Below are 144,179 nucleotides of genomic sequence, written 5' to 3'. Positions count from 1 at the left end.
ATACATGAGTTTGTAAGTGTTTGACTATTGTATTTAATATCAGGGTTTTATGATTTAGACATTCTCCACTCCACGGTATCATCCCAAGAGTCAGCCCTTTGTGGACCACGTCCTCACATTCACCATTGTCGATAACAGGATCTGGTTTCGGAACTATCAGGTAATGACCAGCATAAATATATATGATAATCAGAATTGGAAAGAATCCTAAACTCATTGTATTTTTGTGTGTGTGTGTGATTTGTTTAATCCAGATCATTGAGGAGGATGCATCTCTGGTGGAAATAGGCCCTCGGTTTGTCCTAAACCTGATCAAAATCTTTCAGGGAAGTTTTGGAGGACCTACTCTCTTCGAAAACGAACATTTCCAATCTCCTAACATGGTAACCAAGTCAATCTATCGATAGTTTTAATGGGATATGCCTATGAGTCAACTGGGTCTTTTTTGTTTTCAGCATCGAAGACAGTTGCGACTCGCTGCAGCAGCCAAGGTCCGGGAGAAACAAATGGTTAAAGAACTCCAGAAAATGAAGAGGACTGAAGCAAAGGAGGATGTTACAAAGGATGTCACAGCTGATGTATTTCTTACACCGGCTGATGAGAAGCCTGTTCAGATAGAGACAGAGCCACCTCAAGTGAAGGTTGTGAAGAAAAAACACAAAGTCTTTAAGAGACAGAGGATGCAGATGGCTCGCAGGTAACTGGAAGGATTTTCTAGACACCTGGAGATTCAGTGATCGTCTGCCAGTTTTTTTTACTCTGGACTAATACTGTATGTTCTTGAATGTAAAAACAGATTGATTAAACACAACATTTTCCCCCCCAAATTGGTGTTGGTGTGTTTAAAAAAAGAAAAAAATAAGGCATATAAATTGAACTCAATTTATCCGTACAAAATCATGTGAATTTACAAGATGCAGCATGGTTAACTTCAGACATCCTTTCCATAGAATTATTTACAACCCATATACAAGAGTCAATGTTTAGGCAATTTAACCCTGTATTAAATTGCGAGACATATTTGTGAATTTAAAGAGAACTAATGGTACTTCACATGAACAGTAAAGCTATGATCCATCCTCTTCAACCTCTTCATCTGGACAACAGTAGTACTCCACAAAGCAGATCTGTCCATCATCGTTCCTGACCAGGTACTGCAGGGAGAGGAAGCCCCTGCTGTCTGTCCTCACAGACACTTTACAAGACAAAGCCAGAGCCTTGGTAGATGGTTTGAGCAATGTCATCTTGTACCTGTTGATGAAAAAATGATCAAAAGAAACACATTAATGCTTGAATTGAAATGTGTATATATGTAGTAGGAATGTATTTAGTCGCACCTATTGGTCTGTGTCTTTGTACACTGAAATAACTCCATCATGTCTGAGTCTTTAGGATAATCATAATGTGCATTTCCGGAATTTCCAAATGTAGACAGTCTAGATGAAAAGGAGTAAAAGTTAAACAAAAAAGTAAGTTGATTTAGAATTGAATGAGCTTTGTAAAATCAACAGACCGGAAATATGGTTGGTTAGGAGACATGGTAATTTGCAGCACTTCACTTGTCATGTCCAGTTCAGAGAATGCTTCCTTCAAACTTTCTGATTGCAGGATCACCTTGCACAGGAAATAAATCATGGATCATCTGATAATTGATTTAAATAATAATAATTGAAGTAATGTACTTTGTTAGTAACGTTACTGCTGCAAAAGTCAAAGTCAATGGGCTCATCTGGCTCTTGAGTATTTATCTTGCAAACAGTCACCACTCCTCCTTCCTCAAGGAACAAAGTCAGAGGGTAGCCATATCCTACATAGCACATCCGCAGGGCTGTTGATACTCCTACAATTGAAGAAAACGGTCAACACCCAACTCTTGAAGCGCATAGGCTATTTTCCCTTGTATAAGTGACCTGGGACAGCGCTTCCACCAAAGATGTTGAGGCAATCAAGTAGGACGGTGAGATTAACCTGAAATCCTACCACGTCTTCTTTTATAGTAAATTCTTGGAAGATCTCAGCCTGTGGAATAGAGTAGATGTATACATTCACCAACCACGTCATGAAAAAAACTATGCCCTCTGCAAAAACACACCTGGATGAAGGCATTGGCTTGCAGACATTTGGAGTCCTCCACGGTGACTTTAAGTCCATTTGGTGTCGCGCTAAAGATGGCATGATCTTTAAACGCGATGGCTTTCAGAATGTTCGACAAATTACGAGCATTATCTAATGTGGCGACCAGCACATAGAGTTCATCATCCGCCTGAGACTGAGTGGACAGGGGCATGTTCTGTCTGTAAACAACATGCTGGGTTATGAATGGTCATTAACAAGTTATAGAGAAAATGACAGTAATTGACCTACTCGGGACTATTTAACGTAGAACTTTAGGGCGACTTGATGATAATTGATGAAGCCGGACTATTTACCAATCTGTAATAAACGCATATGTTATAATCGTGTCACATCTGGGCCACTTACGGTGATGTTTTGAGATTAGCGCTGTGCGTGAGCATCAGGCTTCAACTTCCGTATTATACGGAAGTCACTACTGCGCATGTGCAAAAAGATTGAGCTTTTCTCAGCTGGAAACCCGACCAAAGGATATATTTCTAAAGGAGTTGTGTGTTTTCTGTTTTTGTGGCGGTAAGACGTGTCTTATTAAATACATGTACGCGTGTAGGAATATATGTAGTGTTATTCGTAATATGATGATGAATCATGATAAATACTAAACACTCTTGTCAGTCATGGTTTAGCAATGACGCATTTTTGTTAGCCCTCAACGAGAAAGGTTGATAATCAAAGTAAGCATTGGTTTGAAGATATTATTTTAGTAAAACTTGTTTAACTGTGCTTTCCTCCACTTTCTTAGATCAACTCGGCAAAAAACCAAACCGAAACCATGGTGTGCATTCCCTGCATTGTGATTCCTGTCTTGTTGTGGGTCTACAAGAGGTTCTTAGAGCCGATCATCTACCCGATTATTTCCCCTTTTATTAATAAATTCTGGACCAAAAAGGCCGTCACAGAGACGGGCACAAGTAACAGTAACATTCAGAGCCAGGCTAATGGGTCATGTAAGGTATGTATGCAGTTATAATTGTGTTTGTTTATTTATTTTCTCTCGTGTGTTGTCCGATTAACATTTAATTTAACTTTTAAATATTTTAGGATGTGGAAGGTACAATTGTGACTTTCTTCTCTTTTTTTGCAGCCTGATAATAAAGAAGGCCTGGCCAATGGATCGCCTTTAGCAGCTGAAAAGAAGACAGACTGATGTTGTGACTCTATGTTCGTGTATATATGTAGGGCAGATTGGACGCTTTATTATGTTTTTATTGATTTGTCATCATGACCACACTCTCTAATTTAATATCAATATATCATGAATAAATAATACTATTAATTCCATTTATTAAATGTTCCATATTTTTAAATAAAATAAACTAATTATTTTTGATTGTTACAAAAGCTTACGTTTTATTATTGCTGACTATGTGATTGAAAATCACATAATCCCCAGAAAAGGGACTGTTTCATAAAAACATGCATATATGACGTTTCTGCTTTTTGTGGTGTCAGATACACATTCAATGACCACTTAACATTATATGCCAGTGATAAAGAAACCACAGAAATGACATAAATGCCCAAAGGACAAAACATACCTCGCCATACGTTAGTATTGTGCCTGTCTTCCCTATTCCTTTGTATGGGGATAGAGCAATCAAATCGGCTCCAGGATTCGACAAACAAAACATTGCTCAGAGTGGGCTCAGATAACTAAAGTAATTTCTGTGATTGAGTTCAACAATATTGTGTATACGTGCACTTGTCAACAAATGGCATCACACAGAAAGGCTACACTGCCACCTTGTGGTTGCTTAATATGCCTACCATTACACCCATAGCTGCTGCTGTTATGAAAACTATGATAAAATCATGACATTAAAGCCTGGAAGGCAGCTGTCTTTTAATAACTGCAGTAATCTTAAAAGTCATCTGAGTAAGTTTCCCTTTGTGTTAGAGCTGTGCACATCCTGATCAGTGTTAGAGTTGATTGATGGGGGTGTGGTGAGGATCAGGGCAGTTGTAACAGTGTGACCCAGAAACAAAATATTATGTCACAGTTGACGCACTAAAATGCTCGCACTTCTGAGTCCTGCACATCGAGTGGCTTACTCCAAATAAATAAAAAACTATATATAGCTCTGCAATAACTGCAATGTTATTCTTGTGTTACTCTTTGAATAGGTTGCGTTCACCTCATCACAACAAAGAGCCTATCGCTGGGTTGCAGGTGACCTCATAGTGACATCATAACATTCTAAAGGCCTATATTTTACATGAGCGTGATGTTGGCCAAAGGACTTTCAGACTTAAAAATAATACGCTAGGTTTGTGCATCAATCACTATAAAATATTGATGAGGCAAAACATTTTAGTTTCGGGGATTTATTACAAACACTGTATTTCTCCCATAGAGTTGTATTGGCCCCTGCCTCCCACCTGACATTATGACATCCTCACAGTCTAAAACGTGAACAGCACCTATTTGACAGTCTATGCCGACAGCACCCACGCCCTCAATAAGGTGGTTGGTTAACATGACATCCCAACATTCCAAACAGCCTACAGTTTAACACGGAGGTGAGGTTTTATTGTGGTCACTGGTAACTGAACTACAGATTTGTTTTTGTCTTAGTTTTCAGCTAATATCTCTGTCATTACTGGGACAATCCACAGGAAACCAAAACAATCGTAAAGTTCCTGGTCTTCTCTGTCAGCACGTATGAACTAAGGTCATTTTTAGAAAACAATAGATGTACTTCAATAGATGAAATAACTTAACAGGCTTGAGCCAAAGGTTGAACATTTACTTCTCAATCAAAGACATTCTATGTGGAAAACTGTACAAAGACAAGAACACTAAAATGCTCTTAAACTAAAACTATAAATTTTTCATCCACAAATGTACATGTGTGAGGACCCGACCAACTTTTCAGAAGAAGTCAATAGTTTGAACTGCAGGTGGGATTTGCTTGCTTTTTAGGACCAGTCTTGTATCACCGGCTATTGACTGATGATTAATTGCCTCAAAAACATGTAACGGTTCAATATTAGATTGTTTGATCAGGATTGAGAGCATTTCTACAGCCATAAGGAAAAGAAAGGGGATTGGGAAATCAGGCCGCCCTGTTGAATTCCTCTCTTTACTGTAAATCGGGGACGTGCCATGTGATAAGGAGACACAATATTTGTATCCCAGTAAAGACACCGGATTACCAGTGTTGGGGATAACGTATTACAAAAGTACCAGATACACAAATATACCTTAAGGTACTTGTTTATAAGATCTGCAGTGGCGAATAATGTCCTCAAAACAAAACACAGAGAATGGGGAAAGTGAAAGAAAAGGAAATCTCTGACTTTTGCTTTGTGGCATTATTGCTATATTCAGTTTGTATGTTGCCAAAAGTAACTCAAAGTAGTGTAACTCAGCTACAATTTTGAAAGAGTAATATGCAATACAAACATACAGTATTACATTTATAGAGCTGTAATCACTATAGAATATATTAACATTTTTAACTACCTTGCCCAACACTGCTGATTACACCTGTGAAGTTAACACCGAATCAAAACCAATGTTTGGAGAATAAATGAATGCTCCACTTCAAAGGCTTCAAAGGCTTAAGTGCCGAATATTATTATATATTGTTTTACCGTTAAAAAATATATTTTTTTATGTCTTGCCAAATATATATAAAATTAGTTGTGAGCCCACCAGTACGGCGTAATACGCGGCTCTTAATTGGACTAGGGGAAAAAATAAAGTCCACGACCGCACAAGTCACAGTACACAGATTGAGAAACTGCACTGAAAATTTCAGCATAAAATGTTCATATTATTATTGTGAATAAACAAAAAAACACCTCTGCTCGATTTTATAAAAACTTGTGGTTTGTGGAGTGTGATGGAAATTATGCTTTCCTCTGAGTGTTGAGCTAAAAGGGCGAAAATCAAAATAATATTTTCAATAAAAGTAGCCTACTATCAGAGAACTATCAAAAATATTTCTAAATTTCCTGGTAAAAACATAGGCCAAATTTACCCCTTGTCGAATAATCACCCATATATGTGTGCGTGTTTTTTATTTTATTTTTTATCTTCAAACTAAATTTGAAGCGTTTTCTCAATATTTTTGTTCTACGTCACCGACGTAAATTGTGTCGTCATTACGTAAGGGGTGGTGACGTGGAAATCATGGTGGATAGCTACTGCTAGTTAACTACCAGAGTTAACTTGTATCAGAAATGTAACACTAGATACATGAAATACAAGGACTCGAGTGGTCCCTGACGGAATAAAGAGAGTTGTTCTTTACATCCGTGGAGACAAGAAACGAAAGAGAAACATTTATGACAGGTAAGCCGCTGGTCAGCTGATTCAAGCAGGATGTGTCTCTCTCTTAACCATGTCAGACTTGTGCACTCATTAGCTAAACCTTCTACCGAGTATTATGTTAGCCATGAGAGATGACATGTAATGAAATGATCTTTGTTATTTTGCCACTGTCTGTTGGTATCATGGATGTACAGGGAGTGTGCTCATGGCTAAAATTGCTACATTTCATCAACACAGTAGCCTGTTTGTTTCTCAGCACAATTAGAAACGATGAAGTGATGCTTTTCTAGATTTCGTGCATCAATATTCCCACAAACCTGCAAAACTACACAGCCTGCTGGTGTGAGCAGCTCTCTGGTCACGTCTGTATATCAAAGGTGTGCCAGGAAACCTCCTCCATCCTGTTTGGCCATGTAGCACCCTGTGGGAGACCTTTACTTATGCCTTGACTAAAGTGGATCTAACGACTTTACCAGTTGCCTCATTATTGAGTTCATGCATGTGATGTCATAAGAAAATTGAGAGGCTTCTCTGCAATGTTATTCTTGTGGTATTCTTTGAATTTAATTGTCCCTCAATTTGACGTTCCATCTTATGTGATTGTTTACCTTGTTCCATTTCTATTTACAATCTGCTGCATAACCTCTGTACTCTCAGAGGTGGGTGGAGTAGCTAAAATATTTACTGAAGAGAAACTTTCGACTTTCCTGTATGAGCGAAAAGGTCAGATTTATTTTCAATGACGCCATAAATTGTGTCAAACAAAACATAAAATCATGTGGAAATTGTAATATTTCCAAACAAAATTACCAAGAAAATGGCATGAAAATACAGAAAAAACAAATAATTCTAAAGAACAAGGTGCATGAGACGAACTACGTATATTTTATTTTTAAAATGAAGCATTTGACACATATTTTGATTTTTAAGAGTACAGATACTTCATCATGATTTTACTGAAGTAGAAGTAAAGTGAAGTAGATCCTTCCAAAAGTTACTCAAATACATATATTTGAATAAATGTAACTACCTGCCTCTGTCTACTCTACTCTACTCTACTCTACTCTACTCTACTCTACTCTACTCTACTCTACTCTACTCTACTATACTATACTATACTATACTATACTATACTATACTATACTATACTATACTATACTATACTATACTATACTATACTATACTATACTATACTATACTATACTATACTATACTAATCATTACATAACACCGTTCACTTTTTTTGTATATTTTTCAGAACTGTTTTGCTATTGGCGAAAATGGGAGCCAATACGAGCCAGATCAGCGACTTATCAGAAAATACAAGTCTTAAAGCTTTAGTTGGAACTGAGATCATTTCAGAAAATGACCCCTTCTGGAACCAGCTCATCTCATTCACGTTTATTAGTCCAACTTGCAGGTAATAATAACACTTAGAAAGAAAAAAAAAGCCAAAATGATGTGTTTTTATTTTATGATCGTGTTTGCAGTGGTGACGCAAAGTTATTAGAAGAAGCAGTCGTCCCATTTGCCAGGATGCTCAGTAAGTTTTTGCATTTTAGAAGCAGAATACATTTTGCACATAAACAATATTTTGACTTTTTGTAGTTGAAAACAACCCCAGGACTGGAAACTTTGGTGCCCTTGTAAGAATTTTCCTTGGGAGGACAAAAGAGCTAAAGATATCTACAGAATGTCAAGAGTGAGTAAAATGGCTGGCTTGATTTTTGCTGTTTGAACATACGTTTTTGTGTTGCCGGAACCTTCGACTGCCCTGCAACTTTCTATGGTCCGCACCGGTCCGTAATGTCCCGCTTTGAGCCGCGTGCATATGGTCTTCTGCTGACCGCGCGCTCAGCAGGGGAATTGAAGCACGTCCCATAGCAGGGCTTTCTCTGGTTCGGATGGGTCACGGGTTCGATAGGTTCCGGTCTGAGGCTGCCAGTTCTGTGCACTTGCTCCCTCAAGAAGGAAAGCACTGCTCAGCTGAGAGATGAGAATTCCCCCCCTACTGCAGCTCTGATTCCGCAGGGCTGACTACAGCCACCTTTTACTACCTCTATATCTGGTGGACTTGATGTCACAAAAAACAGCCATGAAGAAGCTTTGGCTTCTTGTTAAGCTATAAGTGCAGTTGTTTAATTTTAAGTTAGAAGATTGAACTTGTTCTGAACTTATTATGTTGTGAAGTTATTTATTTATTTATCTATTAATTTCTCTTTTTCAGTCAGCTGTTTATATGGCAGGCTCACAATGCACTGTTCATGATTCGCTGCCTGCTTAAGGTGTTCATCAGGGAGATTAATGAAGAGGAGCTGCACCTACAGTTTTGTTACCAGGAGAGGGCTCCAGGCTCCAGTGGAGGTGAGATGGCCTGATCATTGGCACTTACAGTATTATAACCGGGGTTTCCGCAGGGCATTAAAAAGCACTAAAAGTCATTAAATGAATTATGCCAAAATTAATGCCTTTATAAAGGTTAATTAAAGCATCAAATCTGATTCAGACTGACACTAAATCTAAATCTTTTAGAAATTATAATATTTCTTTAGAGACCAAACCCATTATTAAAAAAATTGAATTGGCATATGTTTGATTATTTTTTGAATGGATTTTTACTATTTCTCTTCCTGGTAACAGAAATCACATTAACAAGAATGACATAATTAGACCATTTTGCCAATTGCAAGCTAATGCTAACTAGCACAGACGCATTTCCTATATTGATTAAATAAGTGTGAACAGAAACATACTTTTACACATTAAAATTTGGTAACAGGTGTGATGTGACAACCCCCCCCCTCTCCGCATCTCCACACAATGTAAAACATAGAAGACAGAGAGAGAGTCATTGATTTGATTAGACTGTTGGTGCCACATGCAACAACTTCTTGATGACGATGCCACGGGACTGTACCATTATTATGTGGAGAGTTTTTGTAGTTCAGTAAAAGGAATGACAAAAACTTAGCGGCCGTATGTGTGGTTATGGCGCCTTTTGGCCTCTATGACGCTCCAAGACCATTTTCTTTCAGGTTTTTTGGTTTTCTGGATGGAATATATGTAAACATGGAGACCAATCCATCAGCAGTAAAAATGTACCAGAAACCCGAAAAAGCAAATGATCCCGGAGCGTCATAGAGGCTAAGGATACTGCTTGACCTATAGGACCGGCCATTTACCCTGTGCCTCATTGTATGCCTCATTGTATGCCCCCCCGCGTAGAAACCAACAGTGAGGACCCCCTCGAGGAGCTACTGTCCAATCTTATTCACCTGATTGTTGAAGTGCCCCTGCTGTGAGTATAGCCAAGACTAATGCTGAGTTTGTATGTATCTATGAAAAAATATAAATATATTCTTTCAAGGGACAAGTACCAAGCCCCTATGATTACAAATGTCAGTGTTACAGTCAGAGTTTATTATTTAGATCACAGCTAGAAGGTCCGGGTTTGATTCCCACCTGCACGGGGCCTTTCTGTGTGGAATTTGCATGTTCTCCTCGTGTCTGCGTAGGTTTCCTTCGGGTACTAGGGTTTCTCCTACTACTAAAAACCTGTGCAGAAGGCCAGGATGAAGGCCGTTGTCTCTCTGTCAGAGGATCAGAAGGATGCACCTTTAAAAGCATGTTTGTGGCTGAGAGCCCGTTTTGAACACCTCCTCAGCACTGCTTTGGAAGTTGATCTGGGCTTAAAAAGACTGAATATAACCGGCGATAATACGCTCCCTTGTGTGCACAGTGAGCCTGTCTGATGTGCTTTTCCTCACACAGAGAGGACTGTCTGACCCATAGAAATAGTCCTGAATTGATGTTGAGGTTGGCAAGTCTCTTTCAAAGGATATGAATCTAAATTGAATTTAAAGCTGAACTGAAATCTAAAAATATGACCCTGTATGCCTTTGCCTGAGATGTTTGGTGACAATGTTAGGCAGGAGGGCATCGTCTGTGCCTCTACTGCTTTATCCTTAGGGTTCGGGTTAAGGGAATAGTTTGGATTCGTTTCAGCTAGCATTGTAACGTCGATATGCAAATGTGGCCTTTCCCATCGTGGGAAAAAAAAAAAACGCGGCCCACTGGTCAAAATAATGACAAGGGAAACACACATTTAATAAATATCGATAGAATCACCCTAGGCTGTAGACAGTGAATTGCTTTAAAAATGTGACTAAGATTCATCATACTGATTAATAACACCTGTAATAACAACAACCCTTTATATTATTTGTACTTGGATTTGAATTCTGTTTGTACTGGTCTAATAACCATATTTTGTATGTTCTTTATGTTTATATAGAGACATAACTTACAGCATCTTGTTTGAAGCAGTGACCACACTGCTGGTCTTCTTTTCATACCAGCTCTTCAGTAAAGACATCCGGCGAGATGGTTTAATATACCAACACGTAATGAAGGGTAGATGGTAAGCCGATTCACTGATGGTGTTTTAATTACATTCTTCTTTCAATGAACATTTTAGGCAATAGTTTGTAACCATGCAACTGCTGTTTTTCAGTTTATCTTTAACAAGTCGCATTGTAAAGACGCTGCTTTACAACTTCATCAGACAAGAAAAATGTCCACCACCGGCAACTCACATATTTGAAGCAAAAGCAGAGGGCGGTCTTCTGTATGGCCTCGCATCTGGAGTTGCAAGTAAGATCATAAACTTGTGAATTTCCATTTATCAAAAATATCAATCTAAGTCCTAAAGCAGTGGTTTCGCTAGGGATTATTTCTCTCCATTATTTTGAAGAACGGGGTCATAAAAAAAGCCATCGAGCTATTTTTATTCATCATTAATCTGTCTCTCATTATTTGCATTTTGTAGGTGTTTAAAGAGATATTGCCTATATCTACTATTTAGGAAATAGTCTGAGATTGCAGGATAAATGGAGCTAAACTAAACATGATTTTGAATAGAAACATGAAATGTGAAAACTTGTGCATAAAAGTCTCGAAGGAGGATGACTCCAGAGCCATCAACTACTTATCAATATAACGGCTCATATTTCGCTAATACGAATGCAAACTGGAGCATATTATGTGCATTTCCTCAACTTTAAATGAATTTTTAAGAAAAAATTCAGGTTTGTTCACCGCCAATATGGTAAAATGTGCTCTCAGCTCCGGCTCAGCTTCATGTTGGAACTGTCATGGAAGGAAATGGCTATTTTTAGTTGCCCGCGAAATGCAAAGCAAAACCACGCGGCATTCTCCAGTGATGTGGCTGCGCTTAAGATTATGAACCTGGCCCTTCATCATACTCAAATTTATATTTAAACTATGTCAATCGTTTGTGTTACTTTTGTCGCTTCACTCCTGCTGCTGCTCCTTAGGGAGAGCCCGGAGGCCGTGCTCAGGGATAGGGCTGCATTTGGACTCGTTACGGCTTGGTTCATGTATCGCAAAATATATATTGTATCACAACAAAAGCGCTCTGTCCCAGCCCCACCAAAGAGTTTAAGGTCATTATCAGCAATATTTAAACCGAGATCTGATACTGACGTTACTGAAGTCTTAGCAGGATGGCATCTGTGGTGTTGCCAGGAAATAAATGATTTTGCTGCATACTGGTCACAGATTCCTATCAGTGAGACATCTGCATTCATTGCAGCCTGTCTGTCTGTGGGCAGTGATGGTCTTGATGAGTTACGAAGCACTGTCCAGTTCTGTAATCCCTTAGAGCCCGTCTGTCTGCTGTCGTCTCCCTTATGCACACGCACACAAGCCAACAAGACAGCAGCGCCCTTATCCTGCTTGCTCAGGATAAGGGATTGTTTTTATACTGTGTCTCTATCGTTTCGATAAAGCTCTGGCACCCACACGCTAACTGGAATAGTTGGGTTAGAGACAGTAAAATGAGACAGACATTTATATGTACATTTTACCAAGTTTTTTCCCCCACAAATGAAATGCCAATCTTTGATAATGAACACAATTTTACACTTTTATTTGATTCAGATAATTGCTAAAGCAGATTTCTCATTGCCTCGCATTTCAATTGTCTGTAATTTTGAGGTTCACTTACCATGTAAGCAGCCGGGGTAATAACTTGTAGCTGGATGTGTGTTCTTGAGTTGGAGTATGAATGTTCAGACGTACAGGATAGGTTAACTACGAGTGTCACGTGTCAGTTCTGCTGTGTGCACCTCAGATAGACTTTTTTGTCTTTTTTTTTTCAAGTGTACTCTACCTTCTACCTTCATACATTTTAACAAAATGTATGAAGTTTGGTGACACTTTAACTCTTCTGATCGGCAGACACTGACTGATGGTCAGAGTCCCCACGCTTCACACACATCTGTCCTTCCACTTACATTTTTTATCAATTTGAACATAGCACTGGATTAGTCTTCATGGCATAAAAAATAAAAAGAAGAAGTAGGCCTGTAGTAGGGCTGAACGATATGGACATTTCGTATCTCGATCTTGATATCGATACGATCAGATATAACTGTGGGTTGGGTAAAAACCACAAAAGAGTCTAGTTTTATTGATGAAAATCGATTTATATCTTGCTTTTTCGATTTTAATATTTTGAATGTTCATATCTCCATATCAATACGAAAACGATATATTTTGCTTTTGCGATATTGATATCTTGAATGTTCATATCTCGATATCGATACGGTAACGAGATATCTTTCAGCCCTGACCTGTAACATCATCGAAACAAATATACTGATGTGAGATTGAGGTGATCTTGTCTAGATCTGCCCATGAATAAATAAATGTGTGCCATTGTATATGTGCAAAAACATAAAAACAATGAAGAAATGTCATGATACCTTTCATGCGATCACTTTATATCAATCGCACATGAACTAGCGAGAGAAAAGGGACACGAGGTGTTCTGTGTTTGGTGTTTGGAGACATACTCTGCATCAGACTGGTGTTTTAACAGCTGACTAGACCTCGGTTCTGCATTAGAGCACTCCAGGAGTGAAATGTATGAAGGGTGGAAGTAACAACAATTCTTTGATGCCATAAAAGTACACCTGATTTAAAAACTGACATATGTAAAATGTAAAACAAGTTGTTTTGATAAAAAAAAAAAATTCATCAATTCAGAAATGGGTTTTATCAAGTTTTTTTTTTTTATCACTTCTATCAGTTCAAGTCTTGTTTATCAAATCACAGCTGCGTTTATCAAGTCCAGTTCAGAAATGTTTTTGTTCCTTCCGGTCAAGGCCCTGACGTCTTGCAGTTTTTAGTTGTAGCATCGCACATTTGTTATCAGAAGACGTTCATGAGTAGCGCCCCCTCTGGTGGTCACTTTTGTTATTGCTAGGCTATATTTTATACTTCTTTTATTTTTTGTATAATTAAATCAAACTACGGTAATTCAACATTGGCAACGAAGTATAGAGACTTTGTTCTTTAAAGCCTTTTCACAAGGTGTAGTTTGTTTTTTCTCATGCTCTCTTCATTAGCTACATAATGTTCACACAATTAGAATGTAACCTACAGTAAATAGCTAAGCATCCCGAGACACACACTTTTAGGGGCCCAGAATATATCATTAGCCTAAATATACATTTACATTTGATCATATTGTTGTTTATTGTTTTATTAGGATCCCCATTAGTTGCTCATTTAAGTATTGAAAGTATTGAAAGTATTGCGATACTTGATAAAGTATCGATACATGGTATTGCAGCAAGTCGATATTTTATCCCAGCCCTAGTGCTGACCCCCTCTTTCTCTCTCGTGTGTGAAGAACACAAACAAACAGGGCGATGAATACGTGAAACCTGTCTCTTCCCTGCTCTTCAGTGCACTCCTCCCCAGCGCTCGTGTGTGGCTGAAGCAAAATGTGGATGTTGTGTCTAAATGAATACGAGATCTAAAAGAGCCAACAGTGCTGGGACGGGTTTTCTTCATCTGGACACAATTGGATCAACACCCGGGCTGTCCGGACGAAATCTTGAGACACCCTAAGTGTATTTAGGTTCCAATCTAATTGTGTGAACATTACAATATGTGTAACAAAAGTGCTTCTCATGAACGTCTTCTGATAACAATCCTCACGCATGTGTACAAACACGAACGTCAAGGCCTTGACCGGAAGTAACACAAATTTGTCAGAAAGTGACTTGATAAACGCAGCTATGATAAAGAAGACTTGAACTGATAAAAAACATTGTGACTTGATAAAATCATTTGTGAATTGATAGAATAAAACATTTACCAAAATAGATAAAACATTTTGTTTATCAATATGAGTCATTTTGCATGTGTCAGTTTTCAAATCAGACGTACTTTTATCACAGTCTCTTTTATCCAAAAATGACTTTGACATATCAGTGCATGACGTCCATGATAAATGCTGAAGCAACTTGCTTTTTATCAATGTGAGTCATTTTACGTGTATCAGTTTTTAAGTCAGGTGTACTTTAAAGAGGGGGTATTATGCTTTTTTCAATCACATAGCACCAGTCTATAGCACACTACAATGATGACGCAACCTTCTGTTTGTCTGTACATGCAGTAAATTAGAATAACTGCCTTGTATAAAATTGCTCTCTCAAAATGGCTGTAGCGAAAGTCTTGAAATAGGCCTCTGTCTCTTTAAGAACCGATGACCCTTTCCGACACGCCCCCTCCACACGCTGTCTGTGGCATCAGTGGGGAGGGGGTTCTGCTGAGGAGCAGTGGTTGGTTACTCGGCTGGTGATGAAAACTCGGAGGCGTCTCCAGGAGGTGGGGGCGTTCCTAAGAGGACTCAGGCAAACCTATCCCTAAAATGGCTGCCATCAGAGTTTTTACAGATTGCTCAAAAATATGTGAATGTGCCATGGCAACACTTCAGGCATGTTTTTAATGAGGGAATGACTTAATAACATGATGTAAAGCTTGAAAAAGTCAATTTTGCATAATACCCCCCTTTAATACTGTAATACAGTATATCAAATTCATATTCCCTTTTATCAAAGAATTTGTGTTGCTTCCACCCTTCATGGGTGAATCAAAACCAGGCGCTCCTTAAACGAGCCACCTTTATTAACCGTTAAGGGCTCCGACTATCTGTTAAATAAAAATTAGAAAACGTGCATCCAGAAACCTCCTGGATGAACACCTGCTCCACAGTGCCAAGACCTCAGACTGTGGTGGCGGCTGATCTTCCAACAAAACAATGATGCGAACACACAGCCAAGCAATTACCCTGTCGGGGACTGCAGATGTTAACTTGCCTCAGGCTAACTCTGGTACAGTGCATCAAATGCCAACATTTATTTTATAATTGTACATGGTCCCTTTTAAATAAATAAACAAAACTTAAAGATAAGAAAGGAGTGTGTGAATGCCGTTGAGTGGCCCAGCCAGACCCCAGACAGAACCCAGTAGTGCATCTCTGGAAAGACCTGAAAATAGCTGTGCAACAACACTCCCCATCGAACCTGACAGTGCGTGAGAGGATCTGCAGAAGAATGGGAAATGCATGTGTGCCAAGCTTGTAGCTTCATACCCAAGAAGAGGCTGTAATCGCTGCCAAAGGCGCCTCAACAAAATACTGAAAAAAGAATGACAATATTTTATTTTATGTATGTGTGATATATATTTATAAATATATATATAATATATAAAAGGCTGGAACAAAACCAAAGGGTCTTGGCAGTCCTGTACCAGTGAGTTCATACAGTATGTGGTGGGCTGGCAGACAGGCCCTGGACGTTGAGCCAAAGAGGTAGCAAACAGTGCCCGCTAAGGTAAAGTCAGCATTAAACAAACAAGGGCAGGAAACACAGCTGCCAGACTGTGAAACTGCCTGGTGCCAGTCACGAAGGCATCGTCACTATTTGGCCCTGGTCCTTCAGATCCTGTTTTCTCTTACTCTCATATTGCAGTTGTTTTGAATGTGCGGACCATCCCTTCACTTTGAGTTATAATGAATTTGAGATTTTCATGTTTCTCTCATTGCTTCTTAGTTTGACTATATAATAATGCTGGTGACATGTGTACTTTGTAAAAACAAAAAAATGTCCATAAAGAAAAACGAAAATAAAAAAGACCTCTAGTCTGATATACGGAACAATGCTGAGAGCACACACAAAACAGAATGTTTGTTTGCCACTAGAGGGCAGCAGAACAGTTTTTCTTTGGAGATTCAATTTGGGCTGTCAACTTACTCTCACATCGTTCTGGTGCTTACTTCATGCATTCCCTGTGGCTAGACATGTAGGAGCCGTGACAGTTATCTGTGTACATAAGTTCTTCTGCTTGTCATGTCCCTTGCATGTCTGAGAGCACCAACTCGTAGGTAGCTCCATAAAAAAAACTCCTGACAACAAGACATTAAAACTAATGAGCAGTGTAGTTTGATAGCGGTTATGATGGAAAGTAAATCGCACTGAAAATAAATAAAACAGGAAAGGAAAAGAGTCTTAGTTAGTTAGTCTTTTTAAAAATGTTTGGTCAAAAAATGTTTGGTTTCAGTTCTAGACGTAAAATCTACCATGTTTATTCCATCACCCAATCCACAATGTACATAGCTACATATATATATGTGTCATGAGCATGTACATTTACAGTTTTAAAAGGTAAATGTAATAAATGGCCTTAATGTCAGTTACAGTGTGACAGTGTTGATTTGATTTGGTTTTATTCAAATGTTGTGCCTGACAGCCATCACTTTCAACACAGATGGTGTCTTGAGTTTAATCTGTTTTAACTGTAAACTTAACATATAATTTTGGTTGCATGTACCTCCAGGCGGGCTGTGGAGCGTTTTCACTTTGGGTGGAGCTGGAACCAAATCAGACATCGATCAGGATGACAACCATTTACCTTTATCCAACCAGAGCCTTTTGCTTCTTCTGGTCTTGGCCAATCTTACAGATGGACCTGACTTTCCCAACCCTTACCGGCAAGCTATTACCTGCTTCAGAAATACTCAAGGTACTGCAACTTCACACTTGTTTTTTTTTAACTCTGATAATAAGCCTTATAATGATGTTTTTCTTGCCTGATGCAGACACATCTGTGCCACCTGTGGAGCAGCCTCACACTTTCCAGATAAACTTCAACAGTCTGTACACAGCTCTCTGCGAGCAGCAGCGCTCAGACCAGGCCACTCTACTGCTGTACACACTGCTACACCAGAACTCCAACATGAGGACTTACATACTCTCCAGAACAGACATGGACAACATGGTGTGTGCAGAAACTCAACATTTGTTCATTTGATGGGCCTAGAGGTCGACCGATATGGGTTTTTCTAAGGCCGATGGGAATTTTTTTTAAAAATTTACTGGCCGATGCCGATATGATTGGCCGATATTTTTTACCAAAACTTGGCCTCTCCAGCAGTGGCTGATTTTACTTTATTACTTTAGGTGATTCAATCATTGTTTCTTTCCCAGCTCTAATTTGTGGCCGTTAGCATTAGCATCCTGTCGTTAGCATTAGCATACTGTTGCTAGCCACATCATTTAGCACAGCGATCAAAAATACAATTACAGAGGTTAAAATTAACTCAGCGATTAAATTCTCCAGGTTTTGTGCTTCAAAATGAGCAACATATTCACTCAGGTTTAGTGAAATTTGTATTTAACAAACTGGTAGCTAACCAATTTTCATTGCGATGTTTCTCTGTTCACTGAGGCCGAGGGAATTGTTTTAAAGCCCTGACTTCGCTCTTTCCAACACAAAATGGGAAGTCTCTATCGCCTTCGGTCCCGGAGGTGTCGGCTTTTTTCGGCACTAGATCGGCCGATAGCCAATATTGTAAAATCCCCAAATATCGGCCCGATATATCGGTCAGCCTAAATAGAAATAAATAAATGAAGTCATATTTTTACATAATTTTACCTCATGTTGGGGTCATTGGATCTTCTCATTGTTGTTGTGAATGTGTGGGATGCTGCAAAACCAAGTTGAACTTCTGGGATAATAAAAACTCTTTGAACCTGAGATAAAAGTAGATTATTCCTCATATAGCAAATGCATTCTCAGACATCTGTTAGTCCCTCCAAATTATAAAATACAATTAGCATTAGTAAAAAGTACTTTTATTGTTTTCATTTCTTACTGTTTCAGGTGTTGCCTATTCTTGAAATACTTTACCACGTGGAGGACAGAAACTCTCATCACGTCTATATGGCCCTCATCATTCTCCTGATTCTGACCGAGGATGATGCGTTTAACCGCTCCGTCCATGAAGTGGTGAGCAGATCTGCAGTGTATTTTAGCGTATTGCTTGTACTCCATAAAATCATGTGCTTATCTAATTCAGCCTCGTTTATTGTATTCATCAGGTGCTGAAAAGTGTTTCATGGTACACAGAGCGGTCATTGACTGACATTTCTCTTGGAAGTCTACTAATCTTGGTTGTTATTCGCACAATTCAATTTAACATGACACGAACAAGGGTAAGATCACAGTCCTTTTTTGTTCAATTAGTTTTGAATAATAAACTAATTACAAACTTTTGGTAGGATAAATACCTCCACACCAACTGCCTGGCTGCACTTGCAAACATGTCAGCCCAGTTTCGATGTCTGCACCAGTATGCTTCTCAGCGCATCATTAGGTGAGATCTTTCTTTGACATTTACCATTCTTTAAAGTTTATACTAAATGGTTTCATGAGATTTGAATGAGACTGCATCTCTGGAATCATCCATATATGGTCATGTTTAAAAACAGTTAAGGGGGAAAACAATTTTGAGAAAAATCTAAGCTTACTTTAATTATTAAAAAACGACTTAAAAGGAGGCCCAGACCTATTCACCACGACTGCCTCTAAAATCACTCAAAAAGTTGATACTTCAGGTCCGAAGTGCCGTCAAGCAAGAGCTTAATGTAGAAGCTGCAGTTACATGTATGACCTGAGGTGGCAGTAGTGAGTATAAAATTATCAACCTGCATCTAGCCCCCTCACCAAACCATTAGGTATACTTGCCTAGATCATGTTTCAATGTTGTTGACTTAGGCAATTATGCTTTGTGGCTAATGAAATGCTAAATTATGAATATAGTTTTCTACTAAATAAATATCCAAATACATGGGGAGGAGTGGTTCAACAGCCCATAACTACATAAATAAAGGAGAATGCTAACATGATGCTTCATGTTAGACTGTTAGTTTATATTTCACCAGAAAATGGCTAAAAAGAGTGAAAAGATTATATTTTCCCCCCGGCGAGGCCATGCCCCCTCTGTGACACAATGCCGTCTGTAACTCAAAATCAGTTGTAGTGAAGCTCATGCTCAGAATGTGTTACCTTTGTGCTAATAGTAGTAGTGGTAGTAGCAGTAACATTTATGCATTTCAGCATTAATGAAGGTCAACACAAAATACCTGTCTATCATAGGTGTAGAAAGGAGTCCTCAAAAGGCATTCATAGCACTGAAAATGTACATGACTGAAAAGCGTGTACAGCTGCAAGCGTACTCATAGTTTTACATTTCATTTACATTCACTGAGTTAGTTTGTAATATAAGTATTGTAAGAAAGTTGATTTTCATACCCAGGCACAGTTGGAGCGTGCATGTGCCTGTTTATGCACAGTTACATATAGAACTTATGTTGTGCCTTGGTCTGAGAAGAAAGACACATACCAAATGCACACAAAGGTACATTTATTAACTCTTTTATTTCAGCTTGTGCTAACTCATGACACACACAATTATAATGGCTGCTACAGACAGTCACACATCCTCACTCAGCCTATGTTCATGTGTGTTAGCCTGCTGTTTGTACTAATAGGTCAACTGTCTGTAGATATGGCGATGTACTTGTATGTAATGATGATGCCTGGGTTTACTTGACTCCGAGGCTTGTGATATTAAGGGAATTTCCAGGCAGGAATTTCCAAATGTCAGGCAGACGGCAATAAAGCTGTATAATTGACTCCTATGGAGAGTCATATGTAGTGTTGTTATTTACAACAGTGGAAAAGGCAACCCTCCAGTCTGTAGTAGTGGTTAAAAGAACAGGTTAACGCTACAAACAAAATACAACAATTCTACATTTTAGTAAAAGTGAAGTTTCATTACTGCCTTATAAACTCAAAATAATAGTTGTAAATTCTGTCTTGTGCTTTTTGTTAAAAATTCAGCTTCTTGGATAAGCTTATTTTTTTCCTTCCTTTTTTCCTTTTGAGCACAAACATTGTGCTAGTACTATGTAAGACATACCATCTGTTACATCCTCGATTTGTAGTACAGCTTGAACTCATCTGTCGTTGCTTTATGCATATTTCCAATTTAAGGATCAGATAGCAGTGTAAAAGTCCTTCAGAATCAGCCTTGTCCATCATTACCTTAGCATTAAAGGGGGGTGCATTGGAGCCGCAAGATACAGTGCTTTATTGTGAGCAAAAAAGTTGCAGGTGGAACTTCCATGGTGGTCTTTGAACCCTGAACTTCAGGTTACCAGGAGCTCTGACAAATCATATTGACGCCCATTTTGCATTTAAATACAACAATTTATCAATTATATAGTGATTAAGGCAAATTATTCTCATCTATTTACTCATCTACATTTTGCTTTTTTCAATGTGAAAACTGGTGATACCAAAAATGAGTACGCCCCGTCCAAATTGGGCTCAAAATGTCAATACAGTGGGAACCAGATGTTTACATACACATACAGACACATGTTTACAGACACATATGCATTTTTTCTCAGTGTCTGACATGAAACCAGAATTGACTTTTCCTTTCTTTGGTCAATTAGAATTTTCAAAATTATTTCTATTTGCTATTATGTCAGAAGACTGAGAGAACGGCCCCCGAGGGCCGTGCCTCCATTACTGCTGCTCTCAAACCCTACTGAGGGCGCTAGCAGGAAAACTCCAAAAGAAACATAAAAAAGCCAGTTTGGAGTTTTCAAAGGCGCACAAGGATAAAGACTTTATTTTTTCGAGACATATCCTGTGGTCTGATAACCTGACTAACGCCAGGCTGCTGTGTGCGCTCGAATCATTTAGAACTGCACAGCAGCCTGGGGACCATGGCCGAAATTTTCGCATGGATTTGGGAACCAATCACAGAGCGAGGAGGGACGGCAAGATGATGACGAGCTATTCGATATACGGAAGCTTGTAGATTATTTACGGATTTTAAAAAAAAGTTTATTTACAGATTGAACATGACAGCAGCAGACGCGATGCTATTTTTCGATCAAGCTTTAGACTGTGTTCTAAATAGTTTAGCTCGAAAGTTTACAGCGGGTACGTCATACGTCATCGGATACGATGATAGATTGGCTATGGCTACTGAAGACGCATGACAGACATTCGTAGCGCTCAATAAACGACTATGGATGATCGTAAACCACCTCTCCTATGAGAATATGAATTGGTGGTCCCCAGACTAAATATCACTTGTGATTTTAGTCTGGCGTTAGCCAGGCTAGTGGTCTGACGAAAAAAACATTTAATTGTTTGGCCATAATGACCATTGTCACTTTTGGAGGAAAAAGGGGGGATCTTCCAAGTCTGTGGGAGGGACTGGTGCACTTCACAAAATCAGATGACGGCATGAATAAAGAACACTATGTGGAAATATTGGAGCAACATCTCAAGACATCAGCCAGGAAGTTAAAGCTTGGGTGCAGACGTGTTTTCCAAATGGACAATGACCCAAAGCAAACTGTCATTACTGGTTACAAAGTGACTTAAGGAAAACAAAGTCAATGTTTTGAAGTGGTCATCACAAAGTCCGGATCTCAATCCATTTGAAAATGTATGGGCAGAGCTGAAAAGGCATGGGCACACAAGGTGGCTACAAATGTGTCTCAGTTACACCAGCTCTGTTTGAAGGAATGAACCAACCCTCAAGTTTGACCCAAGTTATACAGTTTGCAGGCAATGCTACCAAATATGAATGAAATGTTTGTAATCTTTTACAATATATATAAAACCGGGTAGAAAATTCTATCTCTCATTCTAAAATTGTAATTGACCTAAAAAAGTTTATTAGTAGTTAATTTTGGTTTCATGTCAGACAGTGAGAGAAAAAATGCATACCGGTATGTATTTTATATATTGTGTGTGTAAACATCTTGTTCCCACTGTACTTTGTGTTGCCACTAGTATTTTCCATATTTGATTAATTTAAGCTGAGCTTTTTATGTAATTGTGTTTCATTTCTCCTCCCTGTTTTTCCTCCCACAGCCTTTTTGCATTGCTTTCCAAAAAGCACAACAAGGTATTGGAACAGGCCACACAATCTCTGCGAGTCAGACAGGGAGACAATACTGCCATTCCTGACTATGTGAGTACCACCACACTCTCTGTCAAAATGGAATTAATCCTCACAATGAAATGACAATTCTTCAGAAAATATTATAGTTTTTTTATTTCTGTGTTTGTATCATAGTAACACCTATACTACTATGATGATACAAGATGCACATTTCCCATACAAGAAGGGAACATTTCTTTGCTTGTAGCTACGCATTCTCCATTATTTTCAATACATTTTTTATTTTAATTTTGTTAACTCTCCTTACGAACCATACGAGCGATCGCTGTTATTGTTTACTTCCGCAATTTTTGCCGGATGCTTTGGTGAATGGTAGGCAACAGCTGATGCATCCAGGCCTCTAAGTCGGTTTTATAAAATGATAGATCTGTTACAGCGCAAGAGAAGCAATGCCCTGTTTATGGACATTGTTTTTGCCGATCATAGGATTTGAATAACATTTTTATCAAATATGAAAACGTAAAATGCCTACCACGCCCAACGGATGTGACGACATCGCGATCGCTCGTATTTGCTCGGCTGTGCTGTGACTAGTGATCTTATCAGAGTCCGCCCCATTCTCTCTCGGGCCAACACGGAGACGCTAAGGCATGCTTTTATCAGTCGTATCGACTACTGTAATGCCCTGCTTTCTGGTCTTCCCAAAAAGAGTATCTTAGGTCTACAACTTTTACAAACTTCAGCAGCTCGTGTCCTGACGAAGACCAATGCAGCGATTTTAGAATCGCTGCATTGGCTCCCTGTGTGTTTCAGGATCGATTTTAAAGTAGTTATTCCTAAAGTCAACAAAAAGACTCATGGTGAGGCGTCTTTCAAATATTACGGCCCTCGCCTCTGAAACGACCTGAGGAGGAGCTCAGGGCTGCAGAGAACGTTCATGTTTTTAAGAGCAGGCTCAAGACCCACCTTTTTAGCTTAGCTTTTAACTGACTAATCTATTTAGTCCCAATATAAAATATATATGGGAGGGTGTGCCAGGCGTATTGTTTTAAATGTTGTAATCTGTAAAGCACTTTGTGATACCTTTCGGTATGAAAAGCGCTTAATAAATAAAGTTTGATTGATTGATTGATTGATCAACAGTTATACTGTATCAAAACTTTTCAGACCTTCCCTTGAAAAAATGCAATGATGTCCCATCAAATTTGCATGATGTTTGCATGTCTGTAAACAAGCCGCTCTAAAGGCTTGGCGGGTTAAAGAAAGTGCTCATACTCAGTGCGCCCCCAGGTGTTTGGGAACACTGAGTGATGAGAACACTGCTTCTTCTATGTTGCCAGCATCTACTGAGACAAGCAAATACAATGTAATATTTCATGTCTGTTTTGATGCTGTTTCTACCAAGGGCATTATTTACAGACAAGCATTAACGCACACAATGACTGCAATTGAAGATTGAACCCAAAACATACAATGTAAAGGTTAAGGTTGCAGTACATGAGGAGCACTGTTGGGACGACATGACTCAAGATTTAGATTTTCCATGAGAGTTAACCAGCCAGACTGTTTTTCATGTGGCACACATTCTTTGTCATTGTCTCTTCACATGGAACCGGTCGAGTCCTTTTAGTCTGATACCGGTCTTATCCTGTAGTTTAGACCAGGACACTGGTGACATTGGTTCCCATGAATGTTATCCATTGTCAAATTATTTGCTGTCAGGCTTTCAGTGTCCAGGCACACATTGATATAGGGCTGTGCAATTTCCGTCCATCCATTTTCTTACGCTTTATCCGGGGCCGAGTTGCAGAGGAAGCAGTCTGACCAGTGATACCCAGACTTCCCCATCCACACACACCTCCTCCAGCTGTTCAGGGAGGATCCCGAGGCGACACCAGGCCAGCTCAGAGACATGGAAAGGAAACGACGAAAGGACATAGTTTTTGGCGCAGAGTGCACATTGACACTGCAGAGACAGACAGATGTGCGCGATAGGTCCTGCTGCTGTCTCTGCAGACCATCGGGTGGGCCACGGATGGATTATAGACCAGACATTTGAAAACATCAGTCAAAAATGTTGACTGTGCAATAAAAAATTGTATGCTACTTAGGTTGCAAGACCTTTTCTGTAGACACAGTGGGAGAGCATCAGGGGCAGGAAGAAGAGACAGTTTCCCTTTTTGTGACTAGCATCGAGGAACAAGGTCATTTGGCTGTGCCTGGCACAGAGCTGAGAGCAAATGCTTGTTTAAAGTAGGATCATCGTGAACATATAATTGCTTTTGTAATGAGTTAAGTCACAGCATAGGATATGAAAACACTCAGATACAGCATGGGTTGTCTGCGTCTTGCTCTCTGATACAGTATAAGCTCTGTGAACAACCCCCACCTCTGAGTGTGCTGCTGTGTCTGCTTAGTGTCAAGAAGAAAAAAGGAGTAAAGGGTTAGGGCCCTCTGAAGCCTCAAGGGACAGCCAGAGGCTCTCAGCCCAAGCAGGGCAGCTCTCTGGGGGGACTGCAGCCACACTCTGCTGCCTCCGCCCCCTATTTCCTGGTGGTCTCTGCAAATCAAAAATCCAAGCCGCATGCGCTCTGCACTCATACAGACAAGTAAACATTCAAAGAGAGGCTGTGCATTTCTTTGGCCAGCGATGGTCTGTGCATTACTGATACTCTTAGCCCGTAGTAATGTTACTTCAGTCTGTTTACTCTTATTTCTGGGAAAGGGCTGCACCCACTCAGTCAGCCCAGAGCTCACAGGACCACCCTGCATATCTGTTTATATGCTGCCCGGGTCCCATTTTGTGATCCTTACTTTAATAGTTAGTCGAAACATGCATTAGCGTCTTAGTTTTGTCTCTTATAGCCACAGTAAGGCCTAAGGATGTTTCACAAGATAATAAACAATATGACATATAATACCAAACATAAAGTCAAATAAGTACCAGCAAAAGTTTGCTTTGACAACATTATAGTGTAAGTGGGTTAGTTAACATTTTATGGCTTTATTCATGTGTTATTGACTTTGACATTTGTTTCTGTAAAATTCAGAAACAATGGCCCCTTTTTACAATAAATTAGATGCATGCTAGTTCCTACGCTTCATTGGCACGCCAAATCATTGTTTTATCCTGTCACATTATGTATTTGTTTTTGATATAGAGTCAATCCTTACACTAATGTTACTGATTGTCTACCTGATTGAGGAATGAACAGTTGCACGATAACGAACACATAAAGAGATTTTAGCCATTTCAGGGTGATTGCTCCAGGGCAGTTACAAGTTCATGATCAAAAAAAGGACATTCTTACAATTATTTAAATTCATCATGCGAGTCCTTTGTTAGTAGCCACCAGCCTTTACTTTCTAACTATGAAATAGCATTTTGCATTTTAAATTCATCGATTAATTTGGTATGGTTATTATAATACTGATATTAGCTCCAGTACAAGGTAAGGTAAAGATTTAGTTAAAGTGGTCTTCCCAAAAAGGTTTACAACTTTTTCAAAATTCAAAAGCACATGTTCTAACAAAGACGAAGAGGCGGGCCCGCATTGAAATTACTGCAGGATCTAGTTCTTTTAATGTTTTTTTAAATGTCTTGATGGGTCTTGGGCCTTATAATCCAGAACTGCTTTTAGCCTATGAACCTTCACGGCCCTACGTTCCTCTGGCAGGGTTCTCTCAGTCATTCCCAAAGTCGAGACGCACAATCACGGAATGGCGTCTTTCCATTATGATGGCCCTGGAATGGCTAGAGGAGCTCAGGGCCGCAGAGAATGTTCATATTTGTAAGAGCAGCACCACCTTTTTAATTCTGCTTTTAGCTCACATAATCATATAGTTCTCTTTATTTATCTATCTATTTATCTTGATGATTCGTGATATTTATTGATTTTTTTATGTTTATTTGTTGTTCTTCATTCACTACACACACTTCTTTATGTGGCTACGTATTTAGCTTCAGTTTGCCCTGGGGTAGACTGACAGAAGCTTGTTTATTTGGTCGGGACATTGCATGTTCATGAACCAGCCACACCAGATTGTAATTTCCATCCGTCGTCTACCATGCGCACTCAAACACCCTTGCCTTGTCCATGTTTTTAGTGGTAGGGAAATCTGTAAACCTATGCAGACACAAGGAGAACATGCAAACTCCACACAGAAAGGCCCCATCCCAGTGGGAATCGAACCCGGACCTTGTAGCTGTGAAACACGAGCACTAACTGCTGTGCTACCGTGTCGCCCAAGTGTGACTGCACACATCTGCTCCAACCGTCCCTCTGACAACCACCATTCATTCATGCGCACACAAACACACACACACACAACCTTGTACTTCTATCTTAGTGAGGACACTCATAGACATAGAGCCTAAGCCCTAACCCTAAACCCCTAGACCTAACCTTAATCCCAACCCTAGCCCTAATCTTAGTCCAATTCTAACCCTAACCCTAAAACCACATCTTGACCCTCAAACAGTCCTTCAAATAAGTGAGGACCACCCAAAATGTCCTCACTTTACAAAAATGTCCTCACTCTGGTCTTCACAATGTCGTAATTACAAGAACACACACACGCACACGCACATCATTACATTGTAAAAAATGTTCGTGGTAGGGAAACCAGATAGACTCTAGAAAGGCCCCAACCGAGGGGTCATTCCATTGTGACGAAGTATTTTTTTTACTTTTTGATCCAAACTTCAAGAAGTGCATCCTAGCATTGTGTCCTTGGGCAACGCTCTTCACCCATCTGTCTCTGTCTTTGTGGCAATATGGGATTGATGAAGCTTTATTTTAATTTCATTATATTTTTATCTAAATTGATTTTTCTAGAAGGAAGAGTTAAAGAAAAAACAGTAAACTCATCAATGATTCATGTGCCATAACATAAAACAAAGTCATATACTTATATAAACCTAGCACAACTTTGAAATTATTCATTGCTTCTAGCTCAATAAGGTTGAGATTCTCATCTGGCTGTATGTAGGAAGCTGTCTTCTCAAAGATACACATCTTCTTTATGTGGCTCATTATATCATCACTTAGTGTCAACACAACTCACTCCTGGGTGCTGCTCTCATTAAGACAGTGTCCTGCTGTGAGCTTGGAGATGCTGCTCTTACAAGATGCACTTCAGTCTCGCATCCTGGTGATTCTTTCTCACCTGCATGGCAATCACACTACTGCAATCACAGTAGACTCAAATTTATTCTGCTTATTAGTATAGCCCTCACCTCTCCTCTTCTGACACTGTAGGTCATTTTGCAATTATTCTTAGGCCGAAGTAGTGTCTCTGCAGGAAGCAGGTGCTCTGGGCTCATGATGATCATCAGTCTCTAAAGATGATTAAAGCAGCCATGCTGTGTCCTAGTCTTTTTGTAATTGTCATGGTTACTTGGATAGAGAACTCAGATTATGCTTATTATCTGAAAATGTGAACTTGGTCTCTACAATATTAATACAATTCATCAACATGGTAAATTATTATTATACAGTGACAGCCATATGTTTACATACACTTCATAAAAACACACATTTGCATTTTTTTCTCACTGTCTGACATGAAACCAGAATTAACTTCTATTAATACTATATTAATTTATAATAGTCTTAAAAATCATTTTTAAAATTCTAATTGACCTATTTTTGCCAAATTCCAGAAGAATGAGAGTCAGAAGTCAGAAGTTTACATACACTAAGATTGCTATACCTTTAAACAATTTGGCCCAAAGCCCAGAGGATGTCATTTCAAGACCCTTGAAAGTGCCACTTTCATTGGTTCAAACAATGATGGAAAAGACCAGCTTTATACTTCTCACTAACTTGATCCCTGACCTGTCTGGTGTGTTCTTGGACTTCATGATGCTTCTGCTCCACAATAGTCTCTACCAGACCTCTGAGACCATCACAGAGCAGCTGTATTTGAACTGACATTAGATTACACACAGGTAGACTCTATTTGATCATTGGGTCAACATGTGATCATTCAGAAATCATCAGGCAACTTCTCAAGGCAATTGGTTGCACTAAAAGGAAAGGGGGGCAGGTACTACGTCCCACTTTTCCATTTTTTATTTATAAAGAAAATTCAAAATCATGTATAAATTTCATTTCACTTTATGATCGTGTGTCACTTTGTGTGTGTCTTTCACATAAAATTTTAATTAAATATATTTATGTTTTTGGTCCATATTATGGCAAAATGCCGATGCTTATGCAACCCGCTGTATTCGCTGCTCAGCTAGTTTTCAACGATTGTCCCTGGGCAAGGTCTCATGCCAACAACAATTATAAAACATATAGAAAAATGTGAGAGTTGAGGCTGCACATAAACATAACATAGCGTTTGTTCATGTAAATCATACATTGATAACACCTGAATGTCCGTTCTTTTGACACAAGGAAAAGACTTTGGTGAAAGGGCAGGTCATGCAGGTTAAACAGAGCACATTAGAATGAGGATTAATATGTACAGTTATTATATATACAACGCAACGCCTGTTTGGAGGATCCTGAGACTTGGCTCAATCATACACCTGGAGATCAGTAGGTTCTAAGGAGCACATTGTTTTTTTTATTTAAGCCAGTTTTTTTTTAATTGAGTCTTGATGAAGGTGTTAAACGTGGGGCATTCTCTTATAGTATCGTCTTATAGTAAAGGTTATGCTGTTCCAGATGGCAGACAGTTGCTGTATGTGCAGTCTGTATAGAGTACTTCACAGTCTCCTCTAACTGTAGACCGAGTGGCTCTGCCTCAAGCAGATATCAGGTTTATGAATTCCCTTATGGCTGTTTTCGCTGGCAGGCCCTACCCAGCCCTATCCAGTCCAGTGCCTGGTCTACGTGGTTAGGCGAGGCCAGGACTAGTCCGGGCTGACCAAGCACAAGATTTGGAACCGACCTCGGGCTGTGGCCAAAGCACGCTCAACTAGTATTAACGTGACGTGACCAGACTGCTGGCATCTGATTGGTAATCGAGACAGAGGACCTCCCTCTCTAAAACACGTTGGTCATACGGACATCGTACCTCTGTTGAAAAAGGTGATTTTGCGATGATAGCATGTAGCCACTGGTAGTACAACTTTACCTGCTGTTAGCATAGCATTGGCATGTAGTTTACCTTCATAGTTGTCTTTTAGCTGCTTCTTGCCCCTAGTATTTGCTTTGGCACTTCTGAATAATTCCATAAACCCCACCAAAAGGCAGCATTTGTCTACAATTGTTCTCATCACAGGTTACAAAACGTTTCAACCTGTTCTGTTGTTCCTTCAGTAATGTGTATTCCAGTGCGTGCATCTGTGGGAGCGCTGCCCACAACAATTGCGATTACTGTACACTCTTGAGAGAGCGATTTGACACCGTTGACCACACTTCATTCTATTGGTAATATATGACTTCATACAGTGTATGGCTTTCTCTGAATTTTTTTTAATGAGATTAGAAGTTTGGTTAGAAGAATGTTGTGGTCAACAATCTCAAAAGCCTTCTCTATGTCCAGGAATACGGCCCCTGCACAATCGTTCTTGTCTCTCTCTTTTTTTTAAAAAACACTCTCCAAACTCCGAATTATGGCTGTTTTAAGATGTTAATAATTTCACAACCCATTTCTCTAGTATTTTTGAAACTACATGTAATGATGTTAAATGGTTCATAGTTGTACTTGTCGTTTTTGTTCTCCACTTTTTAAGGGTTTCATAAGATTAGATCAAAAAAGAATTGCTAGCCTGGTACATTCAGACTTCTGGCTGTAAAAGTGTTTCATTGATTCAATAATTTCTGGTATGGAGTGAACAGTAACATGAACTATAGCATTCAGACAAGCTACAAGACATATGGCTCTTGCAGCGCAATTTTTTTTAGAACTGTATTTATTTTACAAAAGGATAACCAATTGGTCTTCCACATCCAAGTCCTAACCCTGACAAAAGCAGTGTCCACAATGCACATTCCCATTCAATTTGAACGTACAATAAGACACCTTTTTTTCTAAATACAAAGAAAGTAAGTACAAAAGGCCAGGATGAATGAGAGTATGCTTGAGAGTGCGCATGGGGACGACTGCTGGAAAATTGCCCAAGGCTACAGTCCAGTGTGGCTTGTTCATTAACATGCACTGTCCCTACCAAATAAACCAATAAACTTAACTTAAACTTTCAGCATTGAGAGAGTTATATAGAGCACATATGAATTTATTTTTCTTCTTTATTTCAGAAGGGTCTTTATCTTTTTTCATAATATCATTCTCTATAGATTGAAGATTCAATTTTATTTGTCAAACCATGTGAATGGGGAGTTCAGGGAGTTCAGCTTCCTGATGGCCCCGTGTACAAAACTGTTCCTCAGTCGACTGGAACCTTGAGAGACTGTGTGATGGGTGCCTGGTGATTCTGACGGCTTTGCGTGTGAGACGGAAGGAGTGCATCTCCTTAATAGAGGGGAGAGGGGCTCCGCAGATCTTCTCCGCTGCTCTCAAGATGAGCTGGAGGCTCCTTCGGCAGGAGGCAGTGCTGGCACCGTGCCACACAGTGATGAAGCTGGTCAGGATGCTCTCTATCGACATAACAGAGGCTGGGACTCTGGCTCGAGAAAGTAGAGACGCTCATTACTTTTCTTGACCAGTGATGTAGTGTGCATGGTCCAGGAGAGCTTCTCTGTGATGTGCACACCCAGGAACTTAGTGCTGGTCACCCTCCCCACAGCAGCACCGTTGATTGTTAGAGGAGCATGCTGGACCCGCGCTCTTCGTAAGTCCACAACAATCTCTTTTGTCTAAAGAGATTGTTCTGTGTGCACCACATGGTCAGACTGCTCACCTCACTCCTGTAGTTTGACTCGTCTCTGTTGCTGATGAAGCCCACCACTGTTGTGTCGCCTGCAAACTTGATGAAGAGGTTTGAGTCGTACTTGTGAACAGAGTAAACAGGAGGGGCCTCAGCACACAGCCTTGTGTGCTCAGTGTGATGGTTCTGGAGGACTTGCCGCCGACACGTACAGCCTGTGATCTCCCCGTCAGAAAGTCCAGCAGCCAGTTGCACAGTGATGTGTTGATCCCCAGGTGGAGCAGTATCACAATTCTTTTTGATAACAAATTGTTGTTTGTTGTAAGCTTACTGAACATTAATTTTCACCTGTAGTAATACCAGTTAGGTAATCTATCTGTCTTGTTTTCTAGCTAAGGGTTCAATTGTATAGCTCTGAAGTCTTGAGCTGTGCCTTGGCTTAACAAAAATGTCTCAGATAGAGCACCATAATTTAGTATAAACTTGAGCTTTGGGAATACAACATAAAAGTAAATGTTTTATCTTTTGATTTCGGCTAAAACGTTTTGTCACAGCAAATAAATCAATGTAATTTCCCCGGCTCCAAACGGCCGGGCAGAGGTGGCCAAAAGCTCCTGCGGAGGAGGAGCCAGGTTAAGGGATTGTTTCAACTCCCTTTTTTAAATCACAGGTTTAAAGAAGCCAGCTCGTAGTTTGTGGATTTGCATGTGTAGATTCCATCAGTGTCATCGTTTCAAAACCATGATAGAACAACTGGAGAAGCACTATGTTGTTTTTTGTAAAAGATGTTTTCAAACACATTTCCTTTGACATGAGAAAGCAACGTTGAAGATACCAGTAGACATATCGTGTTATATCTTAGGTCTAAAACCTGTGTTTTCTTGGGAAGAAATGAGACGTTGGTGGGAGCCACGAGAAACTGACTGACACTGCAGCCTGGAAAATGTTTCATGACACAAGATTAGGATCACAAAAGCAAGGCAAATTGAACAATTCAGTGGGCGTTAGGTGTTGCTGCTGCAAGGAATATATGTGTGTAGAAAACATGCATGAGACACTAAGAGAATGGAGGAGGAGGAGTCATCATATTTTAATCCTGTATCCTGGCTTTCAAGTAGACCTCAGCCTTCTTAATCTCATCCACTTTACAAACATACAGAACGGAATGGGGCAGACGTCTAGCGAGCCTATTTTCATGTGACCTGAATTCCCCAGCGTGGCATTTTTCCCCCTACAGGGCTAATCTCATTATGACGGGTGCCCAGCCACAGAACAAACACAAGACATCCGGCTGCTTCTACTTAGCCTTCTCTTCTTCACCTATTGTTTTGGCTTCCATGCTGTAACTTGCTTCTCATACCGCTTTCTTATTTGCTCCTGTCCCCTTTTGCTGGCCTGTCTCATCCTCCTACTCCCTTGTCTCCCATATCTGTCCCTGCTTTCAGTCTAATTATGGCCTGCCAAAGGAGACTAGAGTAGAGCTGAATTGAAGCTAGACAGTGGAGTCGATCCCAGAGAGGTGCACAATCAATCCTGATTACAACAGGCTCTCCTTGCCTCTTTTCCCGGCTTCTGCTTTTGCTTTTCTGATACTGTCCACTGCACACTTTTCGTTGGCTTGGGAAACCAATGCAATCATCCTAATCGCCCTTGTGTGGGTGTCCCGTCAACACCTTTATGCCCATACATAACACGACCACACAGTACTGGAAAGTGATTATTTTTGGGGGATAAAGGATAAACGGGCACCACATGCTACCCTGATCTGGGACCCAATCTCAAGCCCCTATCAGATTGCCCTCCCCCGTGGTTGTTTTGAATGCAGTCTTAGCTGGTATTCATTAAAGATGTAAGTCAAAGCAGGAGTGATATTTGTCAAGTTGATGCAGTCACATAAACCAGTAGTTCTCAACCTTTTTTAACAGCGACTGCAAAATTAGTTTGTTAAATTAGATTGTACATTTTCACGTTAAAGACTAAACTGGCTCAGTCAGCAATTCACTTTACTGCAGAGGTTCCCAACTATAGGTCCAGATAAGGACCAAACTCCAAAGCATATCTAGTCTCTCATTATACCTAGTATCTCTTGTGGAACTCACAATTAAATTAACAAATATTTCACAAATTACATTTAAAATGGTCAAACTGACTCGTTAATAAGCTATGATTATTGAGTGTTGAAAATTAGCACATATGCTAATTTTCAATGCATCTAGTTTGTCCAATGTTTTTGGTATGTCCACATAAATAAACAGGCTGTGCCAATGTTTTACATGGCTAAGAGCAATAAAAGCATATGTTTGGACCCGGGATGGAGTGACAGGAAACATGGACTTCGAGCATCCCAGCCCTACCTATTTCCACTCCAACATAGCATAGAAATGTATTCATGTTGTAATGTATTCATAAAGATGTTGTGGCAATAGGTTTCCAATGGTGAAATAGCTTCAGATTTGGAAAGAAAAAATTGGTTCCTCTGATCTCATCAGTCCATCAAACCTGAAAAAATCTGTCTTTAGACGGATTCCTGAACCAAAAATAACACGGTGTGCAAACTCACATAATTGTGAACGCAGTGCACCAGTAGACTTTGCAGCATCTGATATGAGCTACTTATCAGAATAGTTTACTTTGCAGCTGCAAACTGTAGCATCTCATCTCTAACTCGGCCTCCCTGTGACATTTCTTGCTCCTTGCCAAGTCTCCTTTCCGCTAATCAAATCCTTTTAAAACACCATTATACATGAAATCAGTATACTGGGAACAAATTAACCTTTACATCTTCCCGTCTTCACTCTCCCGCAGGCCCAGGATCTGAACGTGATCGAGGAGGTGATCCGTATGATGCTCGAAATCATCAACTCCTGTCTATGCAACTCTTTACACCACAACCCTAACCTGGTGTACGCCCTGCTGTACAAGAGGGAGCTGTTTGAGCAGTTTCGGACACACCCCTCCTTCCAGGACATCATGCAGAATCTGGACATGGTCAGATATTTTATTCATCACGCACAGCATATCAGTGAGGAAATGAGTGAAGATCATAACTTTATGAGTTCACAGATGAAGGTTACACACACAGACTTGTCTTTTCTCAAAGATCTCGGTCACATTGAGAAGGCAGTCAGACTGTAAAGGACGTGGAGCTCAAGTAGTATTGATAAATTAGTCAGTCCCATTGTGTCAGGAGGCCTCCTGTCAAATATTCATTGAGTGTGTTGTGTGGGGGAGCGGCCTGTTCTAGAGAAAGCTGTCATTCATTCCTGTATTAGTCATACAACGGAACATGTTGAAAAAACAAGCGTGTGAGTTGTCTGTGTGTACAAGAGGAAAAGAGGGTGGGGGTTGGTGCATACGTCGCCATAGGCTCCACTGTTATCCATAAGTATGAGGGAAGCATGCTCACCACAATCCCTCAGCGTACCAGCCTCCCTAAGGCTATTTTGTGAAGCCTTCATCCCCCTGCAAATCCATGTGTGTGAGTATGAGATTCAGGATGAAGGACTTCTTTTTTCTGCTCCTCTAAATTAACCCCTTATGGGAGATCTCCGGAGTTAATGAAGAGATTAGTAATTTAGATGTATGCAGACATGCCACACTCTTAGCAAGCAGTAGATATGGTATGCTATGTACCCAAACCAAACCCTTGCTTTCATCGAGCATCCAACTTTACTGGTCTCGTGCCCTCATTTTTCTTTCTGACTGAGGACATCAAACTGCTTGTCACAGTTATGTTTTGATATTTATAAGTACTATGATACATCTATTTTATAATAAAGTTTAGCAGTTTGAAAGGCAGCACGCTTATTGCCAAAGGAATAAGCAAATATTCTCACCATGCCATACAATGTGAGAAGAAACCCACTTAGATGCAGTACATAGTGTCATTTTGATGCCATACATTGGAGCACATTGCACCCAGTGTCATCATTTGGGGCGGGGCTGTTGCATGTGATGATGTGATGGCTCCAAGCTGAGATTAAAGAGGTCACAGCACTTCAAGACACAGCAGAGTGTTTCTATTAGTTTTCACCAAGATCAGAATATGTTTGTATGTTATCTAAAGCAGTGCCACTTTATGTCCCTTTGCAACATCCCCACTTCATTGACAGTTTACAATGAAAATCAGACTATTGCTTTGGTTTTATTTGTAAAGTTAAACTGCTGTTGGTTTCCATCTTTATAGGTGATTGGCTTCTTCAGTCAGCGTCTGGAGCAGGCTGGTAATGACCTCTCTGTGGAGCGAGTTCAGGAGGTCATTATGAAGGGAGCCCAGGCCCTCCCTAAAGACAGACTGAAGGTATGGCTTTATGCATTTACATTAAACCACCTACACACAAAAAATGATTTCATTCATCATTGTATGAAGCTCAATTAAAGGTGTGACTTTTGCTGAAAAACATTTGCATTGTTCACGTGAAGATGAATGGCCAGTCTAAAGAATGTCTAAAGAAAGGCCAAGCTGGAGTGTGGCAGATTGAAGTACAGCAGAGAGAATGGGTTTTGTGGACAGGTATATGTGGACTGGGGCAAAGGAACCTGGCTGCCATGGGGAATGAGACAAAAGGCCAAAGCCCCATTCCTCATTAGCATTAATGCCCATGTTCATCTCATCTATGCTGGCTGGCTACATATGAACATGTAATGACATTTCAAGGAGATGGGATGTAGGGCTGGGGGACACTTTGTCATGGGCTGAGGCGATAGTGGGGTGGGTGTGCGGGACATAAATCTGCTACAGTAGCTCGTTACCCAACACAGCACTCCTGGTGGGATATGCTCACCTCGCCCTTCCCAGTGCTCCTCCATTAATCAGCAAGGAAATATGTAACTAGTGGTCTCCCCACTCTCCTCTTCACTGGTGCTGACGCTCTTAATTGCATGTTTCATCATGTGTTTCATGCTCTATACTTGGCGTCCGGCTGTGAGGCATTTGTCTCTCTTGCAATGTGGAAAACGAATAGTGCGGTGTCTGTGCTCTCTCAGGCAGCACCTTGGAGCTCTAATGTAGCAATCGACCATCAGGCCACAGTTACATTTGTCGTCATGTTAATGACTCTGTCCTTCACCTTTGGTTCTACCAGCTCAATGTACAAGTGTGAGTCTTTATCAGCATTTCTCTTTCTCCATTTGCAGATAATGAAGGCAGTTGAGACTCACAATGTCTGATTACTATACATGTTTGTATAATAGGTTATTGTTTATCGGTTTATGTTTTATGCTACTTCAAAACTGTCATGGTGGAAGTTTGTGACGAAGCTTTTACTAAAGATCATGGTGGGTGCCACAGCGGGTAGAGCTCGCACCACAGCACAGGAAGGTTTCAGGCGGGACTGATGGAGTTTACATGTTTTCCTCGTATCTGTGCAGGTTTCCTCCGGGTGCTCCGGTTTCCCCTACCGCTAATGATATGTACTCTGGGATTCCCTTTGGGGACAGGACTCCCTCGAACAATAGAATCTTATCTTTCTTAGTTAAATAAAGGTGAATAAAGATACATTTCTATGGCCATGTCCAACTACTTATTCAAATGTATTATTTTATTTTAATCTATTGACCTTTATTTAACCAGGATAGTCCCACTGAGATTAAGAATCTCTTTTTCAGGGGAGTCCTGGCCCCAGAGGGGAATCTATTGTACATGTTTTTAGTGGTAGGGGAAACCGGAGTACCCGGAGGAAACCTACGCAGACACGGGGAGAACATGCCAACTCCACACAGAAAGGCCCTGTCCAGGTGGGAATCGAACCCAGGACCTTCTAGCTATGAGGCGTGAGCGCTAACCGCTGCGCCACCAAGCTCCCTTCTTCCCTTCTAGACACAGAACACATTAGAAACCTAAAAGCAGAATCTCTTATTCAGTATTTCGGAGTGGCTTGCCGATAGAAATAGTTTCCAGCTCTATGGAGTAATGTAAAGCTAAGAGAATGTCTTGTCAATGTCTCCAGTGGGAGCCGCCCGGCTGTTTGATGACACCATAACTCAAACAAACAGCTGTCTTTCTACCTTCAGCATCTCTCCATCTTATGAGCTCATTGTGCCCTTTCACCCCAATGTGAAAATCTATAGGCTGGATAAATGTTGTATGTAATCATCAATAAGTTGCTCACTAGTCTGTGAAAGCTGTTGGAGGAGTATTGGTGTTTTGTGTTCAAGGAGAGAGATTCTGGGACATCGAAAAGGCAAAATGGGACAAACCACATCATTTACTATTATTTTACATGGATGAATTTATGAACTTCTTTGGGTAATGATTATCTGTATCTATATTTATAGAAATCATTAATAATTTTAGGTTTAAGTTTAGGTTTGGTCAAGTTTAGTTAAATATGTGAAATTTATGAAAGAGGGCCACCAATGCCACTGGAATGTCTTGTTACGATAGACCAGCTTCTATTGAGCTTGATATCCTACAGACTGACCGGCTCCTCCAAGCGACAGACTTCAGGGGCTTAGTTAGCGGCTGTTACTTTAGGCTCGATGTAAAGTAAACAGGGTACATGCTGCTGGCTGCTACACTACACACCATTGTCTCATCACCATCAGTCAAGCCAGTTTCCAAATGTATTGCCCAAATGGAGCAAAGTTTGATACATTTGTAATTTACTATCACATGTGCGACTGGGTGGAAATCCAGAGATGGAAAATACTTGGCTGAGTACAGATGAACCAAATGAGAAAACGCACACAGGGCACCCTGAGGAGGTAAAGGATAGACAGCCACACTCCATCCAGACACCCACAGGACAGCATCCACACAGACACAGCCAACCACCACTCCTGAGGCAGAGGGCTCCCTCAGAGGAAGCACTGGGAGATCATAGACAATATAAAAGACAAAAGGCAATAATACAGGGGCTACTAGGGCTGGGGCAATACACTTTTGTCACAATCCAATACGGGACTATATAGAGTTTGAAAATGTTAAAATGATGTATTTTCCTCCCCCTACATGTTCCAGCCATGTCCTACTGTGTAGAATGAGGCCGGACCTGTTCACCACAACTGCCTCTAAAATCCTGTCACTCAATAAGTTTGTATTTCGGACAGAAATACCAACTATCTCCACCCTCATGCACGAGCTTAACATAGATTGCAGTTACACGTATGGCCTGAGGTGGCAGTAGTGAGTAACAAAATGACAACTTCCATCTAGTCCCTTTAAGATTAAAAAGTGCACTAACACAGATGTAGATAAGTGTTGTGAAACTGTTACTGAAAAACAAAGGAGTGTATGATAAAAATGCCTCCAAACCTCGCAGCAAAAAGCCAAATCCGATCCGATATTTTGTCTCAGCCCAAGATGCTACAAATAAGCTACAAAAGCCGGTAAAATATGCTCAAATGTGTAATAGCATAAAATAAAATAAGTGCATGAAGCTAAAACAAATAAACAAAGTTAAAACAAATAAATATTATTTGAAAGTTATACTGAAAAGACGCTTCGCCATGAGTCCTTTTCCTGACTTTGAGAATGACTTGGAGACGCAGATGTTTAAAATGTAAAATCAGTTCTGAAAGATGAGAACACCTAAGGCCATTAAGACATTTAAAAAACATTGACAAAAAGCCTTAAAGTTGATCCTGAAACACACAGGGAGCGAATGCAGGGATTTTATAACCAGTCTTATGTGGGCCCCCGTCACGAGCTGCTGAATTTTGTAAATGTTTTAATGTTGAAATACTGAGGGCATTACAAAAGCAGGGCATTACAGTAGTGGATATGACTGGTGATACAAGCATCAGTGTCTCCGTGTTGACCCGAGAGAGAATGGGGCGGACTCTGGTTCTTCAGGTGATAAACACCTATCCTCGTGACGTTTTGGATGAGTGCAATAAAAGTCAGCTCAAAGTCAAAATTGAAGCTGAGGTTTTTTACATGTGAGGATGGATTAAAAGACAGTGACTGTAGTTTTGGTAAAAGTTAAGACACGTATGTGCAGGCCTAACACCACATCACGTAACATGCTGCTAGTTGGTCGTCTGAAACGGTTATAATCAGTCGCTGGAGGAGCTACTGAGAAAACCTTTGGATTTTGCCTCATGCACTGATCCTGAGCACAAAAGTGTTTCCTGATTCTTTTATTGTGCTTTGTTGACAGTGGAATAGTTTTGCCTTCCTCCGATACTTTACGCAAACCTCGCCCAGCTTTCCCTTGGATACTTGGACACTTGGAGATGCCCTCCCCGACACTTTCTCTTTCCCCATCGATATTTATTATTTGACTTCCTTTTTGGACATAGGCACTGGATGTGACATACAAAGGTGTAATTTTTTGGCCGTTAAGTTAGAATAACTGCTGTGCAGATTTCCCAGCAACTTTCTCTCTTCTCATGTTATTCATTTCTAGAACATTCAACCATTTGTCTGTTTTTTTACTTTTAGGTGTAGAACTGCCACTTCATTATAATGGACTCCCCCTACATGTTCCAACAATGTCCTATTGTGTAGAATGAGCCCAGACATATTCACCACAACTGCCTCTAAAATCCTGCACTGTCACTCAAAAAGGTGTTAATTCGGGTCCGAAGTGCTGAGGCTTAATATAGAAGCTGCAGTTACACGTATGCCCTGAGGTGGCAGTAGTGAGTATAAAATGGCTAACTTGCATGTAGCCCCTTTAAACTATCTGGTCTCTCCTCTAGGTTTTTCCAAATGTGTATTGAAACCATTTATTAGACCATTTCACACGCACACTCACACACACACACACACAAAAAGCTTAACATGTAAGGGAAAGGGCACAGAAAAGTATTGTAAAATAGCTATTTTGAATTCTTGCTTTGAAGTACTAACTTTAAAATGACTAAAGTAACCAAGTTTACTTCTCCACTCTTCACCAGCTTCTACAAAATAATGTGATTTTCTTTGAGTGATTTTTCTGTTCTCTTCTGAAGAATGGCCGTTTTTTTTTTTACTTCAGTGTATCCAGTTCATTTTTTTCACACTGCATTCTTCTCAGTGCGACCCGTCTTTGTTAGTGTTGTAGAGGAGGGAACATCCAGTCCTGAATAGAGATATGAGGCCAGCCAGTGGGTCTGCGCTCCGAGGAGAGGGCCTGATTTGCCAGGACCTATAACCAACTGATATGAGTCCAGCCAAGTGGGTCTAGACATGGAACAAAAAACAGGCCAAGGGGAGAGAGTGCGGGAGGGACGGAGAGGGACGCAGTGACACGGACGCTGCTGACGGGAAGAGCTGAAATGAGTTCTCACTGTGTCCAGAGAAAGGACAAAGATAAAAATGGAGAGAATTTAGCAACGTCAAGGGGCCTCAGGAAAGTCCAGTAATCTGTGCTACGCAGAAAGTGATAGCCAACAAATGTCTCCCCGTATGCTCAGGATTAGGGCTGCACAATTATAGGTGGTCCGAGCACTAAAAAAACATAACAATCACACATGTTGTAACAGCAGCATTTCATGATGAAGAAAAAACATGCTAAAATGGCTGTGATGCTCCTTTGTTTCTACGTACTGTATAGTGTATATTGTTATCACCTTCTTAAAACATAGAGTAAATTATACTTGGATGTCATTAGCGTAGCACAGATTTCTTTCTTTTTTTTCCTGGAACCTTTGTCCTGTGAGGCACGAGCGCTGGTAGATGATATTCACTGCTTGCTACATATAAATCTCACACTTTGGGACACAGATGCTATTAATCAAGTTATATGTTGATGTAGCAGTTTTAGCTGGAATGTTTTAATTATCTTAATGGCCTAATTTGCATAGTCAGTTATGTTTCACATTGCTTGAACATTATAGCGAGTCATGTATCCATTCACTCATGTTCTCTTGTTTGACGCTTGCTCATGCTTGCAATGGAAGTACACTACTGCCCTCCATGATTGAACAGTTTGAGGAGTTGTCAACGTCAAATGAACTTTTGATGAGCTGGTGTATTGAGCTGTACGAAACAGTCACCTACTCACAAAATTCCAGCCGGATAATGCAGCTCACATATTGTGTCTAGACGGCGACAATGGGGTGGTGTGTGTGCAGTCTAGGCCTGATAGCCCTGGCATATGGCCTGTGACCCCGTAGCCCCTCTGTGTCTGTGTCATTATGATACCAATAGTACGCTGGTGAATAGAGGCAGCCTGGGACTCAATAGAACCGACTGGGACCGCGGCATAAAGGCGGTGGGTCTGTCTTTCACTGTGGGCTGATTACTGTGTGTGTGTGTGTGTGTGTGTGTGTGTGTGTTTGTGTGTGTGTGTGTGTGCATATATAGTACATCCATGTGCAGGCAGCAGCTTTAATGAGACGCTCCTGTATTATTGATGCCAGTGTCTCTACCTGCCTGCTGTTGGCTTTGCAGCTACATAAAACGTGCTTGTGTATGACAGTAAACATGAGGAAATCACCATACACCTTATACTATGTTCTCACCCACGTTTTTGTGTACTTAAAATGTTACGTTTCGTAGTAGTTCTTTATATAAAGTCTTGACTAATTTGTCTATAATCAACATTCTGGACGTCCTTTAAAGCCCTGACAAACTGTTGCTGGGTGAACTCATTGCCTGTGTCTGTCTCTTAACAAGAGCAGCCATTCCCCGCTAATTGGGTTACTCCTCACTTTTCCTACAGGCTCAGACCATAACATCACCGCCGGAGAGGACACAGGGCAGTGTTTTGCTCTGATTTAATCATCATTTGTTGTGAACATGTATTCAAATGACCATCAACCCCGTTCTGTTTTTACGTATGGGCAGCGCTGACTTCCCTCTCTGTCCAAATGAGACCATTAGCACAGTGGTTCTCAAACTGCTGGGCTTCTTCAGGAGGTGCCCACGGTCATCTGCATTTTCATCACGTTATTTTTTATTTAGTTAAAGGTGCACTATGCAACTTTATATGTACAAAAATAAAGTTGGTGGTTAGCTTAGCGCCTTTGCTTTCAATCCCAGTGGCTCCTATAGAATCTTTTGGGAAACACAATTTTTCACTCTTTTTAGCCGTTTTCTGGTGGAATATGAACTTAACTATCACACACAAATAAAGTCAAGTGTTACTCGGGCCCATATGGATGTTTTCTCACAGCAGATTGTTCAGTAGAAGTGAAAAAAACGCGCTAGCTAGCCGTTGGCATTAGCATGATGCTAGCATGAAGCGTCCTGGTAGCATTCGCCGTTATTTATGTATTTATGGGCTGTTGAACCACTTTGCTCCTCCCCATGTCTTTGTATCTTTATTTAGTTGAAAACTATATCCATAATTCAGTATTTGTATTTTTTGAATAATTAGAGAAAGTTTGTTTGTTTTCCCCCTTAACTGTTTTGAAACATGACCATATATGGGCGATTCCAGAGATGCCGTCTGTATCTATGATGCTTCAGGATGATTTTTTTTTTTTTTTGTCATTTTTTTTTTAGGATTTCTGGTAGGTTTTCGCAATTGAATGTAGCCTATACGTAACCATGGATACGGTTCAATCAGCAGTGAACCATATCTGCTGGTTTTAAGGTTTTCAGCCGTGAAAACCTTAAAAGCAATTGATCCTGGCCATCGGGATGATAAGTAAAGCTATGCTATGCTAGCCACCCAATACAGCCGCTGGGTCACTGAAAGGTCAAATACATATTAATATAAACTTTTATGAAATTCAGGTCTGTTTCAGTCCCAGTATTGCCCTTAATTGATCTTGATTTAGGCCTGGTGGTTTTTTGAAGGTCATATATTTGATGATGTGGTATTTGGTGTTGGCACATGAGGGTTTGCTCATAAAGTGATAGTACCTGCTGCTGCACATGACAGAGAGTGCTTACTGTTAACAGTTAACCCATTCATCTAATGGGACATGTCATACACTAGTTGTCTACTACTGATGTTTGTGTTTGGCTTGATCAAAGACAACTATTTAAATGTGTATTATATTGAGCTTCTAAGAAAAAGGAAAAAAACTTACTATAGTAAATAGATTACTTTGATTTATTTATTATCATGATTTTGACTGATTTGTAAGTGAAAGATTTGAGAAATATACCTAATTGCTATTTTTATAACAAGTTTTGCAATTTGTTTTCTGATTTAAGTTACAAAAAAAAGACTCAATTCATTTTAAAATCCAGGAGACATTTGAGAAAAGACTAAAAAACAGGAACTACTAAAGTTATCACAGGCATAAGACCTCAAGGAGACCGGGCCATAGTTTTTATGTTATTAATGTTGTACTGCCTAAATGATTGTATTATTTACAATTGGGATATTGCAACCATTGAAATTGTGATTGTGATTAGATTATGATTAAATGTGCGGCTACAATGCGGACTATAGAAACCTGTAATGTAATAAAAACATTTAGCCTCCTAGTATTAATGTAACATGCACGAGCAACCTTTGTGAAATGTCTTGAACACGCCTGCAGCCTCACCACTGTAAATATCTGTTATACATGTATTTCACCATATGCATTGTTTTTTTTTTTGTCTTGACAGAAATTTCCTGAGCTGAAGTTTAAATATGTAGAGGAGGACCAGCCAGAAGACTTCTTCATCCCTTATGTCTGGTCCTTGGTTTTCAACTCCGGAGTGGGCCTGCACTGGAGCCCACAGGGCATCGAGCTCTTCAGCATGGACTCTGGCTAATGGAGCCTGTTTAGTTCAGCTCACCCTGTTCAAACATACATGCATGCGTGTGCGTGCGTGTGCGTGTGCGTGAGTGTGCGTGTGCGTGAGTGTGAGTGTGCGTGCGCGTGTGTGTGTTTGGTCTGTGTGCATTACTCCTCTGGTGTGTGCACTTGCTTTGAAAGTGCCTCAACTTTGTACATCACTATGCATTTAGTATCAGCTAAATGCAAAGTCGCAGATTCTTGCTTTAATGTAATTCTCTGCTTGGACACAGCAGGTCCTCATTTGTCCTGCTTCCTATAGTCTCATGTAATATCTGAGTTATGTTTCTGGCACACCTGGTTAAAACACCTGTCTGGCAAGGACTATGAAGAAAAGGTCAAGCTACAGTACATGTAGTGTTACACTTGCCTAAACACGTTTATCCTTATACATAGACCTGTTATCCAATCCAGATGTACTATTCCCATATATGTGTGTAGGTGATTCACAATAAATTAATGCTGAGAAAAAGTGATGCTTAACAATATAACTATAGCTAACATTCTTGCAGATATGTTTTCCTTATTTGGTCCGTCACTGTCACAAAGAGGCCCGTACCATGACTACATAAAGGTGTTTTTGAATATTAAATTGTATATCTGAAATTATATCACTTTTTTCTAGAAAATATTAATTTATTGGGATGCACCTGTACATTCTATAGTTATGAATATCTAACTTCTACGGTCCTGATTTTACAGGTGTTTGTAATAAAATGTTGCTTTCTGAAAATTTTAAACAAATGCATATTGGCCCTAAAAGTACATAATTTTTTACGGAAGTTGGCTTTTAGTCAATCCCAGAGTGCAGTGGGATCTCTTGATTGGTTGTATTTCTCTGTTGTCCACTTGTTTATGTTCCTTCAACAGTTTTTGAGTTGCACTTTATTTCACACTATTCTTGATACACTGGACTCACCAAATTTAGTGCAATGTAATGTGTTTTGTAACAATCTGTAAAAACGTGTTTCTGTGTTGTACATACTCCATGGACTAATGTGCATTAGTAGTTTTGAGGCACATAGTGTAATAAGCACCCATGATACCCACTATTCCACTGTGTATGTCACCCATAGGAACATGTTATTACACATTGTTATATAGCACATTATATGGTACTAAAATTGGTTGGTACAAAGTATAAAGGGAGGGTAGTGTAAAATGAAGTGTTTTTTTCTCCTGATGAAAGACAAAATGTAAACTATTTACACTTTCTTCATTTTGTTTGTTTTATTTGATGTTTATCGAGCAAAGCTACTTTAAATTATTTATTTTGATATGTGTATATATCAGCCCCTCGTGTGTGGCTCCTTTTCATGAAGAGTGCAGTGGCACTATTGTGACTTCCTATGTGGTTCTGTAGCTTGAGATATGATCAGAGCTTCCAATTTGAGGCGAATATTACTTTGGAGATGCGGGGTTTAAATAAAAATATTGAATCAACACGAGCAACATGTCACGTTGTTATTATATGAGTATATGTCAGATTCAAGGCTAGAATATGTGAGATTTTGTTTTCTCCCTCAAAATGTTGTATTGACATTTCAGGCGTGTCGAGCGGGCGTCCTCGGGGAGGGAGATGTTTGATGGTATGAAGTGCAAGCGATCAAACTCTCTCATATGTACTACAGAAACATTCTGACATTATGATGAATCATACAGTATCAGTGGCTACGTTTTCACGGCCACAAAAATCAGATAACTCAACTGATGCGTTTATATTCACTTCGGAAATCTGAGAATTGTGATTTACATACCGGAGAGTTTGGGATTTTTTGCGCCACTGAACATTCTCTCCACTCCTCCCTTGAATCGTCTCCACCTGCAGAACCAGGGGAGATGGACATGAGGTCAAAGGGCTCCGTGTATCGTTGAGCCCAGTGGAGATGGCACAGGTTTGGAAACTCAGGTCCAGAGTTCTAACCTAGTCAACTGTGCATTACTTTTCTGTGCAATCGTAGTGATCCAGCAAAGTTAAACACAAATCACAAACTGTGCTTGAACTTTTAATAAGGACGTCAGAGAAGAGCTGCAGAGACAATTGACTCAATATTTCAAGCTGGGACTTAAACCCACAACTGCATAAGTGCAGGCGCTCTAACCACTACACTATCGGCTGCATATGATTTATCTTTAAACAAGTTTGGAATTCATTTCATGGAAAACTGTTTTTATATTATTATTATTATTAGAAATGTTTTTTTTGGTCTTAAAAGATATAGCATATCTTTGGAACATTTGTTTGGACTTTTTCTTTATTTCACTTGTTACATTAAACCCACAAGTGTGAAACATCAGAAAGAAATCAGATTACATCTCTATCAGATAATGTATATCAGATTATGCTGTTTTCAATAATCTGATAACTCCAGAAATCAGATTATGATCTGATTGTTGGCCTCCATGCAAACATAGCCACACCAGACCAGGAATATGTTTCAAAATCACAACAGATTCTCTTCCGTTTAAAAAAGCGAGTTGGTCTATGTGTCCAGAAATGGTTTGATTACCTACATTTGTTGCCATTTTGCACAAAAGCCTTAGAAGCTTTAGGACTGACAGAGGCATTTGGTCAAACCCCTGTAAGGTTTTATTCCCTCAAATATTTATGTCCACACATCTACTGTCTAGTTTGCATAAAGGTGCCAAAGCAGTCGACCCACAGCCTTGTAACCTCCTCAGGGGGAAAGTTTATGGCACAAAGGCCCCCACTGTGTCACTGGAGCCCCCTCTTCCCTGGAGAATTTTATGCCTTTCGTCTCCATTGTATTGATTTTCATGCTTGAAATTCTCTTATTCTCGAGGACAATATAATGAATGCAATATGATGTAAAGAATAGGCTGTTTTCCATACAGGGTCAGTGGCAGGTTACAGTGCGGCTCGGCAGACCCTCGTCTGCTTCTCGCTCTATTATCCAGCTGCCAGATGGCTGAGGGGACGCTTTCACCAACTGACATAGACCCCTTTTCTTTATTATACAAGGTCACCTTACCTTCAGCTCTTGTTTCAGGTGATGGGGGGCAAGAAGGATGGAGAAAGGACTTTTGGGAAAAGTAGTTTTTTCAATATCTGGAAGAATATGTTTTTACTCTTAAGTTCCAGACGAGTATAGAACACAAAATCAAGCTCTACATGTTGTGGTGGCACAGCAGTCGTTCATTCATTAACAGGCTTCTACAGCAACTTTAGATATTGAGGTGGAGGCAAATGAAATTGATTCAAAGCAATTTGTTTTTGGCAGTGCAGGTCAAGAACAGACTGAACAAGCTGGTCAGGAGGGCCAGCTCTGTCTCAGGCTGCCCCCTGGACTTTGTGAGGGACAGGAGGGTGTTAGCCAAGCTCACCTCCATCATGGACACCTCCCACACACGACACGGGACTGTAGCGGAGGACTCTTTCAGCGGAAGACTGAGACACCCTCAGTGCAAGAAGAGCAGGTCCTTCATCCCCACTGCTGTCAGACTGTACAACAAGACTGTGAAGTAATTCATGTGCAATAACCCCTGTATCAGCGTCACTTCATCAACCACCTGTACTGAGACGGCAAACTGACTTTTTATATATATATATATATATATATATATATATATATATATATATATATATATATATATATATATATATATATATATATATATATATATTATATTATATTATATATTACTATATTTAAACTTTTTTGCCCCTTTAAGATCAGATAAGACAATCCTCTATTGATCTCACAACGGAGAAATTCTCTTGTTACATTCAGCCTTCAATAAGATCACTCAGGTGCAAAATAGACAGGAAATGTGCAGTTAAATGTACAGTTAAATAGTAAAAAGGGGAAAAAAAGCTTTTCGATTTATTGTTAATAAGATATTTACTGTTTAGTGTAATTGTTACACATTTCCTGTCTATTGTGCACACCCTGAGTGTTTCTTGAGAGCTGGTGTAACAAGTGAATTTCCCTCTGTGAGCTCAATAAAGGGGAACTGCTGTTCTATATAACAAATTCTGACATACTTTTACCCTGGCAAGGTGTGTTTTGTCTGGAGAAATACATTTGTGTTCTCCTGGCTGTTATGGAAAGGACCCTCAGTGTACCCATAGCCAAAAAAGGAAAAGAGAATGAAATATTGCCCTTAAAATATACTCAAGGCCGGGGTACAAGAGCTGTGAAGCAGCCTGGGGCTGTGTACATATGTCCATTAGGTAATAAGTAACATAAGTATAGGAGAAGCAGGTCTACAGAATGGAAGAATCTAAAACACTTGACCCAGGTGGATGCTTCATGTATTTCTCAATCTATTGACCCAGACTGAGGCTTCATAGCCAGCTGTGACCTCCAGAAGCTTCCGCTGCTTCTCTGGTCATAACCTGCTCTTAGGAGAATCACACCACAGCAATTGCGATTTGTAAAATCACCCCAAAACTGTGTTTAATGTCCAGCTACAAGATGTCAAAATCCCCCGGAGAAGCCTGGCTCTGGTTCAGGTTATGATGAGGGCCATTTCAACTTGGCTGTGCGACTACAGCCCAGCTTCTCCAGGGGCCAGAGATCCAAGAGGAGAAAGTACTCCAGAGAAAGTACACCAGCATGTGAGCTCCCCATCTGGGCACAGCCAAGTTAGATTCAGCCCTAATCTGAACCTGAACCACAGGCAGGGAGAGATCCAGGGCCCCTCTGGACCAGGTCTCTCTGAGACTGGGGGTACTTTTCCTGGAACTCCTCCTGGATTTCTGACCATTGGAGAAGCCCGGCTGTGGTTCGGGTTAAGATTAAGATAATGAAGATAAACGTGGCTGTGCCCAGGAGTGGAGCTGCCTCTGTTCCTGCTCCTGGATTCCTGCATGTACAACATACTGTACAAACTGTATTGGAGAGTCAGGTCTGAATAAGGAGAGAATCTGACATCTTGACCCAGATTCATGCTTTAAGTGGGACTAATTAGTTTGGAGATGACCCTGCATCTGCTGTGGTCAAAAATGGGGCTAGTGCCTCAATACATTTTATAGCCAGAAAAGAGCCTCATGTGGGGCTTAAAGTTGTGAAATGACCCTGGTTCTGCTCAGGCCACACCCTCGGCTGGTATCTATTCTTAATTTAGGAGGGAAAACACCAACATCCACAATTCTCAGTGCTGGATCCAATAAACAATACAAAAGAAATGGAAGAGAGATCCACACAACTGTATGCTCACCAATTATTTCATTGCTCTCACCGGCAGTAGTGACGGTTTGGGGTCTTAGCCTTTCATCAGACACTAGGCTGATGAACAAGGTTCCCCAGTTCATCTCCCGGAAAAAGTGAAAAAACATCTCTTGGATTAGCATTTGTCAGATCTCCTGTAAATCCAACATTGAGCTGCTTTATCAGCCCTGAGACTCTTCAAGGGCTGAGAGACGAACCCAGCCGTCTTCAGGACTATTCTCACTGGCTCCATCACAACCCCTGCTGCCCCGTCTCACACCTCTGCTGGATTGTGCTGCGCTCGGTGTTCGCCCTGAGAATCTTAATCCACAGTAAATTCTACCACCGTTTCAACACATTCTCACATTCTCTCTTCTTTCCATGTTTTTGTTTTTGCTTTACAGATTTGTAAAAGGAAGCGGAATGTATCGCCTTGACCAAGGCCAGAGACATTTCACAGCAAAGGCTTTTACCAAAACACATTTTATGGGTTGGGAATAGAGCAAACCATATTGTTCCCCACATAGCATAATTGCCTAACTCATATTTCACTGTTTCTGGAAAACATGAAAAAAACATTTTTGTTTTAGCTATTTTAACAATACAAGATGACTTATGCGCAGGCGTGTGATTGTTTTTTTCTGACTCCTTTGCCTTTCTGCTGCTTGTTGCTGGTCGGTGGTGGTCGGAGCCTCGGAGGGGCCGATGGCGCAGAATAAAGCCAAAAGAAAAAATATCCAAATGTTTTTCCTGATCATTATTTTAACATTAATTAGACCATAGTTCATTTGTGCTGGAAGAGAGGACTTTGAATTTTGTGACAGTTACCATAGTTACCACCACGTCATTTTCAGCTGCTCCACCTCAATTTTAAACTCTAGGCTCCTGAAGAACGCCAAAGCAAACAGATGCCTTATATAACAATAACTATGTGGCATTGTGAGAAACACAGGCTTGAAAAGTGCAATACATGTGTAAGCCATTATTATCATTATTGTTCACATTGTTGTTGTTCAGCTCAGAGATGTAAAACTTTTTTTTTTCCTTTAAAGAACTTTCTCACAAAGCCTTCACTCTGACCTTGTTTGTGAATAACCACCACACAGGATTGTACTTTGCTTTTGTATCACGCTGCCCTGAGACACATCTACAGAAACGTAATCAAGCAAACAAACTCATAATAAATATAGATTTCCTTATAGACCTGCAGTAAATATGCGAAGATCTTATTACAGCTTCACTGCCAGGAAAGGAAGAGAACATTGATCCTGACCCGATGGACCACTTTGTTCTGTGATAAACGTCTGGAAATTGTTAAACAACCAAATCACAGCATCTTGTTGAGCACCATGTGAGCTGGGGGAAAATGAAACACGGGGCAAGATGAACCGGCCGTTAAAATGTGGAAATGATCATGTTTGTAAATGTGAAGCTTTTTGTGTCATCGATTAGTTCCGTTTGATTTGCTTCTTGTAATTCGATGTAACTGTGAAGCGAATTACCTTGTCTATGAACTCTACAAATGAACTTTACCTTTATCTCAAGCTGCACATTCAGCCAATCATCGCCCAGGATTCCCCTCTTAAGCCCCTCGTTCACCGCCTGGGTCGTTTACCAGCGTGCTGCGACCCTCCTCCGCCCCCCCTCCACTCGTCCACAAATACATATTTTAACCTCTTACCCCCCGCCTTAACATTAGCGAGTGCATTTTCCCCAGTTCGGCTTTTTGTTATTATTTTGATCTGTATCATCAGCCAAAAGAACGGGAAAGGTTGTCGTAGAAACAGAAGCAAAATCATTGATATAAATAATAACGGTCCCAAAATTGAACCTTGTGGTGCACCATAAAAGCTTCTAGACTGGAGAGCAACAACGTAGCGCCTCATTTGAAAGACCTGCAAAAGTGATGGAAACTTTTCGTCACGTCGCCACATTTTTGTCACATTTTTGTTGTTTTTTTAATGATTTTTTATATCATTTTTTGTTGTGTTTTTCTCACGTTTTTGTTGACTTTTCATCCTCTTTTTGTCGCTGTTTTGATGCTTTTTCTTTTTAGCTTTTAGATTTGGGTAAAGCTCGGTTGAGGCGGGACCGGTGGCCCTTCCGTGCTCTTCCAGAACGGACATGTGGCCAGTGCGCCCCTGCTTATGACCCATCAGAACCGACTGATCTGTCCACGTCTCCTTCGCTCCCGCAGCTGAGCGCGTGTCGTCTGAGAGCAGATGTGGCAGCCCCGCTGTCCAGAAGGCGGCAGCAGCGCTCTCCCATGTGCTTGACCTGGCCACATATTGATTGCTGTCCTAAATACAGTCTATAGACACTCAAGTTTCCTCTGTTCCCAAGTTCTCTTGCATGCGCGGGAACATCACATAAAATTCCAGCAAATTGGCGCTGGGCAAAACAGGTTTAAAGATTTTAAGACAAACAGATTCTTAAAAGGCGCGTGGGCTGTAGAGTATTACCGAATCAATCACTACAAACCAACTGCGGGGTTCAATTCAAAGTGCAATTTAATCTGATTTTATGGGAAGTCGTAAAATGTATTTTGGGACCCAAATGTATAGGCCTATAGATAATAATAGAAAATAATAAATATAATCCGATTGAGCCCAATAGGTGACGTTATTGTAAGAATATTCTTTCAAAGTCCTGAAATGTCATGATTTGCTTGACGACAAATCAAATTCTTTCTTCAAATCCTTTATTAAATTGTTTCGCTTTAACTTTTCCGCCACTTCTTTTTAATCTCGCGCGAGTCGGCTGCTCAATCCCTTCCAAAGTAGTTTCGGCATTTTTGTTTCTTTCTTTTCCTTTTGACTTGGGCTACTGTTTTGTGCGCGCGCGTGTGTGTGTGTCTGTGCTCGTGTGTGCGCGCTGTGAGCTCTACTTGATCTGTTGTTTGCGCAACACAATCACATTTCTTTTAAGCGACAGGGTGTCTAGACACACACGTGACCGGGCGCGTCAATGCGCATTGGAGACTGGAGACGGGGCAAGGGCACCCAAACCATCCGCCTCATTTCCAGACAGAGAGCCTCTCAGCCCACGACACAGGACTGCTCCATTCCGCTCTACGCCACACGACGTGCTCATTTTGCGTGTTAAAGCGGAAAGGCTGGATTATTTGACGTGAAGAAATCGGCGGCTACACCAGACGGATCCACTCGCTTTAAACGTGGACGTAACCCGAGGGTCTGTTTCTCTCGACGTGGATTTCCCCTCTGCTGTTCAGCTCTGTGGACGGTGGCTCCTGACCAGCAGACCACATCCTATGCGAAACGGAGGAAAAGTCAGCGACTCTGGCCATCGAGCAGTGCATATGGATGGGGGATTCTGTGGATTTAATGCTTTTGAAGATACCGTGCGACCCCGGCTCTTTTATGGGTTAGATCTGATCGCATATAAGGCCTGAATAGTGAGGAATTAGCGATGTTTTAAAGAGGGATGGCTGTTTACGAGGCGTATGTGGTCAGGTTGTAGCGCACACACGGGCTTCGGTCTACTTGAGCCGTCTAGGTTTGGAGAGTGTTAGCGCGGTAAAGCCCTGGATGTGACGGCGGTGCTTCCTCGGCGTAACTGTCCCGTCAAGTTCCTCGATTTTTCCTCAAGATCTTTTAAAGGGGATGACAATAGAGACTGGCGTATGCTCCACATTTTACCTACTTGCCCTGCCTCGAGTTTTCCCACTCCGTCTTATTCTCAGGCTGCTTGTCATCGCCTGGACTCGGATCCCGGAATCTTCATGATTTGCGGACACAATGCTCGTTTTTTAGCCGGGAAAACCTCTTTTCGTCCCGCATGTTTAGGACCAAACGATCGGGGCTTGTCCGGAGACTCTGGAGGAGCCGCGCGCCCGTGGAGGGCGACGGGGAGACGGACAGAGGGACGCATGGCCCCGGGGGCTGCTGCATGGGCAAAGCGACAAAGGTGGCTAAGTCCAACGGCGCCGCCGAGGCCGAACTGAAGGCGCTGACCCACTCCATACTAAAAAAGATCAAAGAGAAACAATTAGAGGTGCTGCTGCAGGCCGTGGAGTCCAAGGGGGGCGCGCGGAGCCCCTGTTTACTCCTGCCCAGCAAAGTGGACGCCAAAGTGGGTCAACAGTCTTACTCTCTCCCCATGCTGCTTTACAAAGTGTTCAGGTGGCCGGATCTCAGGCATTCCTCGGAGCTCAAGAGGCTGTCGTGCTGTGAATCTTACGGGAAAGTAAACCCAGAGCTTGTCTGTTGCAACCCCCACCACATGAGCAGGCTCTGTGAACTAGGTGAGCTCTCCCTGTAACGTTATAATGTTCACATTTACCACCATTTCTCCACAGCCAGACTCCGTGTCACTGTGTCAAACACAGTCTTAAAGAGACAATTAGCCTAATTCAGATGACATAACCTCTGTCGGTGCAGTTGGCTTGAGTTTCCGTCAGGTTAAACTTGACCGACGTGGAGGAGCGTGCCAGCAGCTTGTCTACATCCAGGATGGTGTCATCACATTACTTTTTGGCATATCCCTACGTAATATTTTTACTGAACCTTTAGGCTACTGTTTTAATCTCTGAATGTGCGTTTCTGAAGAAGCTGTTCTGATGAGGGCTGTGCAGTGTCGGCTATTAAACTGCCAGAGCCGTTTAGGGCTGCCAGCCTCACGCAGTCTCTACCAACTTTTCAAACCAATGGTGTTTTAACAATAGCCATTTCTGAAGACTCAGCCTTGGCTTTACAGTCTTTACACGTTTACGTTTCCACTTCTCTCTCTGTGTGTGTGTATAGCCTATGTGTGTAGTGCCCCGGGCCAAAAGAGGCCTGTATCTCAGTTTGTCCTAGACGCTGATAGTGGCCCTGCTGGCGCCAGGCGGCCCCCATGTTTATCTGCCTGCCAATGAAAGGCAATAGCCGCCTGGCCGGCCCATTCTGCCTCTGAGAGCAGAGCTGACAGATACAGACCTTCTCTATGAAGAATGACACATCTTATCATAAAGTTTGTTTTCTTATGCACTCCTTTGCCCTCTCTCCACAGAGTCTCCTCCACCTCCATATTCTCGTTATCCCATGGATTATCTTAAACCACCAGGTGAGATCATATTAACAACATTGTAATAATTCATTTGTAACAAGCCTATGGGCAGGATCAGAGTGCTTTGGTTTTCCACAATATGGTTTATAATTTGTAATTATGAATAATATTGTGGGGTGCAGCCACGTCCACCTAACACAAAGTGATACATCTGTTGATAGACTTGTGTCTGTCTGTCTGTCTGTCTGTCTGTCTGTCTGTCTGTCTGTCTGTCTGTCTGTCCATCTTTCTCTTGTTAATCACAGACAGCAGCATGTCTGGAACCAGTTTTATCAGTAATATCGTTATTAATCTGAAAACATTGGTGCATGGCGGTTTATAAGCAGGATTAGACAACACTGCAACCTTTTGGCCCTTACTTCACAAGGAACTGTTAATAGGCAAACTCATGGGACCACTTTTAGCTCACTTTCCCCCCTTCACTGTTCAGAGCTTTGTGTAGCTGTCAGCGCAGGAAAAGCACAGTGTTCGGCAATGACCAGTTAGGTTAGTATGCAGCCGGCCAGTCACTCACGGCCACTTTCTCTTTCTCCGGTCAGGAGAAGGAGAAAGTGGCTGTGGGTGAATGGAAACAATAGGAAGTCATTACAACAGCAGCTGGGGTCTCTCAAGCACCCCCTCCTCCATCTATGTCTTTGTTACCCAATGTCACTGATTATTCTAAAGTCAATGTACCTGTAAAACACGGCCCATCGCAGTTTTCAGTCAAACAGTCACAATAAATACTAAAAGACGATGACTGTAGACTGATTCCAAACGCACCGCTGTGATGAAATAAACCATTATAAACACCCCTTTGTTCTCAGCCCATTGCTGTGATTTTCACCTTTGAGCAATGGTTCAGTATCAAGTACTAACTGGTGGTCCTTCTTTGCAAGTTTAGACTTAGATGTACCTTTATTAAAGCATTTGCAGTGCATATAGGCTACGTGCTTTCCTAGTTTTGACATCATTTACACTCAATGTAAGTACGTCTGACAGTTTTTAGACCCAGTTTACTGTTAAAAGTTTAAGAAGCCCTGGCCCTGGCATAGAACATAGTCCTGGATGTGTGATCATAAACCTACTGGTTTTATGATCACTGGTTTTATGATCCCAGTGAGCCGGAAGTGGACTTAAAACATGTCTCAGACACAGCGGTCAATATGAACGTACACAAACGTCAAAAGCTGCTTTATTCCAGCTCTGGGGAATATAAATGACAGTCTATCTAACTGTTTCTTCTGATGCCCCATGGCTCTGTGGTCAGCTGTGAACTGTTGCCCTGGAGACTAGGACTGGCCGTTGGCAGACATCAAAAGAAACGCCAGCGGCACGAGCTGTGTCCAAACATGGCAGGGCAGGGTGCAGGGCCAGCAGCAATGCCACTTTCGCTTTACTATGATTGAAGTTTGCCTTATTAGATAGTAGGATGACAATCAGTGACATGCTCTTGTAAGAAATCCATTTGCATTTTAGTTTATTTGTGCGTGTTGTAAATACACACTGCTACTACAACCCTACACACTGTATTTAAACAATTACCCCACCACTGGAAAGGTAGAGCCTCTCCCAAACTGGGCGCTACACGTCTGGATGTAACGTCTGGTGAAAATCATGTAAATAAACAACATCAGCCATCGCTCCTACAGTTCCAAAGGAAACGTGATGCATTTATAAACCATTCGAAATGGACATGTGTCACTTGTAGCTTTCTATGTGGCCTGTGTGGAGGGAGGTGCAGTGTGCTCTGTTGATGGAGGTGCAGTGACTCTGGATGGAGCTGCAGTGGTGGGTTGACGTGCATTGAATGGAATGTATCATTAGTGAATGCCAAGCTCTTTGCAGCAGCTCTGCAGCAGTGTTCGCCTGCTCCTGCCGTGTGCCTGTGTTCCACATACACAGCATTTCTGTTAAACATCCATTCAGGTGCCATGCTTAAACTAGCTTTCAATACAAATCTTATGTGGAGATTATTTTCAAATGCAAAGAGAGGGAAAGTGAATGAACAAGTAGCTCTCCTTTCTTCCTGCCTGCCAGAGTTCAATTTAGGAAATGCACTGTGCTGTACTTTTGCCTTTTTAAGCTTTGTTTGGCTCATTGTTTTTGCCAAACTTAAATGTTTCCTTCTGAAAGTTAAATTAAATGGCCACTATAACTCTGGAGCCTGTTTTTGCTGAGAAATGTCAGATCAAATGATCTTCTAAATTGAAAACTATCATCTTTTAAAGCCTCGCATACGCACCGACTAGCTGAGAATGCGTCAGTTAGACTTCAAACCTTTACTGTGTGTTTGGTTATTGAGGAGAGATCAGAAAGTGTTCGAGCCCAGCCATTAGCAGTAGATCAGCAGCCTGTCTGAGCAGAGATGGAGACCTACAGTTTCTCATGCAGCAGTGGATTATGGGGATTATCAGGGGTGTAAGAAAGTGCACTCGTTAGTCTTCAGTGTGTGTGAGAGTGTGAGCCGGCTCATCAACGTCTTCATTAGGCATTGATTTCAGCAGGTGATTGATGGCCTCACAGCTGCCTTTCTCCCACACAGCGTTCACTTACGCATGTCTCTGTCTCCTCCGTCTAGATTCTCCAGACTCTGGACCTTCATCTAGTGACACTGGAGGAACGACATACTCAGCCCCTGTGGGGCTTTCAGGTAAATGTCTTTTATCATATTGGCTGTTTCCACTGGCTTCTTTGCTCTCCTGCTTTGTGTCTGTCCTCTGTCTCACATTCCCTTCAGCACGCATTCATCTCTCATACTTGTGGTGATGAGGCAGTGATTGTGGGGGCCCCTGCTTCCCTTCTGTAATAAAACTCCAGTGAAGCAGGGTGGTGTATTTCTCCCACATCCACATAAATTCCTCCCTCCTGGCTCTTTCAACAAGAGCTCCGCTGTTGCTCTTTCTTGCATTCATGTGCCCCTGTAATGGAAGACTGTTCTTGTTATAGATACGAGTCATACCAGTGTTTGTTATCTTATTTTATGTACGTACAATTTACAGCAATACCTTAAGAGCTTGATGTGGGTATGACAGTGGGGGGGTTGGTTGTTTACATGTTGCCAATTGTGTGGAAAGTACTTTAAGCTGGATTTCAAGTATGAAAAGTGCTATACAAATAAAGATTGATTTGTAGACTACATGGTGCCACAGGTTTTCAAGTCTTTCCTTTCTTCCATTCCCGGAGAAGGACGTGTTTTGGGCATCCTCGAGCTTTTCTCCCATAATCCCCTTTAGCTGCCATTCCTTGCTTCCCCAGGCCTTTTCCACAAGCACAAAGTAGTTTGGAGCAGCATGCTCTCCTCTGAGCCTCAGATGGTTCTCATTACTGGGCCTTTAAAGACTGTTTTATGTCCGTTGCTGTTCGCTGCCCGTTTCCCCCTTCTTTGTTACGGGGTTGGAGTGCTTGGGAAGGGAGCATCCATATTGCCTGCATTCTTGTGTGCAGTGCACATCAATGTTACAGAGATTGTAATTTTTGCTTCTTGCACTACAAATAACTTTGTTTGTGGATGTTTGACAAAGGTTTCTAACCTTTAGACAGCATGCACGTACATCCATCTTGCTTACAGTTAAACAAGATCAAAATGTACTCACTAAACCAGTAAAATATCTTCCAAATAGTTCCTGCTCTTACAGGAAAAAAGGCCACTCCATTGCTTTCTTTGCCTCCTTTTCCCGTTCTTGCCTTGGTCCCGCCCTCCGTCTTTCTCCTTCCATGTCCTGACAAAAGAAACATGGCTCTCCCAGAGGCCTGCCGCTGACCTTCTAATTCACTCACTCTGGCCTTTTTATGTTCGGTATCAGGCGTATGCCGACAGGAGGAAGCAGAGAGTCGAAAGATTTGGAGTTGTATTAAACACTTTCTTGCATCAAAGTGAAATGATTGTACCACAATGCGTCTTGTAAGATTTACAGTATACAGAGAAGGTATTTATCAGTCACTGAACACGCTATAGGAGATGTGTACTATGCACAGTGAGTTGTGGTTGAGCAGAGCATCCAGGCCAGAAGGAGTTAAAGTGAGAGACTGTGACAGCGACAAGCACAAATGCAATCTAGGCTGCCTGCCAGGCTAGCAGCTCCAAAGCTCCTCTTGTTGGCTCACGTCATCAGCTTGGAACAGAGCTCGGCATATAGCGCAGAGGAGAAGGAAAGAGAGAAAAATATGGCAGGGGGGTTGGTGCTGATCTGAGCGGAAGCTGAGGCCTTAGCTCTGGGACTTTGGGTTGATTTCAAGGGAAAAAAGAGAGCGGGTCAGGGTTAAGGAGGCACGGGCTATGAATGTGTGCAGTGTTGAGTAATATTTAAGCTTGCTAGATCATTATTACAACATTTCAGTGCACTTTTTGATTGCATGGTGTACGTTTAATGTGCATTTAGCTGTCATATTGATGCCAAACGTACATGTAGCTGTTTTACCTTCCGTGGAGCAAGAACTCGGTTAATTGCTGTAATGTGCACTTGTAACTCAACTTCCTACTGTAATATTATTGGTAGTGTTGATGCTGTGTGGCCGGGCTCTCCTTGCCTGTGAATTGGCCAGTGGTATGCCTACTGGTGCCATGAGGGACTGACCCCGAGTAGCTGTATGAAAGAGGATCCGGTGGGCCCACGGCGACATGTGCGCATAGGCCAGCAGATAGGATGACCTGGTACCAGCCCTGGCGCACGGCCGACTGTCACACAGCCACTTCCTCCCATTGCAGGTTAAATTTAGACTCCCTTGTACTCTTATACCACCACTAGCAGCGGCAGCAGCAATGGCTTCTCTCCACAGACAGACGCCTGGGTCCTCTCTCCATAAGTTAACCTGTGAATCGGTTATATAGGTATAACTTCATCAGGGGCTAGTTCTGGTGTCATGAGGAAGTCCAAAGAGAAACAGGACATTTTTGGAAGTGGAGGAAAAGCTAGGTTAATGGATATTTTTGTTTGGAGCCTGTCTAGGAGTCTGTAGGTTCTTTAAAGCTGAGGGAAAACAGTTATGGACCGGGGGTGAACAGAGCAGCCTCAGTCTCGCTCTCTTCATTCTCTGCATTCAAGCCTTGTTTGGGTTAGCGGCCAAAGGAAAGGGCCGCGCAGGATATGACCTCATGTCTTTGAGGAAAAAGCGAGCCGACAGGGAGGCAGTGGTGGCCTCTTCTTGACGCAAAACAAACACTGGTGGGCATCAAGCGGGAACGTTAAAGCTGTAAAACAAGACAGACGTTCAGTCGCTGTATGTCCTCAAAGTCATATGTTCTTGACTTGGACACGGGGGCACTTTCTTTTGCGTAAATATTTGAAGTTTTCCTCCCTGCACACTTGATTTTTCCTTTTGTTTCCTTTACCCGAAGACTCTACAGGGAGAGAAGATGGCGGGTTTGGGTGGGCCGGAGCTCTGCCTGTGCTCTCTGTAATTTGCAAGACTGTGTGTTAGCCAGAGAACAGAGCAGCACATAGCAGGCCGCTCCGTGCCGGGCCAGGATCTCTCATTACTCCCCACTTCCTCTCCTTGTGCGCCAGCCAAGCCGCCTCTTGGCAAGGGACTTAATTTTTACTTTTGGCCGTCCTCTGTTCCCCACCCAGTGTCATTATGCTGCATGCGCAAATCGAAAAAACAGCAAATGAAGGAAAGCAAGATGGAGGAGGAGGGAGCATAAAGTTAGTTCTAAGCGAGTTAGCATGGTTTGCTGATGGCTTTGCTGTTAACGTGCCCCTGTTAGTGTCTCCGAGCTTAGTCGGGATGAAAGGTGGGCTATGCAGATCTGGCATAGGCCCAAAGCTGGAGCGGAGCCCAGAACAAGATGGACATTGTTTTGGTTCGTTGTCGCACTGTGGAAGTGGATTCTGACGTTTCCTGAGTAGGCTAAATGGAGATACGAAGGAGAGGAGGAAGAGGGGCGAAGGAGAAACGCTGCAGTGCTCCCCCCCCTCAGCGGCATGGGACAAATGTGGAAATGAAATCACAGACATGTTTCTGTATAAATGTGCGTGTCTCCAATTTCTCGTCTGACACGGAGCCGAGCTGTCTCCGCCCTTTCATTCATGCTCTCAATTGTGTTCCCTTCGAGTGACAGTCAGTCGGGAGCCACAAGCAGCTCGAGCCACAAGCAGCTAACATAATCACACATGCCCATTGAGAAACACGCAGAGGTACTTATTAGGAGCTGATTTTCAACGCAAGACAAAAGACGACTTGTTTGTCCGGTTGTCCTCGCCAGGCTTACAGTTTCCCACGACGCTTCAATGCCAATGTGTGTGACTGACTGTTGAGCTTGTCTGTCCATCTGTCCGTAAGGCTATGCTGGCCTGAGACACAGGCCGCCGCGGAGTCTGATGAAAACATTATGACGCTCAGTTCGGGCACTCGCCGCGTGTGACGAGTCATTGTTTATTTGTCCTGTCACCCTGGGAAATCTGGGCCGGCCTCGAGGATAGTCGTGTGCAAGGGTCAACGCATTGAAGTGTTGAGAGCGATAACTCAGCAGCAGCTTATGGAGAAGGAGGCATTTCACGAGGGAACTAAATGTCCCTCCGTTTGCGAAGATCCTGGAAGTGGAATCTTGAAGTCAAAACAAAAACTTTCAGAGATAAAGTGATTGATGGGGTGGGGGGGGGATAGTCTTATCTTCTCCTTGGCCGGATGGTTCATGTAAGAGATGGCGTGTCTGCAACCCATTCTGTCTATCTACACAGATTTAGATGTGCAGATAGCAAAACTCTGCCACTCCCCTATGTGGTTTTCCTGCCATCAGGGCCTGTTTGGGTTTAGTGGAGGGCCGGGAGGGAGTAGCAGCTTCAGTGGTGGTGGTGGTGGTGGTGGAGTTGGGGCGCTTGACGTCTTACATCATGAGCACCCCAAAAGACCAACTGCCTCTGTATGCAAGCGTGATCATACTGTGCTACGCTTTTGCAAGAAACCAGGGGATTCTGGAAAGATCAAATTGTTTGTCATCCCCCTGCTGCGGGATTATTAATACATGTGAAACGTGTAGCTCCAGTCCCAGTATCTTGCTGTATCCAGTCAAATCTATTCTCTCTCAAAAACTCCTTTTGCTCCACGGCACTGCAGAGAACAAAGAGAATGCCTCCAGCGTGACCCTTGACCCTGGGAATAGACTTTCCCCGGCTTGAGAGAGGGTGTTGACTTAGAAAATAAGGCACCGTGAAGAGTTCTTTCCTTCCCCCTTGAGCTATTTCCTCCGCGTCTTCTCTATTGCCCTCCCCGTTGCCGCCGCAGTTTGATGACGCCGGGGTCATTACGCGTTTGAGCCGACACGTCTTACACAGGGATCAATATGAGACAGTTCTCCAGAGCGTCCTCACTGTTTACTGTTGTTGATAGTGTCAGACTTGCTGCTAAAGTTCAACGTGTGGAAGTGTGTGAGTATGTTGACTTCTAAGAATAGTAGACTTGTGTGTGCGGTGTGTGTGGTGTGTGTGGTGTGTGTGTGGAGTCAGACAGAGGTAATCATTAACCTTTTCAGACTGTCTCTGACTCTGTAAGAAGCAACCCAGCAGACTGTTGCGACCCCTCCCCCTGGCATCTGACGCCCCTCCTCCACTCTATGCAAGTCCAATTGTCTCGACTAGCATGGCGTCTACTCCTAAAGACAGAGCTGCATTAAAATCCACAGGGAGGCTAACAATCTCTGTGCCGAATCCGCCCTTTTTAATGTAAGGTTTCAGTTTAGGGAAAATATTGCACCAGCTCTTGAATAGATGGCCTGGACGGGCTGACTGAAACATAAGCAAATCAACTGTTCACACACTTCACAGGTCTATAAAAAACATCACACCAATGTTTTGCCTGATATAAAAGCATGCCATGAAACGTTATAAATTATGTATTACTATCAGTATCTGAAGAATCTAATCAGGCAGTTGGGGCTTATGTGCAGCACCAGGAAAAAGCTAATGTTTTAGTCAAGTGGGGGGTCGTGGTAAGCCCATGGGACTGGCCAGAATGAGACAGACCTGGGGGCAATGGATGGAAGCAAAGCAGAGCCAAAAGGTCTGGGGTGACAGATGGCTCATGGCTGCTAGCTAGCCAGCTTATCTCCAATTGAGAAGCAGCCCAGAGACACAAGGCTAAAAGGCCACAGCGCAGACAGGCAGGTGGGCCGGCAGACATGGGACAGACACACAATTGGGCTAATGCTTTGATATAGACAAACATCCCCAAATAAGACGGATAGACAGACATTTGTGCTCCTAAAGTTTGATTAAAATGCTTCCAAGGACAGCCAGACGGGGGGCAGACACTCTGACGACATGCGCTGATATATACACACTGTGCACCTATTGCCGGGACCTGAAATAGTGTCAGACTGTAACCGGAGTAGCAGACACCTCACACCTTGACACGCAAACCCTCGCCAACACGCTCGCGCCACATGTTAAATATTCAAATTCAGTGAAATGTGCCTTGCACTCGCAGCAAGACGTGTTGTGTTGTCACCGGTCAGTGCGACATTAGAGTGTACTTTGCAGGGCATTACTCATGTGGTGTAAGCTGGTTGGTTGTTAGGACAAGCTGTGAACACAGTCCTCTCAAGGCTGCGCCCCACAGACGGAGGAGTCTGTCTTTACTCTGATACTTGAAGCAGGCCGGTTTTATATAGACTTGGTGTTTGCCCATTCATTTATTTTTAGACGCCGTATAATGCATTGATAAATATGTGGTGTGAATAGACTGTATTGATGCTAAAGGTAAATGGTGTGAAACATTAAAATCCAGGCTGAAGCGTGTCTAGCTCACACTAAATGGGACGTCATTTAGTTATTGTGTCCATATAGGGTAATTAAAGCGTTGTAATTTCTTCAATATGAAGTTGATTTTATGTTCACAACCAACTTTGCATTGTGTTTCCCCTCACATGGGAGAAGGAGGCCAGTCAGTTGTAGTTTTATGATCTGATATTTATCCAGTTTTGGCCGACGTTTGTCCCTGTGCTTTAATTCTGTTGCCTGTTTGAATAGATTGGCGTTCAAATTGAGGATATAACCCCTGTAGCCAAAGTAAAATGGTGTGTACACCTCCTTGACTCCTCTGTCTTGCTGGCGCTCTGAGCAGCAGTGCTGGAGGGAGGGAGGGAGGGAGGGAGGGAGGGTTGAGCCGGCTGGTGAATAGCAGGGTGTTTTCAGGCTGCAATGACAGGCTCAGACAGGCAGCCACTCTAATGACCTCTGACGCCAGGCCCTGTCTCTCTCAGCAATAACAAACACACACATACACTGGGCCCCACAGGTGAGCTCCGCGAGCAGGCCCTTTATCAGCTGTTAAGAAAGGCCAACGTCCTCCTTATCAACTCCGGCTGTTCCTGTGCGTACATGTAAAACAGACATGAGTGCGGCGGCGGCGGATGGGCCAGGCCTCGACTCTGCTGACATCAGTTTAAGACACTTTGGGCCTCTTATCTCCTGGATAAATACTTATTCCTTCATTTAGTCAAAGGTGGATAGCCTGGGCACTTAATTCTCCCAACTCTGTGCTCGGATGGATTTACGATAAATTCCCTGAGGCTCTGCTCTGACAAACTTCAAAGCACACAGCCCCTCTTGTTTTATGAAAAGCATGCTCCCCCCCCCTGTTCCTACAACCCCCCTCCTTCCCTGTCTCTCTACCCCAAGTCTCTTCTTTGTGCTGCTTTTCCCCCCCTTCCTCTCAGTGTCTAATGAAGTCTAATGACAGGCCGCGACGAGTCTGCTTGGGCCGGCACAGATCCTGCTCCATTAACATTGCAGTTTGTCTCTGACGGGACCTTCCAAATTACCGGTTACGTTCACAGCTACCATCAGATGAAATGAGGGAGGCTACGGGGGGGAGGGGCAGGTTTCAGGGTATGGGAATAACCGAGAAACGGCTTCATAAGTGAGAGGCTGCTCATCGCACCTTCTCTGGCATGTTTCCACGCATTTCTTTTTTTGTTGTTGGTCTTTTTTTAACCTTTTGATATGTCTTTCGTCGAGCTGAGATTTGTGCGTGCACTTCCAAGAGTGACAGGAAACTGAAAAGATTGCGGGGTTGCTGATAGATGTCAGAGGAATTACGTCGGCGATGACCCTAAAAGCACTGGAGACACTTAAAATCAGTAGAGGAAGCGAGTTTGCCAAAGTAACAGTCAAAATATGTGAAAAGCATTCCTCCTTACCGCACCCCTCCCCTCTCCCTCTGCCTCTGTCTCCCTCCGCTTCCCTCGCGTCTGACTGGCTCCCACTTTTTTTTTTTTTTCTTTTTTTTTTTTTGCTGGGAGCCACATTTCTGTGGAATAAAGATATGAAGGGGAGAGAGGGACGGCACAGTACAAGAGGGGGAGATGGGTGGGGGGCTTGGAAAATGGAGCATGGCCAGTGGTTCACTTCTTTGACACTCAGACGGGCACTTTAGATCGGACGGGCCTCCACAAACCAGACATTTTCAGCTGTGTTGTTTGCCGGCTATAAAGCAATTCTCACACTGTTAAAAAAAAGTGATGTTTTAACACCATTGAGGCATGAGGAAAGAAACGGGACAGCGCGCTGACGTCAGGAAATTGTTGGCTGCTCTGTTATAAAAATACAGCGAGCCAGACAGAAGATAAGCATTTAATGCCTAGACAAATATTGTACTGCGTGTGGACACTTGCCTGCGAGACTTTCCTCGTTGCTTCTCTTGTCTGAAGTCCAAAAATTCCAGCATGATTTCCCCGTATAACTCAACTGTCAGCTCTGGTTCCTTAAATATAATGTGGATTTGGTTGTGGAGATGTTGTTTCAGATTTCTCTCATTGCTTTTCATAAAACTGTCTTTGTTTGGTCTTTACCTTTTCGGATTGGTAACGATGCTCTTTCTCTGTGTTTCTAGATTCCTTGGCCATCCAGGGGTCTGACGAACGGGCCCATTGGTGTGTGGTAGCATACTGGGAGGAGAAAATGCGTGTGGGGCGCCTCTACTCAGTCCAGGAGCCTTCTCTGGACATCTTCTATGATCTACCTCAGGGGAACGGCTTCTGCCTGGGCCAGCTCTGCTCTGACAACAAGTCCCAGCTGGTGCAGATGGTGCGGGCCAAGATTGGCTATGGCATCCAGCTGACGCGCGAGACCGATGGGGTGTGGATCTACAACCGCAGCTGCTATCCCATCTTCATCAAGTCGGCCACACTGGATAACCCGGACTCGCGCACGCTGCTAGTGCACAAGGTGTTTCCCGGTTTTTCGATCAAGGCCTTTGACTATGACAAGGCGTGCAGCTTACAGAGACCCAACGATCACGAGTTCACGCAGCAGCCTCGCACGGGCTTCACAGTTCAGATAAGCTTTGTGAAAGGATGGGGACAGTGCTACACCAGACAGTTCATCAGCAGCTGCCCGTGTTGGCTCGAAGTCATTTTCAACACTCGATAGCAGGAGGCCCTCTTCCCACGGACGAACTCACCTTTTTGTTCAAAGAGAAGGAAAAGGTTTCAACGAAGGAGTATTCTAACGGACTTTGTTTATGAAATGACTAAGATTTAATTAAATAAAATAAGAAGTGAAAATGTATTTTATGTTATATATAAATATATTATTAATTGTAAATATGAAGACATTTTATATGCATCATTATTTATGTATTGTGCAATGTGTTGATGAGAAAAAGAAAATAAGATGCACTTTGCTTAATATAAATGCAAAACAAAGAAATGCCAAAATAAAAAAAAACAACATACAAATAAACAAATAATGCTTGTCACTTTTTTCACTGGTAATTTTTCCAAAATCATAGTCAGTCCAGGAGTTGGTGCTGCGAGACAGTGAGTCAGTCATGACGCAGTTACACGCTGTTCCTGTTCTCATTAAGCTTCCAATAACAGGCCACTTCTGGGACTTGTTTTGGGGTTCGTGGCTTTGTTTTAACTCGTCTGTAGTGACCGGTGACAACAAGGCCAGGAAGAGGAACCACCACAGTCACCCAGAGGTCACGCATCCCTCAACAGCATTTTATCAGATTCATCAATTTTTCAAAGCCACGGCGATATTGCACATTATCAGACATCAATAACATGAACATTTCGAAACCTTTTCTGATGTTTTGGTCAAAATGAGGACAAAACAAAAGATTTCCATCTGACAAATGGCGCCTGTGTGTGTTTCCAGTGCGTCTGTCTGGGCCGTCCTGTAACTCGTCAGATGGGTGTCTGTGAAGAGGATTACTACTGTAAGCCTGCTTTAGCCACACACACATAGTCTCAAAGACCTACATTCACAAGACCCACTTTCCACATGCAAGTTCCTATTCAAAACCACAATGAAACAAGGAAAAACATGGACTATATTTAGAAAATAATACAGATACTAAAATATGCCTGAACCTCAAGAGCTGAAGGATCTATGGTGCTTCCCATTTGCACCTCAGTATTACAGTATTATTTTTGTTATTAATATTATTATTGCTATTATTATTATTATTTATTATTATTATTTATTATTATTATTATTATTATTATTATTATTATTATTATTATTATTATTATTATTATTATTATTATTATTATTATTATTATTATTTATTGTTTATTGTTTATTGTTTATTATTATTCATAATACTAGAACTACTGCTCTTAATAATAATTATATACATATTTAATATTTATAACAGGGCCAAGCATTATTCATGTGATATCAAAGAAAAGGGTCTGCGCTTTCTATAAAGCAGATTTGCCCCAGTCTTCCCAGTCATTTATTCCTTGCTGGCTGTATATTTTCTCAGTGGGCTAAAAAGAGCCTTTTCTTTGATACCACAGCCTTGCTGTTGCCATGGTCTCCTGATAAACATCCTCGCCCTGCCAAAGCAACCGAAGTGTGCGTGTATAGTTAGTTCTAAGCCCTGTCTTCCCTCAGACAGACTGACCCTAATTCTGCAAAGGAATAATTCCATTAAAGCTATTTCAGATTACAGCCACATTTCGATTCAGCATTTCTGTCCTGTAGGTCTTTGTTTATTATTGTAGTGTTTACATTTTATTCACCAATAAATATGACATGGAAAAAGCACATCTATAACCTATGGCTATTCATGGTATATGGCTACACTATAATTTTCACACAAAGACAGCCATTATGTACGTGTATAGGTGCCATTGTCCCTGGGCTTGGGGGTGGAGGTCTTTGTCCTGACCTTTACACATTTGCTCCCATCCCTTAGGACAAGAAAATTAGCCTGAAAAAGCTACAGTCTGGTACAATAATCTAACCACCTTCATTGTCCATTGTCCTGATAAATAAATAAATAAATGAAATGAAATACATTATTAATTTGTCATTTGACGCTGGCTTAATGTGAACATCCCTCTGCCAGTTGTGCCCGACCATGTACTTTATTAAGAGGTCGACATGAAACAGACACACATTTTATTTTCAAACATCCTATGGAATTGTCATCCAACAACGTTATGTGCAACTGCATCTGTGCGGTAAGTATTCATTGTGTGTGCGTGCGTGCGTGCGTGCGTGCGTGCGTGCGTGCGTGCGTGCGTGCGTGCGTGCGTGCGTGTGTGTGTGTGTGTGTGTGTGTGTGTGTGTGTGCGTGCGTGCGTGCGTGTGTGTGTGTGTGCGTGTGTGTGTGTGTGTGCGTGTGTGTGTGTGCTTATTTTGTGCACGTGCCATTACGCATGAGGAAATGCAGCAAAGTAGGGTGGACACAAAGCCGGACCCCACGACTTGCCTTCCTCCTACCCAAGGGGAAGATAAGCCACTTTAGTGTGTGTCTGACTCGGGGCCCTGTGGGAGGGAGGGAGGGAGGGAGGGAGGGAGGGATAGGGAGGGGGCTGGGCTGGGTCTGGGTCTGGGTCTGGGTCTGGCGGGGCGGTGACAGTCTAGCCGTGTTTATGGGTTGGATGTCAGGTTGGGGGTTGAAAAAGGAGGACAGTCACTTCTGGCATTCTCATGTGTGTTTATCCCAGGCAGGGCCTGCAGGCATGTTACTCAGACTGAGCCTCAATGATCATATAAAACTCTGCAAAGACAATAGAAGCACATGATGTGCACTGTGCCTTTGAGGATCAGGCAATGATCTTGGAAACCGCTTTTGGAGCTCACGAAAATGCAACATTGATTTTATGTGTAACTGTATTTTACTCAGACATATTATCGACACACAGGCTGTCAGGATTTCTCCTTTGCTTCAGCTCACCCATAGGTGACATTTTTATGACAGTATGGCATTGCAAAAACAGCAGACGCAATATTTGTTACTATACTTTAAAAGAGTAAGATTGAAGTTTCCCTTTGAGCTTGAGATTTATTGAAGAATATTCAACAAAACACTGGAGGGAGGTCTCTGATGATCTGTGATACGCCTGTATTTTGTCCTCACAAACACAAATCAAAATCAGCAGCACTTTCTCTCCTCAGAAGCTCTACCTCGACACATTGTGCATTATTGCACCGATAAATCAAGAGAAATGTCAGTGCACACGCTCTATGTGAAATGATTGATCAAGTCAATATCAGGAGCAATATTTATTTAGCATAAATATTGCATGGCTGCAGAGCCAATCATAAAACCACTCCCTTCTTTGCCTTTTCATTGCAGATTGTGTTTTCATTGTTTTTCGGGCTTCACCCTCAGAGGTCAAAGTAAGTTCAGTTATACTGTATTAAGTAGCCACGTCTGAAAAAGCTGAAACTGGAGCTGTCAAACCCATGGACAGGAACAAGAGCAAGTGGAACAATCTTGGACAATTCTTTAACTTTTAATGAGCATGTTGTATGTATTTTACAAGAAAGCACAGGCTTTTCCTTCTGTGTCACCTGAGAGGCTCTAAAGTCAGCGAACATACAGTATCTTAGCAAGGGTCAGTCCTGAATTGAGAGTGTATATAACATACGCTCTTAGTTTGGCCACCCAACTGTCAGAAACAGAGCTGAACTTGGCAGATGTTAAAACAAAATCACAAGCCAATCACTCACTGTCTCAGCCTCACTGTAAAGCAGTTATAAGATCACAGAGGACGATAGATACTCACTGTCCCGACACTCGGACCTCCTTTCATCAGGCCAGACCTGCAGGCGGCTCGGTGGCACAGCGGTTAGCGCCTCCGCTTCACAGCTGAAAGGTCCTGGGTTCGATTCCCACCAGGACGGGGCCTTTCTGTGTGGAGTTTGCATGTTCTCCCCGTGTCTGCGTAGGTTTCCTCCGGGTACTCCGGTTTCCCCTACCACTAAAACATGTACAATAGGTGAATCCTCCAGCCAGGTGTTTCTGTCTGTCAGGCTGGCTCCACATAATGGAGATGGGTCGACCACTGTTCCTTACGGGTCGCCCCAACGGCATCGAAAAATGGGTTAAATGCAGACCTCGCAAGAAAAAAAGAACTTCTACTCTATTCTGTATTCTGTTCTGTTCTATCTTACTCTATTCTATTCTATTCTATTCTATAGTGTGTTCTATTCTGTATTCTGTTCTGTTCCATATTCTATTCTATTTTATTATATTATATTGCATTCTATTCTATTCTATTGCATTCTATTCTATTTTGTTCTATTCTATTCTATTCTATATTCTATTCTATTCTATTCTATTCTATTCTATTCTATTCTATTCTATTCTATTCTATATTCTATTCTATTCTATTCTGTTCTGTTCTGTTCTGTTCTGTTCTATTCTGTTCTGTTCTGTTCTGTTCTGTTCTGTTCTGTTCTGTTCTGTTCTGTTCTGTTCTGTTCTGTTCTGTTCTGTTCTGTTCTACTCTACTCTAAAGTAACAGGTATCTCTCTGGAGAGGAGACAAAGTCAAAGACTGAAATGCACTGAGGTATAAGTGCTCCCCAGTTATCACCAGCAGCAGCAGCAGAGCCAGGGGCCCGTCTCACTGAGCCGCATTCCTTCCAGAAGATGGGCACCACAGAACCACAGCTCCTCTCACAGTTTGGTGTGAGCTGGCAAACACCCTCGTGTGGATTACAGAGTTCTTACATTTTACAACCAGCTTAGCACCACAACAGCAATCCCAGTCTGGGCCGAGAGCTGCGCCGCCCGCTCAGAACCACACTTTTAGTTAAGAAAACAAAGCAGGGCCGGCGGGTCTGATGTGTCGGTCTGGCCGGAGTGCTGACTTGGTGGGATTCCTGTGTGGATTGGAGTAAATGAGGTCTGTGGAATGTGAGCGAGGGTAATGATGGCGGACGACAGCAGTAACCAGATACTGCAGACTTCAGAGGAGCGGGAATCCCTCTGACAAACACACCACCTCCTGCAGGAGACGCTCTGGCTGGGCCACAGGGCACCCCACCCCCCACCCCCCTCCCCCGTTTACTCCGCTGTGCACGTAGTAGAAGCACGACATAAGAGTTTTAATTCACATGCAAATCACATTTCAGCTAAAGTGTTTACTGTTTACATTGGTCCAATAACACATTTCAGACTCCCAAAACATTACACATTTACACTTTGTTTTTACCGTTTCTAATTTGCTGCGGATAATCATAACTGCACATTTCTCAAACTTTTAAAGTGATAGTCTGTAAGATCGCAAAAGGAGGAGAGAGAGAAGCATCCCCCCCCCCCCCCCCCCTCCTGATTGGACCTGAAAGCCCCTCCCAGTTCCCTCTGCACGTGATTGACAGGCGGGTTCACGGGAAAGCTCGTCTCATTGGTCAAAGTAAAGCCAATTTCCACCCGTAGTCCCTGAACCGGTTGATCCTATACTTACAAAAGTTCATAGAATGCATGCATCATAATAGTAATAATGTATACAGAATAATAATACATGAATTATACATGACCTCACTCACATCATAAACACTCACTCTCTCACCGTTTAAACAGTTTTTATCACAGTTTCTCACTGCTTTGATAATTCCTCTGCTTGGTCAGGTGTGTAAATGTACTATAGTTTGTGTAATGATTTTGTTTGGAAAAGTGTCTCGCTGCTTAAAGGCACAACGTGTAACATTTTGGACTATGCTGTTGCCATCAGTACAAAACATGCCCCTGATGACCAGCTCAACACAGAAAGTACTATTACTGCAGTGGGTGATTAAAGAATAGATTTGGATGAGGAGCTATAACCTGTTTAAATCTCAAACTCTGCTGACTTTAGTCACATCTCCATGGAGACGAGCTGGAGGCGTGCCCACTCCTGGTGAAGTTACAGTCATGTCTTAGTAGAGCTGAGCCGCTCACAGCAAAGGCTCATGTTTGTTTGTACATTTATTTATGAGGTATTTTTCAATGATGAAAGTATCTGTCATTAAATAAATGCTTGTATTTCAGTTGTATTTATTGGGTAAAAGTCTCCGCGGAGTGGCAATGTAACTCACAATGTTATGTTTGATTTGCACCTCACAGTGACGGTGCTGACGAGGCTTTTCATCATTCATTTTCAAGGCTTTGTTACACATGCCAATGGTCAATGTTTTACATGCCTGGGACTAACTAGATGCAATACAGAAAATGCAGACCAGTCATAGTATTCAAATAAGTACCTGAAGCCTCCATGATGAAGTTCTAATATGTTTGTCGTTCAACAATTTCAGTTTCCTAAGATTTTTATGTGACTTTTAAAACCAGGGTTCGAATTAAACATTTTTTGTTTCATTGCCATTTTTAATTGTGTGCCCACTTGAGTTTGTTTTTGTTTGTATCTCTTTTGTTATCGTAGATCCTGCATCATCAACGTACATTTATTACGTCAACGTCAGATCACACTCCAGACGTACAAGTTTTCGTACTAGAGGTGACCGATCCTTCCAGGCTGTTGCCCCAGAATCTGGAATGATCTTCCACCCTCTTTGCTCTATTGACTGTTGATTCTTTCAAACGCGAACTTAAGACACATTTATTTGTTCAAGCTTTTAATTAGCTACTTTTGGGCTGCTATGATTTCTGTGTTATTTTGACCCCTTTTTATAATGTATGTAATTTCTGCTTTTACTGTGTTGTGAAGCACTTTGTGGCCTTTGCCTGTGAAAGGTGCTATATAAATAAAGATTACTTACTTACTTACTTACTTACTTACTAGTAGCATATCTTCCTTTTTTCTTTTGTTTCTTTTTTTTTCTTTACTAATGAAGCGCCCACAGAAGTGAACTGTCAGATACATCTTCTCAAACAAGCATCATCACTAATGGATGCATAGCCTTCACTGATAATCGTGAAGTGAGCGAAGAACACTCTTGAGGAATTTGTCCCAGTGGGAAAGTTTTGTGTTTGACACAAGCAGCAATTATTGAGCTGTTTAAGTATGTACAAACAGGCGGAGTGTGGATGTGCAGGGTGCAGTTGGACCTGACTGTTGTGGACCCTGGGGCCTTGTTAGATGAAGAGCCAGATCAAAGCTGCAGCGTTGATCCAAGCAGAGCTAGACATAAAGAGAAGCAGAGCATACTGTAACTGTACTTTCACTCTCATTATTAGCTCGCTTACTGCCACGAACTGTATGAGCAAATGGAGCAATGCCCTCACAGTCAAGCCTGTGCTGAAGCTTTACCTTTCATCTGTTCCTATTGTACTTACTAGAAAATATATGAAAAAGCAGCACAGTGGACAACTCGTAGGCGAGTCCTGGAATCCTGCTTAGGAGCGTAATGGTTCAGATAATTATCTCATGGTCTGGTTCACGGTGCAGGACCCACGGTTTGGTGCATCACCGTCTGATATAGATCATAAGTTGGTTCTGAAGTAAAATAGCTTAAATGTTCATTATTAGGCAGTATTTACGGCACAATCTCAGAATAAAATTGACCATGATTTTAAATGATTTCAAAAGGACTATACGGAGTTTAAAAATGTTAAAATGAAGTATTTTCCTCTCCCTACATGTTGCAGCCATGTCCTAATGAATGAGCTCAGACCTGTTCACCACAACTGCCTCTAAAATCCTGCACTGTCACTCAGAAAGGTGTTACTTGGGGTCCGAAGTGCCGTCATGCACGAGCTTAATATAAAAGGTGCAGTTACACGCAGGACCTGAGGTGGCAGTAGTGAGTATAAAATGGCCAACTTGCATCTAGCCCCTTTATAATAAAATGTGCCCCTGGGAGCAATGTGCTTGTTCTGTCTTTTGGAGCTTTGGTTTCGCTTTGCATAGACAGCAGCTAAAACACACACAGAGCAGCGCATTTGATTTGAGGCTCATGTTTGGGCTGTTCCTGGATCATTATGCAAACAAAGTTCTTTTTTACTGTCCAGGCAGCAGTGGATATTTACATACACACAGACAGCCACTGCTCTGACTCTGACATGTCTTAACCCAGCTTTTTAAAAGCATTGAATCTCATCCAGCGTTGTGTGCAGGACGTCCGAGTGCTCTGTCCTCCAGGCCCACCGGTGCTCGGGTCCTCCGGCTGGATCCCCCATGGACAGCAGCTAGAACCTTACTCCAGCGAGCCCTATTGTAGAGGTCACACTCAGTCTCCTCTGGTCTGCATGATACCCTCGTCCTCAGCTGGCCCTGCATGGTGCTCAGCAGCAGGTCAAATCAGAAAAAGAGGGGCGCTCAACTTTGGTGACCGTCCTGTGGTAATGACACACACATCCACAGCGGCCGACCACGTCCCTCTACTTAGCTCCAAGCTGGCGTTGTATTAGCTCCGCCGCAGTATGCCTGGTCTTCAAGTCCTCCTGGCGTCTCGATACAGCTCCGCCTTTGTCTCAGCCCTGCGGTCGATTGTGTCCTGTTGCTTCCATGTCCTCACTCCCTGCTCGTACCCTCCACTTCCTGTCTCCTGTGTCCTTTCAGTTTGATTTATAAAAACTCCTGTCCCTGTTGGCTACCAATCATAATAGTAGGGAGGGGTAAATCTATCAGTCCAGCCCTGTCCCACTTGTTCCAATAACTCAAAATAACACAGCAGAAGAGAAAATCAGGCTGCAGAATGACTCACAGCAATTACTGATAATGGACAAACAAAAAAGTAAAGGAGACTGGGATTGACAGGCTTTCACGTTTATTGTGATGGACTGGCATCATACAGTATTTCTGCTGCTGTACTATTAATGCAGTCGATAAAATACAACCTCGCAAATCCCTGAAAGCGATGAGAAAGAAGAGTGATAGAAATGTGTGCCAAGTCCAGCGTTAGAACACATGGAGTGTCTGCTGAGGGCCCCGACATGACAAGCAGGGCCTGGTTTGAATAGAAAGCATGTCCTGCTGTCGTGACAAAGTTTAAGAACCATGCACTTGTTTATAATGTATTTACTTTAGGTCTACTGCTGTTGTCGTGGGCATTTGTGGCTCTTAGCCCCAGTATGGCTGTGCAGCCTGAGTGCTCTCTTCCTGTTGCCCTTTTCTCTGCCAGAGAGACACATATGACGTACTTCCACGTCTTTACACTGCACTCCCCAAACAAACATGCCAACGCAATTAGACCTCACGCTAAAAGCAGTTGGAGACATCGTTAATTTACAGAGAAAATGCTTTTTTTCCCCCGGAGAGCCAGAACTCCAGAGACACTTTGTTCTTTACTGGCAGAAGTATAATTCATGGTGAATTGTATAACTGCCAATTCACCAACAAGCTGACCAAAACCAGAAAAAAATAAAAAAGGTTAAAGTGTGTGTACTGCAATCATACTGTATCTTCGAGAATTGGAAAGAGCTGCTGCCTTTTCCAATGTGAGAAACATTTTTAGGTGTGACTCGTGAATACAGTTCAAGGTGAGTCTATATTCACACTATACCGCCAGAAATAAACCTGTGTTTACAGAAAGTAAGAGAATCTGGAGAATCATTGTGAATTGTACAAAGCTAAAATCAAGATCCGGAGATTTATTTAAAAAGAGCATACATTATTATGAAAATGTTTCCTTGATTGTATTGAAATTGTATGAAACCACTTTGTAAACTAATGTGACGTATTTCGGGATGTATTTCTCACAGTGTGGTAAAAATTTAAGGAAATAATTACCAACAACACCAAAGCTTCATCATTTCTAAGTAATTTTCAACATGTTCTTATTACATTAAACAATGCACAGAAACTGCTCAGTTTCCAATATCTGACCTCAACACTCTGAAACGCTGCCTGAAGCTGTAATTCCAAATTGTAAACTCGGAGATGATCAGAGTGGTCCAACATCAGATACGTGTTAATTATAACGGTCCCCACAGAAAAGTGCATTTGAACAATAAAACTTTAACTTTGCATCAGTGCATTAAATACTGTTGACTCTGACTCATTTGTCATTGGTCAGAACCATCACGTTCACGTTATCATGTTTTGAACGAGATCTGAAACATGTCCACAGGTATTTTAGTAAAGATGTAAAGAGAAACGACAGCGAACAAACCGAGGGTCTCATGAAGAAGTACTTAGTGCTTAGCACCAGTTACACAAACACGTACACAGCGTCACAGCGCGCTCTACAACAGCAGTGAGAATGTGCTGCTCTTTTCATTTCAGCTGCTTTAAGGTCCTCCAATGTCTCTACAGTAGGATCTAGTCCCTCTGTCACAGCCATTTAACTGTGTGTTTTGTTTTTTTAAATATCATTTATTGATTCTGTAAAAAACACGGTTTAATTTTTTAATAACTATAAATTTACTATAAAAACAATATGCTTAAATAAGGATAAACGATAGAGAACATTTTGATCAATAAGTTGTATTTGTTTTGTCTTTTGTTGTTAATTCTGATTCAGTCTTGCTCCATGTTTCATGAGCAACAGTTTGATGAGATTCATAACTTAGCTCTGAGTCAGAACTAGAAAATGTAGAAATTAAAGCAAAGTTGAATCAGAGACGGATGTAGCCCGGCTGTTGCTAAGCAACTGCATCTCTCAAAGTCTGAGGAATTTAAACAGCGGATGGATCCCATTTTCCCGGGGCCAATACCCACCATGCCTCTGTGAGCGATGCCCTGCTGCCGCGGTGAGGGTCTCTCCAACATCTGCTGTGCCCCTCATGCCCCTGTTCAAGTACTCAGTGACACTTCCTGCTCATGATTGTGAGTAGGCTGAAGACTGTTGTTTGTTTTCTGACAAATGTTGCAATAAAGTTTGATTATATTAAGATTCAATCAAGCTGGAGTTCAGAAAAGACTTGAGGATGTACAGAAGCATTTGTTGGTCTTACATGTGATGGTAATGATCCAAAGGGACGATGGCTCCCTCCTTCACCACACACTTTATTGTTTTGCATGCTCCCAGTGACTGCAGCTCATTCACCTTCAGACCAATGAACACCAGTGTGCTGAACCACCTCTGCTAGACCTGACCTGCAGTCCGTCCACAGCCTTGATCAGGGAGCCACTCCGGCCAGCCAGTCAGGCCGCCAAGCACGAGCCGTCAATGCCAGTCAGTCCTCTTCATCAGAGTCAGACATTAAAAAACATCACTGCTTTTCCTCTTCCTTGACTTTATCAAGTAAATTGTCTTTCTTTTTTTTTTACCTACAATATTTAATCAATTGTTTACCAAAGGTTTAATCAATGAGTAGATTGCTTTATGAGAAACTAGTTACTAACATTTATTTGGCTGAAATGGTCCACTACATATTTCTGTCCATAAGATTTTTATGGGGCATTTGTCCTGTTTAAAGGAACAGGCCACCGTTTTTCTATACTGAGATATGTTCTTACCTGAGCTTAGACGAGTTGATGTGTCTGGTCTTTGTGGTCTCAGTCACGCAAAACGATCAAAGATGTTGTTTGCATTTGGCCCCTCCCAATGTATTCCTATAGCTCCAAACGGGGCTGAAGTTGAAAGCTACCGAGCTCTTCCAAAGGCACAAAGACCAGACAGGTACGGATCAACTTGTCTAAGCTCCAGTAAGAACATATCTCAGTTTGGAAAAACGGTGGCCTGTTCCTTTAATGTCCTTTTAAATGTTGACAGTAAATAATGTAGTTTTAAACTGCAAATCACTATTGGTGGATACATGTCCCCGTGGTGCAAATAAAAGGAACTGAACAAATCCATCGTCAGCCCTGTTTTGAGCAGTTGTGTATGTGTTCATCACACCATGAATTTGCTTGCGTGCAGTTTGGTTTGCGGACAGTGGAATCTTGTTTTCATTGTCACATACACTGCTGCCTTCAGAGGGAGCTGTACTATGAACTAAATGACATAGGATGTAGGTGGATGATTTGTTGTGGTTGCTTGGCTTTTGTATGGTGAGCAAATTCTCCTTGGCTCCAAATTCATCTGACAGTGCATTTTACTCATTCTCAGAGAGAGAGGCAAAGACCTTCATTATTATAAACCATAATTATAATTATACATCTGATTTATATAAGACTATTCCAGGCGATCAAAGTCCTTTTCCAATTCTGTGCATTATCCATCACATCATAGTCAGTGGTGTTAAGCCATGTTTGTAGCCACAGCTGCCCTGGGGTGGACTGATTGAACTGAGGCTGAAGTTGTGCCATTGGCGTCTCCAAAACCCAACAACACCAAGAAACACGAACCAGGTTGAAAATGAACTTTAAAGGGACTATAAGGAGTTTAAAAATGTTAAAATTAAGTATTTTCCTCCCCCTACATGTTCCAGCCATGTCCTAATGTGTAGAATGAGCTCAGACCTGTTCACCACAACTGCCTCTAAAATCCTGTACGGTCACTCAAAAATGTGTCACTTCGGCCCGAATTGCCGTCATGCACGAGTTTAATATAGAAGGTGCAGTTACACATATGGCCTGAGGTGGCAGTAGTGAGTATAAAATGGTGAACTTGCTTCCAGCCCCTTTAAGACAGGTATTTAAGAAAAGCCCAAATCACAGTTGACTGTGAGGCCCCACTATCCTCAGACAGGGGTGTCCAAAGTGCGGCCTGGGGGCCAGTATTTGGTGGCCCCCAGACTTCTTGTTGAATTGGCACACATCCCCAAAGAAAACACTTTTAACTGAATGTTAAATAATCCACACGATTAAAACCTAAAGAAAGTAACATTTTATTGTGACACTGAGTTGGCATCATGATTCCCAGCCTAAATAAAAATGTGGGGCACGGTTTGGGATCCACAATCTTTGGGCCTCCACCCTGTATACGCCTCGATGCAGCCCTCGATGAAGGGTTGGACACCCTTGCCTTACAATTGTAGCAATACAATTCTAGCAATACAATTCTAGCAATACAATTCACCATTTGGATGGTTCCCTCTGGTGCCTCATCATCCTGGTGCGAACATGCCCCTCTTTGCCTTTGCCTTTCCTGTGTTCTCCTGAGAAAGCATCTTTCTTTCAGCTGTGAGCCTCAGGAGACTGGGGTGACCACAAGTTTAGAACCGAACATCTGGCCTAATTATTCACGCTGCTAATATCCTCGCCTGGCCAGAGACAGTGTTTCAGAGGCACAGTCCTGGGTACAAAGTGACAAGTGCACAAAGCTTGTTTATATACTGTCTTCTGTTGTGGCACTTCCTAATAGAAGCTGGGCTTGATGGAGTTTGTCATTAGATGTTTAGATGTTGTCATCACAGGCGGGGGCTTATCAAGTGGGTGGCATCTATTCTGGGAAACAGGTCATCTTTTCATTTACTTACCCTTCACAATGTTCGAAACTAACCCATGTGTTTGAAGTCATGTCTTATTCTCAATCGAGACTCTATAAGAGTCAAAAACTGATACTGATACAGTGTGTGTAACCAACTTCTACTGAAGTCAGAGCTCACAACACAAGAAACACTGCAATGATTTCTCTCCCAATCTTTCTTTATTACTTGCTCTCATTGCAAATGTTCAGAATCTTACCAATCATCAAGTAAACTTTAGCTCTAGCTTCAAATACAGGTGAAACTCAGAACATTAGAATATCATTAAAAAGTGCATTTACTTACGTTATTCAACTCAAACTGTGAAACTAATATATGATAAACTCATTACATGCAAAGTGAGATACGTATCGCCTTTATTTGTTATAATTTTGATTTTTATGGCTCAGTTTGTAAAAAACCCAAGCCATAATCATCAGAATTATATCAAATATAGGCTATACATGTGTCACTTTACATAATCTATATCATATATTAGTTTCACATTAAGTCTAGTTACAGAAATAAATGAACATTTGAATGATTCACCTGTATAGTCAAGGCAATTGTCCTTTTCTTTTCTTAAGAGCCCTGAGAGAAGTGACATAATTAGGAAGAAAATAACATCATTACAATCCCCAGTCAAAGCTCAGGAGGATTGAGATACTAAAACGCTGCATTTTCAAAGCTCCTACTGTTCAGAAAGCGCTGCCGGTCCGAGTGGTGCCGTACGGCTGGAGGTGGTCAAAGGTCCGGGGTCTGCGGGCTCATATCACGCCTCTCTTCGCAGGATCTTTGTGAGCCCTGTAAAGTGTATTTTTGTACTTGTATCCATGTTCAAATTCATTTCCAGGGTCCTGGCAGCACCGTCATGCCTCCCCTGTTTTTATCTGCTGTTCCTGTTTCCTGTTGATGGAGACGCACTTTTAAGAAACCAAACTGGACTTAAGAAAACGGTCTTTCGTAAATCTCTTGTCTTTCCCGGTCCTTTTAACATGCCTGTGTGCTCATGTTATTTTCCCAGTTATACGAGTGCTGTTGTGGCTTATTCAACAGAGACTACACGTCACCTCCACTCTGCTGCACGAGCAAGAGCATCTCCTGCTGTGCTCCCCAACCTCTGCTTCACCCCTGTGTCATTATGTCTCTGGGAATAGGCAACGTCCCATGTATATTTGCCGACAGAAATACTGTAGATGAGTTTAGCACAGACAAAAAGACTGAGGCTTGTCCACTTGTTTGGCTCTGCCTCTGGGATGAGAGCCACAGAGGAAATGAGAAGCAGCACATAATTACTGATTGTGTGGGACATCTCTCACAATAATGCCGGTCTGTGAGACACATACCTGTCCTGCTGCTCCCAGATAAGAGCACTGCATGGATTTAATCAACTTAAAGTGACGCATCTTCGGCAGCCAACCGCGAGCTGAGGATGACACCCACACGGTGCACAGACAGAGGGGCATTACAGCATTACACCCCATGCCTGCCAGTGCAAGACATTCAATAAGCGTCACTTAAAGAAGCATCTGTGATATTTTAACACATCTTTTTTTCTGCAAACCTTCAGATATGTCAAAGGGAAGCGCTTTTGTAGATGACAAGACTCATGGGAGTTTCCAAGATTTTATATAATTGAGGAAAATATTGACAGTAATACTGAAAAATAAACATGCACAAACTGCGATATAGTGCAGTGTTTCTTTTTAAAAACCTTCATTTTGATTCTTTATTATAATTTTTTTTTTTTGACAGTTGTGCCAGTGCTATAAAAGATCAGTTCGATCCATCTGTTACAGCAGATCGACGATAACATCAGTTTCTCACGTATTACTCCTGGAGGGTTAAATATTCAGATTTCTGTAGTGCATAGGTGTCAAACTCTGGCCCGCGGGCCAAATTTGGCCCGAATTGTGATTGTATTTGGCCCGCGAGGCTATACCAAATGACGACTCGAGCTGGCCCACCGGTATTATACATTTTTTTCAGATTTTGCATATCTGGACTATTAAGTTATATATTGTATAGTAATAAGTGTTGCTTGTTCCATATTCAATGTTAAAGCAAATCTTGTTTGGGTCCATATTAAAAGGTTCATTGGTTCAATGCTGGCCCGCGACTTTGTTCAAGTTTTACATTTTGGCCCACTGTGTATTTTTGACACCCCTGCTGTAGTGTAAACATATCACATTTGTTTATTATGTTTTCTGCTGAGTCTGAACCGCGATCCAAATTATTATGCAAATGACATTTTCTAAACTGTCAACTCAAAAATTATTTCAAAAATAAATATAGTAAAAAAACTCAAAATCTACTGTTCCAAATTATTATACAACTCATGGTTTCAATACATTTTAAAGCTCGTAATTGACTGAAAATGGTCATTTGTTGAATTTGTAGCGTTAGGAGGTCATATTTACTGAAATCAAAAGCTATTTCAATCAAAAACATATTAGCAGGTCAAGTTATATTTTACCATAGATACAGACGGCGTCTCTGGAATCGCCCATATATGGTCACTTTTGAAAACAGTTAAGGGGGAAAACAATTTTGAAAAAATGTTAACTTTCTCTAATTATTCAAAAACTTATTTAACAAATGCTGAATTATGGATATAGTTTTCTACTAAATAAAGATACAAAGACATGGGGAGGAGCAAAGTGGTTCAACGGCCCATAAATACATGAATAACGGCGAATGCTAACTTGATGCTACATGTTAGCATCGGGCTAATGCTAACGGTTAGCTAGCGCTTGCTACAACTGCCGTTTTTTCACTTCTACTGAACGATCTGCTGTGAGAAAATATCCATATGGACCCGATTTACACTTGACTTTATTTGTGTGTGATAAATAAGTTCATATTCCCCCAGAAAATGGTGAAAAAGAGTGGAAAATTGTGTTTCTCTAAAGATTCTATTTTCCCCCTCGGTGAAGCCACGCCCCCTTCTATGACGAGATGCCGTCTGTATCTATAGGAGCCCTTCTTTGAGCAGCATTCTTAAATCCATTAAACTTGAGAGTTTTTGGACAGTTTCTGCTTGGATTTCTTTGCAGGATGTCAGAATAGCCTCCCAGAGCTGCTGTTTGGATGAGAACTGCCTCCCACCCTCATAGATGCTTTTTTTGTTGACGCTCCAAAGGTTCTCAATAGGGTTGAGGTCAGGGGAGAAGGGGGTCCACATCATGAGTTTCTCTCCTGTTATGCCCATAGCAGCCAGTGATGCAGAGGTATTCTTTACAGCAGGACATGGTATGTAGATGATCTTGTTTGGGAAAGCACGGCTCTTCTTTTTGTAGCACAGACGAAAGCGGTCAGTCAGAAAGCGGTCATTTTCACACCTTCAGAGATCCAAAAGGGGTCGACCAGCTCTCTCCCCATGATTCATGCCACACATGGAAGATGGAAGGACAAGACTCAGACAGTGACTCTCTGAGGGGGTTGATTGGAGTTTGCCTGGAGCTCCCTCTGGAGGCAGCAGTGAGAATAACCTTTAGTCACGCTTTCGTTTTCGGTGAACAGCGTGGTTGGCGACTCCATGGCACCGTGATGAACACACTTTACTGATTCAATAAAGGTTTATGGGCTTTAGCAATGTGGCGGATGGTTTTGTGTTTAACCAATAAAACGATATCAAACCACAGGGATAACCCTCACTCTTCACAATCCTCCATGAGATTATTAATCCATACCACTCACATCGCGCGGGGCATTGACAAAACGAGTCGCACAAGTGAAAACAAACACAGGAATGAGTCACATATATAGTCGATATGAAATCCAATGAGGAGCAACTGTGCCAGCTAAACTATAAATGAACCCGAGTGTATGAGTGTGAGCGAGAGTGTGAGACAGAGGGGGAGGTGTGGGAGAGACAGAAAAAGCCCAGCGACAAATCAACTGCAGTGTTTGTGCGCCGCGTGGTCCATGAGCGCGACAGACTGCCAGCGAGCAGGAAAAAAGACACAAGAAAGGACTGCCAGCGAACAGGAAGTAACGGAGCCCAGAGCATGAATTAAGTGGGCACAGAACTGGACATGGCATAACGGCACTCGCTCTTATGAGTGCTCAGAACTTTTGAATCACGCCGTACATCGCAGCATGTGTGAACGTGAGGATGAAGCAGAAAGTTTGAACAAAGTTTGTGTCGTCTGTACTTGTTTCTCATTAGTTCATCACTTTGAGCCAGATCTTCACAATAAGGTGTTTATTATTCATATACATATCCATAGATTTACTAGATAATTGGGACTTCAAAAATACATTTTTCTCACATTGTGGCAACATTTTCACAATCATTTCTCTAAAGGATTATTTAACATCTAATTGCGAGCCTGATTTATTCAGCTTTAACTCCCCAAAATAAGGTGAAATTTAATCATTATTACAACTTGTTAATTTGAAGAAATCCAAAATCTCCTTGTCTATTGTGTCAATGAAAATAACCCATACATTTGAATTTGAATTAGCTTTGTATCCAGTGTTTGTGCTTTGAAAAAGGAAATAACGTCCACTGTGGTAAACTGTTCAATTTCCAAACAACAACAGAAGCCAAGATTCATTTGGGCTGAACAATGACATTTAAGATCCATAAAAATAAAAATGTTGTGATTATTAGATCCACTGAAGTTGGCTCAGACCTGTATTTGGAGCTGACAAAGCGGTGCATGACTAAGAGAGTTATTACAGAGTGAAGGGGGAATAGCTGAGTGGATATGTCAACAGAGCGTGGAGCAGAGACAACAGCGTGAGTGTGCGGAGAGGGGCGTGGCCGTGGCCGGCCGGCAGGAGCCTGGCGCAGCTGGCTGCTTGCATCTAAAGTAGCCCCTGTTGTACACTCATGGCACCAAGATTCAATTACACAGAGCCAAGACTTTGGCTGAATATTAATCTAGGGCCCAAACTGAATTTGTCTGGCGATGGGGGACACAGGCCCATCTGGCTGAATGGAAGTGTGACTGTAGTGTCGGGCCTGTGTTTAGGAGGGGCCGCCTGCGGTGGGACACTGGGACCTGTCAGCCGCTCTGAAGAAGACAGATTATTCTGGAGGCGCACAATTTACTGAACCAGACAAAGAGAGGGGGGAGGGAGGGAGCTGATTCAGACAATTAACCTCCCAAACTGATACTGGTTAAAATACAAAATAAAATACCGTATGATGGTAGGAAAGCGAGTGACCGATGAACATATTTGTGTATAACTACAAGGGCTCTTAAATGTCTGAAAGTCCATTCAAAATAATGTTTGACCCTACGGAGAAACTCTATCAGTTGAGAAGTAAAATGAAAAGGTTTGCTCATCTAGAGCAGGCAAAGACAACCACTATACACTCTAAAGCCTGTATTAAAGTCAAGTGTATTTATACGTCTGATGAGCCACTAAATTATGACATATGACAATATGACATGCAACATGAATCAGAAACCGCTAAATTTGTATCTTCTTAAAGAACTTGACATCATACTAAATGATATGAAGAACGATTTTGCCTTTATCTGTCATCCGTATTAAAAAAGGACATTGATTTGAAGTGGCTCTTTTGATGGTGAAAGTTGCAAACCCCTGATCTAGAGGTTCGTTTACTCAATATTTATTCATCTTTTTCCTCCTATTATCACAGGTTACTCCATTTGCTGCACAGTGACATGTCTGGCGCTATAACATAAGCGTCTCGCAGCTGTACAGCATTATGTGAACACCACCCCCACTGAAGTCACGAGAGACCCCCCCCCCCCGATCCTGTCACATATTGCCCTTAGTCCTTAGGGAGCACGACAGCGCTCAGGGGGCACCGAGGCGACCTCTCCTTGACCTTCCAGTGTGCGCGTGACCTTCCTGTGACGTGGAAGGTTAGCTTGTATACTAGCGCCGCGGTCAAAGGCAACGCATGGAGGCGTGTGGGGGGAGGATGTCAGGAGCATGGCTGAAATATTGGCTGAAGACAAGAGGGAGGTGAGACAAAGAACACACAGGCCTTTGTAGGAGTCAGCGCCGTGTGGGGGGTCGCAGATCAGAATTATAAGTCACTCTTTACACTTACCACCCTTTTATGTCACTTTTTCTCAATCTGCTTATGCTAGTTGAGAAAGAGTTGGGTATTTTTGTCTGTTCTGAAAGAATAACCTCACCGGATGAACAATTCAACAGTGGGCATGGTTATGATGAGGAAACATTACTACACGGTTTGAACACAGTACTGACTCTAACCACAAAGAGTCAGTAAAGCAACACCTGACTTACTCCATGTGCTCTATACACTGTACAGTGCAGTGTAAGACAGCCTGGTACTGCTCCACAGAGAGTGGATTTCAATAAACGGGCACAGAGATATGTGTACCTGACCATTTACTTCAGTACAGTACTTCAGTATGTTTCTCCCATATCCAGAATGACAGCATCTTCTCAAAAAGAAAATCCCCTAAAGCGGCTGTTTCTAAGGCGGAGGCAAGGCAACAAAAACTGATCCGAAGTGGCCGCTATTTTAAAGTTTTGGTTTGAATAATTCAGACACAGTTGTTTCTACTCATCTGCAGGTGAGCAGAGGTGCTGATCTGTCGAGGTAAGCTACGTAATGCATTCACACCTTGTCCAGATGAGCTGCTCTCACCACTTCGTATACATTTGTTTTATTTATTTTATTTTACATGACTGAAGAACAGCATCGAATGTTTTGACAGTCTACTTGACATGTAAGGGTTATACCTTCAACAATTCATGTTCCTGACGGCGAGTGTGTGGATTTACTATGAGTAGGCAACATATTGACGGGTAAATTTGTGTTACGATCATAAAACTGTCTGTATGTAAATGGTTCTAATTGGTATCGGCAGCTTCACAGTTTCGAGGGACAGATTGATGCGGGGCATAATTCAAATGGTAAATGTCTTTCTATCTGTAATAATACGGCCACTTATTTATTCCCTAATAAGACAAATATCTCTCAACTCTTAACGTGGGAGTCAGGATCCTCACGGAGGTCGCCAGATCCTGGAGGTATATTTTCTATGTATGAATCAGGTGCGCCGAGGGCACCACATCAAGGCCATTGTGATTGAAAATCATTCATGTGGTGACAAAAACCTGCCTCGTATTCACTGAGAACTATTGAGAAAGAAGAGGCGCCGATGTGACTAACGGTACAATGCACAGAGCTACAACAAACACACAGCTCAGGGCACCAAAGTGTCTAGCAGCGGCTCTGGTTTGAATAGAAAACATGTCCTGCAGGAGCCCCAAACCTCACAGGCTGTTATACTGGGGATTGTGAGAATAAAAGGTTAAGAAGCACTGCTCTGTTGGATTAAGCTCCTGCTGTAGAAGTCAATCAGAAACTACACTTTAGTACGGCACTGTATGTTGGTTCACTGTATCTTAGCAAATACTGTAGATGATTTTCTAGGAATCATTCAATATCATCAAATTATGAGAAGCGGATTGGAAGATCCTTCAGCGTGTGAGGACAGCAGAGAACATAATGGGGATTCCTCTTCATCAAGGACATTGGAGGCAAACGTTGCCTGACCAGGGCACAGAGCACCATTAAGGACAGTGCTGCCCTCAGGCAGCGTGAAGAGCAGCACTGCACGGTTCTGCAATATTTAGTAATATATATTAACGCTAGCACTTATGTAGCATTGTTTTTGCACCTTACATGCAGGGTCATTTGCAAAGAAAGTTTGTTCTAAGTGGCAGTTTCTATAATTACCCTGAATGACATCAAGTTGTCTATCTTTAGATTTATCAATATTATTTACTTTATTTCTATTTTTTCACATTTTGACTAGGCAACCTACTTTGATAAGCAGTTATACTGTAAATGGGAAAATAAGAAGAAGAATTATAAAGGGTAGCTATATATGGTCCGAGAGTTGGGACATCAGCCCTGAGGTGTTCATTTGTGGAAAGCATTAATTTACCAATCAATGCATCTTACAACGGGCTGTAATACATATGCAATAAAGAGATAAGATAATCCTTTATTGATCTCACAATGGAGAAATTCACTTGTTTACAATAAAGACAGCGGACACGAGCTGACAGAACCCAAAGTTTATCCTCTTCTAAAAATGAACCCCAGTGAATGAGCAGCACTGGAGTGTGAGAGCGCGTCACAGCGAGCTGGTAAACAGGACTGGCAAAAGTTTGTGCGACTCACAGAGCCTGACAGTCTGCAAATGAACCTGTCACACACGTGTCTCAGAGTCAGGGCCGTCAAATGCCTCTTGAAAATAACACATTGACTTTTAGCATGTTCGGCTGGAATGCGACGTGAATCCCTGTGAGCTTCTGTTGAGATGGACCAAATGTTGGCCAGAAGTTCAGAAGGACCTGTTTCTGCAGATGGTGTTTGGTGTAAAAGGCTTTGATTCCAGCTCACCTCTGAGTCAACTTTACTTTGCACAGCTTTGCTTCTGCACACACGCCGCGCTCACATTTTAAGATGTGTCTGTTGACAAGAGCCCATCAGCCAAGTCTGTGGAATAACAGAGATCCAAACAAGCGTAACACCTCGACGTTAAACTTAACACGTCACTGTTTGCCTAGGCTCCGGGGCTCGTGTCAAGACAAACTGCTCTTTAATTACTGCCCACAGATCTTTCCCTCCTCACTTTGAGCTGCACCGAAGGGACACGCCGGGGAAAGGTGCACCGCCACACTTTGGATTTTCCTGCACTTTTTCCAGGACACCATTTTTAAATACACAATACTGAAAACCACCCAACCACAGATGCTCCATAGAAAGAGCATTTCGCCTTGAACGAGGAGTTTCCCACTTACTAAATGACTGAAGTGTCTCATTAATAACCGATCTGAGCAGCTTTTAGTGGCATGACAACAGGACACAGCAATAATCATGCCTCAGAGTGACCGGTCAATAACCTGATCAATGCGTCTTGGTGCGGCAAGAATTGTGACGATCTGATAATGTTCCAACATAACCACCAGCACGGCCCATTTCTATCAATAATGCAGTGAAGGAGTCAATGAAAATACTCCAATGTCTAAAACGTTTATCGATACAACAGACTTCAGCTGAGATATGCGGCATGTTTCTAATTAAATCATGTTTTATAGCGGGATTACAGAAACACATCAGGGCAGAGCGGGCAGGGTTGGGTCTCTCAGATGAGGCTAGACTGAGAGGTCGTGGTCAGAGAGGCCGATGTCACAGATAATGGAAGGGTGAGTGAACCAGAGGGAAAACAATAACTTTTGTAAACTTTTGGTGTGAGTCAACTTTCACACTGAAGAACTTTCATTTCTCATAATTCCCAGGATGAACAGGTAAAATCTAAAGACTAATCACTGACAAAATGTATGTTTTGGCCGGGGGCGGTCGGGTCACACAGAGGACAGTTGACACCTGGTGTACATGTTTTGGAGGACTCCAAAGAGGTGGATGGTCTCTTATTGTGGATCTAAAGGAAGACCTTTATTAGAACTTATGAATCAGAGACTGTTGTTCTCAGGCGGTTCCCGTTCATCTGATCCACGCTGCGCTACGGCTCACTGGTTTTTGTTCTATGTGAAGGAACTGTTTCATGTGTCAATATTCTAACTTTAACCAAATTAAACTTTACCAGGACAGAGACACAACCCTCCCCTTGGACTGTCCCAACCCTCCCTGGTCATAGGGATTAAAGTGGGTATTATTCTGTTTCTATTGACTATGAAACCCTCATGATTTAGAACAGGGGCCTCCAACCTTTTTTACCCGGTCGGAGTACGTCGGAGAGCTACTTATGCTTCAAAAACACTTAGGGGGACTTCACCAAGAAAATGACTTGCATTTAGTCCTTATACTTTATAATATTGACCAAAGTTTTTGCAGAAAATGCATCTAAAATCTGAGTTATCAAGCGTGTAGAGATGTGGAAAGGCCTGGCGAGCTACTGGTTGGAGATCCCTGATTCAGAGGCATGGGAGAGTGTGTAGTGTCTGATAGGATTGGCAGTAGAGCTATTAAGTGATGTCTTATGTGACCCAACCCACCCCGCTCTCCCCTGCCAATGTTGCTTCCAACCAAGCGAGATGGCAAGACAGTCTCTAACTTGTTTCCACACAAGAAAATAAAAATGGACACAGTAAGCCTTTTGGTGCTGGGGATGACTTCTCCTGTTTTCGAACTCTGAAATGAGGTCGTCTGATGTTGACCTTGGCGAACCATTGCAACATGTCATGAACATGTCAATCCCATGTGGCCTGTTACTTCTGCCAAACTGCCAGCTCTGAGTTCACAAAGCCATGTGCACAGATGCTGTGTATCCCTCTTGTTTTGACCCGACACTGATCATTTTACAAATGAAAGCTGGAAATGAACTGAAGGCCTAATGTCAGTATTTGTGAGTTCACAAACCCATGAGAATCCAGTCTCTGGTTTATTTGGATCAGCACCACTGGCGGCTCGAGCCAATCGCGCTGCAGTTCTGCCGTGAGAACGATCTCAACAATTCTTTTTATCAACAATTTACCAAGGTCCAGTCACTTACCACCATTAATAATAATTGTTAAAGCTAAATGTTTCATGTGGAACTTTGTTGCTTTGAGATTTGGCTAAAACAAGTTGTGCTTGATTTAATGAGCAGCAAATACTTCCAGATTTTGATATTAAGCCTCTGTCACACCCAAGCACTTTTTTATGCTTTGTGAAATGTATTTTTTGCATAACTTTTAAATGTTTTTTTTATGCCAGTTGAGTTAGATTTTCCCACTCTCACCTATGGTCATGAGATTTGGGTAATGACCGAAAGGACAAGATCGCGAATACAAGCGGCCGAAATGAGTTTCCTTCGCAGGGTGGCTGGGCGCACCCTCCGAGATCGGGTGAGGAGCTCAGTTACCCGGGAGGAGCTCGGAGTAGAGTCGCTGCTCCTCCACGTCGAAAGGAGCCAGCTGAGGTGGCTCGGGCATCTGTTCCGGATGCCTCCTGGTCGCCTCCAGCGGGAGGTGTTCCAGGCATGTCCTAGTGGGACAAGGCCTCGTGGAAGGCCCAGGACACGGTGGTGGGACTATGTCTCCGAGCTGGCCTGGTGTCGCCTCGGGGTCCCCCCAGAACAGCTGGAGGAGGTGTGTGTGGATCGGGAAGTTTGGGCATCTCTGCTGAGACTGCTGCCCCCGCGACCCGGCCCCGGATAAAGCGGAAGAAAATGGATGGATGGATGGATGGATGGAGTTAGATTTTCCCATATTTTTGTGATTTAAAATAATGTATGTTATTTTTATTTTGATCTGGTTGTGGGCCTTTTGACACAGAAATGTGCTTGTAACTTTAGAAAGCTTTAGTTTTTTTTTTTTCATTTTGAAGGTCTGTCTCTCTTCTTGTATAAAAGGAATAAAATAAATTCTGTTTGAAGCCTTTTTAACCCTTAACTTTCTGATTTGTTAGTTGTAGAAAGGGTTAAAATCTTTTAATAATATTTTTATATGTATGAAAAAAGGAGAGTCAGACAAACAAAATGCTCATTTTCTTTCTTTTTTCTAAAATATCAATCTTTCACTGAGTTCGAGCTTTCTGTCACAACAACACATTTTTGTGTCGAAGTTCCCACGACCGACCATTTTTTAAAGGAGTAATTTAGGGCGAAAGTGCTGATGCTTCTCACACTGAGGGCGGATCTAGTTTGTCTCTGCTGTGGTCGTTTTTATTTGTGTTTTTGATTGTTTGTGTGTCACTTATTTTATTTCATTTCATTTTACTTGTATAATTGTATCATTGTAAGGAGTTGTGCACCTATAGAGATACTATGTGAATATTAGAACTGGGTTATTGTATCGAGGATTAGATGATGACACTTGACTATACGTTTACAAACTCCTTTTCACAGAAGCCCCTGTTATAAGAAAACTTGAGAATGGTGAGTACTCATACTGTATATCAATATGAGGCTGTGATAAATGTATGTGGAGTTTCCCATAAATAAATAATACGTGTTTCTGAGGAAATATCCGTGGAAATATGTTGTTTCCAAGACAACATACACCTCCAGTGCCTGTTTACTGAACAGCCACACAGACCTTCATTTCCCCCTCCCTGTCCACTTGTATCCTGATATTTTCATGAACGCAGATTTTTTCCCCCCTGATTGTGCATTTAAAGGGAAGTGTAAATGTCATTCACCTTGTGAGCTACACACATTTATCCGCAGAATAAATAAGATATGCAGCAAAGTCAACGTTTTGAGACTTATATTTAGTTGCTAAACTGCAACTTTCTGTGTTTTTTGCATAAAGTGGTAAAATGCATAAACTCTTTAAAATTCAAAAGTCCTAAATAGCATAAACTCGTCAGTTGCATAAATGCTTTAAAATGGCATTATTCTGCTTTATATGCGAAAATCCCTATTAAGTTGCATAATAGTGCTTTAAAATGCATAAACTGTTTAAATTCCATAAAGTGGTTAATTTGCATAATCAAATTTGCATAAACTGGTATAATGCATAAAATGTCATGTTGCATAAACTGAATAAACTGCATAAAGTGGTAAAATGCATGAATGGGTGAATTTGCATGAATTATGTAATTTGCATAAACTTTAAAATTCATAAATCCTAAATGGCATAAACTCTTAAGTTGCATAAACGGTTTAAAATGCATAAAGTGGTTAATTTGTTACGTTTGCAACCGTAAGTTGCAGAAGTCCCAAAAGTAATAGCACCCTTCTCCTCAACATAAGGAACATTTTGATGCATAACTTGCATAAATTGCACAAAGCATGAAGGTGCTGAAAGCTGCAGAAAATCGGGAAAAAGATGGAAGAGGAATAATAATAAAGAACATGAAAACCAATAATTGACTTTAATAATAGGTTCAATAATAGGTTAGGCTTTGTATTTTACTGTTGTACAAGGTTTCTGATGGAAAAATGATGCCACTATTGAAGAGGCCACTGCCAGTGTCGACCAACTCAGATCTTCTCTGCATTCCTCCGGCTTTAAAGACGGAGGTCACATTTCATTTAGTAAAGCTTTTACCACACCTAAAAATGAGACAGGAAAGAGAAAAAATTACTGACTTTACAGAGGTGAACACACATGGTAATTATCATATATATTGTATCGGCAGCTCTCTCGTACGCGCAGTGTATCTCATTAAGCGTGTTATTATTGTCATAAAGGTCAGTAATATGTGTAGTTACCTTTGGGACCCATAAAGATGCTCTAATGGAATTTCAATGCCTCATTACAAGTCTTTTTATTAACACGGCTTTCATGGAAGACCTTTGTGACACATGAAAGTACTTGTGCATTGTGAATTATAAAAAGATGAATGATTCTAACGTAAGGCAGCGCGATGTGAGAAGAGCCTACGAGAAATAATACATATTGCATTTATGATTTATGAATACGGATATTGAGACATGCTTCTATTAAATAACAGAAGTCTCATCCATGACCTTCTTATCGCTCCATTTTCTGGTCTCTTTCTTGTCTCTGGATTTAACAATAACATCCATTCCCATGCTAACCGAATCTTCATGGTTGCACTTTGAGTTGCAGCAGGATGGGAATAGCAAAACCCAGACCTAATTCAGTAAAACGGTTATGGTTAAGGTCATGGTTAGTGTTGCCTTGGAGATAATATGTAAACATTATCTCCTCATGTTGAGACAACTTTAATCCCCTTATTTTGTTCGTGCAAATATGTAATATGTGGCTTTGGAGAGACTTAGCTGAAGGTCTTACAAGTTTAGTTCATGCTAGTTCTGCACTTGGTGTTTCTAATCACATAAATACTGTACAACAGTGGATACAGTAAAAAAAATAAATGATGTTATGATGAAAAGGTTATATTAAATGGATAAAATGCATTTACAAGATGGAAAAAGAGTCATATGTTGGTAACTCTGACCCTTTTTAAGAGTCAAAACGAATAACAAATGTATCAGAGAGCTCGTCATAAAGGCCTCCATGAGAAAACCAGCTTCTGTATTTGTGTGGGATCTTTTATTTACAGATATTGAATGGAACTCTGTGTTAGCTTCTTCTTCGTGATTCCATTAGTGCGTATTGCACCTCTGACCCGGAGCTGGGAAAATTGCAAGTTGAGTTTTCTGTATTTAATATTAATAATGGCCAAGTTTCATATCCATAGCTGTAATACTTAAACCAAAAACCCAAACTTGTTGTACTTGAATCCCTCATTTTCTCTTATTTGACCTCCTTGGATTATTGCACAAATGCCAAAGCAAATAAATATTAAATAAAAAGAACAAGCGATGAACAAGCAACATAAATCAAGTTCAGCCCATACAGAAGGCACATATAAAAGGACAATGAAGCGCATTAGTAAAAAGCTGGTGTCCACACTGTGATTATAAGTTTGTTTTTCCAGCAGACAAGTTAAGTGCCACTAACTAACTCCAAAGAAAAGAGCAATTCTTGCATAATTTAGCGGATGCTGTATGAATTTTGGAAAGTCACGTCTCTTGTTGCTCATTAAATGCACATATTAATATATTAATATCAGACAGCGCATCTTTTGGGGAAGGCTGCATCGTGATGGCACTTGTGGGTGGATCACAGAGAGACGCCAAAGTCTTCCTGACTCACCCTCACCACCAGGATTTACAGCCAGACCACAAACTGGACGAATAATCTTTCTGCAAGAGACAAGGGAGGGACTATAAGTGCAAAGGTTGGGAATGGCATAGACTAAAGCTAATCTATACTTTAGTCCACATGTTTATTTGTATAAATTGACAGTGCAAATGGCTGAGGGACAAGGACACATGTGGGTGTTTAAACAAGCTTCTGTTAGATCCTGCCAGGAACGTCAGATAATGCACAGTGCAGAACAATTAGGTTCCACATAGGGAGAAAAACATCATGGGCCGACAGTGGCCACTGCGCCCCATTTATGTGAACTGTTCGTGTAACATTATGATTGCACGAGTCTCCGCACTTCTCAATCAAAACCTTCAAAACTTACAGAACAAAAAACAGTATAGATAAGAATTTGATACTCCTCTCAGTGGATTTACAATCTAAATGTTCTTGTTTGATTATACATATGATAATCATTATTAATTAGGCCGATAAAGATTAGAGAAGGTTCAATTGATTCTATTTGAATCCTCGATGGTAACTTCAAAGCCTTGTTGCTGTCAGACTAAAACCAGAGATCATGTCCATGGTGGTGCTGCCACTGGACTGGAAGCAGCATCAGTCCACTGGGTAAAGTCAAAGAGACCAGGAGGAAGGCCCCCATGTTACAGCACACAGTCTATGTGACACAAACAGGGCCCGATCTCGTGGTTCTAAAGGCGTCAGGCGTCTGTGAAACCTTCAAACTTAACGCAGTAAGTGGTTGAACAGGGGCTGTACAAGGGCAGGACAGACACCCCTGGCCAGTGGCGATGCTTTGTACAACATGGTCCCTCCCCAAACGTTTTCCTGTAGACTGCAGGCTGCTTCGTGTTCCTCATGGTTTTACTGGATACTTTTGTACATCTTTGCTGTATTTTTCTGGAGGTTTGGTGGATTTGTTTACTTTGAGATTCCAAAATGGTCCTGAAGAAAGCAGCTTTTTAGAAGTAAACAAAAGCTAGCTTATCAGCTAAACCCATTTGAGACCCACACATCTCTGAGACACTGAGGAGGCACCAAGAGCCCCCACACCTGCAGCACGGAGGAGGCAGCACAAGAGGAGCTAACAAGGAAGGGCCAAACAAGAGATGGTGAAAGACTGTTGTAGAGCAGAGGGAGCTACAGGAGGAAGGAGGAGGAGGAGGAGGTGGAGCTGACCAGTGCAGGACACCACGCTCTGAGACGGGGACGGGCCCAAATCATCAGTTCCTTTCAGTGAGCAGGTTCACTGTCCTTTATTACTTTTAATAGATGTACAACTTGTAGTTTTTATAGTTTTTACAAAGTACAAGAAAAAGTAATGCACTCTGTTCAATGTTTCAGATCCATATCCAAATACTATAGGTATTTGTTCAGGTATATTTCTTCATCCATATCCTCCATACATTGTTATACTTTGATGCTGAGGTATAAATGGCCTTAAACCTCCTCAGAGCACATCGCCACAAAGACATCAGGTGTGACTTCCCGCTGCTCGTCCACTGACACTTGCAAGACCTCCAACGGCTGCACAAGGCCACGGCTCCTTCTGCTCTACTGAGCGCACTGGCCTGTCCACACTGGTTTAATTATGGCGCTGTGTTGATTTCTGCTTCAATAGTCAGTCACAGAGTGCAGTTCACTGCAGAGATTTGCTCACAGCAACGTGTCAGCCACAAAGAAAGGCACACTTCTGGGTGGCTGCTCTGGTCAGCACAGGAAATGACCAACTGACATGCAGACATCTTGATAAAGGATGGAGAAGTGGTGATAAGGATCTAATAGCCCTGTTCATTGTGTTTGGCCAGTTATTACCCACGGTGCTGCTGTGGAAATAAAATCTCACTTGTAGTGCACAACAGGCATGTATGTGTTGCAATTACTTAAAGAGGGGGTATTATGCTTTTTTCAGCCACATAGCACCAGTCTATAGGACACTACAATGATGACGAAACCTTCTGTTGGTCTGTCAATGCAGTAAATTAGAATAACTGCCTTGTATAAAATTGCTCTTTCAAAATGGCGTTAGCAAATGACTTGAAATAGGCCTCTGTCTCTTTAAGAACCTCTGACCCTTTCCGACACGCCCCCTCCACACGCTGTCTGTGGCATCACAACAACACTCCGCTCGTTGTCTCAAGTATTGAAACTACGATCGGTGCATTTTAATTTTTATTGTTGGAAAGGACCTACTGTTTATCACTTTGTGAACGATGGCCACACAGGATATTATTTGGAAACAAACCTTCCACACCGGACGCTTGGAAGGGGCTCTTGCCTGAAAAATAACTGGTTTGGAGGCTATCTCTTTGCATCTGCCATGCCCTATGGATCTCTAAATATACCCCCATGGACGACACCAGGATCTGCAGGAGCCCATACGATTCAAAGACGGACATTATCTGTGCAAGTGGACAATGGTTTTTCGAGGTTACCCGTTAGCTTGTTATAATCGACTACAGCTCATTGTTGATGAAAAGTCTGCAATAAACCACAAATGTGTAAAGCCAGGCTCATTGTGTGATCATCGTAAAGGCTGCTTCGAGTAGTTGCTGCTTTATTGACGTTATTTGTGCATAATATGCTGCCTGTTTTCAATGAATGTTGTGAAGGTGAAGGTTGTTAGCTTGACGCGGCTAATAGTGCCTTAGCTCCGAGAGAAACCACTCGGCTACGACTCACTGTAGATGAAATGTGAGCAATAAACTACACAATCAACAAGCCAGGCTCCGTGTGTGATCATCATAAAGGCTGCTTCAAGCAGTTGCCTGTTTTAGTGACGTTTTCAATGCATAATATGCTTGTATTCAGTGAATTTTCCCGTTAGCTTGTCGCGGCTAGCTTGTTAGCTCCGGGAGAAAACCACTCGGCTATGACCCATTGTAGATGAAATGTGAGCAATAAACTTCCAAATCAACAAGCCTGGCTCCGTGTGTGATCATTGTTAAACGGTTCTTTATGTGTGTGGTGGTTTTATTGACTTTATTTGTGCATATTTCTCGTTTTCACGTGATGACTCGAGGTTTAGCTTAGCATTAGCTTTCTCCGGAGGCTCTGTGCATCATCAAGGCCCAGCGCAGAACCAGACACTGAAATAAGTGTTCTTGTCACCGGTTTTAATCCTGGGTGTTTCGGTAACAGAAACACTGATGTGTGTCTTTGTAAAAGTCTGCTGTGGCTCCGGTTCACAACACATGAAGCTAATCATCCATGATGACTCTGTTTACATCTTAGGGCTAGACACTGCGGGGAGGGGATTCTGCTGAGGAGCAGTGGTTGGTTACTCGGCTGGTGACGAAAGGTCGGAGGCGTATCCTGGAGGTCGAGGGCGTTTCCTGAAGGAATCAGGCGTTTTATCCCTAAAATGGCTGCCATCAGAGTTTCTACAGATTACTCGAAAATACGTGAATGTGCCAAGGCAACACTTCAGGCATGGTTTTAATGAGGGAATGACTTAATAACATGATGTAAAGCTTGAAAAAGTCGATTTTGCATAATAGGCCCCCTTTAAGAGAAGGCGTCTGTGTGGATCCTGGCCTTGCTCTGTTGGGTGACACAAAACCATTATGTAGCATTGCCCTAAATCAGTATGAACAGAAACGGATCCTGCTGGCAAAGGCAGCAGCTAAAAAACAAAAAAAACAAAGACAAAAAAAATGCATTCTCTTATCTGGGAAAAATCAAGCTCCCCAACAAAGCGACACTGGTGCAACGTTAAGGGTCAATACCCTCCCTGTTAAAAACAGGGAGGGTATCTTTTTTATATATATATTTGCATTGATATGCATTGAATTGAAATAAATCTTTTTCTAAACAAAAAAAGAAAGAAGAAAAAAAGATTTGCAATAAATTGTAATTTGATGTGGAGCAAGAACCCTGATGAACTGCTAAACCCATCTGCATCTGCATGTCCTGTAGGCCTAATGATCATTACAACATTGCTGTGTAAACATCTTGTCATGAACACACACTGTTTTCTGTTGGCTGCTTCATGTGTACACTACCTTAGTTTTAAATAGCAATAGCTCCAGTTCCGGCAACAGGACCTATTCAGAAGTGATTTACAGAGTCAGCAGTAAAAGTACCACTGAAAGAGTTCATTCAGGAAGTGAACAGGTCATGACATAATTTCCTTCACTGCCACTATAGGAAGCAGGATGCTATTTTCCCCTTTGTTTGAGATCTGTACATAATAATAATAATAATAATAATAATAATAATAATAATAATAATAATAATAATAATAACAACAATAATAATAATAATAATAATAATAATAATAATAATAGTTATAATGTGTTTTTTTAATTTCAAATCAGCCAGGTTCACCTCACATCAGACACAATAATACAAGCCATAAACAGAACATGAATGAACTTTGTAGGCCGGTCTTCTTTTTTGGTTTTGATTGGTGGGAGGGTTTCCAGAGGCCATGGAGGTACAGTAAGAGCAGGAGGTATAGTCAGCTGAGGGGCAGAGGACCGGAAGGTGCGGGAGGGAGTCGGCACATGTGGGAGCTCAGTCAGTGAGACATGGGGGGGCAGGTTATCGAGGGGGTTTAAGGTAAGGCAAAGGACCTTGTATTGATGAGGACCTGCTGGAGAACTGGAGCGACATGACCAATGGAAGAGATTTGATTTTGGGTAAGCAGTCACTGACGGAAGAGCAGTCGTAGGTTTGGTAGAAAGATAGACCTGGGAGTCTTATTTCATTGTTTCACTCTTCTGTTATTTTAAAAAAAAAAATAGAAAAGTGGGGCGTGCATAAGTATTCATACAGCATTTTTCTGAGTGCATTAAATTGCCTTTATAATATTCCTAATGACTGCAGAATGTTAAGTCTTAAGAGAGGCCACCTGTGCGTAATTACAGCTGTTCTTTTAGGCCCTCAGAGCTGTGGTCGGAGTGTATTGGTCACTAAACAACATCATGAAGGTCAAGGATAAAACTGTGGAGAAGTTTAAAGCAGCGTTAAGTTATACAAAGATTTCCCAAGATTTGAACATCTCCCGGAGCAACTGTTCAATCCATCATTCGGAAATGGAAAGAGTAAAGCACCACGGCCAACTTACCAAGACACGGTCGCCCATCTAAAATATTAGATCAAACAAGGAGAGCACTGGTAAGAAATACAACCAAGTGCCCCAAGATAACTCTGGAGGAGCTGTGAAGTCCTGCCGCTGAGCTGGGGGAATCTGGACATGGGACAACTATAAGTCGTATCTACACAAATCTGGCCTTCATGAACGAGTGGAAGAAGCAAACCTAACACTGCTCATCGTCCTGAGTGCACCATCCCCAGTGTCAAATATACGGGGGGGAGCATCATGCTGTCAAAGTCCTGACCTAAATCCTGTTGAAAATCTGTGGAAAGACCTGAAAACTGCTGTTCACAAACGCTCTCCTTCTAATCTGACAGAGCGTGAGTTGTTTTGTAAAGAGGAATAGGCTAAAATGTCAGTCTCTCTTCATTCATGCTGTATGAATACTTGTGCTTGTACTTTTCGGTTTTCTATTTTTGGAAAAATAACAGAATCATGTATCATTTTGATTTCACTTCACAGTTGTCTGTTACTTGTGCGTGAATTTTCAGTTAAAAAATTCAAAATAAGGTGTATTAGTACTTTCGAGAGGCACTGTATGTCAAGCAGTTGTTGTAATTTTGATGATTTTGGCTTGCAGCTTGTAAAAACCCCAAATTCAAAATCTCAGAAGATCAGAATATCCAATATAATCATGCATATGCACCTAGTACTTGGTTTTGAGCATGGATGCTCTCAGCCTGTAGCACTGCTGAGGTGTTATGGAAGACCAGGATGCTTCAACAAAAGGAATCTGACATTTGAAGCCCATGTCCAGGATCTGCCTGTGTGTGGTGGGAGAGGACTGTCAGGAAAAGGCCATTCAAAAGTGTGGGACCTTCACAAGGCTGAGGCTGGAGTCAGTGCATAAAGAGCTGCCACACATGGGCTTCAAATGTCAGATTCCTCTGGTTGAAGCATCCTGGTCTTCATAACAGCTCAGCAGTGCCACAGGCTGATGCGACCGCATTAAGGCAGTCATTCAAGTAAAAGGGGCCCAAACCAAGTACTAAGTACATATTATATATATATATATATATATATATATATATATATATATATATATATATATATATTTATATATATATATATATATGCATGATTATCGTTTTCAGGGGGTCAACATTTCTCTGTTTAAATCTTCTTTTTTTAATTGATTTTATGTCATATTCTAATCTTCTGAATTTTGAAGTTGTTTTTTTTATAAACTTTAAGCCAAAATCATCAAAACAAAATCATCACATATTAGTTTCACATTTCAAGTTGATTTATAGAAATAAATGAACTTGTTCATGATATTTTAATTTTACGAGGTTCCACCTGTATATCAGTCATGTGGAGGTCTTAGTCCTACATATTTATCTGGCACGATGGCATAGTGGTTAGCGCTCGTGCTCTCCAGATGAAGATCCCTGGGCCAAACAGGAGTTTCCTCTGGGTGCTCCGGTTTCCTTGGATTGGTTGTGGTCGGATGGTCTTTCACCAAAAGGCGTATGGCGTGAATGAATAAGAATCCCGTCCTGTGTGAAGCGCTCTGGGTGACTTGTGACATCTGCTTTATCATTTGAGCCCTTTCGGACCGCCTGGACGTCTTTCCATTGTTCCAGAAGTTCCGCTCTCACAGCAGTGTAGACAGTCTACCTGAGGTCCGCTGTGAAAGTTCACATTTTTAAAAGTAATCTTAAATCTACCCGTTTTTTAGTACAGCTTATTACTTAGGTTGTTTATATGTGTATTTTAACTTATTTTTTATTGATATGTTTTAAATGTATGTATACATTTATATTTTCATCAACTTTTTCAATACAATCTTTAAGATATTTTATTCTCAGAGTTTTAATAATAAGTCGAGAGACCAGATTGAACAGCACGTGATACGGTATGTTTTTACCCTATGGGACTGCATATTTACAGCACGAGTTGGCTGTTCATTAATGTGCATTGTCCCATTGAAATAAATGAATAAATGAAATTGAAATGAAAGTGACTTGGGCCCTCAGTGAGGAGCCAACCAGAGAAATGAGTGCTCCTGGGGGCCTAAGTGTTACAGCCAACCAAAGGCACATTTCTGCAAGGACACTGCAGCTCTCGTGCACACCAAGAGACTGGCCCAATGTGGAGTCAGTGTGTAACAATACGAAGATGGAGACAAATCAATGTGAACATATTATGAACAGTTCGTATAAAGACCCACTGATTTGATGGCAAAGACAACACTGAGTGTGACTGTACTCTTCATCATAGGGGCCCACTGTGGCCTCATGCGATTTGCCTAATGATCATAGAGACAAAAACATGGCAGCATTGTTTTCCCCATTTGTTTATTTTTCAGTTGCTTAGAAAACCAACAGACCAGTTCTCTCTGATGACCCACTGTTGCCTCCACAGCTGGAGCTGTTTCTACAATATTCATGAGAATATGTTAAAGGTGCATCTTATACAATCATAGAATGAGTGACCCAAGCAGACGGGTCTAAGGGCACGTGGGGTGGAAAGACTCGGTACATTGTTGAAGGGGGCATATCCCATCTGCCCCATCTGCTGTGAGCCAGCCACTCTTTGCATAATGCAACTGACCAATGGGCTCGCACAAGCATTCACATGTTAATAGCACACTTGCTAGTAATGTTGGTAAAATGTTAGAAGTTTAGCCCACCAGAAACAGAAAAAACATGGATTTTTTAATATAAAACATTTAACATAATTTAAATAGAAACCTAATACAATATGGAAATACAATGTCAAAGAAAAGCCCTGCACATCACATACCTTCCTACACTAGTGTTCTGGGTATTTCCCTACCACACAGGTTTTAATTCTTGATGCAAGACAGAGAAAATTAACAATTAAACTTGTTGAGCATGTGCTTGAAATACATATGACACATGCAGGTAATGCTCCCAAACATCTATCCAAGAGCCAGAATCCTGTTCCCATGTAAATAAACCTCATGCTTTTGCAGCTCTACTTCACATATAGTTATAGTCAACACTGAACACTGGGTTAAACGTCAAGCCCATTTACAAATGGTAGGATTTTTTTGTCCATATAATATTACAAACGTGAGCTGGGATAACAGTCACATATGTTTAGCTAATGAGGCGATTAAACAACTTCATCTTCATTAATGACTTCAGTTCAATTTTCTTGAAAAAGTAAATACACTCCAGATTAAACACTTGCAAAATGTCCACTGCAAAATGATTAGAGAACGGAAACAAGTAAATCTCCTGGACTCTTGTGAGCCATGCACTTTGTGGTGCATTTGTACAGCATTATTTTAAGTCAAGAGATGCCCTTATCTGAGACGGCATAAATTAAAAAAGCTACGTAAACCAGATCGCTGTCAAGGCCACAAGCTCATTATAATATTAAATAATTAAAATAACCTAAATGACTAACTCACAACTGAATTTAAGCACAAACACTGAATCCGATATTTGCACGAAGTAAATCTAAAACTAAAAAGTGCAAAGCCAATTACAAATTAAACCCGTGTGATTAAGACTATTGGTAAAATATCTTGTACATAGAATTTGTAATAAAAAAAGAACATGAAAGGAATTCAGCTTTAATAAAAAAAAAAATCAACCATTTCAGCATGGTTAAGAAAGCATGGGGACATGCATGGCATTACAGACGAGAGGAAACATTCCCTCGCAGGACCGAACTCAAGACTTACCAGAAACGTGTCTGCTTTAATGCTTCTCAAATGCATAGCACTGAGCCAAGAGCACAGCCTGTGCCAAAGGGAGGGTGTTCGTCTCACTGGGGCTCAGGCAGCCATCTGCTGCTGAACTCAAGCCAGTCTGAGTCTGATTTGGCCCAACTCGACCCAGCAGGCCTGATGCTGCAGCCCCACAAAAAGGACTTCCTGCTGGGACTGTGCTTGGGGGAGGGATGGGCAAACAAAGACAGAGTAGTCCTTTGACCTGGCCCCTGGCCTGGCGGGGCAGACAGCCCAGACAGACAGCATCGTGTCTGCTCTGAGAAGCCCCTCCTCAGCGTTATCAGCTACACGGCTCCCAGAGGCTAGCGAGAGGATTGACGCGCAGAATGAACACAATGAGGGGGCTGACACGGACTGGCCTGACTCCCTCCACTCATTCATCTTTGGGAAGGATCTCTCTATTCCCTGTGGACAGAACCCCTCTCGTCTGGTCCCTCTTAACACTGCAGCCACAACAATACCCCTCATCAGACAGGCTGTGTCAAGCACGCCTCTACAGGCCGCTTGTCATTTCTCTAGCACCATTTTTTTTACTTTTCTGTGGACAATCTATGTTCAGTAAATAACTTAATGCTAAAATGAAGCTGAAAAGCTTTTATTTTGGTGTCGAGCTGTCTCTTCCTGATGGCAGGCAGCTAGGCTGTAGTGGTGAGCATTTGAATTGTTCGGTTGTAGTACTGGGTGGTGAGGGATTCTAGGGGGCTCCAGTGGTGAGCATGCAGCTCGATGACCTCCATAAGGAGAGAGCGGGTGAGTCGGGACTCTGATGGGCACAGCATCTTGTCCCGCACTGTTGCTAAAAGATCATTCATCATCTCCGGGAGCTGTTCCTCCAGGAGGCGCCCGGTGCTCTGCAGCTGCAAAACACAAACGGGAGGTCAGTGTGCAAGACCGTCGGTCACCTTGTAACAGAAAGCTTAGGCCGGAAAAGTGGGAGAAGAGCAAAAAGATTGTTTTAAGAGAATACAGCACATTCTTTAGCCTGTGTGGCTTTTAAGTGCATGCGACACTTTAGACAGAACTTTCACCAAAGCTTCGTTAACCCAGATGCATTTAAAGCCTTATTTACACTGGATCAGGTAAAAAGAAAAACTGACTCTCCAGGAGTGAATCTGCTGAATAAATGTTGAATTACCTTCAAGGTAAATATCGGGAGAATTTTTACCTTGCAAATCATTGACAAACTCCGAGGTCCTCCAATAATTCTAGTCCTGCCTGAATTGACATGTTGGAGTTTTGAAAGTTTTAACCAGCGTAATGAAGTCTGACAACATCAATTAAAAACATATTTCTTACTGTACATTTACCGTATTTAAGCTTTATCAATAACATTATGTCATCATTGCATTACTCAAACATGGAGGATATGAGGGAGCGTTTGGGCAAAGTTCAGATCAAGGTGACTGTGTGAGAGCGAAAGGATTAAGAGAGAAAAGAAACGAGACGAGCAAAATCCCAAATACAAAATGCGGATGGTGTTTGTTGTAGCGTGCGGTAAGAAACATCTTTTGATGCTACTGAAGAGCACACACAAATAAACCTCGCTTAAAGTAGAAGTAGTGTGAGCCACACAAATGAATAAAAGGATTGTTGTCATCATTCAGTGATATATCTGGGAAAAAAAATAAAAAGTAAAAAAAATAAAGCCAATTGTTTATTCTGAAGCTTGTATTGACATTAGAAATGATTTTGTCTAATGATGTTATGTTTATGTTTTAAATATAAAATGTTTGATTGGGAAGCTCTATTGACAAATTATTGTTGGAACTGGAATATAATATATAGTGCAGAGTCTGCGTGAGTGTCGCCTGTACCTCCATTGAGCAGCAGAGGACTGCATCTTCCTTCACTTCTGTGGATTCCAGCAACTACAAGAACAAAATCAGAAACTAACATGAGCTATACAGTACACAATGCAATTCATGAACAGAAATAGATTAAACTTCAACCTAAATGCAGCTTGTGGGACAACCAAACACGTCTGATATGTAAATATCAAATCCTGCTGTAGATTTGGAACAGACTACATGCTGAGATCAAACAAATGCAAGTGTATGTGTCTATTTATTATTGCACACAAAAAGTACAAAATAAGCAATCCAAAATGTAAATATTTCCTGAATTAACATTTTAAATCTTGGAAGACAACAGATGAGGCTTGCTGCCTGGCAAACAAGACAGTCATCAAACACCAGCCTGCACTGTGTCTGCAGCCCTGCCAAAAACAAACAGTTGAGCTGAAAAACATGCTCACTGGCTCTCCCCATGGACCCCGGCCTCACAGACAGATGGGGCTACAACAAGCACTGGTGCCTTAACACCGCACACACTGGACCCCATCTCACCCCGCTGTAAAATCTTCAGCTTCATACCTGGCGCAGCAAGTGGCCTAGACAGGGGATGGACATGGGATGGACAGGGGATGGACATGGGATGGACAGGGGCTGGACAGGGGCTGAACAGGGGATGGACATGGGATGGATATGGGATGGACAGGGGATGGACATGGGATGGATATGGGATGGACAGGGGATGGACATGGGATGGACAGGGGTTGGACATGGGATGGACATGGGATGGACAGGAGATGGACAGGAGATGGACAGGAGATGGACATGGGATGGACAGGAGCTGAACAGGGGATGGACATGGGATGGACATGGGATGGACATGGGATGGACAGGGGCTGGACATGGGATGGACATGGGATGGACAGGGGCTGGACATGGGATGGACATGGGATGGACAGGAGATGGACAGGAGATGGACAGGAGATGGACATGGGATGGACAGGAGCTGAACAGGGGATGGACATGGGATGGACATGGGATGGACATGGGATGGACAGGGGCTGGACATGGGATGGACATGGGATGGACAGGGGCTGGACAGGGGATGGACAGGGGCTGTGGCAGTGGCCCTCCCTGTTTTGATCACTTTTCTGCAGCGTGGCGTGTACCCCGCACTCTTTAATACTGGTGCTAGAGCGGGATCATCAATATATTTAGGAGGTGGACAGTGTTTAACTCACAGTGGGAGAAATAGTTTGTAGTTTGTCCTGTGAGGCAACTTTATTTGTATCACACATTTTGTACACAAGGCAATGCGCCTAATAATGAGCGCTTAATAAGTTGCGCACAATGTTAATGTAAGAAGAGGAGAGCGAAGAGGAAGCAGCCAACTCCACCAGCTTTAGGCTACCGGCGAAAGCACTGGCACACCGCTGTTTGTACGTACATGCATGTGAATAATTAAAAATATGAAAACCTGTCACATATGTGCTTAAAGCTGTGTTTTACAGCTGCTGATCAGCTGTGTTCAAATGCTGTGTTAGCAGTTACAAGGGGGGCCTAGCCTTTAGTCCTCTGCCTGCTGTCTGCACCCAGCGTCAGCTAAAGCAGGGGACGTAAGTCTGTGAATGTGAGGCAGACGGTTCCTACACTCGTGTTTTTGTCAGAATGTGCTGTTGAAGACCAGCATTACAGTTTAAAGTCCAAAGACAAGGAGGAGCAGGGTCTGACTGGCGACAGCGCAGAGAGGAGGGGTGGGGGAATAAAAGGTCATTAATCAAATACAAAAACAGATAAAAAATACTTTTAAGGAACACTAGCCTGTTTTCCAATAAAGACTCCACAGCACCAGGTCTCGGCTCCTACTGCAGCTAAAAGGGTGTGGTGACAGTGTGGCTGTTTGATGTGGGTAGTCAAGACTCGTCGTCCTTTGAGGAGAGAGCTCTGCCACAAGCTGGATTAGCACATAATGAGATCTCTGGGGAGACCATTACCAAGTTTGGCTCAATAGATTAAAACAGTCAAATCTATAGTTTTCTATTATCACCTTCCCTATCCGCTGTATAGCAGCCTGCTTTTCATAGAAGCAACAACTCACTTCTATGACTCCTGCATGCATGCATATCTCACATAAGTGAGTACACTAACTTTCCTGCAAATATTTAACTATATCTTTTTATACAACGCCACTGAAATAATGACAATTTGCTGCAATAAAGTAGTCTGTGTACAGCGTTTAACAGTGTGATTTTGATGTCCCAAATCTCAGCATACATCCACTGATGTAAAAACGGGTGGTACCAAGTCCAACTGTCAATATTTTGTGTTTCCACCAGAGCTTCACAGGTCGCCACTGGACCCCTCTTCCATGCTTCTGTGATGACATGGTGGAAGTCTGAGACCTTTGGTTCCTCCAACCTCTGTTTGCAGATGGCCCACAGATGCTCAATAAGTTTTAGATCGAGGGACATCCTTGGCCAGTCTGTTACCTTTACCCCTTGCTGCTTCGAGGTCGTTACCTTATTGGAGCACTGTGGCCCAGTTTCTGAAGGAATCACTGATCACTTCAATTGAAATGCATATTTGAATAGTAGCTTGCAACTTACGCAGTAGCTCAAACTCCTCTCCAAACTGTATACTGCTTTACTCATACCATGCCTATAGTCCGGCCCGCGGGCCAGTCACGGCCCCCGGCGTTATTTAATGTGGCACTATTTTAATGATTTTAATGATTTAATGTTAATTTTACAAATTAACATTGCGTCACGCATCTCCTCCACTGCTCACACTCTACTAGTGTTAAGCTCAATGGGAAGTTACCACGGTCTACAAAAACTGAGAGTGAGGGAGACGGGACATGCGGCAGAAGTGTGTGTGTGTGTGTGTATGACGCATGCACGCACGCACGCACGCATATTTCTTTTCCGGGGAGTCTTGGGATGTTTTTGAACCCTTTTGCCCTTTCGATGACGGCATCAAACTTTTCTAAGGTATGTTGATTTTATACATCAGATCAAATGCTAACTTCAGGTGTGCTGTTAGTGCAAATGCCTATAGCTGTTGCAGCATTAGCCTATTGGTTTATTTGTGCTTCTTTTCAAACATTAAACTGCTTTTCTGGCAATTTATCCTTCAAACTCCACTCTGTTTATCAAGCTCATGCTGCAAGTGGGTGGAAACCACAAACAAAAAACATGTGCTCCTGGCTCTGAAAAGACTTGTCCTAATCGTAAAAATGCTGCAAGCTTAGCTTTTCCTCTCTTTTTTATTGTTGTGACTGAAAGGTCGAGCGGACGTGTCTCGTTAGCATTACTGTGACACTTGAAATTAAAGCAGCAAGTGACGACTAGACAAGAACCGGAAATCACTTCTTGTTAGCTTGATTCTAAGTCAATTACAATGTTTATTTTTGTATTACATGAGCATGTGCATGGGAAGTGTACAACGAGAGGAGAGGGCAAGTAGGTGTGTTTAAGATGAAGTGTAGGCGAGACCAGGCAGTGGCAGCCGGGGGCGGCGCAAAGTAGCCATTCTATTTCCCACAGCGGTACATACACAAGCAAACAGGAAGTGGAGTAAACCAATCAGCGGAGGGCGTGCGTCAGCTGTTGACGGTGTTATTAGCGGTTTTGCGTTAAAATTCATGCAGGACTTGTAGATTGGTATTGAAGGAACTTCTGCGTCCCGTGATTGGTGCTGCTCGTAAACAACACGTGACGCAAATGAACAAATCTGATTGCACAGGCTCGTTTTGACTATTCAGTGCCGCCAACTGGGGTGGGGGTTCCAGACTGATCCCCTTTGTATAAAAAATGTAGAGGGGAATCATTCTGGCTAGTAGCAAAGCGCCTGGAATCAACTCAGACACATCACAGCCCTGAGAGCAGAGAGGAGCCTCAGATCACACAGCATCTTGTGTTTGTTAGAAACATTTTGTGAATAAAACTTATTTTAAAAGTTAGTGAACACTCACACTGCTCCCACTCACCAAACTGACTCTCATCTTACAGATTACAGTTAAAAATTAAAATGGAATAAATAATACACTGGTCTATTTAAATGCCCATGATGGACACATCCTTGGTACTTTCTTTCTGCATGTCTGCAGATCAACATAGGTTGCTGTGATGAGAAAGAGGCGCAGGAGGCCACGGAGCATCAGGCCGTCACGTTTCTGATCAAACCACAATTCAGATCCAATCATCTGTCAGTCAGCAGTCAGCGCACGTGTTCACCGCACTTCATTTCCCATCATCCCTTAGGCCTGATGGTTGAACCTTACACAACCGTCTCTGCAGCACTCTATGAAGGCCTGATTGGTGCAGAGATGGCCTCATTCCTAAATTAATTCATATTTTCTCATCAATCTACACACAATACCCCATAATAGTGATAATGATAGTAATAGTGAGAATAATGCAAAATGTATTAAAAATACCACTGCAGCATTCCACTACTCAGGCCATTTCCTCAGAATTAGCGTCATCATGATACTAAAATTTCAAACTTGATTTTGATACTGAAAATAAAACTCGATTCTCAATACCGATTTTGATACCACTGCAAGAAAGAAAATCCCCTTTTAAATATATATATATGCTGTAGGAAACTTTTGTCACTTTGTAAATCTGCCCTGTATTATCTACTCAATACTCAACATTATGTATGGTTTTATCATGTTATCTTAATTTGTTTTCTCTAGTTAAATGCTTTCATCTTCACCTGCAATATTCATCGTCAAATAATGTCAACAATGTAAACTATTTACTGACTGGAATTGACCCATGACCATCAATTTAAACAGTGTCTGTTAAAGCAGAACTAAGTAACTCATGCCCCTAGAGGCCATAAGCGCCACTGCAGGTGTCGTAGCATGACAGAGGGATACTGTACATCCAATTACACAATGGAGATAATTATTTTAACTCAAACTTGGCTGTAAATATTGTTTAAGTGACGTTAGCCCACTGTTAGCTTCTTTCTCATGATCCCGTTAGCCTCTGGGTCGGAGCAGGGAAAGTTGCAATTGTGGTTTTCTGGCCAGAGACACCAGGTGGAGATGAAAGACCCCCCAGTCATCCCATTAACACTTCTATAACCCCCAGAGGGACTACGGAAAGGATTTGTTAAGGTGAACAAGTCACTTAGTTCTTCTTTAAAACAAGTAGAATGCCTAAATGAACATTTCACAACTTTTCCCCTTTTGCAATTTTGCAACAGCATTTGTGTTCCAGCTCAGCTCTAAGTCTCACCACAGTCTGCTGAAATTTTGCTGAAACTTGTCCTCTCATCTACTTCCCCCTTAAATATTCCCTGTGCTGATACCACTTCCATGTTGCGGTCGGTCTGTTGAGGCTGTACTACATAGTTTCTCTAGTGACAGAGGAATTGTGTAGAGAGAGAGCTAATAAGTGTCATGACTTTTTCTGGAAATGATGCTGTACACAAAGCTTGCGCCACCAAAAAACCCCACTGAAGTGTCTCCAGTCTAGACTCAGTCCATTAAAAAAAGGAACTCCATGTTACTGAGTGGTTATCAGTTTCATCAGATCAAATACAGAGCTTGCTAATACTACACTGTGTGGATATATTCACAAATTGGTTACCTCTCGCAGACAGGTGTAGATGGGACACACCAGCACTCTGTACGGCTCCCCAGAGCTGCTCCTCATGGCACCAAACACTTCACACAAGAATGTAATGAAGCCTAACCACTTCTCCACGTCTGCCCTCTGGAGCTGCTCACGGGTAGAGAAATCCCTCTGGGAAACAAATAAAGCAAGCGAGAACAACGAAAAGTTATAGATGCTGAATCTAATACCAAATAGATCGAGGTTAGCATACAAAATGTGGTCATTATTAAGATTTTATTATAATATTAACTGTCATTTGTTAGTATAAAATAGTAGAGACTCCATGACTACCATGAATAGATCTAAAATGACTATGTAAATACAGCAGGAGTGCCCACAGCCCTGGTAGAATGCTGACCATGTAGTTAATGAAACAGTAGAAACGTGCGGGTGTCCATTTACTTCACAGGGGAAGGCTTCTTATATTTAATCAAACCCACAATAAACAGTGACGCATTCCCTCAGACACACTAATTGCCGCCGTAATGAGTTACAGGACTCAGCGAGTAGCATCATTAATGATGGCCTTCACGAGACCACTTATGACATTTACAAAGTTTAAAGTTAAAAGCCCAAATGTCAACGAGAGGAAGGGGGTCCAGTGTGTGTGCGTGTGCGTGTGTGTGCGTGTGTGCGTGTGTGTGTGCGTGTGTGTGTGTGGGAAGGGGGGGCGGGGGGGGAATGGACTAACTTACTGTCATGGAAAAGTTTTTAATGGCAATGTTAATGTTACTTTACAAGTAAGGACAACTGGGTTATGAAGATGTGAAAGCAAGATCTACGTGTCTTATTCCAGGCATGGAATAAAATATGCAGATCTGATAATCAGAAGATAAGATATAACAATAATAATAATAATAATAATAATAATAATAATAATAATAAGAAGAATCACTATACACTATCAGAAAACATAATGAAGCTAATCGGACAGAAACGTTGTTAGTTTAGAAAATGTAATAATATATTACTTTGAATTGCAAAACACAGCATTTTGAAATGAAAAAACAAAAAAAAAACATGTAGATTTCTTATCGAATGAGTAAATGTATTGTAAGTTGTTTTGAGCCAAATCCAGACATTTATTTTTAGTCTAGGGCAGTGAAGCCAAAAAATAAAATAAAAAATCATATTCCATACCTGCAACAGATTGAGCAGCAGCGATCGAAATTTAGTCCCCTCCACCATGAACATGGCCATCTTGTTACACAACTTGGCAGCTGTGGCAGCAAAGCTTCTGTCTGACACTGCCTTGGAATAGATGGCAGTGACCACCTGAGCCAGAGCCTCCTCAGAGTGTGCAGAGCTCTGGGCCTCCTGCATGAAAGAGGCCAACTGCTGCTCCACTCCGCTACTGTTGCTCCTCATGCTGTTGAGGAGCTCCACCAGACGGTCCATGCTTTGTGTCCCAGGGCCAGAATCTACAGAAGCCTCATCCTGCAAGGGACATTTACTATGAATACAGACACAATCCACATTCACCACATTTACCCTCACCGGGGCAGGCGAAGACGGGCGCCTGTTTTTGTGGATTACAAAGTTTTTTCCAAATGGAGCTAATGATCGACCAGATGAGTGAGAATTATGGTTTAAGAGCAGCAAGTTCCACGATGGATCCCTGTCGAAGATCGAGTGCGCAGTGAGTGTAGTGTTTTTATGCTCATTCTGTGGAGTAAAGTCGGCCCTTAATATGTCCTATTGAAGCGCCTGCGTTTGTTGTTGATGTGTTTGTCTTGATAGATTCAGTCTGCGTTTGCCCGTGTTACACTTTGACAGGTGTATAGTTTGGGGTTGAACTGGTGTGACTGTCCCATAGACTGTGAAAAACCTTTGCTATTCTTCAGTATATGGACAGGCCCGCTTTTTGTTTAACCCGATCAGGGGAGAGCCTGGCAGAAGGCGATAATTCCCAATGACCCGCAGCAGCGCGTCACCGCAGGCCACAGTGCGGGACGCATATTCGTGACCGTGCGTAATAATTTGTTGTGCCATTAATCATAACACGCAGTAACAGGTCGCAACAGTTTGTGGCGGTGCGTGAAACCTCTACCCCGAATCATCAAATTCCACTCACATTCATGATCCTCAGTCACACATGTGGATTCGTAGCATTTGTGACTTGTCGTTGTTATGTGGAAACCCAGCATTAGAAATAAATGGGACTTATTAAACATTCAGTCATTGTCATTGTCTATTATTGAACATACAGTATATTTCATGCTGACTCTACTCCATATGATAATGTGCGCTCCGGTTTGACAAATTAAATGATGCTTTCGTTTTTGATGGTGCACCAAGTCACAATACGTCAACAGAGGATGACATGATAATCACGGTATTAGTAAATGAAATGTCATAACCTATTACCAAACATGAACGGAGCACAACATCTCTGATGAAACATTGGGCCTGAACCTGTGTTTCTAAACGCAGACTATAGCTTCACATTTTGCGGTTGGTAGAAGCGCACTTTAAGATCCTGCAGCTCCTAGACTTAGCGCATCTAAGTGGGAAGTATCTGGGGTGGAGAAACACCCTGGCCAATGGCGGTGTTATGTACAACAGTCTTTTTCCTCCAACCAGACTCCGCCCCCGGGAAGGGGCGAGGGGTTGTGCGGGTGAACATGTGCTCTTGTTTTGGTCGTGATTACGATCCACGCCGCAGCGGGACAGGCATAGACTACTTCTTTCTCGTTTGTGAGAGCATCGTTTAGCTCACGATGGGTTTGATAAAGTTTTTAGTCTGACCTGTGAGAGCCTATAATGCTAAAGGAAGAACTCATGGCAGCGCGACCTAAACAAGGAAATGAATGTGAGGCTGCCATCAGAGCACCGCTCTCAGTGCTGCTTGTAAACCACGCCGTTGACAACATTATTGTGCAAAACAGCATACTATACTATAGTGTCATAAACCTATCCTTAAGGAGGCAAATGCTTTCAAATCAACGACTCCTTGTGGCAATGAGTTTGATGTGGTTGATGGTAGATGAGGGCTGCAGGTCAGTCGACTAGCTAGTGGTTTGGTGCTCACAGTGGAAAACATACAAAAAGTGTTAATCTAATGCTACTTAAGTAGTTTCATCGCCTCCTGACCAGGAGCATCTATTTGAATCATTAAGAGCAGGTGCCTCTTTGAATACTAAACCATGCAGAGACACATGTCTAGACTCTAGAGCATGTTCGCAGAAGAATGACCTTACTGGTGTTTGCTAAACTAAATATCAAAATGATCTAAGTCTAAGTCTATCATAACAAGACAAATGGCAACATATTTGTACACACTTGTGCCACTCTGACAGCTTAAAGCTGACTGACAGGTAGTAAGCAGCTTTCAGTACCTTGTCCTTTAGCCTCTTCCTTAGCCGCTCTTTAGAAGACTGAAGCAGGCTGATTTTTGGCAGCTGTGATGGGCCCTCGCTTTCTCCGCCTGCTGGTCCGGGGCACCCCCTGTTAACCGTCAGGCCTGAAGAGTCATGTTTAGTGGGTGTGGTCTCAGTTTGGGGCGACTCAGACGGACCTTTCAAGGAGGTGTTTTGTGGATCTTGTGGCATTACCAACTTGTCACTCTGTGTAACATTCTCTGTGTCTTTGTCTTTGGTAGTAATTGGGGGAAATCCTTTATCACCCACAGCATTTGTCTGTTCGGGCTCTTGACCTTTCTGATTCTGGTGCCAACGTCGACTTTGACTGTATCCGTGATGCGGTCGTCCTCCTTGTCGCTGCCCATGCCGTGGTGGTCGACCGCTATTCTTATTGTCCCCCAGTTCTGTTGGGTTCTGGTTTGGAGATGATTGCCGAGTTTGATCTTTCTGGTGCTGTGGCGACTGCTGAATGTGCAGAGGCTGGTTCTTCCCTCCGCCTCCTCCTCCTCCTCCACCTCCTCCTTGAGTTCGTTGTGGTCTCCTGCAATGAGCACAACCTTTGGTTAGGCTAACAAATATGCAGCAATGGAGTTGCAGATGTTACCAGCACTTGGTCTCAACACTTTCTTCAAAACCACTTAAAATGTACTTATTAATTCATCCTCAAACCCGATCTTCTTCTTTTTTAGATACTAGACATCACATCAACCACTAGCCTAAAATATGTCTAAAGCCAAAGCTTACATATAATTGCACAGTGTCCCAGAGTCTGGCTGTCCCGCAAAGAGTTGTCCTTTTACACTGCTCGAGTTGTGTACTTGACAAGCCACTAACATATGGTGTTGAGGATTAGTCACCCTGCCACTGAAGAGGTAACCTATTATATTCTTTGGCCTTCAAACTCAACCTGGGACAGGGTCTGGCGTGCACCTTTGGACATACTCTGAGATCTGCTACATTTTAGGCACTGGAAAGTTAGAGCAGGGCTAGAATGGGGCTAAGCTAGGCCTAAAAAGAAAGAACAGTTCATGATACTAAAAAAGATAATAATCTCCTGTCGCTGCCCCGACAGTTGAACACAAGCAGTATGTTGTGTTTAGGAGCTCCGTGACATACATTTTCCTCATGAGCCTATAGTCCAGCCAACCATCCATCCATGTTCTTCCGCTTTATCCGGGGCCGGGTCGCGGGGGCAGCAGTCTCAGCTGAGACTGTTTAATTAAACACTAAGCACGCAGGTCTACCAGAACGTGACATTTAAGAGTTCAATATTCAGTTAAATTTAGCTTTGAAGTGTACGTATATGACACCTTAGACACAATTACACTAAAAGCATAATTAGCACAATTATACTAAAAAATCTACATAGTTTTGCTTAGTTTGACATGTTTTGTGATGTTTATTATTCAACTTCTCAATGGACACTGGTAGAGAGTGAAATTTATGGAGAGGTAAACATTTTTAACTGTTGCTGTGCCAACCAATAAGAAATGCGTGAGTCAGAATTCTATGGAACTATCGCTCTATCTATGACACTTGGGATTTCCCCAACAGTTCTTCATTAAAGGTACATTATGCAATGTTGTATAGGGAAAAAAGTTCATTTTCATGTAAAGTTAACCTTGTAAAGTTAACCCAGCGGCTGTATGGGTAGTTAGCTTGGCCTTTGGTTTCCATCCCGTCCAGCCTCATGTACCCCTTATATTCTCAGAATAAAATTGGGCCTGGGCGCACAATACAAAACAAAACAGAAAACAAAATTGTAGTGCCCTAAACTAACTAAAAAAAGAAAAAAAAAAAAAAAAAAAAAAGCAGCAGTGCAGGCCATGAGCTTTGAGGCTGGATTTTGACCAGGATCGGATCTTCCGCATTTGTCTGCGCCTCTGACAATGCCCGGTGCTCTGGATCTATCATCCACCACAGCCTGGTCCTCAGCAGGAGAATATCCTCAGATTTTTGCACGGTGCATTGTTACACCCCTAATATTGAGCACATTATATAACAAGTCCATGCTTTTAAACAAATACTGAGTCTCAACTCTCCAGAACTCAAATAGCATATGGGGCTGGTGACCCCTGGGATAGAAAGTTTGATTTAAATCAGGATTTGACGGCTAACAGGAACAGGTTCAGATAGCTAAAGGCATTTCTGTGATTTCTATGACGTTCCAGGAATTTCTATTTCTTTTTAGGGTTTCTGGTAGGTGTTCACTGCTGATTAATCTGTGCCCATGGTTATGTATACATTCCATCCATCAGAAACCCTAAAAAAAAAAAAAAACTGAAATTGGTCCTAGAGCGTCATAAGGACCAGAATGGAAATCAAAGGCGCCAAGCTCACCATACCCCACAGTCTGATCATACAGTAAGTTTAAAAAGACTTTTTTGTTTTTGCAAATACCTATTGAAAAGCTCAACCACTGTTGGGCCCCTTGCTTGTCCAAAAAGACACATACACTCACACAAATTTAGAAGATTCATTCATAATAGAGTAATGCTGTCTTTATTCTAAGGTTTAATGTACTGTATTTCCTGAAAGGACAATTTTCTTCCTCGTGGCATATAAGGTAAAATGATAAAAGAAAAATGTCAGGGCACTAATTTGAACCCCACGTGTTTTGAAGATGTGCAGAAGGTTGAAATTGCACATTTAATTATGGAATTATGTTGTTTTTTCTACAGTCTGTTTACAACAAGAAAAATCTAAATTACATGAAGTTATTGTAGAACACTCAAAAATACACTCGGCAACATTTAACTCAATTTCATGAAAAATGTACATAATGTTTTACAAAAAAAACAAAAAGCAAAATGTGAAGATTGCTTGGATGTGAAGCGGGGTTAATTGTTTTCTGTCGGTCTGTTTGTTTATTTATTATTACAAATTATAGAAACAATTGATATTAAAAGACCGGTAGCCTGGCTTGAAAACCATAATACAACTGAATGTGGTTATTGAGATTGACGCAGCTACTGTAGCTGTTAGTTTCGGCCCCACTTTAATGAGTCATTGTGCTGATGTACTTGTGGTGCCCAGAGGTGAGTGTGAGGTTGTAATAAAATGTTAATCATATTTAATGATGCCAGCTCTGAGGCAGCTCCACTGTTGCAGAGATTGACCCATCCATCAGTCGCATTACTGCCACAGAGATGTTTATATTGAGGAGAGATGAACGGAGCACTGATTAAATTTCATCTGCCAATATCGAGTTGCTCAGGAACACGTTCTCCAGGCACAACTCAAATGAGGACTTTTATGGGTTATGACAGGACAATATTTATTTTACTTCTATCTGTGGGATTATTTCCTTCATACTATACTGTTGCCTGTGCCATTCACCCAGCATTATAGGGACTGTAGAAAAAAAAAGTTTTGTTTTTTGAGTCAACATTGACATTGTGGACACTGACCTGGCCGAGACTTTCCGTTTCCCCCCAGGACCCGTGGGCAGAAGCACTGTTAACTGCTCTCGGCTCAACTGTTCAATGGGTCTAGAGGCGTGAAAGGCAAGCCGTGGAAATGCAAGGTTGGAGGTATAGGAAATTTGAAATAAGTGGACAAAAAATAAAAAAGTATAGAATAGTGGATTGAAGCAAAAACAGCAAGAAAAATCAGCAAAGAGGACACAAATCAAACACTGAACGAAATTACTACATGAATGATCAGCATGCATTAGAATCTACTTTATGATAGACGAATATGACAAAAGTGTGCGTTGATGTAAGGTTATGGTTAAGATATATTATTTGTCCGTGGAGGGAAAATAAGGGATGCGGTGGATTTGCATGTTTTAAACCCAATCCCATTTAAAAAAATCATCAGAATTACTTTCAGAAGTTCGGTTTGGCAACACGTTCAAAGGCAAAAAGTTCCAGTTGAATGAAATCAAACTTTGTGCACATTCAGGCAGTATGAAGTGCTGCATGTTCACTGTGTTAACTGCCGTGAGCAGTAAGCAGCGCATTCCAGTAAATCACAACTAATTTCAGCCCCGCTCGACGTGCCCGCTAAAGTAGAAACACATGGACTGCCTCCCTTCTCGGCTCCTTCCTGTCACAGCCAGCCTATACTCGTCTCACATTCTCCTCCCTCCACTCCAACTCAGCCTCCAAGTTGCACTCCGTGTTCATCAAGTGTCTTTGTTGTGAGAAAATTCACTTCTGTGTTTTAACATTACCTTGTTTTCCGGACAAAAAGTCACTCTTTCGTTCATAGTTTAGCCGGGGGTGCGACTTATACTCAGGTGCGACTTATATCTAAAAAATATCTAATTTCACGTTTGTTATTTTCACACTGACAGCCGCTAGAAGGTGCTATACGTTTGTTAAGTGTGACGTCACGACTTCCGCTTCCGGGTCCTAGCATACCGGCTAATATGCGGAAAAAAAACACATTAAAAACTCTTTAATACAACAATCAATATTTCTGAATCTCAACGGGGAGTGACGGAACATACTTATTTCTCAGACTCATTAGCCAAAAATGTTGCAACTTGGTACTTCCAGGGCTAGGGTCGCTGTGCGCCGTTATCATTTATCAGGCAAACATGACTTTTTTAGCAGTAGGTTCAGCGTTTTTGGCTAATGGGCCTGATAAATAAGTATGTTCAGTAACTCTCTGTTGAGTTTCAGAAATATCGACTGTTGTATTTAAGAGTTTTTTGTAGTTTCTCGCACATCTATGACTCCGGAAGTAGAGCTGTGACGTCACCACTTAACAAACGTATAGGCTTGTGTACGATATCTGCTACCCCCATACCACTGAAGATAAAAAAATTTAAAAAACATAATCGAGCGCAGAGAAAGTTTAGACTTTTAGGTTTAGGGACTGGCGAAAAGTGGTGGTCAATCTTACTGCAATGAAGAAAAAAAAAGAAGCTAGATGGCCACAGCTAGAGGAACGACTTCACAAATGAGAGCTTGGACAACGTGCTGCCGGGAGGGGCTCGTCAACGGCGCAGTTTCACCTCCATGCCCAGGTAGTTGCCAAGGCTGGTGCGACTTATATTCCGGAGCAACTTATAGTCCGGAAATCTGTTATGTATACTTTTTCTCTCCAACTATGTCATTATTTTACATACCTTTGTTTCTTGATCGTTTATTTATCTTGGCTCTGTGAATACACATTCTGTATTTTAAGAGCTGCTGTAACAAATGAATTTCTCCACTGTGAGATCAATACAGTCTCTTGTTCTTGATTCTTCAAATTCCTCATATATACAAAAAATAGGTAAAGCACAACATTTAAGAGACTAGTAATGTCTTTTCCTACTCATTCTCATCTTAATCAAAATAGACCCTGAACTTAAGACACTTAATTACGTTGTTATCCTCATCACGCTTGTTACTGTTCCCTTTGCCAAGTAAATGTTATGTGGCCCCTTTGGTTATAATAAAGAAAAAAAATATGATAATTAATAAACATGTTTGTTTTGTTTGTTTGTGTGTATTTATTTATGTTTCAACCAACAACATTAAGAGTGCATGTGTGTGGTTTAGTACTATGTCACAATACCTTTTCTTACAAATAATATTTTAGTTTATATTTCCGGAGCCAAATAACACGTTCAGTTTGTTTGCTGAATGTTGTCCATCATTGTACGAACCAATTATTCTCTGTGGCTTGAAAACAAGGATCAAAGTGTTCTTGTCCATTTGGTCTCGCTAAAATTTCCTCTTTTTAAAAAAAACACAAATACGGCCCCAAATATTTTCTATTTTCCTCGTCTCTTAGCAACTGAAGAACAGTTTTCCAATGACGTCAGGCCAGAGAGCAAAAAAAAAAAAAAAGAAAAAAAAAAAAAATGAGATGGAGCCGTTTTCCCTTCATCGCGAGGACCTGCATTCAAAGCTGCTCGACGAGGCTGAAATTGTTTGTTGTCTACAATTAGAAGAAGACATGCCAGGGCAAAACAAAAGTGAGTGGCAGGGTAAAGACTTTTGAGACACGCCAAAAGGTTTGATTTCTCAAAATTGGTGAATGACGACAGCAACAAAAACCTTGAGAAAAAGAGGTGAATAATTAGCATCTACTCCCCACACTTTACTGAGTGAGAAAACCTTGAAAGCCTTAATGGAGATTTTTTATTCCCTTTCTCCTGTCTGCAGTGGAGCATGCATTCCACTCTTGACATTGCTTTGGCTGAGGAGAGATGTTAAGACTTTTGCACTGGCTAAGCACCAAGACTCTTGACATCAACACTCAACAACACGCTTTCTCTTGGAGGAAGGTGTGTGTGTGTGTGTGTGTGTGTGTGTGTGTGTGTGTGTGTGTGTGTGTAGGTGTGTGTGTGTGTGTGTGCGTACGTGCGTGCGTGTACACATTTGTGCCATTACCGTCGGTCAGTCCTCTTGCGTCTAAAAAGTTTCTTGGTGTGTGCAATCTCAGCCTCATTGGGAAGTGGTGGAAAGACCTGAGAGAAGAGAGAAGAAGAAGAAAAAAAAAATCAGGAAATAGATAGAGTGAGACTTTGAACATTAACTTTGCTGAGACTGAGTTAACACAACCATTAAAGCATCAACTCCGGTCAATAAGGCAACCTTAACTCACCATTATCTGCTGTTACTATAGTTACAGTTGGTCCATAGAACCCCCCCCCCACCCCCACCCACCCTTTTTTTCCTGTCAGGTTGATGTGAATGCAATCACCTACAGCAGTGGTTCCCAACCTTTTTATTAGACCAATGTGATGCATGATATGGTATGCACAGCCACATGCACCCCTACACACCTTCACACCCATACCACGCAGTCAGAAAGAGCAGACAACTGTACACCGCGGGCATCAACATTGACAGGTGATATTGCTAGCTGCCGTATTGTAGAGATCACCAGTTGAAATGTGTGAAGCCCATATATAAACAGCACTTCACTTTATCACTGCAAAACCTTCTGTACTTTAAACATATGGATACCAAGTTTGGTTAAAAAAATATATGTTAGGAATTGTTGGAGTCCAGCCAAAATCCGCATGTGGAGCAGAAAAGGAAGGTGAAAAAGCCGTATTTGTACGGCATAGAAAAATGCACACATCCGACAGAATATTGAAGTAACTGCGAGTTCCAACTGTGAGTTCCAACTGTCCACTGGAAAAGACTGTGGAGATGAAAAAATAGACTGAATGCAGACTGGTTGCATGTTTGGCTACTGTAGTTCTCCTCTAGGATATCATTAGCTGTAATTCTGCCTTCAAATAGTAACCAGATGACATCGAGAGGCACAAGCTAAAGACTTCCGAATGGCAATGGAAAATGCAAAAGGATGAATGAAGAATATTGGGTGGCATGGTAGAGCAGTGGTTAGCGCTAGAGCCTCACAGCAAGAAGGTCCCAGGTTTGATTCCCACCTGGACGGGGCCTTTCTGTGTGGAGTTTGCATGTTCTCCCCGTGTCTGTGTAGGTTTCCTCCGGGTACTCCGGTTTACATAACCACTAAAAACATGTACAATAGGTTCCCCTATGGGGTCAGGACTCCCCAGGAAATGAGATTCCTTTATGCGTCATGGCGACGTGTAAACAGGCAGCAACCTCCCTCTCTTTCAGCTGCATTTTTTACCTTTTTCTGCAAGCTGAATTTGTGGTTTCTGTGTTACGCATTGTTTTACTGGATACTTTTGTGCGTCTTTGCCGTGTTTTTGTGGGGTTTGGTGGATTTTTTTTTACCGCAAAGAGTCCATAATGGTCCTGAAGAAAACAGCTTTTTAAAAGTAAACAGCTAGCTTATCAGCTAAACCCATTTGAGATGGACACATTTCTTCTTCTGAGACACTGAAGATGCCCCAAGAGCCCCCACATCTGCAGCACAGTGGAGGCGTCACTAGAGGAGCTACAGGGAACAAGGAAGGGTCAAAACGAGGAGGTATCTGAGCAAGACTCACAGCTAAGCCACACATGCCTTCTATTGGTCTGGTTAATGGACATTCACTGGAGAATAAAACAGATTATCTGCTGTTTATCTGAAGATGGTGAAAGACTGCTGTGAATGAATAAAAATCTGATAAGCCATAATAAAACAATCAGTGATGACAAAAATAATCCAAGATAGACAATCAACAGCAAATGCAGCAGCTGCTTTCTGCCACATATAACACATGTGTAACAAAGACACAACATAGGCAGCTGGAAGTGGAGACTTTAGAAAGGAGATACCAGCTGTGTGTATGTGAAAGTCCTATCTGTAGGTGGCAGTCAGCGTGTGGTAGATCAAAGCAAGGCGTGTGCTGTGCTGGTCAGCAGCCAGACAACCTATGACCCTGCGGCAGCAACAGCCAGCTCTGTGGACGTGACCAGGATATTGAAGAAGGGCTGCCTTTATAAGCCACAGGAAAAAAGAAAGAAATTCTAACTACAGTGTATTTGTACGGAGCACAAGTTACAAAGCTAATTGCAACTCAAAGAAAAATAATAATTGTGGAACAATGAAACAATTGTGCCAAAGCATAAAGTAGTCACATGTGTCTCGCCAAATAATAACACATTTCAGGACGACTGAAAGTAATTAACATTTCTGGAGTTATTGATATTGTAAAAATGTCAGCTTTCCAGTAAAACAGGGACATGGGTTTTCTCTACAATCTTCTTTCAAAGCAGCTGCATCAAACCTAAAACACATAAATCGGATGCAACACTAGGCTATCGGTAAAATCCTTTACAATTTACAAATATTCACTATTAATTTTTGAGTTTTTTAAGTACTACTTCCACTCAAAAATAAGCAATATATTTTGGGCTCAATATTTATTGTCTGTACGTTTATTTGCAATTTCATCTTGCATTTCTATGTAATACTTACATTTTTACTGGGTCGAACCACAATAAAACAGCAAAAACAAAAACACTATTTGATAGTTCTTCCAAACAGTTTCGCCCTAATAGTGTCTCCTTACAATGAAGTGAATGTGGTGTAAGTAACAGGAAAGGAAAATAAGGAAATGAACAAATAGCGCAGCGATGGAAACGTGACGAAAAGAAACGGAGAAAAACGATTATGTTTAATAGCATAGAAAGTGAAGTGTGTGTCTTCCTGCCCCTCCGGTGTAAAACAATCCTGCTATGATGCTCATTCAACCAGCCCATTGTTTCTTTCAGTTTATTTATGTTACAAGGGCCCTCAGCCAAGAACAATAAATTCTAAACTGCCCCAGGGGTGGCATTGCAAGACAAGTTGTTGAGAAGCAAAACTGATAACACAAGAATGATAATGTGAGAGTGATGATTATACTAGATAGCATGAAATTTAGTCCAGTACATGTCCGGGTAATTCTGGAATTTGACTAGAAACAAAAACAACAATAGCTGGTATTTTCGCACATTTGTTATACCCAATACATCACTGAACATTAGATATTGAGTTAAAATATCAATTCCGTACATACTGATGTAGAAAATCTGTTACATTTTTTTGGTAGTTACTGGTCAGGACATCACCCACTTGGAGAGGCAAAAGGAGCTTAACTTTTTTTTTTAAGCTATGGTAAATTTAATGTTTTACTGTGCTTTTGGGAATCAAGGAATGCTTCTATCCATTCACTTCAATCATGTCAGAAATGGAGGTGAGATTTGGCATTTCTTCGTCTGACTTTGTGTAAAACCCCGTGTTCAAAGCTGACTGGCTCTCCGTTACGTGATCCCTACATTCTACCTTTCATGTGAGTTCCATTGCAGCTGAAGCCTTCCAGCACAACAGAAAAAAGACATTTAAAAGTGCCACAGTCGGGTATAATGGGTGATGGGTGATAAGAGGCAACGGTGCGGAGCTCTGACATCCGTGACTCATTTAATAAGTGATGTGAAGTCGCGGATAGACAGGTGCATCAAAGTCCGCTCCTGCAGGGGGAGATGGAGCCACTGTACATCAAAGTGTCAGAGAGGGAGAACAAAAAATGAAAACACAGAGAGCACCATTCACAAATGTAATCAGGTGACTCCCACAGAGGTTTCTCATGACAACTCTGTTCAGGCCATTTTTAGAAAGATTAAAGGACAGCACATGGCATTAGTTATCTGGCTCTGATGAATAATAATTATATGCATAGTACTAAGGTGATGAGATGGAGCAGATGATTAGATTAAAATTTGATTAATAAAGTACTTTTCGTAGAGAGACAGCCTCAGAATCAACTGTCTTGCACTGTAGGATGTGTCCAAGTGTGTGTGCGTGTGTGCGTGTGCGTGTGTGTGTGTGTGTGTGTGTGTGTGTGTGTGTGTGTGTGCGCGCGTGTGTGTGTGTGTGTGGTAAATAGGTGTTAGAGTTTGGGGGCCAACCAGAAGTAAAAGCCAGAACAATGGCAGGAAAAGCGTGCAGGGAGGGGGCTGCCGGTCACCGTGACCCCCTGCATATTGTTCTTCTGCCTACCAACATTTGAAAGATGGATGAGAGGAGTGAAGGACAACGGCAAAGGAGGACAGAGGAGGCTCCATCAAGGGTGATGGAGACGAGAGAGAAGCATGAAGCTATTAAGAAGACGCATGAGAGACTGGTCAAATGATGGACAGTGTGTTTGTTTTATTTTATGAAAAGACAAAGAGTGTTCAGATTATTTAGCAGTGAGAGGCTGGTCTCACGTAAATTGGCAGATGACAGACAGACAGACCACCAAAAAAAAGTGCGCCCGCCCAGGAGTCTCTCAACAGTCGGGAGTCCTGCTCTGCAGCACGTACACTCACAGGCACTGGGGCCAACCAGTCTGTTCCGACTCTGCTCCAGACTGCAGCTTTGTTCCCTTCCGACGGCTTTGTTCACGGGCCCTACAGACCGGATGTCTCGTCGCTCCTCTCACTTATTAAACTGATTCTTCCCATAACGTATACACAATACAGCTCAATTTAAAAATAACTCATACTTTAAAGACTTGTAGTCCAACCATGTTTGCTGGCATTATTTCACTACTAAATGCTGAGAACTCCCACTCAAACCCTCCGGCAACACAAACAGAAGCTGTCACAACACCAAGGATCTCTGACACAATTGTGCTGATGAGCCAAACATCATGCAAGTATCCGGACACTCTACTATGTCGGAGTCGAGTGTGCCTAGAATAATGGAGAAAAAATAAAAAAATAAAATACATTTTACAAGCTAAAAGTCCCATCCAGCCTTTCCAATTGTTGATGGTCCAAGAAAAATGCTGCCTAAAATTATTCAGTCACTGCCTAGTATTCCAGACTAGATATGTTTTTTTCCCCTATGCTGTGTCCATTTGTGATACCTGGCATAAACCCACACAAAAAATGTCCTTCTGTTTCCACATTCCTGTATGGTTACAACATGACAGTGGACGTGCCGGCTGACTTAGTGTGGAGCTAGTGTGCATTCAGGATGACATTCCAGAGAGGCCAGTAAAGGTGCAGCATAATCCCAGGGCAAAAGGAGGAAACCCTTTCTCACCACGCTCAAAACACACCCACACACTCAAACAAGATGTTTTTTTCCACATCCCATGGCTCTTGGCTCCTGGAAAGGGGAAGTGATTTTGTCAGGAAGTGAGGGACGTAGACGGGGAATTTGAATGATGTAGCCATACAGTAGCAGGAGGTGACAACAGTGGAAAAAGTGCAATTGCCTGGGAAGCAGTTCTGGTAGTGCTACGCTATACGGTCCTATACATTCGCGATTTAAACAAGCAGACTCAGCGGCTGTATGTGGTCAGCCTGGTGCCTTTACTTTCCATCACAGTAGACTCTACGATGTTCCAGGATCAATTGTTCTTGCACTTTCTGGTAGGTTTTCATGGCTGAAGGACCCTCTCACCAGAAAACTACAAAACAATGATCCAGGAGAGTTGTAGAGGCCACCGTGATGGAAAGTAAATGTGCCCTACTAACCACCCATACAGCCATTAGGTCACAAAAAAATATTTATTTATTTTTGTAAAAATTGCAACAATGTAAGAGGCAAATAAAAAGTGCATCTTTTCTTTATCACCTTCATTGTGAGTCATTTCCATGTGATTTTTGCTCTGAATTATTCAATTCTGTAACGTAAAGGTACTTCTGTGAAGTACAACTTCTATGAGACATGAACATTGGGTAAGTGCAAAATACATAAACAAGGGGTTTATGTAATGTCCACATCAATTCTATTACAATCTGACAATCTCCCACAGTTACTGTGTCGTCAGCGTATAATTATATAGCTGATCCTACAGAGAAGGTAGGCTTGATATTTGGGTCAGTCTGAATGAATGGAAACTGTATACTTGGCACTGAAGAAAAAGGCAAACATGAGAAAGCCATCATAGAAGAGAGCAGGCAAGGAGTTTCAGGACTCGAGAGCCAAGATGGAAGTCAAAGAATTATAAAAGTAAAATACCCTATGTAAAGAGAATTTAAAATGTACACTCTTGAATGAAATACAGCACCATCATAAACACAATGTACAAATGCAGTGGGGATTCCAGGATACTACAAGGCACACCACTAGGGGTCATAATAGAGCTGCTTTTCATCTGTATCATGCTGTATCAGCTTTTGCCCAGCAGATGCCAGCACAGAGTAAACTCATTCTAACAAGGTTAAATGCCGTTAAAAATAATAATGCTATAATAATGCATTAATAATAATGCTAATGCTAATAATTTCATCACTCAATTACTCTTAATGCTGTGAATGGTTGTTCTTTAATGTGATATTACAACTCCAAACAGTCTAAGGATTTGCTAGAACAGGACACAGTAATTCTTTATTATATTTTCAGAACACCATATTATACCAAATCAAAGAATGTTGACTCATATGATTTACAGGCCTATATTCTGGATATATTCACCACAAAAATGTGGTTGGAAGTAATTTTAGCTGTCCCCTTCTCACTTGCACATTATAGCGAGAGAGAAAAACAATGTTTTTAGTTTTGTTTTTTTTTACTAATATTGACATGCTTACCGTGTTCATTTTAATGGTACCCTCGCATTTCTATTACAGTATTCCAAAAACCCACATTTGGGTGCACCACTTGACTGCATCACTTGATGGCACTGTCTACGAGGTAGTCTACAAACAAACCATCAGTGTGGAAACCAACAATGAATGTTTTTTTATGTCATTTAAAATGTTAATGACAGGCCGGTGAAGAGGAGTGGATTAAGCATGGGTTATGAATCAGAAAGAAGCCTGTAACATAAATCGAGAATTATGATGTGGGAGGAGTGCCTTGGTTCTTTGTTTTTCTTTTACCACCACAGGTAGGTGTCCTTCCTCTCTGCACTCCCTCTTTTCATCTCCTCCTCCCTCATTCATAAACATTGCGCATCATTTACAATATTTTTTATGCACTAACAGGAGACAAACTGCTGTATTCAGCCACTGCGAGTTCCACTGTCCAGTAGAAAGAGCAAATAGCGATGGTCCCGGTGTATCTTCAGAATTGTCATCAATAGCCACAGCCTGGGACCAGTTGTAGGAGGAAAACGGCTGAACTACATGACAACTCCTCTATTTAATAATAAGTATAATCACATTTTGTATCTAGACTAAGCTTATAGACCATTCTCTGTCTCTCTCTCTCTCTGCGGTTTCGAACGCTGCCTACGACTGCAAAGTTGCTATTATTTGATTTGTTGATTTGTTCATTCATTCAGTTTGACTTTAATTTATGTTTAAATAATCACAGTTCCAAACAGCTGATTGCAAACCAAAAGTCACATGGCTGAGAATGGTCAATTACTTATATTTTTATTAGAGATAATAAAAAAAATTAAAAAGCACGACCCAAACCAGACTGCCATACATGATAACTTGGCCCGAATTTAATAATGAACATTAGCCTTATTGTTAATGTTAACTTCCATAAAATCACTTTATATTATGATTAAACCCACGAGATTAGAAATTAATTATAGTATTGGCGCTTTAAAAATAGTGACTTACAGTGTGGAGATGAGGTAGGAACCTCTCGATTTCATTCATGTCTATGCCGTCATCTTCATCAAACTGGTCTTTCTTCATTCTACAGACAGGACAGAGGAGTTAATATGTGACAGTGACTTGAAAGCAGACATCAATTTTGATTTAGTTTTCATTACCCTTCTCTGTCAATGTGTGGCAGGTGCTTTGGCGATCCTCTGTAGGGTTTTCTGTGGAAATGGCTAAAATCCAGCTTCTCTGGTTGTATGTCCCAACCTATACCTCTAAACACAGCGATAAAACACAAAAACAAAATCAGTCTTTTGAAGACCCATAAAACAGATCAAATGTTTTAAAAAGTGCAACTGCACAACATGTGAATGGTAAAGTGTTTCTATGAATATGTCGGGGACATTATAAACCATTTTATTGTAATAATGTCAGATTGTGACGCACTTAAGTGGAGGTTGAGTGCTTTGTTATTATTTAAGTATTTGTACATTGACCTTGAATTAAGATTTACGTAATTAAAGTAAGTAGCAAATATACCTCTGTTGATACAGTATTTGTAGCATCCAAGTAAAGAAAGAGAGACTTTGTTTTTTCGAAAGATAGAGGTCAAACAGGACAAAAGGGTATGACACTAAATGTAGAACCCATGAGAGGCGACCCAAGTGCAGTACTGTTCAAAAAACAAAAACTATTTTGTAATTTGTGGTATTTGATCCATTGTATGAATACCATAATGAAACAGGCTGTAATATTTTTGCCATAGGCTGCAGACAACCATCTTGAAGAAAGTGCATTACTGACAATGTGTTAACTAAAAAAAAGTAATCAAAGGCAAAGCACTTACCCGTGCGAGTCCATTGTGTTAGCAGCCCATATGTCAGTGCCCAGTATGTCAAAGCCATCTTTGTTCCCGTTCTAGATTACAAAATAACATACAGTTCTTTAATATTTACATCACCTGTTGTAAGTTTACTGTTGACACATTCATACACTGTAAGCATCATTCACCAAAGAGTGGATGGTGCAAATGACATATTTTCCTATTAATCATAGTTTTACACCAACAAAAAAAGGTTATATTTTTTCAAGTCCCACTCGGCCTAGATCAAGATCAAATCTGGAATAATGTTATGAATGTTATGAAATGTGAAGTCATCTGCACTACGTAGGAACTGGCCGGTATCATGTTCTCGGTTCCTACAGGGTGTAAAGGTACATTAAAATGGGTTCAACTATTTGGAAGACATGGATTGTTTGTTTTTCTGGCACAAAAAAAACAAACCACAGAAAATAAAATGGCAAAATGCATTAATAATCATTCATGTTTTAAAAAGTCAATTCCAACTATTTTTGGAGATTTATCCTTATTACATAATTTCTTCTGTTCAAACTTTTATACTTATTAATAAGTATAAAACCATGTTTTTGTGACGACAGGTCCGTGCATCACTGGAATATAAATGGAGTGCTTTTCCATAGACGAGTAAACGGCTAAAGTTTTACAGTCAAAAGAAGTTGTTTGTGAGTGGTTCTTTGTGGAGATCTTCACCGACGCGTACACATTCTGAAGTGTTTAAATACTTTGGATAGTTCAAATATCAATTAGTATAATCAATAATATGTCAAAATATGCTCAGTAGTATCCACTTTACGTGTACCATTACACCTGTAATATGTACTTCAAGCACAGGTTGGTTTTGCAGTGTGTATTTAGCCTTCGTGGTAAAAAGGCAAGAAAGAAAAACCAAAGTAATTTACCAAAGGGGCAGATATTATAAGACTTGTTCTTCTCCTCTGTTCCGTTTCATTCATTGTGTGTTGGCTTGGCGATTTTATTGTGATTGTATGACACCACTTTTGAATGAAATAAATAAATAAAATGAAAATAAATAAATAAATAAATAAAAAATGACAAAAATGAAGTACCTTAGCAGGGCCTCTGAACTGGTTGTTCCTGCTTTTGCTGCCTGACCGTGAGCCAGACCCTGGTCTAGAGCCTGAGCTGGGTCTGGACCCAGTGCTTCCATTACTGCTGTGTTCCCACTCGTCCTGTGAAAAGCAAAATAAGTTAACTCGATGGCCAATACAAAGGGAGTAGAAATTAAAATACTTTATGAATATTAGTCTTGCAACATATTTTAATAAACCCGAACTTGAAAGATGACGACCAATTTTTCAATCATTTCTATCTTGCTCGATGTTTTATTTTTGAACAGCCTATTATTAATAAATAATACATGTCTATGATCATTGTGCACATGCACACTGTGTCACGTATCACGTTAAAGCACGTCTTGCCGAAGGACTGGTGATGGAAATCTCAGGTCTCTGTCTGATACGATTCACATCTCAATCCACCTGCCAACACCTGATTCACGGCTGTGGCAGAGAAGATCTGCTACAGCCATCGATACAATACGATTTGATTATCACCCTTATCCTGATGTATCCTAAACAACCACCAACATACTATGATTCAATTTAATATCAGAGATTTTCCACATTTGACAATTACTGATGCCGCGAAATGATATAGACCAACTATGTCTGTGTAAACTTTCAGTCGTACAGGAATTGTCCATCCTACATGAAGGTTCTTGAGTACCACTCACTGACCCAGTGGTCTTTATCTAGTTTGCCTGCGACCTCCGAACCTTAGTGTCGCTGACGAAGCCTTTTGGATGAGAGGCGAAACGTCCTACGCCTTCAACTACACAGTACAGACGATGACTCAAGAGCCTTCATCTAGTAAAGGCTGTGTATTTATAGCTTTAAAAATAAACTACATTATACAGGAAAACTGAAAACAGGTTTAATCACATTTATTTATTCATTTTTTCTTTCCAGTTATTAGGACTAATCTATGATCAATATTCTTAAAATAAAAGGGAAAAGAAAAATGAAATTGGATGAGAATGTTTTCCATACATTCTTAACAATAAAAGCACACACATATGTGGTTTACTTAATATGACCTGCCCCTTCTGCCTCGCAGTCTCACATCAAGCACAGCACATTGGATATGTAGTAATGCTAACCGGTTTAAATGAGCCTCTGCCACGCGAGGATGTCCAGCTGCCTTCTGTCTTGTTGTTGCAGTCATCTGTCCACTGTGAAAGCATTCAAACAAACATAATCTTCATATTTGATTGAAGCTTTAAAAAACGTTACGAAGTCACACTTACCACTTGTGCCAAGTTTCCACCATTGTCCAAGTCCAAATCTTCATCTCCCTTTTCTCCCAGAAGCCCCTGCACCTGATACTCCAGCACGTAGCTGTCGATGAAGCGCTCCAACTCTTCGATCTCTTGAGAGCGTGTGCTGCCGGCCTCAGATGATGCAGACGCAACAGAGGAGCTCTCCATAACAATGGGCTTGGTGACGAATGGACAGGAAAAAGGGAGGAGAAAGGCCTGTTGAAAAACAATAGTAAAAAGCAATTAAAAATCATCCATGTATTTTTTTTAAGCCACACAGGAGTTTTGGTTTCTTAGATGTATTTTAACGTGTGCAAGCTTGGTTTCTTGCAGAGGACTGGGAGATTGAAGCTTCTGCACAATATCTTTGTTTTTCCTGCACTTTTTCATAGTTTAAGGGTCGGTCAATAAGAATGTTTACTAGTTCCACGAAGCAAAGCACACTTGTCTTTCCCACAACAATAGCACCCTCTGCTGGTGTCATGGCGGTCTGATGAAAAGCCCCATGCCTGCAAGACTAAACTCTGGGCCACACAAACTTGGGGTGAGCTTGCCAATCTTGACATGGCAGAACTGTGTCAAAATGATTTGCGTGTTAGCAGAGCCGTGTGCGCTGGACTTTGGGTATTTGTAACATTTTTTATTGACAATCTAACACACACAATCTAATTACTCGTCCAATTATGCATGCAGATCTCTAATTACACACTGACAAATTGTATTACACTTGTCATGCACATACATTAATAAGCATGCACAGATGTGGTTATGCATGCACATCTGAATACAGAGAGACACATCTGGTTACAGACTGATGACACGCACACAAAACTGAAACACTCAGAAACACTCACTGCTCATTACAGACAATTCACTGTTTAAAGCATTAGTTTGGGAAAATAAAGTCAGATTGATGTATTATTACATTAGTGGCTGAATTTACACATGTGAATTATTTTGTACCGTGTCAGGCCATGTAATAACCAGCCAAGAACGCATTTATTACATTTTGAAACTGGCCAAATGTATTATGTTATTACATTAATGGCCAAGTCCACATTGTATCTTGTGTTTCCTCTTGGATTTTCACTGACAGTGATTAAAATTGTCCAAAAGAGGGTGACAGTAAACGAGGACAGAGCCACGCATGGGTATTGAAACCAGATATCACCAGGGCCACCTCTGCCGGTCCACCTGGACATGTAGGCTTCAGCCTTAACGGTCTACCTATCCATGCTAAACAAAGTTAAAGCTTTAACTCACCATTCATTGAAAACATTATTAACCGCAATTAATCACATCACACGTTTTGACCAAACGCACTCATGTTTCTGAGCACACACACCTGAAAGACAGCGCCCTTGTATTAACTACACATTGTAAGCCAGGTAGGGCTGGAACTAATGATTATTTTGGTAATTGATTCATCTACCGATTAATCGATTAATCGCTTGGCTATGAAAGCTGCATGAAAAATAAATGTTACCGCATAAAGTGGCGCTGCTTGAGGACATGTTGATGAGTAAACTTAAAGTAAGTGTTTTTGGAGGCTCTTCCTGATAATTCTGCTTCTGATGGAATGAGACACAGACAGATAATTACGAACTTATCCTAAAACAAAGTTTTCATCAAATATTCCAAATATTCATGTAATTTTTGCTCTATTTGAGTGTGTTTACTAGAAAACAATTAATAAATTACTAGACTAGTTGTCAACTATTTCAATAGTTAGATTAGTGGTTGATTAATCGATTAGTCGTTTCAGCCATAAAGCCAGGGCGACAAAAAAAAAGCGACAGGGAGTTACTTATGCATCAAAGAGGCATGTGTAATTATGCTATTTCAATGAAAATGACTTTAATTAGTCCTTAAACTCTACTTTATGTACCTAAAGGTTTGCAGATTCTGTTCAAAATGTTCAGCACCCAAAGAAAATGTAGCTAAAATGTGACTTATCAAGCACATGGTGTGAAAGCCTTGAAGAGATCCCTGTTATAAGCGGTTGGGCTTTTCCCACGGTTTATGAAATATGAGCAAATACTTTAAATTTGAGTGTTTATGTCGGCCAAGTATTAATCATTAATATAATTATTAGAGACTATTAACTGCAACTAAAAAATCAATTGACAGCACTACTAAAACGCTCACGCGCGCACGCACACACACACGCACACACACACACGCACACACACACACGCGCACGTACACACACACACACACGCGCACACTCACACACGCGCACGTACACGTACACGCACACACACACGCGCAACTCGCACACACACACACACGCACACACGCACACACACACACACAATACCACTGTTTCAGATTCAGAAAACTTAATGGATCCCAAAGGGAAATTCAATTGTAGTAAACCTCAGAATCAGTTTGGCTTTTTAAGCACAAATAAGAGTACCATTAACCGGATTGATAATTGCATACATCACATTTATTTAAATTAATTTCTTTCCAAATACAAGTTTAGCCAATAATTATGATTAATCTATGATCAATACTTGATAAGAGCAGTAGTATCAATACATTGATACACATCCTTAGAGATCAGAAGAATATTATATTTTTTTAGGCCAGTTGTTCTCACCCTGGGGGTCGTAATTTGATGCATTTTACTTTAGCCATTTGTTTTTTTTCTTTGTTTTTTAAGAATTATGTAGGCTAATGTGCCTATTTCTCACAATGTGAGCAGGGCGGGGGTCATGGCTCCAAAAGGTTGAGAACCACTGTTTTAGACAACATGAAGTTGTAGCTAGTATTCACCTTATTCCAGACGTTCGTGTGAGTTCGCCATGAATTGTGCCCGCCCCTTTTCTCTTATCTGTTAACATGGGGCTGGAGAAGTCCAGATAAAATCAGTTACTACACGGAAACAAAGCCGTTTTCAGGCCGCGCATGATGCAGTGTTGACTTGTTGGTGCAAATGAACTCTGGACATTTTACACAAATTTATTAAACATCAGATTTTAGCTGTGAACTTTTCCCGTGGTTCTCCACTTAATGAACGGGCTTCGTGCTCGACCGGAAGTGTGAGGACAACGGAAGTGCCGAGGCAAAGCAAAAAGAGGAAAAAGTGGGCGGGGCGGAATAAGGTGAATAGAGATCACAGAAATGCCTTTAGCGATCTAAGCCTGTTCCTACAAATGCGCACATTTTGTTGGCCGTCGAATCCTGGACTCAATTTTAATGGAACATTCTATCCCACACAAATGAATAAGGAGGACAGGCGCAATGTGGGAAGGTATGTTTTTAACATTTAGTCCTTATTTAACCAGGAAAGTCCCAAGACTAAGAATCTCTTTTCCAGGGAGTCCTGGCCTCAGAGGAACCCATATTCTTAGTGGCAGGGGAAACCAGAGTACCCAGAGGAAACCTACACAGACGCGAGGAGAAAACTGCTATGAAACACAAGCACTGACCGCTGTGCTGCTGTGCTGCCCTCTTATGAGAAGTCTGAGGTGTAACCGACCTCACAAAAAGCAAAAACTGAATTTAACTAAGTGAGCATTTAGCGCAGAAGACACATTACACTAATTTGCATCTAAAGTCAAATCTCCAAAGGTCTGTACATTCATTTATGATTTCTAACTAGGCTTTCGGCACACTATAGCTTTGCTTATTTCCAATTGTAGTTGGAGTCTCTATACTATAACTTCTCCTCCTAAATATGCATTTCAATGTTGAACAATGGATCTGCCAGTGCAGATTTTGAGAGAGAGGTTATTGTAGAAAAAGGTTATTTTTTGTGACCAGAATATGAAAATCCTGAATAAGAGATAAGATAAGATGGTACTTTATTGATCTCACAGATGGAGAAATTGCATTCGATGAGAGAGCATCCGGCAGCAGCACCCATTCAGTGCGCACCACTCTTTTTTTTTTCTTTTTTTTGTTTTTTTTAAATAAATCATCCCTCTGCCCCTAATAAATAACTACAATAGTAATTAGTAATGGCTTACACTTATAATGTGCTTTAGAAGCCTTTGTTAGTTTCTCAAAGCACCACACTGTAGTCATTGTTCATTCCACACTCAGTGGCGGTAAGCTATTATTGTAGCAACAGCCTCCCCTGGGGAAGTCTGACGGGAGCAAGGCTGCCAATCTGCGCCACCACTCACTCATTCATCCTGGCCTAGTGTACATGTTTTTAATGGCTGCAGAAACTGGAATACCAGAAGGAAACCTACGCAGACACATGCAAACTCCAGAATTTTGTTCAGAAATATCAGCGGTGCACATCGGCATCACCAATCAAAATCCCCCAAAATCGACATTGGCCTTAGAAAATAACGATCGCCCTCAGTCTCACTCCTTTGAAGCTCAGGCACAGTCTCTGGGAGCTCGATTTGGGACGGAGCCCTCTAAATATATTATACTGTTACGAAAGACTATTTGAATTTTATTTTGTTGTACATAAAGCTTAGAAATCTATCTCATCCTCTGCATTGACACATTATAGCTAGCACATAGACCACATGTCCATCTCAGTTTTATTCTTTGTACTACTGTTGTGATCACCTGATTCCAGCCCAACCGGGAGGCGGCTTCCTGCCTGGCTGTCTCTACTGTTGCTACTAAGCTCCTTTGCATCATGGCTGATCAGCGGCCGAGCAAAGAGGATTTATCCCGTGCAGTACAGACACAAGTTATACACAGTACACTGTGGAATCTTATGCAGCCAACAGGTGGACAGCTCGAGTCCAAACTGTTTTGGATTTTAAAAGGCTGTGAAGTTATCTAGTAAACCAATTACAATAGTACAATAGTAGTAGTAGTTGGTATCATTAGGACCAATATAGTAAAAAAGCCATCTTATTCATTGTGATTAGGGTTAAGAATGCAAAGAAAACCAGCCCAGCAACAGTGGAATCTAGTCTGAGAAGTTTTGTGTAGGGTCTGTTATTGGTCTGAATTGATACATTTTATGCCACACCAAGTATGCTATTAAGATACAGGGGAGAGCGGGGTTGTTGTTTAGCTTTATATTTATAACATTTTTGCCAATATTCTAAGTATGCACACACCCCAGAACAATGAGCAGACCTCTAAATCATGAGGATTAGTAATAGTCAATATAAGTAAAAAAATAAAATAATTATAATTATAATAATAGAAACAATTGTACTTATTGCGATGGTTTGTCCAAGGGGAGGGTTGGGTCACTATTCTGAAGGGTTGACACACTAACATTTATCTATGATAGGATCCTAATTTATAGAATTTGTATTGATCATTTGGTAAAAGTTTAAATATTGAAACAAGAAACCGATATCCTTCACATAGAAAATGATTTTTCAAACAAAAACGAGTAAACTGTAGCTTTCGTCTTGACTGAACTCACTAAACTTGATAACCAAGATCAAGATGAAAGAGAACAGCATGAGAACAACAATCTCTGGATTAATACGTTCTTTGTCTTCCTTGTCTGGATATACAAACATCACAGAAGATTCTTTCTAAGGAAATTGTTGCAAAAAGTCTAAAGGTCTCACAAACGCAGCTCAAAGCAAACTTGTATTATTTCATCTCACTGTGATGATTGTTTCTGTTCCCTTCGCATTTCACATGCTACTGGCGCATGCCTCCGCCTGACAGAAACAGCGGTGTGATGATGTCATCTGGCTGCGTGCTCGGTTTGCTTGGGCAGGTGTGAGGGCTGGCCAGCAGGGGGCAGGTGAGCCAGGGATGTCTCTAACAGAGGAGACGTTTACAGCTACGACCCAAGAATTTCCCCACGACGAGGATTGGATGTTAACTTCATAATCGCAGCCTGCACCAACCACATTTTCTCCAGTTCGGCTTTACCCAAATCTAAAAGCTTGTTGAAAGAAAAAACGTGATAAAGAAAGTGACTAAAAGGTGACAAAAAGGTGACAAAAGAGAGACAAAAAAACAAAATGTGACAGCAACATGACAACAACGCAAGGAAAAAGATCAGTTTAGATGCATTTTTTAGCTTTCAAATGAGCCGTTACACTGGCCTAGAGTCAAGAAGCTTTTAGATTTGGGTAAAGCTGAACTGGAGAAAAAAATTATGTAACGTTATATCAGTGCCAAATTATGTACAGTTGCATCATGCATGTATACAATTTGTAGCTTTTTTTTTTTGTAGCACTTGACTTGTGAATATAATTTGAGGCATTTTAAAGGTAGATTTTAAACATTGTGCTTTGAATTCATTCGTAGGTTTTATCGCCAAGTACAGAAGCATTTGACCATGAATATTGCAGGTGAAAATTCAGGAAAACATTTAATTAGAGAGAATAAACTAGACCTTTTATTAAAATAATTTTTGAACATAGTGAAATCAAACTAATATAGTGTCGAGTGTTCTGTAATGTAGATAATACAGTGCAGACGGATCAAGAGACAAGCAAAAGTACATGCTGCTTTTGCCGGTGTTTCTGGTGCTGTATTTTGTTGGCAAAGTGCTTAACAGAGTTCGTAGCTGCAGCTGTGTGTCCAAAATATCTGACAGTCTGTGTGTGACGGCTGAAATCATGCAGTGTACACAGTTAACTATGTTCTGGGTGTATGCAGGGCCGACTACTGATTTTTGAGGTCCGATACAGAAATGAAGGGGGTTAGCATGGCCAATACCCGATATATAGGCTTTAAGGACATTAATTTAAAATGTATTATTATAGTAAAGGTTTCAATCATACAAATATATCTTACAGAGGTCGACCAATGTGGGTTTTTCTAAGGCCGATGCAGATTATTGGGGATTGGCCGATGCCGATGCCGATATGCACCGCTGATCATTTTGGCAGCTGTTTTTTTTTTTTTTTTTATATCTCGTCTATAATCTTATTTCTAAACAAGTCAGTGTTGAAGTGTGACAGCAGGGGGCGCTGTATGAGGGGCATAGGGCTGATTTATTCAGGACATTCATGTTTAGTATGCACTTCAGAGGGAGCTTGTTTGAAAGGAAAAAAAAATCAGCAAATTACGAAACCAAAAAGGGATAGTCTATATGTTTCCAAAATAATACGCAAAAGTCTACAACATAAGATAGGTGTACAAACGTGTGACCAATTTTCACTGCAATGTTTCTCCATTCCCGTGAGGCCGAGGAAGTTGTGGGTGGGCTCATTTTAAAGATACAATGATAAAATATAGCTCCAAAAAACGATTTATCATCATCATGCATCGAATCATTGATGTGTAGCCTGTTATATCAGTCAAAGGAATGTATCGTTCCACTCTTATTCACAGGACAATACGATCTGATCATGGGACAGGGATGCACAGGCGGACAACACTTCAAACAGGTTCAGTACTACATCAGTGTTTGGTGTGAAGCATGATGTCCAGGCTGTCAATTTAATGACATGCTTCAAAAATACAGACTCCTCCACATTTCCCGGGCCCCTCCCTCCTTCCCTTGTCTCAGCCCTTTTCTCTGCCTCCAATAAATTCACCAGCTGTTTCTTCAAATACATTCTTGCCATACCAGCTTCAACACTGATCTAGTTTAAGAACACTTTAACTTAGATTTGCTCTTTACAGTGCTGAAGTAATATACTTTAATAAGAGAATCAGAAAACTGAACATGAGTCTGGCACTGCCATATTTCTCTCACTTACAGCAGAGTCAGGCTGAGGCCTTGCCCGAAGGCTTGAACTCGCCAGACACTAAACAGTGGAGACAGACACAGCATTGAACTGTCTGTGTGAGAGCTACACACAAATACCACAAATACTACAACTATCAAGCCACGGCGAGTTGGCAGAAAGACAGTTAAATCATATAAGTAATTACTAGTTTTATCATAGTTTTTGACAGGAATTTCATGAGAGCTACTGAATAAAAACGTATTTCATTCTAGTGATAACTTTTTTATATCATCAAGGTTAAAAGTTGCAAACAATAAAACATCTCACAGATAGATTAGATTATTACTGTAACAACAGCCTAACAGTGTAAACACTCATTCTTCCAAACTTAGCAAAACTTAAGATATTATTGGTCCGAGTTGGAGCCAGCTCATTCTAACCCCAGGCCAAGAGGCAATTTAGTGGCACTGTCATTATTTGGATTCAACTTCATGAAATGTTAACATTTCCTGCAGCACATCTCTTATGTTTCATTTTTGCCCTTTTATCTAAGGAGTTATATCTGTATAGTCTACATTTTATCATAATATTTGTCATCGAGTTTGGTTGACTACATATCAAACACAAACTAAATAGACAGTTAATTCTTCATAATGATAAAAACTATGACCAGATATTACCTTCAACTCCAATAAACACTATATGAACAGCCAGGACTAAAGGACTCCGAGCTCCTGATGATTTTAATAAACACTGGCGTCTGTAAAACCAGCATCCAACATGTGTAAAGTGTACACAGAGGCCTCAGTGCTCAAAGGTAACAAACACCTTTGTCCACTGTTCAGGGGATAGAGCAGAGGTGACAAAAATACATTGTTTTCATCAGCAGTCAAATAATTTACCTTTGTACTGAAAATGACTAAGCTTCAGGGACTGGACTGTGTGTGATGTAAAGTTCTATTCTACATCAACAGTCTGCCCTGTGAGGGCATAATGTTCTGTTGTCTGGTCATAGCCAAGTATATAGTATAGTAAATACTATATATAATAGTATAGTATTTGTTATAGACTGCTGATGTTTGTCACTTGGTGTACCATGTATCAAATCATCACAGAAGATCATCTGTGCCTTGCTTTTTTGTCCAAATGAAAAATGGAAGAATAAATGTTTGGTTGAAAGCACACATCAGATGATGGGGGAGATAGTGTGGGAACGGCACTTGTTTACTTATCATTAGTCTGAAGTGAGTGTCTGTAGAGATTAGAACCATAAATGATTGAATTGGGGAAGCCTGGAGTGGAGACGTGTGGAGGCAGGAGGACTGATACCTGCACATTCTCTGTGATTCAATCAGTGCTGAACAACTGGAATTACAGGAATGTAACGACTACACGTGAAACCTAAAGAGTAGGGCTTGAAATAATAGGCCAAAGGAAACTAACTAACTACTACACTACTATCAGTACATCTGGAAAAGTGGGGGTTTCAGTTGTAGCCTACTTGCCCAGACAGACGTTTGTTATTGTTTAATTTAATGCTGCACGTGCACCACTTTCTTTCTAAACAGAACACTCAATGTTGTCACGTGTCTTCTATTGCTCTGTTATGGGATCCTCAGCATACTCTCTAATATGGTTGAATCTATGTATTTTTATGCCATTACTTTCTAGAGATCCTAGAAATAATTGCAACCCAAGTACTGCATTATTTACTACTGCATAACAGCAGTCATTACAGGGTTACTATCAAGCCAAAACAAAAATACACACAATAAAAAAGTGCCAAACAGCACTTTTCTGAATTTTGGCCATAACCACGCCCATGTTGCTGGGATGCTCGGGGTAAGCCATGTAGCCAGGATGCTAATGCCTGTACAGTGGAAATGAGCGCATCGTAACACATCAGTGATAGAAATAAAAGCCCATCAGAAGCAGTCTCTACATGATCCTCCACTGGCTGTGATGTTACAAACCGCTGTGCCGCGTTTCACCGGTAACAATAGTGACGCACCATTGTGGCTAACCAGCTGGCTAACGTTAGCCTGAAGTGCGACAACAAACAACACAAGTAGACTCTTACGCACAGACCTGACCCGGTCACATCCTTAGCTTTGCTTTCACAAGTCAACTTACAAGGACCTGCTGGTTAACTGCAAACTAATGATACACAATGCGAGCTCGTGTCTTATTATCTCCGGTTACTACTACGCTATGACTGTAGACCTGCAGCACAGAGGTACAAAGTGTTACCACCGCTTCAAAAACACAAATCCTCACCCCGAGCAGGAACGAGACTCTTGTGAACTCCGGATCCTCCTCTGTTTCAAAGCCGCCGTGTCATCTGTGTGTTTTTCAGAGACAGGGAAGGATTAACTGATCTACTGGTTCACTCCACCGTCTGAAGGAAAAGGAGAATGCAGGAATGTGACGTTTAGTCGGTACTGGCAACGCTGACACGTGCGACCGGTAGTGAGGCATTGTGGGAAATGATGTTCATTTGGGCTGTGATTTAATCTTGCCTCATTTGGCCGTGATGAAGTGTTTTCTTTCTCTTTTGAGGCAAATAGTGATTAAAAAAGGACATAAAATGCCTTTATTGAAAGGCAGTGTCTATAGAACCGTCTGACGGCTACAAACTCTCTTTGCTATTTCTTTACTTATGATAATGTGTCCAGTAACCGAGGGTTCACACCACTCTTTTTTGTCTGGAACAGCACAACATATTGTTTTTGTTCATTTTGTAATTATATTTTGTGATTAGTTAATAGACAAATGTCTAATAACTAATCACATTTGTCAATGCAAATGTGATTTTAAACTGTCATGTCATTATATATTACTGACATATATAATGACATTACTAAACTAGAAATGCAATGGCTGCGCCATTGCGATTGACTGCGGAATTGCGGGAAGCGAATGCAGAAATTGCATAAACTGTTCAAATTGCATGAATTGCTTAATTTGCATAATCTAATTTGCATAACGTGGTAAAATGCATAAAATGTCATGTTGCATAAACTGTATAAACTGCATAAAGTGGTAAAATGCATGGATGGGTTAATTTGCATAAATTATGTAAATTGCATAAATCCTAAATGGCATAAACTCTTAAGTTGCATAAACGGTTTAAAATGCATAAATTGCATAAATTGTTAATATTGCATAAACTTTTATATTCCATAAACTGGTCAAACTGTTGAAATGGCCTCAGTGCTTGATTGGCAGAAGCTGCACAAATGGCTGAAAGGCCTGGAGTCTCCCCATTGGCTGGATTCGCACACACACACCAATGCAAACATTTCAAACTCTCGTATAAAAAAACTGGAAATCTGCAGAAGGCCAATTTTTTCTCAAAACCCACAAGTTGCAGAAGCTGAACATGCACAAAGTGCAGAAATTGCATAAAATGCAGAAAAAAGTGCAGAAAAGCATGGATTTGCGGCAGCCCCATTATAAGTCAATGGGAAAAATCTCCGACATTTCGGCCGATTGCGGAAAAACCGTAAGTTGCAGAAGTCCCAAAAGTAATAGCACCCTTCTCCTCAACATGCGGAACGTTTTGATGCATAACTTGCATAAATTGCACAAAGCATGAAGGTGCTGAAAGCTCTAGAAAATCGGGAAAAAGATGGAAGAGGAATAATAATAAAGAACATGAAAACCAATAATTGACTGCGGAAGAATTCCGCAGTCAATCAATAAAGAACATGAAAACCAATAATTGACTGCGGAAGAATTCCGCAGTCAATCAATAAACCCAAACCATTTCCTCACTGTTTCTAAACATAAGTGTTTTCCAGCTCCTGGCCCTAACCTTATAACCAGTTAGATATGTGTCTATATCGGCCACATGTCACGGCAAAATAGCCGAGAACCGTCCAACGGTATCGTAGACACTTCATTATTGAAACTCCATTATCAACAACTTGGCCAACCAACCCTACACACTGTGTCAACCAACCCTAACACGGGCCATCAGTTGGATACTTTGACACTTGACAAGTGAAAAACTAAAGTGACTTCTTAAGTCTTTGAGGGGGACGTTTGTTTATGCTCTCAGACCATCCAGGAATTCTCCATCGTAATAGGTCAAGAGGTGTTTAAAATTGTGTTGTTGGACTCGGTTCTTTGACTGAGTTGAGCACGTTCCACCTCTTTTCCCAGAGGCCCCTTCATACTCATCTGTTCAATCTTCAAAGTCAGTTTTTTCAGCAGGGTTTGATTTGCTATAAAGCACCACCTGTTTCTGTTTATCCAATTTCAGTCATTAAAGTCCTTATATAATTTCGTCTTGTATAAGCTTTTTGCTTTTGTAAAAAAGACCTCTGTGCATCTAAACATTTACATATTCATTGCTCATGAACAAGCAGGCTAGTTGTTGTTAGCATCACAGCTGTGACAGCTTGCTTTGAACCTTTAGCTACACCATTGTTCTCCGAGAAACAAGCCTTATGTATAAGTACAGGCTATAAAATGTGTCAGCCCAGTGTCTCTAAGAGACAAGTGGTATGCGGGGGTCTTTGTGGATTTTTTTTTAATGTATTACTATTCATTCATATATTTATTTGTTTACAAGAAAAGAGGTAATATTGCATATTAATGTTTTTTTAATTTATTTATAGGAGATCGGGGTTCGTTGACTCATGGGTTTGTCGTTCCATTGCGTATTGCAGCCACACTAGGGCGCTGTGACTTGACTTCTGCTGTGATATGTTTTCATTCAACCACCATAGGGGGGGTTGATTTTTTTTTTTCAATGCCATGATTCTTGTTTTAAAAGTCTGTAGGTGACTTTCTGAAAAATCTAATATCTCGCAAAAAGTCATAGATCCTAATTTTGAAGTGAACCATCTTCGAGCTTGCAGCTAAAGCTATGAGAGTGTCTGTCAGGTTTTTCAAATGGCAATAGTTGTTTGACCTGGGAGTATAAATGCTGGAGATGTTGTCCATATGTTTTAATGATCATATTTATATCAACATTGGCTTTTGTAGAGGCCATATTTTGGCAGTAATAAGCAACAAGGGGGCAATGATCGAGGAGTTTTTAAACGGATTCAAACTTTTTATCACAAGAGAAAAAAAAGTACATTTTTTTTCTGAATGTGTGAATCATCATAACCCCACACACATTGTGACACATTTGAATTAATCAATTTCCTGTTTTTGACAGTTACAGACACTGTTTATTGCAGCAAGATATAAAAAAGGAAGGCAGGACAACTTGTGGGATGTTCTGATGATGAGCAGTGGACAACAAGCCCTGGTCCCCCCCTGGTTTTATTTCATCTGCAGACTTCTTAGCAGCCTTATGCACTATGTACACAGATTATATACAGGTGACAATCCTGTCTAGTATGTGAAGTTGGAAAGAGACAAACAGTAATCTATTGAGTCCCACTGTACACCATCCCATCTTTTAATGGGCCTTAATACAAATTCTACCTCTATAGCACTGATATAGCACTGATCCCTATTGCTCTGATCTGTACTTTGTGTGAAAGGCTAGAAAAGCACGGGTATCCAAACCTGTTGAGCCATCTACTGGTGAATGCCCGAAGAGCAACACATGGTGCCGGATAACTACAGTCGTCTGTACTTTCCAAATCTTATCTTTTTCTTCTGTTACTATACTTCACTCTATCAAGGCTGCTCAGCATATGTATATCAAAACAAGCCAGGGAATAAACAACCAAATTGGCAATACCAACCTATTGCCGGTAATATTGCATGTAGGAGTAGCCATAGTTAAGAGTGTTTAATTTTCTATTTTATGATCAAAAATATAATTGATCTGTCTCTTGAATTCATTCAACCTCTAGGACAAGACTAGACTGGCCTTTCCTGGCTCAATAGAAAGTGCAGTGGAGAAGTGAACTTGTTACCGAGAGGTAGTAACAATGTGTACCTATATATACAATTAAACACAAAGGTAGCAACACTGCCAACCAGGCAAACCCCACTTCTTATGAACAGACCTTTAGCCGACACATTGTCCTGTCTCCTTTGAAACAGAAAATTCTTTACAGTTAGAAATGGAGTCTGAAATTGGCGTTGCTCCTCAGGATGTCCCGCATAATGCGAAGCGCACCCCAGAGGGAGGGATGGTACCGAGGCACCAATTAGCAGGAGAGAGTGCATGATGATATTTTTGTGCATCTGTGGCCTGGGCAGCTCCGATCATCCATGTGTGTTATAAAAGGCACAACCAAAAACATGGAATTAGAGAGTCTGGGCCCCACAGCTCCTTTAAGGTCACTGCCTCTTCCCCCGCTGTGGTCTGTGAGAGCAACAACATGTGAGATAACCAACACCGGACGGGTGATTATACTGCATGCACTCTTTTTCAGATTCGGACAAAGCGTCAGATTATCTGCGCTTGTCGCTACGTGAAGTTCATTAGGGCAGTGGACCTCGGCGCGACAGCCGGACATGGCTTTGTGTTTCCATTGTTGCCATTTGAAGGTGCACGCACGGACAAGGTGGAAGCAAGTTGGTGGGTGGATCAGACGGATCATCTCTTTGTGTTGTAAAGCTCATAGACAGGCTTGCCAAACACGCTCAAACGATCACATATTAACTCCCAGAAAAATAAAGGCAACCAAGGATAGTGCAGACCAGCAGGTGGGGGCAGCACACAGATCAAATCACCGCATTGGTGAAATCTGAAAGTAGAATAAAGTTGACAATTTGAAAGAAATATGGGAGACATAGCATAATTTCAGACATTTCACTCGTGTGTCAGTCCTTTTGCCATATCAAAAGAAGAAAACTGAGTAAAAAGTAAAAAC

At 41.4% G+C, this 144,179-nt stretch overlaps 5 protein-coding genes across 6 annotated transcripts in view; 3 read left to right on the top strand and 2 right to left on the bottom strand.

Moving 5' to 3' along the window:
• bxdc2 (brix domain containing 2) overlaps nt 1-812 on the top strand; it is a 2,357-nt gene extending 1,545 nt beyond the window's left edge. The window contains exons 8-10 of the mRNA XM_079551614.1: nt 59-160; nt 255-383; nt 456-812. Coding sequence (XP_079407740.1) covers nt 59-160; nt 255-383; nt 456-701 — 477 coding nt within the window. The 3' untranslated portion in view covers nt 702-812. The remainder of the gene's footprint in view (nt 1-58; nt 161-254; nt 384-455) is intronic.
• Nucleotides 813-951: 139 nt separating this feature from the next.
• rad1 (RAD1 homolog (S. pombe)) lies at nt 952-2,485 on the bottom strand. The gene is made up of 7 exons (XM_079581219.1): nt 2,365-2,485; nt 2,093-2,294; nt 1,911-2,019; nt 1,683-1,840; nt 1,514-1,614; nt 1,338-1,436; nt 952-1,251 (listed from the first exon to the last, which is right to left on the bottom strand). The coding sequence occupies exons 2-7, from the start codon at nt 2,285-2,287 to the stop codon at nt 1,068-1,070; spliced, it is 846 nt and encodes a 281-aa protein (XP_079437345.1). The 5' UTR covers nt 2,288-2,294; nt 2,365-2,485; the 3' UTR covers nt 952-1,067.
• Nucleotides 2,486-6,257: 3,772 nt separating this feature from the next.
• On the top strand, nt 6,258-44,021 carry dym (dymeclin). 2 transcript variants are annotated; one of them, XM_079551689.1, is made up of 17 exons: nt 6,258-6,433; nt 7,671-7,832; nt 7,903-7,955; nt 8,021-8,114; nt 8,640-8,776; nt 9,638-9,710; nt 10,707-10,832; nt 10,926-11,065; nt 17,126-17,311; nt 17,388-17,566; nt 18,452-18,577; nt 18,670-18,783; nt 18,850-18,944; nt 22,535-22,634; nt 34,156-34,338; nt 35,537-35,650; nt 43,790-44,021. In XM_079551689.1, exons 2-17 carry the CDS (start codon nt 7,693-7,695, stop codon nt 43,937-43,939), a joined length of 2,010 nt encoding a protein of 669 aa, XP_079407815.1. In that variant the 5' UTR covers nt 6,258-6,433; nt 7,671-7,692; the 3' UTR covers nt 43,940-44,021. The 2 variants fall into 2 exon arrangements, with proteins under 2 accessions (XP_079407815.1, XP_079407816.1); XM_079551690.1 differs by lacking the exon at nt 6,258-6,433 and adding an exon at nt 6,769-6,887.
• Nucleotides 44,022-52,064: 8,043 nt separating this feature from the next.
• smad7 (SMAD family member 7) lies at nt 52,065-65,811 on the top strand. The gene is made up of 4 exons (XM_079582130.1): nt 52,065-53,400; nt 54,147-54,200; nt 56,764-56,835; nt 65,013-65,811. The coding sequence occupies exons 1-4, from the start codon at nt 52,935-52,937 to the stop codon at nt 65,549-65,551; spliced, it is 1,131 nt and encodes a 376-aa protein (XP_079438256.1). The 5' UTR covers nt 52,065-52,934; the 3' UTR covers nt 65,552-65,811.
• Nucleotides 65,812-100,650: 34,839 nt separating this feature from the next.
• On the bottom strand, nt 100,651-139,823 carry ctif (CBP80/20-dependent translation initiation factor). The gene is made up of 14 exons (XM_079582673.1): nt 139,666-139,823; nt 129,800-130,027; nt 129,653-129,724; nt 128,541-128,663; nt 127,459-127,529; nt 126,782-126,886; nt 126,627-126,705; nt 119,097-119,173; nt 116,172-116,252; nt 112,738-113,302; nt 110,540-110,836; nt 109,373-109,528; nt 103,791-103,844; nt 100,651-102,833 (listed from the first exon to the last, which is right to left on the bottom strand). Exons 2-14 carry the CDS (start codon nt 129,977-129,979, stop codon nt 102,612-102,614), a joined length of 2,082 nt encoding a protein of 693 aa, XP_079438799.1. The 5' UTR covers nt 129,980-130,027; nt 139,666-139,823; the 3' UTR covers nt 100,651-102,611.
• Nucleotides 139,824-144,179: the final 4,356 nt, after the last annotated feature.

This window comes from Gobius niger (assembly GCF_951799975.1).
Source record: "Gobius niger genome assembly, chromosome: 2".
NCBI lineage: Eukaryota > Metazoa > Chordata > Actinopteri > Gobiiformes > Gobiidae > Gobius > Gobius niger.
This window is presented reverse-complemented; position numbering and strand designations above follow the sequence as displayed.

Coding starts and splice junctions, on each gene's coding strand:
- dym (XM_079551689.1), top strand. CDS start 7,693: ATGGGAGCCAATACGAGCCAGATCAGCGACTTATCAGAAAATACAAGT. Junction 7,956..8,020: donor CCCATTTGCCAGGATGCTCA/GTAAGTTTTTGC, acceptor GACTTTTTGTAG/TTGAAAACAACCCCAGGACT. Junction 18,784..18,849: donor TTAACATGACACGAACAAGG/GTAAGATCACAG, acceptor AACTTTTGGTAG/GATAAATACCTCCACACCAA.
- smad7 (XM_079582130.1), top strand. CDS start 52,935: ATGTTTAGGACCAAACGATCGGGGCTTGTCCGGAGACTCTGGAGGAGC. Junction 54,201..56,763: donor GGATTATCTTAAACCACCAG/GTGAGATCATAT, acceptor TCCTCCGTCTAG/ATTCTCCAGACTCTGGACCT. Junction 56,836..65,012: donor AGCCCCTGTGGGGCTTTCAG/GTAAATGTCTTT, acceptor CTGTGTTTCTAG/ATTCCTTGGCCATCCAGGGG.
- ctif (XM_079582673.1), bottom strand. CDS start 129,979: ATGGAGAGCTCCTCTGTTGCGTCTGCATCATCTGAGGCCGGCAGCACA. Junction 129,725..129,799: donor GTGGAAACTTGGCACAAGTG/GTAAGTGTGACT, acceptor ATGCTTTCACAG/TGGACAGATGACTGCAACAA. Junction 127,530..128,540: donor AGTTCAGAGGCCCTGCTAAG/GTACTTCATTTT, acceptor TTTGTAATCTAG/AACGGGAACAAAGATGGCTT.
- rad1 (XM_079581219.1), bottom strand. CDS start 2,287: ATGCCCCTGTCCACTCAGTCTCAGGCGGATGATGAACTCTATGTGCTG. Junction 2,020..2,092: donor AAGCCAATGCCTTCATCCAG/GTGTGTTTTTGC, acceptor TCTATTCCACAG/GCTGAGATCTTCCAAGAATT. Junction 1,252..1,337: donor ACAAAGACACAGACCAATAG/GTGCGACTAAAT, acceptor TTTCATCAACAG/GTACAAGATGACATTGCTCA.